This window comes from Mustela nigripes, chromosome 3 (genome assembly GCF_022355385.1).
Source record: "Mustela nigripes isolate SB6536 chromosome 3, MUSNIG.SB6536, whole genome shotgun sequence".
In the NCBI taxonomy this organism is placed as follows: Eukaryota; Metazoa; Chordata; class Mammalia; order Carnivora; family Mustelidae; genus Mustela; species Mustela nigripes.
The window spans coordinates 110,100,605-110,244,783 of NC_081559.1; the positions used below are offsets into that span (position 1 = coordinate 110,100,605).

Here is a 144,179-nt window from a genome sequence, read left to right on the forward strand (position 1 = left end):
GACACAGAGCCTTGCTGCACGTTCTACTAGATGCCCTGTGAATGATGAGGTTTCTCACTCTGGCTGACAGGAACAGAACCAACCAGGCCCCGCATAAGCTCCCCCAATCCTTCCACGCGGCTTTTTTTTTTTTTTTAAGATTTCATTTATTTATTTGACAAGAGATTACAAGTATGCGGAGAGGCAGGCGGAGAGGCAGGCAGAGAGAGAGAGGATGAAGAAGGCTTCCTGCTGAGCAGCGAGCCCGATGCCGGGCTCGATCCCAGGACCCCGGGATCATGACCTGAGCCAAAGGCAGAGACTTTCACCCACTGAGCCACCCAGGTGCCCCTCACGTGGCTTCTTATATGCCCGTGCTGACCAGTGCTTGGTGTGAGACTCAGGGGACCATAAGGAAATCTCTGTAGTTCTTCGTGTAACTCTCCTCTTTGGTACTTTATCCTGCTGATGCTGTTTGCCATGGGTGTGAGGGCTGGCTCAGGGCCAAAGCAGGAGGAAGGGTTAGTGGGGTGGATGGTTACCAGTAGGGGTTTCACTCAATAAGCAGACAGGGGTCATAGTGCTCCTTTTAAGTCCACAAACTTTACGTTTTTAAGAAGTGTTTAAAGATTTTTCTTTAATTTTTCTTAAGTCCATAAACTCTTTTAAGAATCCAATTCAATAGTCACTAGGCACCTACTATACACCAGCTCCTAAGGTACAGACAGAACTCAGACTAATAGGTACAAATATAAAAAATGAAGAAAACCAACACCATAAAGGACATAGCACAGCAGAGGCAAAAAATGGGAACGTGGAAGATCTGTGTCTGGCCTTGTCACAGGCAAACAAAGGGGGCATCTTCAAGTCTTGTCCAAGTCATATGTGAGAAGGCTGCTCTCTATAGTAAGCACTTTTCCAGAACACAAAAAAATGGAGGATTTCTTTTATAGTCCATTTTCTAGATCACAGGGCTTGGGTAAAAGTCCACATTATCAGTAGACAGATTACAGAACAAGAAAACAGTGAGAACCAAGGGCAGAAATGTGAAGATACAAGAAGTATTTGGTATTGAGCATCTCAAGCAGAAAGGTGTAACAGGAGATAAGAATCTGGAAATAATACTGGTTGTGATCAAGGCTCAGACATTTGGGTACCAGCCCATTAGGGTGAGTAATGAGCAGCCCTACAGGCCTTAGTGCATACGTGCCTGAGCGCAGACCTCAGATCTGGCTGCTCCGGGCCATTTCTGGGGTTTGCAAAGAGCAGCTAGCTGCTGGCCAGACTATGAGTGTTTGGCCCCAAAAGTCAGCTCAGAGAAGTAGAATTTGGGTAAGGTGGCTCTTGCTACAAAGCACTCCTGATCAAATAGGTACTGTCTTCCCATGCCTGGTCTGCAGCTGCTTCACAGAACAGCCGTCGAGGTGTGTCTGATGACAGGAAACAGAGTGCTGCTGCTGCTGCGAAGCCCCATGGGGGTGGTGGGAAGGTGGGCAGGGACTCCAAATTTAGAGGCCTTATTTACTTAGCACAGGCTTTCAACACTCCCCAGGTGCAAGTACCATGGCCTATTAGGATAAGCCTCCTCCTCAAAATAACAAGTTATTCTTTGTGACCTATATATGCCTGTGTGTCTCTCTTTTATGAAACATTCCTGCCTTTTCTTTCCCTCTTTTCTTTCATGCCCAGAACAAGAGAGAAAAAGATGTTTCTCAGAATAAAGGAACTAGCTATTAAAGACCCAAGAACATCACACTGCTATTCGAAAAGGAACCCAGCCTCCCAACAGTATCAAAAATGAATCTGGGGAAGAAGTAAGAGGTCACTCTCTCGGAGAAGCCCAACTGTAGGACCTGTGTGCACGGTAGCTTCCTAGGCGTGGATGGCTTTCAGGTGACCGAGAGGACCTGCACACAGAGGTGCCTAGCATGGAAGGCACAGAGGCTAAACAGTGAATAGGAAGCTCTAGCTCTTCCCTCTCTCTGAGCCTTGGCCCTGTCCATGCCTCAACACCAAGAAGCAAATCTTCTTTATCTTGGGGTGTGTCTCCCCAGTAGAGCTCCTCAGAGATGGGCCCCATCTTATACCTCAATCCCTGCTACAAAAAGGGCCTGTGACAAGGCAGAACACCTGTAAGCAAGAGTGGTCAAATTCTCCACTTCTATTTATTTAGAATATTAAGATAAATACATCTTAAATATTACAAATACTTATATACAGGAATGACCACTGCCCATGATTGAAAAGAGGTCTGGGGGAAAAATAAACCAAAAATAGAGTTTCCCAACTTTCTTTAAGCCCTGGATGACCCATGAAGACAGAACCAAGGTCTTGATCCATTTTCCTCAACACAGTTAACAAACATTGCCTCTAGATCACTATGGCCAATGCTAGAGCAAAGAATAAGGATGTGGAAAATCCCTATCTGATGTTGGTACCAAGGACCCAGCCCTCATCCATGTGACCCTGCGGATGTCATTTCCTGAAGCGCTTGAAAAGCGGGTGCACGTGTTTCGTGGAAGCCTTGCTCCGAGCCGAATGGTACTCCATGTACACGGTGTCGTCAGCCCCAGACATGGAGCTCATGGTGCCAAAGCGCCGAGATACCTGCAGGGGAACCCAGCCCACGGTTAGCTTCCAAGGGAAAAGACACTCCTTTTATAACAGGTAGGTACTTTATAATCCTAATAAGTTCTGTAATGTTTTTAAGTCTAATAAATACTAATTTTTTAAGAACATTTATTGACCCCTATTGTGTCTCAGGCATTGTATACATATTTACATGTGTTAATTCATCCAATCCTCACAATTATTGTAATCCCCATCTTACAGATGAGGAAACTGAGGCACTAAGAGATGAAGTAACTTGTCCAAGCTCACACAGCTCTTTAAGAGATGCGACTTGAACCCAGGCAGCTGGCTTCAGATTCCCTATTCTTAACCACAATGCTACTCTGCCTCTCTTAATGCCAATTTATAAAAAGAATTTTTCAACGAGGGCATCAGTCCCCCAACACCTTAAGGCTCTACCATTAGGCTCTGAATCATGTGGAAATCCAGAAAGCCCTGGGCATGAATCTTGGCTCTATCTCTTGCTGGATGACTTTGGACAAACACTGAATGTCTGAGCCTCAGTGAACTCATCTGTAAGATGGAGATAGCCTCACCCATCTTGATATAAGTGGTGTGAACAGATATCACACAGGCAATGGTCTGACCCAGAGCCTGGCACACTACTTGTACCAGATTACAAGCCAAGTATGCTGACAGGCACTGATTAATTCCTTCAACAGCCTGACATTAGGTGACTCACTGGTTGGTAGGAATGGCTTTAGCACATAGAGGCAAGAAATTTCCCTGAAGCATCCATCCACGGAAAGTGCCCAGAGGGGGGTCCAGCCCCCACATTTGGGAGAATGGCCTCTGGCTGGAAGAAGAGCAGCACTTCCCGGGGGACGCTGATTTTCTTTCTTTGTCCCAACCATTGCTCACCTTTTGGATCTAATATCAATTTAATTTGTTTCCAAAGAACTGACTAAACTGTACTTTTCTCTTGGAAGGGCTAATCAGAACTGCCATAATGGTACTTTCATTAATTATACCATATTATATTGGCCTGGCACATGGCAGGCATTCAGTCAGTATTTGCAGAATAAATGGATAATTCACTATCTTCAGAGAACTCTAAAGGTTTCAAGATAAACAAACTACAATGTGAGCTCATCCTCAGACCCACCTTACAGGCTGGAAGGCTCAGCTCTATAACTGGGAGCTAGAGCTGAAGTGACCTGCCCAAGGCCCCAGATGACGGGCCCAGGCTGCAACACCTCCTCCTACAGCCACCCTGGTGTAAGCCTGGGGCCACCTGTGATATTCTGGGTTGCAACCTCAAGGAATTAACAAAACTCAGACCAGACTGTGAGGGGAACGGAGCAGGAGGCCAGCTACAGCCACCGTGGACTTGGCCATGTTAAACAATATGTTAAGGAAGGAAGGATTCGCACCAAAACGCTAATGGGGGCTGTTTCTGTTACTCTCTTCTCTGCAGCTTCCTGGGTTTTCCAAGTTTTTACAAAGGTCACACAGGTGCACGTGCACTCACACACAACTAAGTACATGCGTGTACATAAGACTCCTGTCCTTTGGGAGTACTGACACCTGCAACCTCACCCATTCACTCACCTGGCTGGATCTGGAGCCAAATTCTCCTGCCACCACCTCTTCCTCAGCATCCAGGTCAGTGGCTGCCAGGACTTTCTGTAAGAGCTGCTGCTGCTCTTCTCTCGTGGAAAATGCCAGCTCCTCGTCCTCCATGCCAGCAAGCTTTGTGATCACCTGTAGAGCCAAAAGCCACAGGCCCCATGTCCCCTTTTGTTTTCCCTCTGTTAGGCCCAGCTGAGCAGGTGACTAACAACGGAGAGCTCCTCCCTGGCACTCCAGAGACCAGCTTCGGAGCCATCTGAGACAATGAGCTTAACTACTAACTGTAGGGCAGAAGAGGGAAGGAAATTCCAGAGAAAACTACTCTTCAAACAGCAGATACATGATCACTTACAACAGATCAACAGGAGCCTCAGCAACTCTAAAATGTCCCTTCTGGCAGTTTTCCATCTTGCACCAGATAAAGGAAGGGACCAAAGACTGACAGGCACAGCCTGTCAGGGGTCTTCCGCCTCCTGGGCTTGGCAGCCAGGGCTTCCAGTGGGAGGGAACACTTAGAAATGGGAGCCTGTTGAGGTGGATTTACAAAATTTTTTCTAAGAGAGCAAGAGAACAGCATGGTGGAGATTTGGTTTACCTTTCTTGGGGGTTACTTACTACACTGCCTACATATCCCTGAAGAAAGCCTGGACTGATTGGTGTAGAGGAATTATTTTCCTCCCTTAAGTTCTTCTCGTCATTTTAATTAAAAGAAAAGTCCCAGAAGTAGGGATGTGGCTGAGCCCTTCAAGTTGCCACAGACCTGGAGTACAGATACCTGCCATGTCTACCCTGGCCCAGTCACTCCTCTGGGAACTGCAGCTGCAGGATACTGATTCTAGGAACTCTAACCTGGCAGCTCTCGGTAAGCAGTGTTGAAGGCAAGGAAGGCAAGGGCAGCCCAAAACAACACAGACAATCACATGCCCAAGGTGCCTTTCTGTCCAGCTCACCTTTCAAACAACCTAGAACACTCCTGGATTTGGTGCTTGTGTCATCCTTAACTCTCAAGGGATAAGGAGATATGAATGCTGCCACCATCGCATATTTTTATAGGTACATAAAAAGGCATCATGCAAATCCTTTAAAATATGGCCAAATATCCTATTCTCCAGCTCAGCAGGAGAGGTCTGAAACTGTCACTGCTTCTGGCTAAGAAAGGAGGGGCTAGTCAGCCCTGACCTCTGGTCTATGGCTAATAATGGGAACTTACCAACACATATAAAAACACATAATCAAAAGCATCTGAAAAGGCAGCCTGTAGTCTTTTGTAAACCAAGAACCTGGGAACCTGCATGTTCTAGGGGCGTCCTTTAGTTACCTGCCTCCAGCACCCCCATTCACTCCCACAAATAAAAATCTTTAGGGACACTAAGTCCTGACATAAACAGGAAGGAGAGCAAACACCTCTGCTGATGGAGGTCAGCCAAAGCTTCAGCATCTCTGAAGCTGTATAACCACCAGTTCGTCGCATGCGGACAGCTCCAGCGTGAGGCCCACTGAGGCCCTAGCTCACCAGCTGACTAAAGGAAGGGCTCTCCGAGGTACCTGGAGGGGAACCCCATCGCAGCCTTCCTCATACTACAAATCAGGTCTGTGAACAACAGGATATCCTAAAGCTTTGGCTGACAACCATTGCCAGTACAGGAAAGTAACCCCAAGGGGCTCATGGTGGCACAGTGATGGCCATAGCTCCATGGCATCTCTAGTCCTGCGAGGCTAGCACTTTTCCCACTGACAACTAACATTCTTTTTGTAAGACAACTCTAAATGTTAACAAGTACACAATCCAAGCCCCTTGCTTCTGAGGCGCCACTCTTTGACCATTCACTGTGGGAAGCTGGGTGCAGGAAGGGACCCTGAACAATATTTTCCCTCAAAGTCCTTGGCAACTCATGCCGAGATAAAGGGAACCTGAGGCAGGGCTTCCAATGCCCTAATGTTCTGTGTCTGTCTGAGCTTTGTCCCACACCGGTGCCAATAGCAGTTCCTACTTCTCCTGGAGGCATGGGTACTAAAGAGCCTTAGTTCTATTCTGACCAGAGATCAATTGAATACATACCTTAAAGCTATAACCCTGATCTACCAAAAACCTCTGCCTCTTGGTTGAATAAGCCATTTCCTGTGTGTCCTGGGACACCAATGAGTAGAAGAAGGCATTGTACTCCTCAGCAACCATCCCTTAAGAGAAGAAAGGAGAAAGGACAACATTAGCTGTTACAGTGCCAGGAACCGAGGGTCCAGGGCTCGAAAGTAAGTACAGCCAACCTCTGAACAACATGAGAGTTAGGGGCACCACATGTAACTTCTGACTCCCCCAAAACTTAACTACTCAGGGCCTACTGCTGACAGGCCTGCTTACCAATAACATAAACAGTTGATTGACTTGTATGTGTTACATACTATTTTTAGTATAAAATAAGCTAGAGAAAACATTATTAAGAAAACTGTAAAGAAAAGAAAATACACTTACTGCACTACAGTTATCAAAAAAATCCCTCACAGTCCAAACCCATGTTATTCAAGGGCCAACTGTAATGTAGTGGGAAAGCTTTGCAGGCAAGGGGCAAACAGCCCTGACTTTGTTTGGGCACTTCATCAAAATTAAAAACATTTGTGCTTAAAGGACACCACCATGAAAGTAAAAAGACAACCCACAGAATGGGAGAAGATATTTACAAAGCATGTACCTGATAGGGGATTTGTATTTGGACTATATATAAATCACATTACAAATCAACAATGAAAAAGCAAATGACCTAATTATAAAAAGGGCAAAGGATCTGAACAGACATTTCTCCAAAGAAAATCTACAAATGGCCAATAAGCCCATGGAAAGTGCCCAACATCATCAGTCATCATTTGGGAAATGCAAACCATAATCACAGTGAGGTACACCCTAGCCCTCCCTCAGATGGCCCGAAACAAAAGAGATAATTACACCAATTGTCAAGGATGTAGAGAAACTGGATTCCTCATACACTGCTGATAGAGTGTAAAATGGTACAGCTGTTTTGGAAGATAGTCTGGCAGATAATTAAAATGTTAAACAGAGAGCTACCACAGCTGACCCAATAATCTACTCCTGGATATATACCCAACAGAACTAAAAACATATATTCACAAAAATTTGCATATGAATTTCACAGCAGCAGTATTCCTAAGAACTGAAAAGTAGAAACAACACAAGTGTCCATCAAAAGAAGAACAAACAAACAAGATGTGTGGTATGTCTGCTCAATGGAGGATTATTCAGCAATAAAAAGAGGGAAGTACTGGGGCACCTGGGTGGCTCAGCCAGTTAAGCAGCTGCCTTCAGCTCAGGTCAATCCTGGGGTTCCAGGATTGGGTTCCCTGCTCAAAGGAGAGTCTGCATCTTCCTCTCCCTCTGACCCCTCTCCCCATTTGTGTGTGCGCACTCTCTCTCTCTCATATAAATAAAAAAAATCTTAAAAACTACATGCTACTATAGAGGACCCTTTTGAAAACATCACGGTAGTGAAAGAAGTCAGTCGCAGAGGACCCGGACTGCATGATTCTGCATGTATGCCATGTCTATAATGGGCACGTTTATCAAGGTAAAAACAGAGTCATGATTGCCTGCAGTTGGGGCTAGGAGACAAGGAGAAAGGCGTGACTGGCAGTGGGAAAGGGCTTCTTCTCTGCAGTGATGAGAATATTCTAAACACAACCTATGGTAATGGTTACACACTTTGCAATTATATTAAAAACCACTGGCGGCACCTGGGTGGCTCAGTTGGTTAAGGGTTCAATTTGGCTCAGGTCATGATCTCAGTCGGCATCTTGAGATGGAGCCCCAAGTCAGGCTCCACACTGGGTGTAGAGCCTCCTTACAATTCCTCCCTCTCCCTCTGCCCCTCCGGACCCGACTGCACACTCACGCTAGAAAGAAAGTAAAGAAAGAAAGTAAAGAAAATAAAGAAAGTAAGAAAGAAAGAAAGAAAGAAAGAAAGAAAGAAAGAAAGAAAGAAAGAAAGGAAGGAAGGAAGGGAGGAAGAAAGGAAGAAAGGAAGGAAGAAAGAAAGGAAGAAAGGAAGGAAGAAAGGAAGAAAAGGGAAGGGAACAGAAAAGGAAAGCGAAGGGAAAAACCACTGAATTAGACCCTTCCAATGGATCAATTGTATGGTATGTGAACTCTATCTCAATAAAGTTATTAAGAAAAAAAAACAGCTCAAAGAGAAAACCTAGGACAGAATTATCACAGAAATTAGGACAGAGAATACTGTACCCTATAAAAGCTGATGCCTCTGGACTATCTGCAGATTTTTGCTTCACAGTTCAACTGTCAGCACATTCTGTATCTATGTACTGCCTCTGAATTCAACTGTTTCTTAGTCTTACAAGAGCTCAGAGATGCAAAGAAAGCAGCCAAATACCTTTTCTCAACGAGTATTTAAAAAAAAAAAAATTCTACTCAAATTCAAAGTGGTTTTCAGGTTAGATTTGTTTCTTTTTTGGGAGGTGGTGAGTAAGGCATAAGTCAGGAATTATATTCCTTTCAGATTATATTCCTTTCAGCTTATAAAAGCTGCAATTTACCCAACAGCTTCCTATATTCTGTTACATAAGGCTCACTCCTCACAAATGCCGGGTAAGACAGGATGTCACTCCCACTCTGGATATAAAAGCAAGGCTCAGAGGGGCAAACTACCTGCCCAAGGTTACAAGGTTGGCCTGGTGCCCACATGCATGTTCTTTCTACTAACGTGCCCTGCCTCCATATTAAATACAGTTAGCCCCTCTTACACATATTCTAATACAGTACAATTCCAACATACACCCACTAACCTTGTTTCCACTAACACCCTAGCAGTCCGGCTGTCTCCTAGAAAAGGAAAGCAAGGCCTGAGGACAAGGCCTGTGTCCCTGTCTCAGGGCCTGCCTAAGGAGAGCCGTGGCCATCTCTAAGCAGCATCTTCAGTGCCTGCCATGCCCACTGTTAGGGTCTGGGTCCTTCTACCACAATAATCAGGCACAGACTCCAACCTCCAGAGTCCTCAAGTGCTGAACATGTACCAGCCCTGCTGCAAGCTGCCGCCCAGGGTGGGGCTCTTCCCAGGTGGTGTGTAAAGAAGCCATCCGTGGGTGCCCAAGCCTTCCCCTTACTCCTGACTCAAGGTCCAGGGTACAGCTCCAGCTCCTAGACCGCACTGGTGGCCCAGCTCTACTTTCTCCCTCTATGTCTACACCATTATACACTTTGCTCCTGGCTCCTCTTACTACCTACCAAAGCAAGCATCCAGCTGAGAGGATATCCATGTGAACCAAGCAGCTGCCAGGGAAAATATCCACATAGCAACCCCAAGGCACAAGAAATAATAAGAACCAAGCAGATCTTGGTCCTTACTCTGGGATCCCTCCCTGCAGAATCTACTAGGCCCAGGGGCACAACCTTGCCACCATGAACACATAGGCAGCTTAGCCCTACCCTCTTCCTAACCAAAGTGGTTCAAAAGGAAAGACTTCCTGGAACAGAAGAGGTAGGACCACCTTTACCTTTTTTGGCTCGGAGCACTCGCCCCAACCTCTGGGCCTCCTGCCGCCGGGAGCCACCATGAGATGAGATCTGAATGAGAACATTTGCTTCTGGCAGATCAAACGATGTGTCACCCACCTACAGAAATGAAAACAGCTGTAAGTCTGGGAAGGTTTTTTATTTGGGACAAAGATAAAAAAAAAAATCAACTGGCTCTGAATTTAAACTTTCCAGTAATTAAGAAAGATAATCACCATCCTCTTCTCACAGTACCAGAGTCCTGCAGATGCAGGCGGTCCTCTAGGACCTAGTGTGAATTCTCCTGAGAGCTTTCCTAAAGAAGCTGTCAAGACCCACAGACCCCATGAGCTGTCTCAGCAACATTGCCAGTATGGGCCCCTGGGGCCCGGAGATAAGAAGGCCCTATCAACATTATCTATAAATGACCCCTCTCCTTTTTTGCTACAGAAATATGTCTGCACAAAGCCATCCATACTCTCCGGGGCACCTCGGTGGCTCAGTGGGTTAAAGCCTCTGTCTTCGACTCAGGTCATGATCTCAGGGTCCTGGGATCGAACCCCACATCGGGCACTCTGCTCAGCAGGGAGCCTACTTGCCTGCCTCTCTGCCTACTTGTGATCTCTGTCAAATAAATAAATAAAATCTTTAGGGGGAAAAAAAAACCATCCACGCTATCAGCTGGAGGTCAATGAAACCACTGGCATGTGCAGGACACATGACCTGGTAGGGGTCACTGTCCACACAGGGATGGGTCTGGCTCCAGGTAACAGGTTCCACTTGAGGGTTCCTACCACCAAGATTCCCAAGGACATATCACAGTTTGGCATTACTGACCCAGCCATGGTCACCTTATTAGTAAATCTCATTTATTTTGAGCTTTGGTTCTGTTCTAATCTGAATGACCACTCTCCACTGTTGGGCCACAGCTTCTAAGAGCATCACCAAGCTGGGTGATGAGTTTGTATCATGAGTTTCTATCATGCTTATATTCATCACCCACCATCAGGACACACTAGGAGCCACAAAGAGAACCTCATCTAAATGCCTACTTTGGCCAGAATAGGTAATGAAAGTTTCCCCCCTTAGATAAATAAAATATAATTTTAAATCCCCATATCCCCAAAAGAAGCAGGAAAAATCTCAGTCAAGCAAAGAGACTTTACAGATTATCCACAGTATATTGAGGCCTATATCAGCTCCTCCTACCCATCAGGAAGCATTCCTCTGTCCCCAGACACAGAAACATGGGAATGAAAACTGACCCATAATGTCCCTTCAATAAACATGAATTCAATGTCTAGAAATCCCCCAGTGTCCCCCTAGCCTGGGGGACACCCTGCATGCCACACAGACCTTGGATATGAAGATGGTGTTGATTTTGGGGTTGTGCTTGAAATTCTGGAGTATCTGCATCCTCTCTCCTTGGGATGTAGGACCATAGATATAGGGTCTAGAGAAGAATGAAGCTGTATTAGGAAGGCCACAGAATCACCCCCTCAATTATCCTGAAAGCACATCAGGGGATAGGAAGCCTCAAGAATATCAAGAGGAGGCCCATAAAAATGAGTGGCCACAGACCCTCAGCCAACATTCTGGTCATCATTCTCTTTAGGATTCCCTCCCTTACTTTTTCCTTTTTTCTTTGTTTATGCTTTCTCCTGAGTCAGCATCCCTCGATCTAAGTTTCATGTCTACACAAGTAGTGCTAACACAGAATCCAGGGGGACTGTGGCCAGTGAAGACACTGCTGGTGATTCCTGAGAAGCTCTTTCTAGATGCAGGGCCATAGTTGGGATGCTGGCCGAGTCAGCTTGGCTTTCCTGGCCCCTGGCCCATACAGTCTGACCTTAGCTCTACCAGAATGCTTACTTGTCCTGCCACTCCAGATGCCAACTTCTGCCCACCTTTGGAGCCCAGCTCAAAGATGGTGTCCCACCAAAGCAGTACAAATCTAGCCCCTAATCCCTGGGCTGAGGGTGACCGGGCTCCCTTTCTGTATGTTCTGACCTCTGAGTATGACCACTAAGTCTGACTGGCTTACCTGGTTCCTAGGACTGGGGCCACAGAACCAGACCTTTAGATCCTAAGAAGTTCCTGAGAGCTTCAGGAGAGGAAGAGGAAACAAACAAACAACAAGAACGGAGCACTTCTGTTCTCTGGCTTCAGAAAAATAAGCTGCCTGGCAATAACTCCAACTTTTCAATTCTTACTTGTTCAGCCTAATGGCATATTCCTTCAGGGCAAACACATTGTCAGCAAAGACAATAATCTTGTCATTCCTCCTTTCATGAAACTTGATCAGAAACTGGCAAGCTCTGAATTTGTTGGGGTTCATGGTGTACAGCAAGATTCGTTTCTTGGTTTTGATTGCCACATACTCCCGGTAAAATTCAGGAGACATTGGGCACCAAACCTGTGGCACAGTAAGAACCAAGGGTCAGTTTCCACGCTGAAACATCACATGACTAGAAACTTTTGAAGACCATTCATTTAGCAGCACTAGCTTTAAAATAAATTAAAAAAGGATACCTGGGTGGCTCTAGTCGGTTAAGCATTAGACTCTTTATTTCGGCTCAGGTTGTGAGATCAAGCCTCACATCAGGCTCTAAGCTGGGCTTGGAGCCTGCTTAAGATTCCCTCTCCCTCCCTTTCCCTCTGCCCCTCCCCACTTCCTTCCTTCCTCCCTCCCTCTCTCATCCATCCATCCATCCATCTATATATATGTAAACACACACACACAAATCAAATACCTAATGGTGAACCAGGACACTCTCATATTTATCTCTTAACACATAGATTTTTAAATGCATTGATATCCAGGGAATTACTTTTACAACAGCTCCAAGCAAGGGAAATCAGGTTCTTAACTAGGGGTCCAAGTAATCCCTCCTGTGTAGACCACCCCTTCACACACAAGTCTATGCACAGCACTGCTATGGAGAAACGCACTCATACTGCCCAACTCCGTCTATTGAGTCAACCTAGCAGGGCTCCATCTCAAGTGACATGAGCTGAAGGCAGACACTTAACTAATTGAGCCACCCAAGCATCCCTAAAGACTTATTTTTAAGGCAAAGCTAAACAAAAAGATGAGAGAAATTTACACAGGAAATAAAATAATAAAGGGAAGCGAAAGAGTGACAAACCCAAGTTCCACAAGCAGGGGGAGGAGAGAAGCAACTGGAGAGGAACAGGGGGGCTCACACATATCAGCAATGCTCTGCGTCATAAAATGGGTGCCGATTATGAAGATGAAACTACAGGGTAGGGAAGTTTTCAGCAGAGCAAGTCCACCGGCACAGGTTCTTCACACTTACCACTACCTAAGGGGACCCCTTCTGCCCTTTCAGGACAGAGGCCACCCTACCCTAGCCAGTGAGTGACAGTCACTTCAGAGTGCTGTTGTTCCTGTGAGAAGACTTACCTCTGAACATTTACTTCAGGCATTTCACCTGTGCAGGTATTCACTACAGAATAAGACTGGGACAGTGAATTTCCCAGTGTGTTCAGAAATAAATGATCTAAGTCACAGGTGCCTTCTAGGGGCATCAAAACCAAGAGGCTTAGACACTAGGGTGGGTCTGGACAGTTGCCCATACAGCACCACCCAAAAATCCCTCAAGGGGGGATGGGTGGGAACAGTCTGAGGTGCTCACTCCCAGAGAAGAGGACAACCATGGAGTCTGGAGTCAAACCAGTCTGAATTACCACCCCGACTTGAGCCTGCATCAATGTGATTCTGCTTCCCGAGTCTGCAGAGTGGGAAGAACACTGCCCACCACACAGTGGGGATAAGGCAAGAGGATGAGGTGGCAGCACTTTTCCACAAGTCCTGACCTGTGTATCTGCCCATGGGGAGCGGACCTGATCCCTTTTCCCTGAACCCTGGGGGAGTCCCTCCCTTGGAGACAGTCCTGGGAAGGAGCCAGCTACCTCAGCGCACTGGACTTTGGCGATGTAGCCGTTGTTCTGCAGCTCCATCCAGTTGGCTTCATAGAGTTTGGGCCCAATCAGAAAATTCAAATCGACGATTTTGTCATCTTCCCGGACAAGGGTTGCGGTCAAACCCAGCTTGCAGTGGGCCTGTACGATGGTGAGCACCCGTCGGAACATCTTGGCTAGGAAGACAATCCATGCATTCACACTGTCATTTTTTTAAATGCTCAAGGACCATACACCCAGCCTTGCAACTTCACACTGGCTTGGGACACTACAAGGGCTAACCCCCAGGTTTCTGAATCACAGGAATCTGGCTCTAGACAAGACTGACTAGTCAAGAACGCTTAATCATCACTTTCAGACCTGTTCAAAAGAAGGAAGAAAAAGAGAACATAAGGGAGAAATAGCTTTAGGGAAGCTCCAAGTTAGGGAACCCCAGGATCCTTCCTTGAAGCAGTTAAGCTACTAGCAGGAGCACAAATGGCAATTTGAAACATGACCTACAACACTTAAAACACCACTGAGATCTAAAGGATGCAAGGAATTTGCTCATCCTAAAACTTGTACCCAGATTACAGGAAGATGGCTGGGGAAATGGGGGATCAGAGGAATGATAGGAGCTGGATCTGCTTGGCTTCCCACCATCTTCCCAGAGACCAAGGAGAAAACAGGGAGACATGAAACCCCAGGCACCCTGACCTGCCTTGGAAACCCCCTTCATACTTTTCCAATTAGATTAATCCCAACCAGCAATCCTGTCTTTCTCTCTTTGGAATGTTATAATTCTTCACACAAAAGTGGGTATGAGACATTAATTTCAAAAAACCCGACCGTGGGTTTCCATGAGCTCATCTTTTAAAAATCCTTATAAATGGGGTAGTCATTACTAGCTAGATATTTCCTCTTATTTAAGGCAAGAATCAGAAAAACTAGAGCCAGTGATTCAAAATCATTACCAATATAGCACAGTAAGTTCGTATTTGGGAAATGAGTTTGTCACCCAAGGAAACCATTCTGCGTCTCCCTCTAGTGTGGTTACAAAGGAAAGAAAGCCTGCTTGACTATTTACTCTACCCATTGTTCCCACCCTTTTTGTGTGTTTTGTCTGTGACTCTACTCCAAACTTCCCCAAATCCTTCCACATTATATAATCTAGGAGGGAATTGTTTATTCATGCTGAATAAAATAGAAGAAAGATTGACAACTATCAAAAATTAATTAATTAATTAATTGAAATTCTAATACTCTGAAAGAATGTTAAAATACCTGAGTCATGCTTATCTTCTAATGCAATTAAAGGTGAGGTTAGTGATACCACAGAAACAGATGTTAACTATTTGAGGAAAGAGGGTTCAGACTGCACCAGAACACAAGCCAAAAATGTCCTAATAGCAAAACAGCAGACGATTGCCTAACCCCCAAGTACCAGGTCTTCCAAGCCTAACATGGTTTGCACATACACTTGGAAGATGAAGACCAGATGCGCAGTTATGTCTGAGGACTGTGCTGTCCAGAAAAGGGTAGCCTAGGACCCCAGACCAGGTTTCTCATGTCATAAGGGCATGGCAGCCAAGGCAATGGAGACACCGACCTAATGCTAGAGCCAGGGAGGCAGCACCAGACAGCCCAGAGATTCTATCAGCCCAAAGGAAGCACGAGTCTTGACCCTGCCTGGACACTCTGCAGCCAGAAAGAAGGCTTTCCTGTGGAATCTGCCCTGCAAACAGGTCATGTCCCACTACCACATTCTCTAACAGTCATATGGCTATCAGGAAGAAGAACTCACATATGATATAGTGCATGGCTTGACAAATCTTTACACAGGTACGTGCCTGTGAAATCACCCAGGTCAAGATAAGTCTCTCCTCTGACCCCTCCTGTCAATACCAGCACTCTCCCTCAATGCAACCACGATCCAACTTCAGTCACCCAAACTTTGTATAAACAGAATCACAATACACACTTTGTAGGTATGACTTATTTCACTGTATGTTATGTCACAGTTGTTATTTAACATTATTTGTGTAGTATTTTTGTCCCTCCCACTTCATCTCCAGTCCAAGCACAGTGCCTGACACTTAGTGGGTTCTTAATAATTACTTGCTAAAATAATGAAATTGGCACGGTGTCTTGCATGCAGTAAGCACTTAATATATGTAAATCCTGCAGTTGTAAATTTCATATTAATACAGTGACCCAAGAGGACTCTTTTTGGAAGATGTATAAAACAACACAGCAAACTAACTTTTTTTTTTTTTTAAGATTTTATTTATTTATTTGTCAGAGAGAGTGAGCACAGGCAGACAGAGTGGCAGGTAGAGGCAGAGGGAGAAGCAGGCTCCCTGCTAAGCAAAGAGCCTGATGCGGTACTTGATCCCAGGATGCTGGGCTCACGACCAGAGCCGAAGGCAGCTGCTTAACCAACTGAGCCACCCAGGCATCCCAGCAAACTACCTTTTGAGATAGATCTCAAAGATTTATCTTTCTACCTAATCCAATGTGATAGACGTTTAACAATCACAAAACTTACTGTGATTTACTAGAATTCCCTTATTTAACATCGGCTCTCTGGTCCAGCAAGTGTGGCCAAGCCAAGGGGCTCACAAGATTGAAGTCAGAATTCTTTACAGCTATTGGTTTTACTCTCCTACCCAGCCAGAGACAAACTGACCCAGTGAACCAGGGAAGAAAGAGACACACATAGACACCCACGGCAAGAGTGAAATTTTGTGGGGGTACACTTCTGTATCCTCATCACCAGACAATCAATCCCAAGCCTGATAGCCACCCTCTGGGACCTGAGACACAGGCTGAAGAGGAACATAAACATAAACTAAATACACACTCAAGCAGAAAGCTTCAAGTTTTCCCAAACTTCAAACATAGCCTCCAGCTAAACCGCTACATGGCAATTTCAAATTCATCTGTAGGATGTGATTCTCTAGGTCACCAAATTCCAATCCAATCAGACCCAATGTCCCGTTTCCAAACTTTAATTTTAGTTTTTTAATTAGCACACAGTAAAACTGGTAAGTGGGTGGGTAGGATTGGTTCTATAAATTTTAACACACATACGGATTTGTGTGACCACCACTATAATCGGGATATGGGCCAACACATTACCCCAACATTCCCTTGTGCTCTCCCTTTACTGTCACACCCTCCTCAACCCCTGGCACCCACTGATCTGCTCTCCATCACTATCCTTTAGGCTTTCTAAAGGCACCATACACTATATAACCTCCTGAGATGGGTTGATTTCACTCAGCACATACCTCTGGAGATTTATCTAAGCTGTTGCACGCAGCAACCGTGTGTCCTGTTTCATGGCTGAGGTAGCGTTCCAAGGGAGGGATGGACCTGTTTGTCTGTCTGGTCACCCACTGCTGGGCATTCTTCAAAACTCCAGGTTTTGGAGACTCTGACTAGAGCCACTATAAACATTCAGGAGCAAGTTTTTGTGTGAACCTAAGCTTTCACTCTCTAGGATGTATGCCCAGGGGTGGGCCTGCTGAGTCATATGCCAATTTTCTAAGAAAATGCCCAACTTTCCCAGTGACTACATTCTGAGATTCCTCTGGTGATACATGCCAGCTGCTCTGGTCTCTCATCGGTATTCATTATTGTCAGTATTTTTTCACTGTAGCCACTGTTATGTGTGTGAAGTGGCATCTCATCTCATGGTATTAATCTGCATTTCCCTCAGGGCTAATGATGTGGAACATCTCTTCCAATGCTTCCTGGCATCTGTACACTCTGTCTAGTAAAATGTCTATTCTTCTCCCTTGTCCATTTTCTAACATCTTTGCTGCTGTCAGAATGTCTAACTGGCAATCAAATGATTATGTCTAAAGCCTAACTCCCACTCAGCACTCTTCAAACCTGTTCCTTCTATGGCTTTCAACATCTCAATTAATGGCCACTCCTTCCTTCCAATTACTCAAGCCCAAAACCTTACTATTGTCCTTGATTTCTCTTTCTCTCAGATCCCACATCCAGCCTGTCAGCTTCACCCTCACAACACATCCAGAAGTAGATTACCTTTATTCTTACTCTTGTGGGGATCCATCTAGCTGCTTCTACTAGACCATGCCTCTTTAAGTCTATTTTCAGTAGAGCAGCCAGGACAGTATTTTTATAGACATAAATGAGATCATGTCATCCTCTGCTCAAATCCCTCAAATGGCTTCCCACCATAGTACAAGCCAAAGACCCTAGAGTGACCTATGTGGTCCTATGGCATTTGGCCCTCACTCCATCCTGTCTGCCTCTCTCTAACCTTAGCTTGGACTCTTCTTGTCTATATCCCTCCCACCACATGGTCACCTTGCCATGGTGGACCATGGGTTGGACCATGCCAAGTACTCTCCCACCTCAGGACTAATGCCCTCTTCCTTCAACCCAAAAGACCTCTGATCCCTACCCGGCTTGCTGTGAACACCTCTAGTTATGTTCAGACATCCAAGAGCACCGGAGAGGCTCTCACTGCACTGAAAAGAATGGATGCTAGGGCCACTTTGGCCATATTTTGAATATTCTATGTGAAAATGCCTCTGATTTCATTTATTAAGAGAAATCTCTAATTTATACTTCTTAACTTATCAGGGCTTTCCCCCTTCACTTGTTTCATCAAAAATTATTTGTCTTGATTACTACTCAGCAATAAAAGGGAAGACACTATCAATACATGTAATAGGGATAAATCATCATGCAAAGTAAGACCAGGTACACATAAGAAAATACGTACTATATGATTCTATTAATAGGGTATTTCCAGAAAAGGCAAATCCACAGAGACAGGAAGTACCTCAATGGTCCTTGGGGCTGGGGGTGAAAGCACTGACCAAACTGAGTATGAGACAGAGGTTCTAAATCTGGATCACGGTGACAGCTGCACAAGTCCACAAATTAAGAATCGAATTGTATGCTTATAAAGGGTGGATTTTATCAGTGGATCAGTATCAATATAGCTATTCTTTAAAAAAAAAAAAAAAGATTGCCTGCAACACTTGGAGAAGTAAAGCTTCTATAATATATTAAGAATCAACACTTCAGGCTTCAAATAAAACGAACACCATTACAGCAAGGACTTCAGTGCTCCTGGTGCAGTTTTCATGGCACCACAAACCAGTGGGTTTAGGGTAAACTGAGCTGCAACAGTAAGATGGAGGAAAGAGGGAAATACCATTTTCTGAATGATTACTCTGGGCCCATGACTGAGGAAGCCATGAAGGGATACACCCATCCACCTCCCACCCTCACGCCCATCCCCATAAGCTTATGATTTATTTTAAAACTCGAAGCAGCAAAGCTTTCTAGCAAGACAGTTATACTACACAGCAGTCCTTCCCTCAACCCAACAAGTGGAAATCAATTTCTGTCCCTGCAATGAGCAGGCAGCTCAGCTCTCAGTCTCCTTACCTGGTATGGTATGGACTTCATCCAGGATCATGAGGCCCCATTCCTGAGTTTTGAGCCACTCCATGACTCGCTCAGCCTCCCAGGACCTTTTGGTGGTATGGCCCAGCATGGAGTAGGTGCTAATGGCAATGGAGCAGCCTATGGGCTTGTCCTTGGCGTCGGAGGTGAAGCGGCAGATCTGGCTGTCGTCAATGGTGGACCACATCTTGAATTGGGCTTTCCACTGCTCCACAGACACAGCGGAGTTGCCCAGCACCAGACAGCGCTTTCTCACAGTGCATGCAGCTGTCACGCCAACCAGGGACTTCCCAGCACCTATGAGAAACCAAAGGCCAGGTAGCAATGGATACAGACAGACAGAATGACCCATCAACACATGAATCTGGGCGAATTACCTGTAATAATCCTCACAGCTGATATTCTGGGGAACTTACTACTCCAGAGCCTGTTTTCTTTCTTTCTTTTTTTTTTTTTAAAGATTTTGTTTATTTATTTGACAGACAGAGATCACAAGCAGGCAGAGAAGCAGGCAGAGAGAGAGGAGGAAGCGGGCTCCCTGCTGAGCAGAGAGCCCGATGCGGGGCTTGATCCCAGGACCCTGGAATCACGACCTGAGCCGAAGGCAGAGGCTTTAACCCACTGAGCCACCCAGGCGCCCCAAACCTGTTTTCTTTCTTATAAAAAGGAGATATGCCCAGCTCATGCCGAACATGAGAATTAAAAGAGACAAGCCCTAGGCCCTACTCTAACATTTTCCATGAATTCAGTTCAAATGTTGAAATCTCAAAACAAACCAGAGGTGAGTGACACTCTTATTGTTGCCATTTTGAACGTGAGAAAAGGAAAGCTGAGGATAATGTGCCCAAGCCATGGGGAGGTGGCGCTGCTGGGGCACACATTTGAGGGCTCTGTAAAAGGCAGCTGCGACCAGAGGGCATGCTGGACTGAAAGCTCAGGAATACAGGAAAGGCGGACATTACTGACACAGACAGAAGTGAAATTCCAGGGCTTCCAAGTTTACTATCACCCACCATTTGAAGATCAAGATAAAAATCAAGCTCTTCCTTTAAACAGAAATTCTTTTCTTACCAGGTATGTCCATCAAAATCTCCCAGGCTGATTTAAACAACAACAAAAAAAGAAGAACCTAAACGCACCGGCCTCTCCCCTGGAAATTCTAACCTCCTTAAGTCTGAAGAAGGGCCCCCAGGTGAATCTGTTGTGACCTCTGGCCAAGAACACTGGTCAGGACCTGACATGACTTAGGACAAATGATATCAGACAGGTAACAAGGGGACTGTACTGCCCCTTCTTAGACATGTCCACTGTAATAAGCCATCCAGGAACAGGCAAGCAAAGTTTCTGTGCTAGCAGGTCTCTATATACACACGACTCACAAGACTGATTACAAGGAACAAGACCCTAGCCCCAGTGTTTAAAACAGCACCTTCTCCACCTCACTAACTGCTGATCCTTCCCTCTTCTCCAGTGCCCAAGGTCTGACACTTGGCTTAATTGATTTGTTTATCCTCCGTCTCTCTCTACCACCAAAACAAGCTCCATGAGATCAGAAGTGCTATTCTATCCACCAATATATCTTCACCGCTGAGGTCAGCACTCTGCATACCACAGGCACTCAAACTTTTGTTAAGTAATGAATCAGGGAGCCATCTGACCTTCACTGCTCCCTGTCCAGGTGTGATTTAGAGAAAGGCACACACAGGAGAGTGAAGGGAAGCTGGCAGACCAAGACAGAAGAGCCTGACCTCCTTCTTCACGCAGGTGCCACTCACCACAAGGAAGCACAATGACCCCAGAACGGGCACGTCCATTCCCAAACATCTTCCGCAGGCTCTTCTCCTGATAAGGTCTAAGGACAGCTGTGGGTTTCAGGTCAATGTTGATGTCAGGGTTAACAGAATCATTCCGGAAGTCATATTCTGCCAACAAAGGGTACTCCAGATGGATGCAACGTTTCTGGAGTTCCTCAATCATTTCCTGGGGAGTGAGCATGAAAGAGGTTTTATAATCTTAAATCCAAACCAAGCTGATAAACTGTACATAATCCAAGGGGCCATTTCCTACATCTCTCTAGGACTGCCACACCAGCCTGAGGAAAGGACACTCAGGACTAAGTCAATTAGGAGGCTACAACCCACAGATGTCAAAAAGGAGAAAGCAATACAGGAAGAGATGGGGACCTGGTCTCCTACACACTGCAGAGACCATGCAGGGCTGGGTCAGCTTTGGCAGGGATACATTCACTAACCTGCTTAACTTCAAAAGACACTGTCTGGGTCTCTTCTTCTTCTTCCTCATCCTTGTCCATTTGTTCATAAAAATCAAACAGGTCTGTGGGGATGTCGGATTTACTCTGTGGATCTGTCAACCGGGAAGTGGAAGGCCCACCACTGCCTTCAGCAGTCTTGGCAATCTGTAAGAGCAAGGCGGGTCTACGGCCATACCACCCTGAACACGTCCGATCTCGTCTCTAAGAGCAAGGCGGGATCCAGACCTCTGTATGACAATAAGCCCTCCTGCTACCAGGCAAGAGCCAAAGTTGCAAGGGGAACCGTAGCTGTAAGAAGACTATAGGGTCCCAAGGTTGCAAATGCTACACTAACCATCCTTGAGAGAGCTGACATCCCAAATGCTCCCACCCCAGAGGGTGACCCAGGAGGCCACATACGGCAGACTTGCTGGTGAAGGTCTCTGTGATGAGCTCTGTAGCCTCCCCCTCAGAGTTCCGTAGACGGCATTCCCGGATCACTGGATCCTGGAGAAGATGCTGGATGACATCAGGGTGGGAACTTTCAACAAAATACCTGCAAGAAGCGATAAAGGAGGTAACTAGTGACCAGTACACCATTTCCAGAACGTTCTGTTGCTTATTTGATCAGATGGTCTGGAAACAGTGGCTGTGTGCCTTTCTCTGCTCTTACTCTCCCACAGCCTTGGCCAAATCTGAGCTATGAGCTACTGGCCAAGATATAGCAAATAAGAAGCAAATCCCTGCTTTAAAGTCAAATAAGGAGGGGTCTGAGTTCCAGCTCCACTGCCAGGGGGAACACAGTAGCCAGTAAATAGTCACTTCACTTTGCTTATTCCTTTTATCCCCTTGCTCATGAGAGTAGGTGCTAGTGAAGACAGACGGTTCACAGACATGTGCTCCTTGCCCCCTTCTATGAGCAGAGTAAATGTGCCACGGGTGGGCCTCTCACAATCCTTTACCTGTTGTGCTTCAGGACCAGCTTGACTTTTCCATAGCTGACAGTACACAACTGCAAGGAGTGACATCAAACAGGCACAATTAGCAACACGAAACTCATTCAGGACACATTCACTAATGGGCATGTCTTACTACTTTACCAAGCAAAGAATTCATTTTACTTTAGGAAAGCCCAATGTGCAATACTAAAGATGTTAGTCCTACCTAAACTGAGCTTTTTCTTATTAACCTCTACTTTTGAGAGTAAAACCTTGCTCTTGCCTGGCTCTTTCTGATACACATCCCTTGATTTATAAAATGCTATACAAAATCTTTCTTTTATTTTCTTTTCCCCTTTCTTCTCCATTCCCACAGGCCCCACCCTAACCCAACAGTTCATCCAGCCACACCAGCATTATTACAGCAGCCAGCACAAAGCTGGCAGAGTGAGGGTTCAGTAATGGCTGCATAAATTAAATGCAAAGCCTCCCAACTTCCTCACCAATGTTCCTATTTCCCCAACTAGAATGTAAGCTTTTTGACGGAAGAGAATATAGCTAAAATCTTCCAGGTTCCCAACAATCTTCAGAATGGAACGCAGGAGAGGTTGTGTGGTGGCCATGGAAATTTGACACTCAGGCTGTGACCTGCCCCTGTTGCTGCCCTTCTGGATCTACCACTGTGTTGTACCAACACCTACATTCCTGCAGGCAGCTCCCAACCAAGACTGAGCAGAGACAGTGCGCTGATACAGGGTTCATTCCAGCAAGGTGCAAGCCCTTCTCCCTACACACCTTTCCACATTAGGAGAAGAGAAAACTCTCACCAGAGCCCCTGTCGGCTTCTCTGAGATTGGATGCTTTACTGTACTGGATGCCTGTGGCACTCACCTGCCACTCCAGATTTGGGGGTCTAAATCCAACTCCCTTTAGAACAGCCAAGGACAACAAACGTCACTGTCCATCTCTACTGAATGGCATTCATCTATCTCTTAGGACAAACCCAAGCATGTTCAACTGCTCTTCATATGGAACCCTAGCCACTTCAACACTTGGAAGTTCTTTTTGATGTTCCCAAACAGAATTTGTTGACCACTGGTCCCATGCAGTATTCAGCCCTAGAAAGTTTACCAGTTATAACTAGTCTACTCAGCTGCATTACAGAACACTACAGACTGGGTGATTTACCAAAAGAAACATTTCCAGAAGTCGACAATCAAGTTGCCAGTGATTAGTTTCTAGTTAAGGCTTCCTGACTACCTTTTCAGGTATGTGCTTGTTTGACCTTTTCCTTGTGCACATACAAAGAGAAAGAGAGCACATAAACTTTCTGGTTGACTCTTCTTAAAAGGATGCTAATCTTATTGGATCAGGGCCCCACTTCTGTGACCTCATGCAACCTTAATTACTTCCTTATTCCAAATATAATCCACATTATAGGAGTTACGACTTCAGCATATGAGTTTTGAAGGAGTTTTGAAGTTTTCAGCCGAAAACACCATTCACTTTAGGCTTCATTCCCAAATAACCCTGGCCAAAAGGGCTGAATTAGTATCCCCAGTGTATTAGTACCCATTGTATCAGAAAAGTTCACGGAGAGTGTGGCCTCAGCATTACCACCACACTGGATCCAGAAGAGTAGAAGCTGGGGTAATCAGTTATGCATGCTCCCCACATGAGATCTGAATGGCATTTTCATGACTGCCATAGGCTCACAATGTGTAGCATCTGTCCCCACTATTATTACATTAGCAAGGAAGGCAAAAGAGCCAGCCTTAGCCTCCACTTGCCTTAATAAATTGAATAATTCCATCAGGGACTCCCGTCTTGCTGAGCTTCCTGAGGTACTCGGTGATGTCACTAGTTTGTAACCCAACACTGACAGCTGCATACAGGGAGTAGGCAGTTAATTTGTACTCATGCACGTGGGTTGGTCGGCACACTGGCTCTGCAATGGCCACCAGGAAGTCTTGAGCATATCTGTAAACTGGAGAGAAGGCTTCTAAGAAGATGTGGCCATCAGGAGCCTAAGAAACACCAAATGGACACAACAGACACAGAAATTAATGAGTTGCAGAGAGTATCAGACTCCTTCCCAGATCATTATCCAGAAAAGAGAAGCTGCCCACAAAGTGATCTTTAACTCCCGGGATGTTTTTGTAAAGACCTACTTTAATCAGATACAAGGAATGAAGGGACTAGAACAGGTTTCCAAAGTCAGTAGCTGCTTCCCAGTGTTCTTCACAGGGAAAGCCCACCTCATTGGCTATCCTCAAGGTAACTTTTGGCCAGGTTCTAAATGAATGTAGAGTATTAATTACTTCAAGTTAAGCAAAAGAGCTGCCTAGCATGTATATAATCTCCATTAATTTTTTTAAATGAGGAACTAACATATTACACAGTACATGGCATTTATTTGGTAATAAAAAAGTATTTTGACGCATGCGGTAGAAAGAGAGGGAAGGTGAGTCAGAGGAGGGCTGGAGATGAAGGGAGCCCAAGCCTAGCCAGCACATGTGTGCCACACCTGCGCATTCCTATATACTCCAACATTACGTATGAAAGCTCTCTCCCGGCCAGCTCTGGAGAGTAGTACTCTGCATTTCTATTTTGGGTTTACAAACTCTCGGTCCTGCCCTAGGTGAGGGTATGCTTACCACCCAGAGAGGCCTCGAGGTGTGGTCGTCCTTCAGCGGCATCTGCAGTCTGTAGTCCTTGGCTCCATATTCATCCACTTTGGTGCCGGACTCATCCACCTGCTTCCCGGCCGCCGAGGGGACCGCTTCCTGGGAGTCGTTCCCAGGGACGTCGTCTTCATCTTCTTCCTCATCTTCGTAGTGCCGCTTCTTGGATTTCTTCTTATCTGCAGGTACGGACACAGAAGTGAGCCCAGCAGGAGGAAGCGAGGGATCTCTCCGCACTGCCTAGAGGCATTTCGAGGAAGCCTGGTAGCTGCCATATTTCACAAACGCCACACACTCCTACCCAAGAGCCACCTGCGTGCTGCTGGCGTCCTCTCCCTCAAACGCCTCCCACCCGGGCCACGACACAAGGCGCCCAAAGGTCAAGAATCTCCCCAGCCCCAGCGGCCTGTCCCGACCGCATGTACAGTCCGAGACACTGGGGGGTCGGCAGCCGCTGCGAAGCCCAGAGCAGCTACGACACAAGACAATGTGGACAGCGAACGCAAGCAGGCCCGGGCGCCCGCGCCACGTCTCACCGCGATCCCCCCGGTCTCTTTTGCCCATGGCAACGACAGCACCTAACAGCCGGTGCCTCCGGGTCCCTGCGGCGGATGTTCTCAAGGGAGCTTCCCCTTCACACCGGAAGCTCCTTCGGCAAACGCACAGGAAGTCCCGCCTCTGAGCTGCGGGTCGCGGAGTGTTCGGGAGAACTTCTCGACTGCGTTTTCTCCGTTGGGTTCTTCTGCCGCAGGCCCTTTCCCCCTTCCATTCCTTCCTGTAGTTAGTCAGTGAAATATTTATTGGGCATGTTTATGAGAGTCCAGGCACTGTTTTTAGCCGCCGGGGTAGGACAGTGAACAAAGTAAGGCCCTGGCGGCTGGAACGTAAATTCTGAAAGAGATGTGGGCGTGAAGAGTTAATGGCGTTAAGAGCTCCGAGAAGAAATAAAACATTGAGTGACCTCAGAACGCCTGCCTCTCTCTGGGGTAACTTCGTGGTGGACATTGGGGAGCATATGTGTTGTAATGAGCACTGGGAATTATAGAAGACCGATGAAACATGATATGTTAATTGAATTTAAAATTTTTAAAAAGATTTTATTTATTTGCCAGACCAAGATCACAAGTAGATGGAGAGGCAGGCAGAGAAAGAGAGAGAGAGGAGGAAGCAGGCTCCCTGCTGAGCAGAGAGCCCGATGCGGGACTCGATCCCAGGACCCTGAGATAACGACCTGAGCCGAAGGCAGCGGCTTAACCCACTGAGCCACCCAGGCGACCCGACTTTAAATTTTTAAAAAATAAAAAAATCGGGAGAGTTTACAGGAAAAAAAAGAATGTCTCTCTCAGCCGGTGTTATTGGAGCAAAAGTTCTGAAAAAGTGAAGCAGTGTCCTATGTAAATCCCAAAGGAGAAGCAGTGTGAGCCTAGGACTCGACCACACAGATTTGGTCTCTAACAGGAAGCTGAGAGGGGAGCCATGTGGCTGCAAGAAGTGGAGGAGAAGACCCGGTACCTACTACTATACATGTAGATTAGTGGTTCTCAAATGGGGTCCCCTGCCTGCATCAACATCAGACGGAAACGTTCAAACTGATTAGAGAGGCACAAATGGGAAGTATGAGGCTCCACCGCAGACCTGAATCAAAACTTAGGGACACAACAGTCTTGTCCTCCACAAGATGCTGATGGTCAGGTTTGAGAACCACTGATGTAGAGCCTTGTAAACTATTGCAAAAACTTTGAATTTTATTATGAAATAGAAAACTGCTGGAGATATTTGAGCAGAGAAATGACAATCTGATTCAATATTAAAATGTCACTCTACACTAGCTGCTGTGTTAAAGATAGCCTTTAAAAGGTCAAGGGCAGCCATTGCAGCACTCCAGTTGAGAAATGCTGGCTTTATCAGCGTGGTGGGGTAAAGGTGATGAACAGTGGTTCCAGTCTGAATGTATTTCGAAGGTAGAGTGGGAGTTGCTGACTGAGTGGTTATGGAAAGAGAGAGAGGAATAACTCCAAGATTTTTGGCTTCTGCAACTGTAAAAATGATGTACCTTAAAGAAGGTACAGGTTTCAAGGGTGGGTTCTATACACACTGAATGTGAGTGGCTATCTTAGTCCACTTGAGTGCAATAATAACATGCCACATGTTGTTATGTGTGACTTAACCAACAGAAATTTATCTCCCTACAGCTCTGGAGGTTGGAAGTTGAAGATCAAGTCCTGCTCTCTTCCTGGCTTACAGATTACCACCTTCTTGCTTTCTTGCTGTGTCCTCATTGTGGGGTTGAGAGAAGGGCAAGAACTGTGTCTCTTCCTTTTCACCTAAGGACACCAGCCCTTCCAGAATAGGGTCCCACCCTTATGACTCCGTTTAAATTTTATCACTTCCTTACAGGTTCTGTCTCCAAATACAGTTCACAATTTCGGTTAGGGCTTCAAACATATGGGTTTTGGGGAAAACATAGGAGTGTGCTAATAGACAATTAAATAAAATGAATGTCAAGAAGGCAGTTGGGTGTAAGCCTGAATTACAGGGACCTAGAAATGTAAGTTTGGGAATTGTCAACCTATGTATCGTACTGAAGCTATAGAACTGTTGGAGGGTACCTAGGGAATGAATGTAGGTAAAGATAAGTTTGGGATACGTTTTACAATGAGGAGGCTCGAAGGTGGAGAATTGGGGCAACACCAGTCAAGGAGCAGTTAGAGAGGTAGGGAAATAAGGAGACCTAGAAGTACTGCTTTCATATGATGGCATTTCAAGGTAGAGGAAGTGATCCCCTGTGTTAAACACTGCTGATCACTTGAACAGCTGAAATTCAGCCACAGAATTTGCAACGCGGAGATCAGTTCTCAGCTAAATGACTTTCAGTAAATTGAAGGTTTTTTGGTCCCTGTTCTAAATGAATTTCACGCAAGAAGTGGAGGAACCATAGCTTTAAAACTCGATTTTCCACTTTTCTATCTTCCATCTGATTAAATACTACATGCTATGTAAAAGTCTTGGAAAACAGAAAAGCACTGTGAAGGCTATTTAAATCATACATATACCACCCTCAGGTATTTACATTTTGGTCTATTTTCTTCCAGGCTTTTTCTTCTGTAAGTAGCTGTTTTTACACCAAGATGTTACTTGGACATATGATTTTATAATCCCCCTAACTTAAGCTTTTTTCACCCTTTGTTAGAATGAGTATTTAATGACTTTAATTTTTCATGGTATCATAGTATCATGATTCATTTAGCCAAACCCAAATTTGGGGGGCACTGGCATAGTTACAATTTGTCCTGTTATAGAAGTAGTTCTGTGATGACTAACATCGTGTATAAATCTTTAAATGTATCTTGAATTATTTTCCCAAGTAAGTTCTGAGAAATAAAAATACTAGGTTAAACATATGGCCTTTTTAAAAGTTCTTACTGCCAAGCCTGCTTAATTTAGTGAAGGAGGTGATGAAGAAAAATGACTAATATAATGTTTTCATAATTAAGAAAATATTTTGTGAACTAATATTTGATAAGAATACTCAATGGGGAGAGTGTAATCTCTTCAATAAATGGTGTTAGAGAAACTGGATAATCACATGCAGAAGAATGAAATTGGACCCCTTACTACTCACAAAAATCAACTGTAAATGGATTAAAGACTTAAATGTAAGATCTGAGACCATATACAACTCCTAAAAGAAAACATAGTGGAAAAACTCCTTGACGTTGCTCTTGGCAACAATTTTCGGATGTGATACCAAAAGCACATGCAACAAAGGCAAAAATAAATACATGGGACTACAATAAACTAAAAAGTTTCTCCATAGCAAAAGAAACAATCACAAAATGAAAAGGCAATCTATGAAATGGGAGGAAATATTTCAAACTATATATCTGATAAATGGTTAATATCCCAAAGTAGATTTTAAAAATTTGATAGCATTAACTCAACTCTATAGCATAAAAATAAACAATCCAATTAAAAAATGGGCAGAAGACCTCAATATTTTTCAAAGAAGACATACAAATGGTCAACTAACACATAAAAAGATGCTCAAAATCACTAAGCATCAAGGAAATGCAAATTAAAACCCTGATGAGCTATCACCCCACACCTGTTAGAATGGGTATAAGATATACCAGATTTTGGTATGGATGTGGAGAAAAGGGAACCTTGGTGCACTGTTGGTGAGAACATGAATTGATGGAGACACTGTGGAAAACAGTATGGAGGTTCCTCAAAAAAATAAAAATAGAACTACCATATGATCCAGCTATCTCATTTCTGGGTATCATTCTAAGGAAATGAAAACAGGATCTCAAATATCTGCATTCCCATGTTTATTGCAGCATTATTCACTATAGCCAAGATATGAAAACAACCTAAGTGTTTGTCAATGTATGAATAGATAAAGAAGATGTGGTGCATATATATACACAATGAAATAGCAATGAGAAAGAGTAAAATCCTGACATTTGCAACAAAATGGATGGACTGAGGACATTTGTGCTAAGGGAAGTCGGATGAAGAAAGACAAATAATATATCACAAGTGAAATCTAAAAAATATCTGGACTCCTAGAAATAGGGTAGTGGTGGTTACCAGGGGCTGAGGGGGGTGGAGGAAATAGGGAGTTGCTGGCCAAGGAATAATATTTCCAGTTAGAAAATAAATAAGTTCTAGGGAGCTAATCTATAGGATAGTGATTATAGGTGATAATACTGTATTATAGGCTTGAAAGTTTCTAAAAGAGTCGATCTTATTGTTTTTATCAAAATAAAGAAATGGAAGTCATATGATATAATGGATAATGCTATGGTGGTAATCATATTGCAATATATAAGTGTATCAGGTCAACAGATTGTGTATCTCAAGCTCACACAATGTTATATGTTCATTATATCTCAATAAAGCTGGCAGGGAGATATTTTGTTATAGGCAAAAACACCACATTTATCATAAAAGTTTAAATATTACATATAAGCAAAAATAATAACCACTCATAACTCCACCACTTGAGTGACATATATATTCTCCCGATATTTTTTCTATTTTTAAGCAAAAAGTGGGATTATACTATACATCTCATGTAACTTGCTTTCTTTTAGTCATTAATACATGGTGAAGAGTTCCATTGTATGGACATATTAGTTTATTTGCTCAATCCCTGTGATGATTCATTTTGGTGTCAACCTGGTTAGATTATGGTGTCCAGTTTTGGGGTTTTGTTTTTTTTTTTGGTCAAACAACAGCTTAGATGCTCCTATTTAGTTTTTAGATAAAATTAACATTTTAAGCAGTAGACTTTAAGTAAAGCAAAATATCTTCAATAATGTGGGTGGGCTGTATACATACATTCAGCTGAAGACCCCAAGAGCAAAGACGCGTTTCCCAAGGGAAAAGGAATTCTGCAACACAGAAGTTTTGCCTCTCTGGAGAACTCTAATACTGATTTTGGTAAAGGGAAGTGGGGTGCTGCCCATACCTAAATATGGGACCTAGAGGGTGTTATGTTAAGTAAAATAAGTCAGACAGAAAAAGACAAACCCCTTATGATTTTACTTATATGCAGAATCTAAAAAAACAAATAAACCAACAAAAACAGAAACAAACCCACAAATACAGAAAACTAGTGATTGGCAGAGCAGAGGATGGGGGGGGCAACATAGGTGAAGGGGATTAAGATGTACAAATTTTCAGCTATAAAATAAGTCCCAAGAATGCAAAGTCAATAGGGAATATAGTCAATAACATTGTAATAATTCTGTATGTTGACAGATGGTAACTATACTTATCATGGTAAACATAATGTATAGAATTGTTGAATCACTATGTTGCACACATGAAACATATTATTTTCTGTCAGCTACATTTCGATTTTAAATATTTTTAAATAAAAATGTGGGAGTGGGGCCTCCTGGGTGGCTCAGTGAGTTGGGCCTCTGCCATCAGCTCAGGTCATGATCACAGGGTCCTTGGATCGAGTCCCGAGTCGGGCTCTCTTCTCAGTGGGGAGCCTGCTTCCTCCTCTCTCTCTCTCTACCTGCCTCTCTGCCTACTTGTGATCTCTCTGTGTCAGATAAATAAAAATAAAATCTTTTTAAAATGTGGGAGTGGCTTTAGAATTGGGTAATGGGTAGAGGATGGGGGAATTTTGAGATGCAGGATAAGAAAAAGCCTAGATTTGATAGAAACACAAACATTCAATGTGATTCTGGTGGGGTTCAGAGGGAAATGAGGAAGATGAATTGGAAACTACTAGAAAAGATGATCCTTGTTATAAAGTGGCAGAGAAGTTGGCTGCATTGTGTTCTTTTGGGTAGAAGGTAGAACTTGAAAGCAATGAAGTTGGATATTTAGCAAAGGTGGAAGGTGTGACCTGATAATAGTAAAATGTGAGAGGAAAAAGATAAATTGAAGAAGGAATTATGAAGCAAAAAGGAACTAGAATTTGAAGATTTGGAAAAGCCTCAGCTTATCAATATCACAAATAATGAGAAAGTATGCTCTGGAGAAAACAACAAAGGCTGTGGCTGGACAACCATTTGCTGAAGGTATTGGGTTTGTGATCCATGGACCCAGTAAATTATCTCAGCAGAAATGCTGATGGTTTGCAAGGGGACAGAAATGAAATGAAAGGCTGGCTGTGATTTGTGATTCTGTAGGCAGAAGAAGAACTGATAGAACTATTTGGCTGTGGACATGTTGTCCTTCAAGAAGAGGGAAGAATGATTTGAGGGCAGCCCTGAGACCCCCCAGAGGGGACAAGCCCTGGACATAAGTGACTAAGTCTTTGGGCCACTCCTTGGTTGTGAGGGGCAATGTCACCATGCCAGCAGGCTCCTCAGAACACATGGAGATCGTGAAGATTATTCTCAAGTCTTAAAATCTAGTGGAACTTGCCCTGCTATGTTTTATACTTGTTTGGGACCCATGCCCCCTTTTTCCTTCTGACCTCTCCCTTCTGGAATGGAAATGTTCATCCTCTGCCATCCCACCATTGTGTTCTGGAAGCAGATCACTAGTCTGGTTTCAGAGGTTCCCAGAGGGAAAGGAATCTTGCTCCAGCATGAAACTCACCCTGGGTCTTCCCCGTAACAGATACAGATGACATTTAAATGAGTTGGTGAGGTGTAGATGAAATACTGGCTTCAAAGGTGATGCTAGAATTATGGAAGACTGGGGATGTTGGGATTGGCTGGATGTATTTTCCATGTGGGAAGGATATAAATTTTCAGGGGCCACAGGTGAGACTGTAATGGGTTTCCCCCAAAAAAGTATTTTGAGGTCCTAATCTCCAGAACTTCAGAATGTGACCTTGATGGAAATAGGGTCTTTACAAGTTAAAATAAGGGCATTAGGGTAGGCCCCAATCCATTGACTGGTGTCCTTATAAAAAAGGGAAACACACACAGAGGGACACCACCACATGGAGATACTACTGATGCTGCCATAAGCCAAGGAATGCTTGGGGCTACCAGAAGCTAGAAGAGGCAAGGAAGGATTCCCTTACAGGTTTCAGAAGGAGCCTAGTCCTACTAACACCCTGATGCCAGACTTCTAGCCTCCAGAGCAGAGACAGTAAATTTGTTATAAGCCGGCCACTTTGTAATACTTTGTTATAATAGCATTTATTGTTGGGACATACAGAGCCTCAATGTGGGGCTTTTATAGATAAACCTTAGCACATCTCCAATCATTTCTACAGGATTAATTCTTAGAGGATATATAAGAGTTTGAGGTTTTTGACTTGCACCAATAAAATGCCATCTATATGAAGGTATTAATTTAAACGATCTATAATACTGTTGGAGCATCCATTGCTTATACTCTTATAGTAGGCTTTGTTTCTGTTTTTAATCACTGTTCATTTCTGATCTGGATAATTGAAGTGTCCATTAAAAGATATGCATGAGCATATCTTTTATGCTCTGCATGCCCATATGCAGAGCATGTTGGGTAGGATTATTACAGACATACCCTAGGAAGATTCGGTTGCAATGTTTCCCCTCTGGGGGGTCAGTCTGTGCTTGGTCTCCTAGAAGGTGATCAACTCAGGCAAAGGAGGGAACAGGAGAACACACTGTGTCCAAGAACAGATTGTAACAAATCAATCACAGTGGAAATAAATATCAGCTTTATTAACACTCAAAGTGCCATTCATTTATATTCATTCCAAAGTCCAGAAGGTTACTCAGAGTAAGCCTTTGCACCACAGTCTTTCAAAAAAGATGAACTAACATGTAAGAAAAAGCAATTTCATTGTGCTAATTATTGCAGGCCTTCATGCACGATAAATCTAAACAAAGATGTGAGCCAACAATATACAAATTTCCATATAAACAAAGTCATTGATCACTAACAAAATATAAACATGGTTTCTTTCACATTAGATTTAAAAAAAAAAGCTATTTACCAACAAGAAAAAATAAGTACAAAATATTGTAAAACTCAGAAATTTTATACATTTTTACAAGCACGATTTTGAATGAACAACACAAAGTCAAAATGTGCATGAAATGTGGCACATACCACACTGTATCTGGCTTCTGGTAGGTTTTTCTAATCATACCGGCTCCTTGTAACATAATACACTTAGTGACATTCAACTTCAACAGTGGACTTTATTCCTAATACAAATAATTTTTATGTGGTACCGCATATTAAAAACAAGGTTTTCCTTTAGTATAATAACATTGTCAGATTGGAAATTTAATTTCCAATTCTTTCTCTGCCAGTACTTAAAATACACAGTACAGTCTAAAGACACAACAATGTATGTTCAAATATTCCTAAACCAATTTATAGTCAATTACAGAGGATCACAATATGTCAATGTACTGTTTTATAATGCGGTTTGACTTTGCCCAGAAAGAGAAAAACTAAAAGTTGAAATCTTTAGGGTCGGATATAGGAAATGTTCAAAAACAACAGGACAGGCCAACAGCAACTGGAGATATAAAAAAATCTTGACATCTCTTCAAGACAATTTAGTTTCTCACATTTTTTCATAGCTTTGAGAATTCAAAGGCCATTTTAATGGGCAGTATGTTTTTGCTACTGCTTTAAAACCCATTTTTCCTCTTAATTCGCATTTCACAGAATTCTCAAAAGAGAATTCAATGCCCTTCCTTGCAAGAATATTTTAGTTTATATCTAAGTAAATTTGCATCCAATTCTGGAGATACAAATACATTTCAAATGGTTAAAAACAAAATTAAAAAAATATTTTTGATCAGCCAGCTGAAAATATATTCATATAGTAAATAATCTCTCAGAAAGCTTTTATATATATTTAATTATTCTAACTAAACAGTACCCTTATAAAACAAGTTCATAAAAATGTAGAAATGAAATGAAAATAAGAAATTATTGGGATATATACATGTGCCTACAGACAAAGACATCTCCACACACACATCCCCTGATACCCAGAGTTACAAGCATACTTTCAACTTAGTCGTGGATTTTAGAATACATATAAAATCAGAAAGTGATGCTGAACTCCTGAGTTCTTCAACAAAGATAGAACCATAGATAAGTATACTTTGTAAAAGCAAGAAGGTCCATTTAAGTCAGTAATAGCAGTGCAGTTACTGATGGCTACATCTTGAAAGAAGTTAAAATATAAAGACACAGACAGTAGTTCAATGCACGCATTCATGATACTCATACACCCATCAACAATTATTAGTCAGAGTAGTAAATCAGTGTACAAATTAAACATTTCCAAAAATGTGCAAAAGTCAACTTTGATATGAAAAAAACACCTTTGTACATAATTATAAACTGCCCAGCATTCAACTGAGATTAAAAACGTTTACAGAGAGAAACTAATAGATTAAATACAGACAATTTAATGGCTACATTAAAAAATATACATTAGGTCAAAGGGTAAATTTACAAATTGATAATCATAGTTTGCAACAATTACAAGTTTATTTTCAAATTTATCCAAGTTTACTTTTATTTACAATGATATTTGAATAAAAAGAACCATGTGAAATGTAAGAGATGTCAGACATTAAAAGTATTTTTGGTATTAACTCTTATAATATTTCAGAATGCAGGGTAGCAAATTTTAAAACCAATAGAAAAAATGTAAACTTTTTATTTACTAATTAAGATTGTATTACAAACAATCGTTTGTTTTTAAAGAAGTATTCTTATCCATAGACACTGTACTTGCACTTGAACAGGGTGTACTGCAAGGGTCTGGCCTACTTTCCTTTGCCCATAAGCCTTCCCAACTCAAATGTTTCCACTAGTCATTCTTCTTTTCCCAGGTGGAAAAAAGTCTTTGGAAAAATGAGAATATGTCAAATCCATTTTGGAGCCCAAGTAGCTAACAGAGTTTAAAATGTGACCTACCTCTCCAAGTAATGCTTATGCTAAAATCACCACTAGTTACATGTTGGGTTTCTTTAATTATAAAAATATGTAAATAAATGAACACAAAAGTGCTTTTTAGTATAGTCACAAACTTTACCGTTCTCAACTGGCATGAGGGGGACTCAGAAATCCTTATCTGGGAACAAATTCTGCATGTATACTAGACAGCAGGCTCTTCCCTATGTTCCAAAATGTCTATGGCACAGAGCAGACATCAGCCCAAAACCTATTTTTCTTCACAGCTTTCCTAAAATGCCTCTCAAGTAAAACGCAAGTTCATAAATGTTAAGACACTAGGAAGAAACTATGCCACCAACCTGAGGCATCATATGTCAACGTATATGTATATGCATCTATGGTCAAATGACAGTAAAATTGGCACATGTACAAGCTCAAATTTGTAATGTTTATGTAGTTCTGTATGTCTAAATGCAAACACTGAGCACCTGTCTTTTTACTTGAAGGATAGGTTGAGATACAAATTCTATAAGTACCTGCTTTAACATGCTTTTACTGTTAGCTTACAGATGGGCAGAAGTAACAGTGATAATCATTTTGGCTATGTGTGCAGGGAATATAAAAGCTTTGGTTTAAAGTGATTCTGATAATACAGATTGCAAATACAAACAAGGAGTCATCAGGCATAGGGAAGAACAGTACTCACTGATTCAATGCCTTTGCTGTTATTAACAAAAATATCATATTACAATGAAAATGCATAATTACGAAAAATATGAAGAATTACATGAGGCTGTATACAGGCAACAAATAAAAATTCATTCTCTTTAACTAGGACTCCACCCTCAACTTTCTGAAACTGAACCAGGTCTGCTCTATCACTGAGAAGATTCTCTAGACTCCCCTAAAAGCTCATCATCATCTACAGCTCTGAAAGGTGAGTATGGAGAGATGGCTGCCCCTGACACTTCCCATACCTATTAGGGCATCCTGTCCAGACTGTGGCAGAAGTCAAAGCAAAGCTACAGACAACTATGAAGTAAGAACAGTGGCTTCACAGCACGCCTTCCCTAGCCAACCAAAAAGAGGTATAAGACAATTTCCTTTTGAACACTTGGTAAGCTAAGGAAGCTTGTTTTCATAATGTCTGGAAGAATTTCTATTTCAAAGAGCTCATGAAGAACTATGCAAAATCAATTATTTTCTATTTCAGAATTATATATAAGCTCACTATTATACACACATACAAATTCAATTTTAATCTACTTTTACCAACCAAGAGCTTGGCAATTTACAATAAATACCTTTATTAAACAATCACTTGTACTAGCTACTTGTGGAAAATGTGCTGGCGTTCCTATCTGAAGACGATTACACTCATCCATCATCAGTAGGTCATACACATTTCAGTTGTTCTTCTAGTACAGAGACTAATCTAATTGAACACTCATACTTTTCCTTCCTTCCCACCTCTGCCCCAAATCACTCTCTCTCCCTCTCTCACACCCACACGCACGTGCACGCACACGCACGCACACACACACACGCACACACTCACTTTCTCTTTTCACAGAAAAGTAAGCTAGAGCTTTAGTCAAAATGTTAGTTAAAAGTAAGGATCAGAACTGCTATCCCTGGATTCCTTGCACATGGCCCTAAGTTTCATTGCCTTAACACTGTAAACCATTTAAATGACCTCTTTAGGGCAAAATTAACCATTCTAGCTCTGCTATGAAAATCATAACTGAACCATGATATACAAAGAATTTGGACAGTGCCAATGTGATTGAAAGTCAAGTCACCAAGCTGGAAAACAATTCTCTACGTCTCTTAGAATTAGAATACCTCTTTCTATCCTTATTGTAGGCATTCACGTCTAGTGGAGACTGCAGTGTGTCTATTACAGACTAATGCTAATGTTTCTCTTTGAACATATATATGTAAAATATGGAGAATATATATATGTAAAATAAAAGAGGTAGAAAAAGGTAGGAGGAGGAAGCAGGCATTAAGAAAGGTTTATGGGCCAACACACAGTCCTAAGGCCAAATGAACTCTTGAAGCCTACTGATTTTGGAAAAACCTTCCTGTGGTGGGTAACTTGAAATATTATTGATATAAAATAAAATTAAGGCATACAGAGAAAAAGGCACTACCAAAAATGAACAATTAAATTGCTTTTCATTAACACTTAATCAATCTTAAAATTCAAATAAATATGAGCATTACATTTGTAAAAAGACCAAACTTAATACAACAATAAGGGCTCAAGAAATTGTCCTGATCCTAGCATATGTAACACTGTTGACAGAATACAACTTCTATCAAATGGTTTGGACATTTAAAAATTTAGACTTTAAAAACTGTTTTCCCTTTAAAAGAAAAAGCAGGAAAAAAACCCATGTTTTGGGATATATGCCCCTCACCATTAGAATTGAGTAGGGGATGGACTTTTTTATATAGAGGAAGTCCTGAGACAGAGGCCACCTGACCTATGTGGTCCCTCCAATTTGGGGATACTTTTTCCCTATTAATGGCATTTTAGTTTACAATAGCCAATGATTGCCCAAAATTGCTTTCCTCTCACTTCATAAAAAACAGTGATGTTTAAAAACATCACTACTAAACTTTCAGAGTTAGGGTATACCATGAAATAAGTGTATTTGTTTGCCTAATTTCCTCCTAGACCGTGACCTACTTAAGGATAAGTTAATCTAGTACCTGACATAATAAGCCACAATTATTGAATAAGCAAGTAAAAAAGATTCACTCTCTTTAAAAGAAATTGATAGATTTCTATACTCAACTGACACCAGGTATTCTGGATCAAGTTACTGGTCTCTAGACCTCAAAACCACTGGCACAGAGCTCTGCTGTGGTTCAGAGTCTGCATCTGACAAGTATCTTGGCTTTTGCACCCAAGCTTGGTCGTCCCTATAAACTATCCAGATTTTACTTTTCTTAGTGACTTCACATATCTTACAACACCATCTCAGAAGTACTACAGACCAGACCTGATATATATAAGAGCTCTAGTAGCAGAAAACTCTTGTAAAAAAAAAAAAAATCCACCTTTTTACTGTACTTTCTATTGGAAATAAGATAAAGGCTCTCTCAACTGAAAGCCAATTCAACTTACTCGGAAATAAGTTTTAACTTTTCTTTTACATTTCAGACTGTGCATTAACATTTCAATCTCATATAAATTATGTAAGGTTGACTGCCTTTGAGAACTTTCTAAGGCAATCATCTTTAATCATTTTCAAGTTAGAAACATGTTTTGTAAAAGAGAAAAATTGAAAAATTTTCAAGATAGGCATACTGAAAACTTCAAAGTCTGTATACTTTTAAGTACATTTTAAAGAATTACCAACCATCAAAATTTCCATTAGTCATTATGTTATTTTTCAACCCTTTTATTCAATACAGTTTGTTTGCAATGTAAAAGATCTTATATTTGGTCCAAGCCTAACTCATGCCATTTTGAATCTCTCAAGGCCCAAGTAGAAAGATATTTCCTGAAAAGCACATATAAGACTGCTAGTGAATCTTCTCCAGCACCAAAAAGTCTGCCACTATCAAAGCAGAATGCATTTTAAAGGCACAAAGTCAGCAGTCTGGCCATTTTCCAACCTCAGCAAAGAAACATTACAGTATAGAAGAATCAGTTCTGCATTAAAAAAACAAGTATATTTAGAGTCATATTTAAAAGTTCAAATTTCATTTCTGATCCATACCATTATTAGAAAAAAAAAAAAAACTGGAGTGTCATATTTAACTGCCCCTAATGGGTTTCCTTTCAAAATTTTTTCTAAAATTTACCTTTAGTCTTTCATACCTCATCCCACCTTAAGCTTTTTTGTTCTGGTAGTTTTTATATATATTAACTTTTATTGTCATTTTTGGTACCTTTATAACTTGTTTGAAATAAATTCACATCACATTTTATATAATAATTCTGTAAACTATTGGTCTATTTTTAAGTCTTTACATAAAGAACAATACTTTTCCATATTTTTCTTATAAAACAAAGGTCTTCTGCAGCAGTGTTAAAGTAGTAGTTTCTTTTCAGGTGATTTTATCTTCCATAGCATTTAGAGAAGGAAAAAGCAAACAATTTTGCCTTGGGCTTCACAGCCCCCTAAGATTTCTCTCTAAAGAGCATTTCTCTCATATTCTGCACTGCTAGTTACCCTGGCAAACCAAAAATGAGCTACAAGGAAATCAAAACCACACAAGACGAAGGAATGAAGGAAAAGCCCACTGGTCCAGATACCACAATCTTGCTCAAGCAGAAGAGATGCCTTCACTCATAAAAGCTAAAGAAATTATAATAGATCCACATCCTTGGGGACTACGTTTATAGCACAAGATTTGGCAGTTGATTTTCAAGGGGGAAGAGGCCACTAATTCATATTCTTCCTTGCAAGCTGCTTCCTTTAATTATAAATGTATGGGAGAAGCCTTGACAACTGCATTTGTGCTTTGACTTTTTCTCAGACTAGCTAGTAGAATTTCAAATATTCCTAGAGATAATGCCAGATAGGACCTTGATCCAGGAAACCAAGATCTACCCAACTTCATAAACAAAGTATTTTAAAACAGCCCCTAGAAGAGCATATCTTTTAGCAGAAAATAAAATACTCGAGTCCCTTATGAATCCCACAAAAGGCTTCACATTTAGGGCCTCCAGAAAGACTACTATTTCCTAACCTTTAAAAATAAAGTACTTAGCACTTGCTTTAATATGCTGAAACAAACTGCAAGTATCTAAATTACCGCTATTACTCATATTTTTCAGTAGCACAAGTCCATCAGAGATAGTGGGAGTTTCCCAGATGCTTCTTTCCACTGGATGTCGTTGCTCTTGGTGGGTATGTTATACTAGTAATACCTGGCAGTTTTAAACATTCTTATAAAGTAGTTAATACTTTGTTTTGATATGCTTTTCTTTTCCCACAATTATGAACTGACTTTTGAGGAAAGAATATATACAGATGGCTGGGTTTAATAGGTTCCATGTTTAAATTCATTTTGTTTCTACAATGGAAGTTACTGATCTGGTTTTAATACACAGCTGGTAAAGGAAAGGACTGCTATTTGATGTTTGTTGAAATTGTTCACCCTTGACTTGGAAGAAGTGGTATCGGCTCTTATAAAACCCTTTTTCTGCATTGCATCTCTTTCTCTCGGAAATATACTTTTTGCAAGGAACCTACTCTGTAAATGGCTATTTTTAGTTTATAACTGGGGCTGGTCTTTACATCAGGTTCTCAACTTCAGCGCTTTTTGACATTTTGGTCAGGATAATTCTTTGTTAGCAGATGGGGATGCTGTATTGTATAGTGTAGTTTTTTTTGGCAGCATCCCTGGCCTCAGACCACCCAATGCCACTATGATCCTTCTAGTTGTGACATGAAAAACTCTCCAGGCACTGCCAAATGCAAGGCAAAATTATTCCCACCCAACATTTGAGAACCACTGTTTTACACGGTAGCTTATTTTGTGAGGTGCTTTAGTATTCTGTGATCCCAAGAACAAGGATTTTTATCTCATGAGACTAGCTTTAACATGTGGATGCCCCAAGTTAAATTCTTAGTTCCCAAAGAATGTTATCTATGGGGAATCTGGAGCTAGAAATAGGAAGATACATGATTTGGTTATTTCTCTTTTCCCTTAATCTTGGGACTTTCTCCCTCCAGTAAAGACCATAGTTTAAAATACACTAAACATTTAGTTCTTCTTTTCATTATTTCTATTAACTGTTAAATGTGGATTCTTCTGCCCACACACTGAATCACACCAATCTCTTTTTGCCTTTTAATTTGGATTTGCTGACTTCTCATATCTGCTTTACTCTAATATAGTATCTTTCTCTCTCTCTCTCTTTTTTTTTTTTTTAAAGCTGAAAGCTATCCCTCAAGGTATACAGATTCCAGTAACATGGATCTATTATAGTGTATTTGCTTATTATACTGGTTAGGATTAACAAATAAACATACCTCTTAGAGATTCATATTTTCTATCAAGACTCCTACTGAGCAAAAAGCCTGGTAGACAGAGGTTAGGATCTAAAGAATACAGATATAAGAAGGAACCTATATTCTTTAAGTTGAGTACCTACCCTAAACTCAAGTTTAGGGCTCAACCCCATAAATGAGGATCTATTTTAAATACTAATCACTAAAAACTACAAATCATACATCATTTTCTTCTCCTTGTTTTCCATGTCTCCCCATCAACACCAATCTGTCAGTGACATGGGGAAAGACTCTCTAATCCTTAGGTATTCTAAATGATTTGTTTGTACTAAAAAGAGCAACTATGTACTAAAGTGCTTTATCTCTCTGAACCACATCAGTACATTATAAAAAAATTTTTAAAAAAAAGGAGTTTCAAGTTCTTGTAAGGGAAAAAAAGATTAAATATAAAAAATTTAGATTACTATTATTATTAAACAATTTAAACCAAGAATCAAGAGAAATACTTTCCCTCTTGTCTTTTTTCTCCCCATCTCTCTTTTTTTATAAAAAAGAAAAGTGCAGTCAGAGAGAAGGTGAATGAATTGATGGGAGCTGGGTAGAGGCACAGGAGAGGTTACTGGCTGCTAGTGATAATGCACGAACATGTGCCTTAACAGTTCATCAGCTGAAGGTCTCAGTTTGGCCTCTATAAAGATCCGTTTGAGGAAATCTCGAGTATAGTCTGAGACATGAGGTGGCAGCTTTGGGTTGGTTGGCTGAGTGGCAATTTTAAAGATGGCAGCCATAGCTTCAAATTCTGCCCAAGGAGGCTTTTCAGTTAGCATCTCCACCACAGTACAGCCCACACTCCTAGGGAGGGAAAAATTACACAGATAGTATCATCATGAAGGAAAGTCACTTAACTACAACATGAGAAACACAACTAACATCCATTTACATTTAAATACAACTTCATTTCAAGTTTAAAGTTTCATTAAAAGGTTGTAATTATATAAAACTATAATTTAAACATAAAATCAATGGGAGACTAACTCAAATGGTTAGGCAAAGAACATTATTCATTTTATAATTTTTGCCTTATATAATTTTCTAAATTGACATTAAACATAGTTTTTTGTGTTTATCTTATTACAAAGAACACAAACACTAGAAATTCTTTCAGCCATTAGGTGCCTAAAATGAATATCTATTAAACACAATTCTGAGTGGAAAGCAGGAAACAGCCGCTTTATTTTTTAACTTAAAATTATTAATTAAAGATAACTGAATTACATGATACTAACAAAAAAGATTAGTAACTCTTAAAGTTCCTCAGGGATAGAAAACAAAGACAGTTTTCTAATGCTGGAATCTGCTTTAGATGAAACCCTCCCCGAAGAAAGGAAGACAGGCTCAAGAACTCCATTTACTTAGCTAATTATTAAGCCAAAAAGAGAAAAAAATTAAAACAAAAGTATTCCTGGCATCCTACTTCAAAACTACCAAAGATCATTTAAATCTGGCTCAGTAACTTCCATTTTGGGTGAAATTATGTGCGAAGGCAAGTGTTTTTTGTTTTTGTTTTTTTAATTAACATATAATGTGTTATTTGTTTCAGGGGTACAGGTCTGTGATTCATCCGTCTTACCCAATTCACAGCACTCACCATAGCACATAGGCAAACCTAACATCAAAACCTACCAGATGTCTGCTTTTCTGCCATAGCCTTCTCCACTAATTACTTCAGGGCTCATCCAGTATGGTGTGCCTGTGACAGACTTCATCCCTGTCCCTGAAAGACAGATGGTTTGAAGCCGTTTGCTGGCCCCAAAATCTCCTAGTTTGACGTTGCCTGTTGAATCTCGCAGAATATTTGCACCTAAAAATATGAAAACATCCTCAATTCATTACTTTTTTTGGCCGTTTGCAATTTAAAAAAAAAATGGCAAATAATTACTTAGTAGACTCATCAGTCTGTCTCCAAAATTAGGCTGCTTTTTGTCTTCCCAACAGTACCTGGTATAATGCCAGTCATACAACCAGGGCTCATTAAGAATTTACTGCACAAACTAAATTTTTAGAGTCAGCTGTGTATGCTTTAGCACCTAAGAAGGCTCATAAGTGATAAGGGCTGGGGCCAGTAGGAGGTAAGGATGACAAAGAAGAAAAAGGAGAAAAGGGCTAAGAATGTGAAGCTCAGAGGAGGATACAGAAAGCAACAAAGGCTCTCAGCCCCAGTTTCTCTGTGACAAAGCCCATTTTGCAGCTCATTTCCCTGAGAAGCTAGCTCTCCTCAGGAACTTCCTATGGAACCTTCATAATCAACAACTTCTAGCACCTTCCCCTCTACTGTAATTTTTTTATATCTTTTTTTAATAAACATATAATTTATTATTAGCCCCAGGGCCCTCTACTGTAATTTAATGTTACTTATCTTACATTCCAGTTTTTCTTAGTATTGGATTTTGTTTTATACTAATTTTGTTTCTCAATGTCTCTATATTTAATCTCTCTTCTAAGTAAGCTTTGACCTTTCTGTTTTAAAATTTTGTTTAGTTTTATGAAATTTTATTTTTATTTTATTTACTTTTATTTACTATAAATATTTTATCTATTTACTATAAATGGACCTTGATCACAGGGTGTGAGATAGAGTTTGCTGAACTCCCCACGGTGATTTACCCTTCCCCTCTTTCCATACAGCAATCTTTGGAAGAGGTTCACAACGCACAGCCCACAATCAAGGTGTGAGGATTTATGCTCCAGGCTGAGTAGCTACATAAATTATTTGTAATTACTCTGTATGGTATATTTGTCTCCTTTCTTGCATTTATTCATTCAACCTTTCATTTATATCAGTATGACCACATAGATATTTTATACTCTGAGTCATAATCAAATATGACTTTATTTTTTGGCTCAAGTTGTTCCAGCTTTGGCCATTGGGAGCTCTTTGAATTGGATTCTGTGTCCCTCTGCCATACCCTGAATCATTGCATTCTTATTTGGTTTGGGTTTTTTGTTGTTTTTAAGCATTTTCTTACTTTTTGGTGCTTAAGGATGCTCTGGCTTCAACCTGTGTATTTCCTCCACCCGTCCTAGAATCTGTCATTCCTCCAAGAAGCCCTGGTTCCTTTTAGTGGCGAATGGTATCAGAAATCAAGATCTGGATGCTGGATTCATTTACTTTTTATTCTTGTTTCTCCCTTCTATCATTATTTTTTTTCCCTTCTATCATTTTTTGAACTCAATCTTCTAGGATTATAAAGCTGGTTTCCATCTTACATAAATTATTTTTATTCTTATTTTAAGTCTTATATAAGCTTAACCATGTTTTTTTAAAAGAACTCCTTATTTGTCCCTTTATCCTTTTTTAATGGCCTCTAAAACACAGAGTGAATAGTAGAGAAAAATCTGCATTATAAAACAGAGAGAATACAGACTGTTCATCCCCACCATGGACTTCTGTACTTGTCTTTCTGTTCTCCCAGAAAATTCCCCAGCCTAGTTAACAGGCTAGTTAACACGGCTAGTTAACATGGCTCCCCAAAGCCTCTCTCCCAGAGAGAATGCTGGATCCATTCTCTGCATACCATAAGCCTAAGCATGCCATGGTACCAGACCTTCAACAAAAGTACTGCCTATTTAGTATCTCCTATCATCTAAAACTTACAGAAAGATTCTGTCAAAAAAAGCCACTGCCAAAAAAAAAGCCACTGCCTATAAAGTATTTAGCCAAAGGAAGGGCAACAAACAAACCAGTTTTTTCAGTCTGTGAGCTGGGAAGGAGCAGTCCTGAGCAGGTCACAGACTGGGAGAGCCATGAAATAATCAGCAGTAGTAAACCAATGAGTAAACTCATATGAAGGGCTGAAGAGAAAGTGTATAGCCAAGCTCCCAAAATAACTTACTAATTTTTTAAAGCTCATTTTAACTACATTAAAAGTAAGCTTTTAGGGCGCCTGGGTGGCTCAGTGGGTTAAAGCCTCTGCTTTCAGCTCAGGTCATGATCCCAGGGTCCTGGGATCGAGCCCCACATCCGGCTTTCTGCTCAGCAGGGAGCCTGCTTCCCTCCTCTCTGTCTCTCTCTGCCTGCCTCTCTGTCTACTTGTGATCTCTCTCTGTCAAATAAATAAATAAAAATCTTAAAAAAAAAAAAAAGTAAGCTTTTAAGGAGACTTTTCAAACATACAAAAGCAGACAAGATAGTATATGTACCCATGATCCAGCCCCAACAACCACCAGGGCAATCTTCCCCCACCACACATACTGCTAGCCACTCCCTCCTCCTTCTCATTATCAGAAGCAAATTCAACACATTACAATCAACAAATAGTTTACTGTAGGTCTTTAAAATATAAACTTATCACACCTAAAAGAATGGAAAATAACTTCTTAATATTATTAAGCATATACTATTTTTAACATTTAAAAAAAATCAGAGGGGCGCCTGGGTGGCTCAGTGGGTTAAAGCCTCTGTCTTCGGCTCAGGTCATGATCCCAGGGTCCTGGGATCGAGCCCCGCATTGGGCTCTTTGCTCAGCGAGGAACCTGCTTCCTCCTCTCTCTCTCTGCCTGCTTCTCTGCCTACTTGTGATTTCTGTCTGTCAAAAAAATAAAAAAAATAAAAAGACTTGAACAGAACACTAACATTTAAAAAAAAAAAAAAAAAATCCGAATCCAAATAAAGTCCATACACTGAGACTCACTGAATTACCTTTTAAGTCTTTCCTAATCTAACGTTCCCTCTAATGTCTTTTTTCTTCATAATTTATGATGAATCTAAGTTATTTCCTACAGCTTTCTTATGGTCTAGATCTTGCTGACTCCATCCTAAGGAGTCATTTAACATGTTCCTCTGTCCTATATATGTTCTAAAACTCAGTAGCTGAATCTACACGCTTGATCAGATTCAGGTCCAATTTCTTTGGCAAAAATGTTTACATAGATGATGTTATTATTCTACAAATAAGAAGTACATAATGCTGGACTATCTCCAGCAACATTTTAGTGATGTCAACAATTGTTCATATTTAGTACTTATATCTAGTAATTCCTTAGTGGTTGCAAAATGGCACTACGCTATTATTCCTTTTTCATTTGTTAGCCAATATGCTTCTATAAAGGTAAGTTTCCTTTCACCTAGGATTTAGTCCTCTGTAGTAGTCTGTAACACAAAAGCAAAGTAAAGGAACCTTATTATGGAATAACAAATTGGTTCTCTAGCAACAATAATCAATAGTTTTTAAGTTTCATTATGAATTCATGGGTTTATTTATTTTAAAGATTTTATGTATTTATTTATTTGACAGAGAGACACCGCAAGAGAGGAAACACAAGCAGGGGGAGTGTGAGAGGGAGAAGCAAGCTTCCTGCCCAGCAGGGAGCCTGATGGAGCACTTGATTCCAAGACCAGGCGCCCCTGTGGGTTTAAACTTTAAAAGAAACCAACTATCTTTCCCTTTCCCTCACCATATAAAAATTGTGCAATGAGGGGCAGCTGGGTGGCTCAGTGGGTTAAAGCCTCTGCCTTCAGCTCAGGTCATGATCCCAGGGTCCTCGGATGGAGCCCCGCATCAGGCTCACTGCTCAGCAGAGAGCCTGTTTCCCCTTCTCTCCCTCTGCCTGCCTCTGTGCCTACTTGTGATTTCTGCCAAATAAATTATTTTTAAAAAATCTAAAAAAAAAAAAAAAATTGTACAATGAGAAAAAAAAATCAAAACTAAAAATAAATAAAAATTGCACATTATGGGGCACCTGGGTGGCTCAGTGGGTTAAAGCCTCTGCCTTCAGCTCAGGTAATGACCCCAGGTTCTGGGATTGAGCCCTGCATCACTTTGAGCCCCACATCACATCAGGTTCTCTGCTCAGCAGGGAGCCTGCTTCCTCCTCTCTCTGCCTGCCTCTCTGCCTACTTGTGATCTGTCAAATAAATTTTTTTTAAAAATTACTAAAAAAAAGTTGCACATTATAAAAATTTGGGAAATACAGAAAAAGTAAAAAGCACACAAATGAAAACAATCATCACTCATCCTGCTATTTCGAAATAATCACTTAATTATATGGAAATTCTTTTCCTAGGTCATACTTTAATTTTGCAAGCTTGAGATCATATTGCGTATCCAATTTTATATCTAGTTTTTCTCTTATAAATCTGCTTGCTTCCAACCTCATTTACCAGAATAGTTTATCACTCTTCCTGGCAAGGTTAGATGAGGATCCCCTGAGGGGTTGCTGTCCTCAGTTCCTGTACCTTTTCTCATTATGAAAGCAAGAGAAACTGGCTTGAATAGAGCCTATTCCTAATAGAATAATTCACTCAAACAATTTCCCTTTGTGGTTCTTTAAACTATCACTTGACTCGTAAGGTCTATGCTGGACAGAACTTGAGGTGAAAGGTTCCTATTTCTTTTAGAACATGAGCCATGTCCTTGTTCTCTCAGACTCACTAGCAAGCTCCATCCCATACAAGCAATTTGGCTCAGGCATTCTGCAGCAGATTTTACTTTGTCACCAGAAACTGGGTAGAAATGTCTCTTTGGTCTGAATATGACCATATTTATGATGTGACACTACTAACAGCCTACTGCTGACTGGAAACCTTACTGATAACATACATTTAACATGTATTTTGTATATTGTATGTATTATCTACTATATTCTTATAGTAAAGTAAGTTAGAAGAAAATGTTAAAGTCATAAAGAAGTAATACGTTTATGGTACTACAGTTTATATGAAAAAAAAATCCACAAATAGGAGGACCCACATAGTTCAAACCTGTGTTGTTCAAGGGTCAGCTGCATGTGTGTGCGTATTTATTCTTACTGACTGATTAAATAAAGTGATCTTTATTTTTTTTTAAGATTTTATTTATTTATTTGACAGACAGAGATCACAAGCAGGCAGAGAGAGAGAGGAGGAAGCAGGCTCACTGCTGAGCAGAGAGCCCAATCTGGGGCTTGATCCCCAGGACCCTGGATCATGACTTGAGCCAAAGGCAGAGGCTTTAACCCACTGAGCCACCCAGGTGCGCCATAAAGTGATCTTTAAATGTGAGTCACAACCCAATATTTACAGAATCAGACCTCTGGGTATGCTCTGCGGTACAAAGTTTTAAGCACTCTCAAATTTGAAACACCTCAGCCAATTGCTTTTTTCTCACATCACGCACTTCCTTACATACCTGCTCCCTGAAAACTGTTGAGTTTTTAGAGTCTTAAAAAGTGAGTTTAACTGAGCTTGAGTTCATCAAAGCTCAAGTCTTGGCCTCTCTCCTTCCCTCTTCTTATTCTCTCCCTAGGTAATGACGTCCATTCCCATGGCTTTAAAAATATGATCTCAACATAAAGTATGTCATCAGCATAGCTAACTTTTGAGTGTTTTCTAAATACAATGTTTTAAGCATATTATATACATTAAATCATTTAATTCATACAAAACCTGGAGTTAGACACTATTATTATCTTCCTTAAAAATGAGGAACTGAGGCATAGAGAGATTATGTGTCTTGTCCAAGGTTATACAATGATGGATCAAGTCCAAATCTGCATCAGGCCAGCTGATGTCAGAGCCCCTACTCTTAACCACTATATTCTAATGCTATGTCCTATGTATGAAAACATAGTCTCATTTTCATGATCATCTGAACTTTACTGATGTTGTGGACCCCCCAGAGATGATCTACCCACTTGTGGAGATGTGAACATCAGGACAAGTAGGAACATTGACTGTGTCAGTGAGAAAGCAGAATTGCTTCCTAAGATGTTTTAAAGGCAGACGTAGTAATCTAAATGCTAAATTTCTCACTCATATCACTTGTTTCATTCAGAGTCACCAAAAAAACTGTGTAAGTAAAATAAAAAAATACCTCATTACTTACCTTTGATATCTCTATGAACAATCATATTACTGTGCAAATAATGTACGCCCTCCAGAATCTGACAGGTATATTTCCTAGTCACATTCTCAGTAAGAGCTCCATATGCTTTTAATTGGTCCTTAATTGAACCCTAAGATAAAAGAAAACAAAAGAAAACTATAGTATGGTTTGAAATAAAAACTACTATTAAATCTTTATTTTTTAAAGGATCCGCAGTTTGTGAGTGGGAGGCTTTAGCTGAAGAGTACAGGAATTCTCAGTAAGGACATTATATGCCACCTAATGCAACATAAAAACTCTACTATATTCCCTGACTAGAACTGTGGAAGAATATGGTCATAGTTGAAAGAAGCCTTTTAAACTATTTTTTTGATTGATGACCTTGTTTCCATGATTATGTTGGTTCTATCTCTTGTTCCTTGAAATCATGTTTTTTAAATTCTTGCTTTTTTTGCCCCGAATGTATTTTTGTTTTTCCTGCTTGCTCTTTTCCATATTCCCTACTTGAATCTTGTTTATTTTGTTTGCTATCTGCTACTTTACTTCTTAAGAGAAAGAATGGATATGATTAAATAGTCAAAACACATTATGAGATTTTTAAAGTTTTTCTTTTATACTCAACATTCTAGTTTAAAACATGTGAAAATGTATTAAAGAAGAATTTCAAATTTTCTTACATGTTTTTTAAGGCAGGATGAGGTGCCATCTCTGAGAATGCTGAATCACTCTGAGGTGAGACCCTGGCACTTGAATTTTGAAAAACCTTCCCTACTCTAGATTCCAATGTGAGAATCTGATGACTAATCACCATTTTAAAAGATGGGAATAAAATTCTTCCTGAAGGACAGAATCTTTTCTTTTAAACAGAGAATATATCCAAATGTTTCTGCCTTTCCTTGAGTTCTAGACTGCGGTGTACTATATTATATGAAAGTAGATCCCCTAGACTTTATAGGTTTAACCATTTGCTGTTTCCAATATTCATGAGCAATCCCTGAAGGGACGGGACAGCAAGATGCAATTCTGCTGACTCACACCTGCAAACACATGTGTGGAAAGCCTTAAGCAGCCAAGCACCTGTAAGTCAATGTGGCTTGTTTGTTCAGTCTATTTACTGTGTCTCTACTTGTAGTAATACACAAAATAACATGCCTAGAACTGAGTTGTCCAAATAATAAGCCCCTAAATACTTGTAGGCTGCAAAATGAGTGACAGACTTAAGGCTCTTCTGGGCCTTGGGCAGTTGGGCCAGTGGCTTCTGGCTGCTAACAGCTCCACTGGTGCTATTTACTCCCATGTACCAAAAAAAGAGTTCTCTTCTTCAGTGTGACAAGCAGAATGCGTTGCAAGTACTGTGCCAGCAAAAAACTCTCGTATCCGAGAAATCAACTGATAGTCCAGGGACAGAAAATAAAGTTATGGTTCTGTTCTGAAAGTAGTTCTAGATAAACTAAGGAAGAGAATGCTACATTTGGGAAAACTGAAAAATAGAACAACAATCTGAGCAAAGCATGAAATCTAGGGCACAAAGAGAGCCATCATACTAAATTTAATGAGAGAAAATATGTAGCATCATTCACAAACTTGGAAATTCAGTAAGGCTAAGATCATGTAGGTCTGGCCCATATATGAAACTTGGCATATGTATAATTCATTTTAAGATTGTTGATGAACTATTATTTCAGTAAAATTATTTCAGTGACAGCCTATACTTTGAAGAGATAGTTGCTCTTATAAAACCAAGCAGAGCTAATGAGAAACATGATCTAATAACTCTTCCTGAATAGTCCTAGCTTAGTTTTAAGATTGCTAAATCTATAAGATTACTCATCTCCATTTGTGATGTAAATCAGTTCTAGCCAATTAACCATTTAATCTTATCTTCAACAATCTGGATCCCTATTCACACCTATTCAGAATTATCCTTTTGTTTCTAATTTAAATATATATTGGTCAAAAATCTTCAAAATTTCTATGGCATTTAATACATCCCACCCATCAGTTTTCCAAAGGAATTTAAAAAAACAAATTTACTTTGTCAACAGGATCTTTGAAATAAACAATTAATTATTCATGATGATAAGAAAGAAATTAACTGCTGATCTTGTGAAACAGGATGATTATGACCACCACTACCAGATACTGATCCACAGTTTTTACTGACCCATAAGCTTAAACTGCAACCTGATACAGGAAACATATAATTCTTTTTTTTTTTTAAGACTTTATTTATTTATTTGACACAGAGAGAGAGGTCACAAGTAGGCAGAGAGGCAGGCAGAGAGGGAAGAGGCAGGCTCCCAGCTGAGCACAGAACCTGAGGTGGGGGCTCCATCCCAGGACCCTGAGATCATGACCTGAGCCAAAAGCAGAGGCTTAACCCACTGAGCCATCCAGGTGCCCCGAAACATATAATTCTAATAAACAATCCACTTAAAGACCCATAAATCAAATCTTTTCCTAATATATTACCTGTTAAATTATATGAATACATGTATTTTTAAAGGGGTAAGTATAACACCATCTTGAAAATCAATTATTAAAAGTACCCTACAAATACTAAAAATAACATAGAAGGAATGACAGTTGACAAGTCACATTTTGCAACTCCTACTGAAACTACTGACTCGGGCAATGATTACCAATCTGTCTTAAAAAACCTTAGATAAATGGTTGAAATGGAACTGGATACTCTTTTTTAAAAAGATTTATTTATTTGAGCGACAGAGGGAGACAGATGGGGGTGAGAGAGAAAACATGAGCACACAAGTCGGGGGGGGGGCAGAGGGAGAGAATCTTCAAGCAGACTCACTGCCCACTGAGAGTGGAGCTGGATGTGGGGCACAAGGCTCAATCTCAACCCCACGAGATCATGACCTGAGCTGAAACCATGAGTTGGACACTTAACTGAGCCACCAAGGAACCCCAGGAACTAAATATTCTTATATGCCATTACTAATAGCTCAGATTACTTTTTGGTCTTCAGAAAAATACAAAACTTTACACTGGAGAAATCCAGATGTCAATCATCCGAATACAACATTCATTCTTCGCATCACTAATAGTGAACCACCAGAAATTGTATGTCTCCTAATCTAATTTAGATATCAGATCTAACTTGGAGTTAATAGGAAATAAGAGGATAAAGGAACAAATTAAACACCACCATGAGGATGCAATCAGAGAAATCTATGAGATGAGATTGTCAATAGAACTAGCCTAGTCTCTGTCAAATATATGTCATGTAAAAATGTTCTAGATTAAAAAAGAAGTAAGGGACATAACAGTTAAAGGTAATGTGTGATCCTGGACTGGATCCTGGTTTCATTAAAACAGCTACTATGGTTATTTTAAGAGCATTTAGAGAAATCTGAGGATGTAACCTATTTTAGTACACCTCAGCATTTTTTTAAATGAATTAAAAAAATACATAAAAATAAAAATGAGTTTAAAAATACAAAGATAAATGAAGATACTGAACAAAATTATATTACCCAGCTGTAATTCAAAACTTCCAAAATGTCCTTATAGTTTTACATTTTATAATCAAAGTTCTTGTTTTTCTTTCCTCATCTAAGACTTTAAAGAGAAGATGTCTATTTTCAAATGATGTACTAACTTACCCCTGGCATATATTCCATAAATATGGAAAGTGTTTTTTCCTGGGGATCCCTCAAACAGCCATAATACTGAACAATTCGCTCATGCAGCAAATTTTTCAACAACTGAATTTCACACTCAAGTGCATTTACTTCCTGAAAGACAGAACTCACTGTTAAGTCTTTAAAGCACTGCTAGTAAAAGCAAAACATTTGAACTTCATGGACCATCAAGGTGATCTCATTCTGAAATTTTTACTTCCCAAGGAATAAACATTTTAAAGTCTCTAAACAGTAACTTTTTTAACAGTCCTTGATGGTATATTAAAGCAAAAATAAATCAGATTAGGAATATGAGCACTTAATGAGAAAAACAATTCACAGTACAAAGTAAATAAATATATCTAATTACAGACTGATTTATTTTGCAAATAATCTGTATGAAGAAAAATAAAAAATTCTACTGTGTTATATTTATTTAGTAAAAATGCTTCTTGTAAATGTGACAAAGCAGCTTGTGCAGTGATTCTTACCTTGCTGGTCTCAGGGCTATCAGGGTCAAACTGAACTTGTTTAACTGCCAATTCTCTCCCTGTATCAACATCATAACAGAGGTAGACCCTGCCAAAGGCTCCCTGGCCAAGCAGTTTGCCCAATCTCCAGTTGGTTGGAGCACGAGGTGCTAAAAAAGAACATCATCTTAAAATGAAACAGCCAGACGACACACAAATGGTTAAGGACTAAATGAATAACTGCATTACTGATATCCTTAACTGAATAAGCTTAGACATAATAAGGGAAAATCATGATCATTCTAATTCACAATGATCATCACTTTGAAAATTTTTTGCCTTAGTCAATTTTCTGAGAGTTTGAAGCACCAACAAGTTCATATATCCCCATGTCTTATTTTTTCCAATGAGATTATATTCCTCCCACAATTAAAAATGTAATAGCAGGGGTGCCTGGGTGGCTCAGTGGGTTGAAGCCTCTGCCTTCGGCTCAGGTCAGGATCCCAGGGTCCTGGGATCCAGCCCCACATTGGGCTCTCTGCTCCGCGGGGAGCCTGCTTCCTCCTCTCTTTCTCTGGCTGCCTCTCTGCCTACTTGTGATCTCTGTCAAATAAATAAATAAAATCTTTTTAAAAAAAAATGTAATAGCATCTTTCACTCAATCCAGAATACCACTGATTGTCAGATGCACTATTTCTAATCTTTACTGCAGCAATGTTTGTAGTTATTTTTCCATCTGCTTACAATGCAGAAAGCTGGAAAGAGTATCATTCTCATTCTAACAAGAGAAAATCTTGAAAGCAGCCAGAGGGGAGAATAAAGAAAAATACATACACACATAAATATACGTACATAAATTATAAATAAATACAGAAGAATAAAGATAAGAATTACAGCAGACCTTTCCTCAAAAAGCATACAAGCCAGAAGAAAATGGAGAAATAGCTTTAAAGTGCTAACAGGAAAAAAAAAACCTGCCCAGCATTCTATACCCAGAAAAAAAAAAAAATCTTTCAGGAATAAAGGAGAAAAAGACCTTTTTCAAACAAATGAAAGCTGAAAGAATTCATTACCAGCAGAGAAAGGTTAAAGGCAATTCACAAATCACAAGAAAGGTTAAAGGCAATTCTTTTAAGAATTTGATACCTGGTAAAATCCCGGATCTACATAATTTATTATCTATAAACTCCTGGGTCTACAGAAATAAAGTGATGTTCTTTACATCACATCTTTACATCACATCTTTACAGAAATAATGTTCTTCTCTTAATTTTTTTTAATTTAAAAGATTTTATTTATATATTTGACAGACAGAAATCACAAGTAGACAGAGAGGCAGACAGAGAGAGAGGAGAAAGCAGGCTTCCTGCTGAGCAGAGAGCCTGATGCAGGGCTCAATTCCAGGAACCTGAGATCATGACCTGAGCTGAAGGCAGAGGCTTTAACCTACTGAGCCACCCAGGCGCCCCTCTTATTTTTAATTACTTCAAAAAATAGCTGTCTAAAGCAAGGTCACAAATGTAAAAGTCAAATATGACAAGACTAGCACAAAAGGGATGAATGTGAAGTATGCAAATATTGCTGCAATAAATACCTTTGAGCACAAATCTTGGTATGCACTACTTACATGATAAAGTCCAAATACTCCATAATCTGGCCTTAATTACCATCGTAGTCCTTTTCCTATTGTTTCAAGTAAGATATTCTCCACTTTAGCCAAAAATGAACTATTCCCCATTCTCAGAACATGGCATGTCTTCCTGCAGATATTACCTCCTGAACTGGTGAATCCTACTCACATTTAAGATCTAGATTAAATACTGTACTATAATCATTTCTCTACACACCATTCTCCCCAGTAGATTACATCTTAATGGTCATATTTAAATAAATGACAAGTTGGTAACAATTTTACTAACAAAAGAGAAAAGAATCAGCTAAAGTAATTAGCAGTAATACTGTGCTTTTATACCTGATATTCCAACCAACTTTAGAAACATGCTTTTTATCTTTTTTGAGAAGTGTGCCTCACCCTGACACTGATTTGGTATTTATTGTTTTTAATACTATAAAGTTCTGCGGAAGTTCTACTAAACATTCACTGTGCCAATTTCTATTACTTACAGCGGCTGGGTGGGCTGATGTCCATTACAGTCAAAGTAGGATTGTCTATGTCACTTCCCCTTCTTCTTATTCGACTATCATCATACTCTGGGGTAAAGATACTGCTTCCACTGCTAGTACTTAAAGAGTGATCAGTAGGACTGAAACTCACAGGAGACCGGAAGCTGGTCCCCTGGGTCCTTCTAGCTCTTGGAAAAGTTTTACGACCTACAAAATCAAAATATAATTATCTTACAATTTTACTCATGTTCTAACTGAATGTATTTAAAATTTGTACAATAAGGTACAAATGTCTGTCTTGTGACTAGACTTGACAAGGCTAAGAAATAGAACTAGCAATGCTTATTTGATTACATGTTTTAAACTTAAGAACAGTATTAAAAAAAAAGAGAAAGAGTAGTATTTTTCTTTTAAAGGTCAAGGAAAATATCCTTAACACTGAATCATGAAGTCAAAAATGAAAATACAAGGTATAAGGAAGAGAAAAGGTAAGGAACAACAACAAAAAAAAGCAGAAATGAAAGTGGGGAAAAACAGGATCTGAATATAAATTCAAACAATCTCTTTTGTTAAAACATACACATGCATTCATAAAATCATTGCTCTCCCTTACTTCTGTACAAAAAGAAGAAAAAAATCTACTTTATTCTTATTTCCAATTGTAAGAAAATGAGAAAATTTATAGGTAGCATTTTTTTTCCTTGAAAGTACAAAGCAAGTATGAATTTCATCATCAAGGAGTAATTTTCTAGTTAATATCATTTTTAATTATACCTTTTCTTTTAAGGGAAAGGTAAGTATTATGAGATAAGGTGGCCTAAACCTAAGACGTTATTATACTTTTAGTTACCTAATTCCTTTAAAAAACTGTTTTCAACAGAAAACTAAATGATTTAGGAACAAATTTATTTCTAATGGTTTATGGTATTTTAAAATTTCAATATTATTTTTGAGTCTTTAATTTTATTTTGAGTCACAATTAGTCTTGTGGTCTAATTGCCAGAAACTTACCATCATTATAATCTTGATGGTGATATGAAACATGATACCTTCTTGGGTATGTTCCTCCTTTTCCAAATTTCTCAAAGATAGGGTTATCATAGTCTATTGAAACATAAGAAAGTTATATGTTAATTTAAAAAGTCCAATATCTCTAATTTTTTTAAAGATTTTATTTATTTATTTGACAGACAGAGATCACAAGTAGGCAGAGAGGAAGGCGGAGAGAGAGAAGGGAAGCAGGCTCCCCCCCAAGCAGAGAGAGAGCCCAATTCGGGGCTCAATCCCAGGGCCCTGGGATCATGACCCAAGCCAAAGGCAGAGGCTTCACCACTTAGCCACCCAGGTGCCCCCAGTATCTCTAGTTTTAAATAAAAAACACATTTACACATTTTTAATTTTTTTTTTTTAATTCCCCTCTTCCTCCCAGCCAAAGCATTGTTTAATGACATAAATATATATATTTTTTAAAGATTTTATTTGTTATTGGACAGAGAGAGATCACAAGGAGGCAGAGAGGCAGGCAGAGAGAGAGGAGGAAGCAGGCTCCCCACTGAGCAGAGAGCCCGACACGGGGCTTGATCCCAGCACCTTTGATCATGACCTGAGCCCAAGGCAGAGGCCCAACCCACTGAGCCACCCAGGTGCCCCTAATGACATAAATATTTAAACACACAGAATATGGATAGTCTAACCTGAAAATTCCTGATGATTATCTGGGTAGCTCTGTGCCCTAGGCATTCGTGATTTTGGATAGCTCTCTCTAAAAATAAAAAATGTCACATTAAATGAACAGAAAGTATGTAAATAAGACATTTAAAATATCAGTATCTGTATGTATGTGTGGAAATTATACCTATAAACATACACATAAGAATAAAGGAGCTCAGTTTGAAATGTTAACTGAGAAAAAGAGACTTTTTTTTTTTAAAGATTTTTATTTATTTATCAGAGGGAGAGAGGGGGAGAGAGCGAGCACAGGCAGACAGAATGGCAGACAGAGGCAGAGGGAGAAGCAGGCTCCCTGCTGAGCAAGGAGCCCGATGTGGGACTCGATCCCAGGACGCTGGGATCATGACCTGAGCCGAAGGCAGCTGCTTAACCAACTGAGCCACCCAGGCGTCCCAAGAGACTTCTTTTTTAACACTTATTTGGTGCATGGAGGCAAAAGCCTGGCTTTTAAAATTAACCCATAGGGCACAGCAGTAAAAATATAAGTTTTGGAATTATGGTTGCTGGCAAACACCTGTGTTTCAAAACTAGTTCTACCACTTAACTAGCAGTTGCAGCCTTGGAATACCTATCAACTTACTAAGACTTACCATATCTATAAAAACAAGATAATAATTTCCAACTCATCAAGTGGGTATGTATGATGCATGGTGCTAAGGACAGTGTCTTTAAAATATTAAGTGCTCAATATACAGCTTTACATTATTTTCCTGAATTTCTTAAATGTTTCAGTATCTATCTTGAGGTAGACAGGGGCACAGACAAAGGTTTCACATGCACAGGTGAAAGAAAATTAAATGTGTATTCCTATAAAATATTAGTTATATTTTCAGAATTTGCTCCAAAAAGAAATCCCAGAGGAGAGCAAATAAGTAAAGATTTTTATGGACTCTGTGTGCTGCATGTAAACACTGTTTATTGATACCAGGAGAGGAGGAACACCTGTAACAAAAAATTCATAGTTGTAACTTCACCCAGGTTATAATTCTGAACAGCTATTTCACAAAGTACTTAAGTTTTAAATGACAGCCAACATACTGGGCCACAACTACCAAGAAAGTAAGCTACTAATTTGGTCCCAGAATGAATGAAATTATGAACAGGTGAAACAACTCAAGAAACCTCCAAAACTCAAAGTATTTTTTTTTTAATTTATTTGAGAGAGAGTATGCACATGTGCACATGCACACATGGAAAAGGTGGGGGTGGGTAACAGATAACCTGAGCCAAATCAAGAATTGGAAGCTCAACCAACTGCACCACCCAGGCATCCCACCAACGGATTTTTAAAAGTAAACTCCATAAATTCTAAGTTTGCATTTAGCTTCAAACATAGAATTATGGTAAGCAGAAATACTCATTATAATCAAGTTTTCATTTTACCTAATAAAGATACTGAGTCCCAGAAGGTTAAGGGATTTGTCCAAACTGTGAAAAAATTCATTTGCCCTAAGTATAGAACAAGTATCAATTACATTCCTCACATATTATATATACACGTTTACCCGTATACAGTAAAAAATAAAAACTACAATCAATATTACCCATCCAAAGGACTATCAAGTGATGGACAACTTCCTGAGCCAGAATTTTCAGGACTGCTTAAAGACAATGGGTCCAGCATCTAAAAAAATAAAGAGTTCCTCCATGATTCAATGTGATATAACCAGAAGTTACCAGTTTCTTTTAAACAGCTTTATTGTGATATAATTCATATAACATAAAATTCACCCATTTAAAGTGCACAATTTAGTGGTTTTTAGTATACTGCGAGCTGTGCAACTCTCACCAGTATCTGAAAACACTTTCAGTACCCAAAAGACCCCCTATCCAATAGCAGTCACCTCCCCCTGAGTTACTAATTTTTTAATGTTTTAAAAAGTGATCCCTTATAGGTAGGTAACTGCAAAATTTCCTAAGAGAAAAATATTTTTTCTATAGACTATTAGCTAAATAATTAAAAGCTAAAAGATTTCACATAACTTTGCTCACTGAACACTGAACAGCCCCACTCAAACTGAGAATAATGACACCATGACTACTACATAATACTTAAAAATGTTTTACAAAGTTGACAAACCTAAGCTTCACAAAATTAAATATCTGCAGTTTACTGGATTTTTCAAATGTCAAAAATCTGAATGTTAACCCCACATTACAAACAAATGCTTTCATTTATTTATAGATGAGTAGAGTAAGAAAACCAGCCTTATTCTAGCTTTTTTTATACATGAATGCTCACAGGCTCATGTAACTTAGTTGGCATTTTCCTATGTGTTTTACTATTTTGTTCACTTAAGAGGGAAGATATGGGATGGGAGAAAAGATCACACACTCACACACATACAAAATACCAACCAAATCACACAAATCCTGACAACATCCCTTTAAGTGAAATGAAAAATGTCATCCAACTTTTTGCTTACTTGGTCCATACTCTCTGGAATGAACTCTCCTTCACTGTTGATACTGGTGAATGACCCATTCCGGGCAACCTGGTGTAATTCATCTGGAATGTATCCTGGGGGTGGGGAGCTTCTATCTCTACTAGTGGGACCTCAAAGGAAAAAAATTATACAGTTTTATAAATATCAACTGGGAACTAATTTTTGTTTCAATTAAATATGCACACAAGATTTCTGGACTGCAGTACCAATAATTTTAGCCACTAAAATTCAGTTTTTATTAAAACTTATCCAAACATTTCTATAAATCTGCAAGTGTATTTATACCTTTTAAAATTTCCACCCTACTATAATAATTAACCTCACTGTAATATTTATTTATACTTATTAGATGGTATATTCCTCTAACGGGGCTGATATTATAATAAAGATTTTAAAGATGCCACTGCTTCTGAACTTCCAAGGGTCATTTGTACCTAGATATATGTTACCCTTTAACGGGATTTATGGAAAGCATCATAATGTAGTAGAAAAAATGTGGGCTTTAGACCTGTTTAAATCTCAGTTCTAGTTATTCACCAACTGTATGTCTTTGGTAAAGTTGCCCAATCCCCACCAACCCATTTCCTCAGCTGTCAACACAAGACTAAAGACACAAGTTCTCTTACAGAACAAACTGGTGGTTGCCAAAGGGAAGGTGGGTGTAGGGATAGGTGAAACAGGTGAGGGGAATTAAGAGTATGCTCATCTTGATGAGCACTGAGAAATGTACAGAACTGTTGAATCACTAAATTGTACACCTGAAACTAACATAACACTTTATGTTAATCATACTTTAATTTAAAAAATAGATTAAAAAATACATAAAGCCAGCACTTCGGTTAAACAAACAAAAAAGACTAAATCCTCCTTTGCAAGGATATTATGGTGGTAAAATCACTCATACTGAACATATGCTCTGCATATTTGACCCATGATGCTCTTCCTGTTCCCTTTCCTTAATCTTTAGAAACCTAAAGTGTATAAACAACTAACGAATCACTAAACACTACATCAAAAACTAAAGATGTATTGTATATTGGTTAGCTGAACAGAATAAAAAATTTTTTTTTTAAACCCACAGAAACCTCCCCTGGGGATAAAAATATATGTTTATAAAAAATAAAAAATTTAAAAAAATTAAAAAAAAAAAAAAACCAACAGAAACCTAAAGTGAGATTACTCTTAAATTCCTTAGGCCCTGTTAGAGTATTTTCAAATTGGAATTCTGGCTTTTATTCTGGGATACTTTAAAATTGAGTTTTATGATAAGCCATATTCCTGGCATTTAAATTTCTTCACAGTTCTGAAAATGAGAAAATCTAATGTATTCATCTAACAAATCATATAATTTCTTATGAGACAATAATCCACTTTATTTTTACCTGATTTTATAGAAATAATACTATGTTTATTAACAACTCTCCCCTTTTCTCTGAATATTTTGAAATTAAACTACTAAAGATACAAGAAAGTTATATGAGCATTTAAGTTTTGGTCAGGTTTAAAGCAAAAAGGCTTTGCCTTATAAAAAGTGGTCACTGTAAGTATATGTCAGGATTTGTTAGTGAGGAGGAGATAGGGAGAAGGAGAACAAAATGATTGCCAAGGAATGTGCACAGAAAACATAACTTTCTACTTGATTCTGAAATTAGGAACTCAACTCTGAGCCAGAGGTTAACTTAAGCCTTGTAACACCTATGATCACACTGTCCCTAGTATTTTTATTCCTTTCATATACCCTTGGTTATAAAAGAAGATCAATATACTCATTCCTAAAAGGAGAAAGGGAAGAAAAACTGTGAAGAAAGTTTCTTCATCTCCTTACTTGATAACCCATCTTTCTTTTCATTTATTTATTTTATTTTTACCCAAGTCTAGTTGATATACAATGTTAAAACAGCTTTAAGGTATACAACATAGTGATCTGACAATTTTAATGCTCGCCACTGGTTAAGTGTAGTTGGCATCTATCACCATGTTATTACAATAGTATTGACTATATTTCCTACATTGTGCTTTTCACCTCCGTGACTCATTTTATAACTGGAAGTTTGTACCTCTTAATCCCCTTCACCTATTTTGCCCAACTCTCCATTCCCCTGATAAATGCTCATTTGTTCTCTCTGTCTAATAGTCTGGTTTTTCGCTTGTTAATTCATTTGTTTTGTTTTTTAGACTCAACATGTAAGTGAAATCAAATGGTATATGTGTTTCTCTGACTTATTTCACTTGGCATAATACCCACTAGGTCCATCTGTTTTGCCACAAATGGGATGGTCTCATTTTTTTATGACCCAGTAATATAGCATGTGTATATATATATATATATATACATATATATATATATGTATGTATATATATACATATATATACACACACCACATCTTTATTCATTTATCAATGGACACTTAGGTTGTATCCATATCTTGGCTTATATATAATGCTAAAATAAATACAGGGATGCATATATCTTTTCAAATTAGCTTTTCTTCCAATTTCATCGCATTTCATTTTCTTTACCAAAAGACACAAGAAAAGATGCTCAACATCACTCATCATCAGGGAAATGCAAATCAAGCCACAATGAGATATCACCTCACACCTATTAGAAAGGAACAGAAGATGAATAACGGATTTTGGAGGGTCCCACACACCAATTTAATCTTTTCTTTTGTTATTAACAATCCTCTTCTGTTACTAGTCTTTGATTCCCAACCACATCTCTTATTCTGCCCCCTCTTCTGCTTTCTCCCTCTTACCTGTTTCACCTCCTCTTCTACTTTTCCCTTTCAAATCCATCCCACACATTTGTTTTCATGCTGTCTTAAATGATCACACTCACTGCCCTATCTGTTAAAAAACATTTACACCAGTGGTTTTTGAGCAATGTAATACTTTTAACATAAAAAATGCAGATAATTAAGGTTTTATACTAACTGAAGAAGATACACAGAACTAGGGAGTTTAGAGCTCCTCTGCCTTGACCACACCTCTCTACTAGACTTCCTTCAAAACTGACAATACAGAAAATCCATTGTTTCTTTGTATACTACATGCTTAATCTTAACGATCTATTATTAATGATGAATACTGAATACTAATAAAGCAATAATCTGGAAATTCTCAGCAATTCATTCTGATAGGACTGCAATGACTAAAACTTAGAGAAAGACTTATGAACTTGGTCCATCCATTAATTTCAGTATATTAGAATTACTTCTTTTAATTTCTTCCCTCCAGTTTATTTGTGTAATTAAAACTTCTTTGAGGGGCGCCTGGGTGGCTCAGTGGGTTAGGCCACTGCCTTCGGCTAAGGTCATGATCTCAGGGTCCTGGGATCGAGTCCCGCATCGGGCTCTCTCTCAGCAGGGAGCCTGCTTCCCTCTCTCTCTCTCTCTCTGCCTGCCTCTCCGTCTACTTGTGATCTCTATCAAATGAATGGATAAAATCTTTAAAAAAAAATAATAAAAAAATAAAACCTCTTTGAGGTTTTACTTGGATTTTTAAATATTAAAATACCCTAAGTACATAAAGAAAACAAATATTTAAGTTGGAGACTGCTAATCTTGTAACACTTGATATAACTTTTCAAGGAACATCAGAAACTAGAAAACAGTTTAGAAAAATTAGAATACAGAGGTAAGCTGCTATTTATCATGGTTATGTTTAGGTGTTACGTACATTAAAGGATGGAGAAGAAATTGAGAAACTGCCCATTTTATGGTTCAGACAGTAGCATTCTTACCTATTATAGAAAGTCGCTTTTTCCTCTCTGCTCCAAATACTGTGTTATCTAAATCTTCTAGTGATGGCAATGGTTCTAAATTAGTAGCCTACAAAGGAAAAAGGATGATTAATGCTATTCTTCCCCTTTGGGGCTTCAAACAGAATCCTTTCCCCTACCAAATACAACCCAGATATTCTGTATTATTTATAGGTCTTACCAAATCTATTCTCTGAAATTTTAATTGCAGCATAATCCTTCCTAAATTTTTAGTATTTCTATTAGTTCCAGATGTGACGTATATTATACGTATTTATAATTCTGCCTACTTGGTTTTGAGGAGCAAGGATAAGCTATAGCAATTCAGTATTTCATTATACTTAAAAAGAATCAATGATTATAGAATGTAACTATGTTTCATAAACTGACTTTCACAGGCATTAATGCTATAATCCTTACTGAAAGAAATATCAATTCATACCTGTGCACTTCCGTTTATTACAAGTAATATCTTGAGGCTCTTCATATGAATACTACGATCCAGCAGTTCCACAGCTTTGTCCAAGTCATCTTGGGTAGTTAATGGAATTACCAACTAAACAAAAGGAACATAATTTATCATACAACTACCCCACCAGGTCAAGTCCTTTCAGGAGCATCTCTGTTACCATGGAATTACAAATTTCAAAATACCCTGGCTCTGTGAATTGTCAGTGTAATGAAATTCTGAATGAATAAAGGTATTTAGATTATTTCACTCTTCCCATCCTAAATCCCACTAAAATCATAGACCGAATAAGGACAAAAAAAACTTTTTTTGCTTTATTAATTAAATTCTAGAAAACACATTTAAAGATTAATTTTTAATGATATTCCCATAAGGCTGCATTCCAAAACAGCATTAAAGAACACGCAGGAAAAACTATATAAAATAAAAGAACTATCTTTCATCTGCACTGATTAATCTCACATTTCTCCCTATAGCAACTATGAATTTGCATTCTCAATTACAGTACTTATCAACATCACAAATACAATGAATCTATAGGGTTGCCATGGAGGGGGCCACTATCAATGTATCTGCAATCTACAGTCCACTTGGGGCTCTCATATCTGACCCTGGTGACTTGACCATTAAACTCTAAACAGATAAGCTAAATGGGTCAGCCATCCAAAGTAAACCCTAAATATGGGTATGTGCTTTCACTAGTTCTCTAATGGGTCAGATGTTATAAAGGACAAAAGCAAGGTGCCTAGGTGGCTCAGTGGGTTAAGCACCAGACTCCTGATTTCAGCTCAGGTAATGATCTCAGGGTCCTGGGATCAAGTCCCATGTCAGGTTCCACACTCAGCAGGGAATCTGCTTGGGGATTCTCTTTCCCTCTCCCCATTTTGCCCCCCTTCCCCCGCTCACATGCACACATATTCACTTTCTCACTAAAATAAATAAATCTTTAAAATAAAGGACAAAAGCACCTGAGAAGTCTATGAAAAAGCATGCTTACACAACTTAAGAATTAAAACTTTTTTTTAAAAAATGTAAACTTAGTTCCTAAAGACAACTATCAATAATCTTCAACTGTATATTCCATCTCATTGAAGGATGGACAGAATAAAAATGAACATATACCATACCTGCTGCCCAGCTCTATTTAAGTACAGTATAGAAGCCTTTCACAAATGTAAAGGCCTAGTTAGTTTGGGGCCTTAACAGTATAAATTCCTTTAGGACAAGGACACTAATAAGTGACACAGAACATGGCAAAGAGCAAACACTTGGTGAATACTGTTTTGTTTAATGGATGTCATAAGGTAAAAGCTTCATCTGTAATCAAACCTATTAGCTGACACGGTATGCATTCTCTGCTGATTTCTTTATGGAAAATAACTCTTATTTTAATAAAGGCTGTCAAATACAAATAATGTGAATTCTGGACTAATGTGAGTTCTATTATGCAATCCACTTAAATTTACTTAATGTGTACATGAAATTATATTCCCAATTTCTTTTTTTAGCTACTTTAGTCATTTTGTACTATTCCAATTTACCCACTAACCAGGCCTTTTTTTCCTCTTTGAGAATTTTTCTCAAATAGAAAATAATAGAGATAATAATAATAAAAATATAATAATATATAATTAATAATAGAAAAATAATAACTGGTTCACAGAGTAAACATAAAAGGAAAAAGAATATCCTTTCATTTTCCTATCAATTATGAACCATAATAATATACCCTGTTCCCATCTTTAGTATTCTTTTTAATTATATTTTAAGCACTAGAAAACATTTTAAAGCAATGAAGATTTTTTTCCCAGTTTTTCATTTAAGGGGAAAACCCGACTATTTACTTTAACTACATATTCATTAATAATTGGATTGTTTACCTTTCCAAGATACTTTACTTACGGGAAAGACACTAGTTTAAATCACAGTAACATAAACGATTCTGTTCTTCTTCAGTTTGTTAATGTGATATCTTGGCAATCTGGAGGAGTATGCGGATTGGTTTCTTGGACTACCACCTATGGTTCTGATATGATCCCTTAGACGTTCTAAGGTCACCTATTATCAATTTTACAATGAGGACTAAGAGTTACGAACAAGTCCCAGCTTCTCTAAATTACATTAAATAAGTCACATGTTTTCTTGCTTAGTGAATTCATTCCAGCCCCATTCTTGAAATCTATTTCCCTCTACCTTAACATTGATATATTGTCCGTTAATATAAACCCTTTCTGGAAACTAAAAATTGAGTCCCAAAAGCCACTAAATAGAACCTAAATTTGAAAGAAGAGATTTGTTTATGTGATTTTACATAGTGAAACATGGTAATAGCCCATAAAGAGGTTTCCCTCAACTCTAACCATCTAAAATGGGAATGATCGGGACGCCTGGGTGGCTCAGTGGGTTAAGCTGCTGCCTTCGGCTCGAGTCATGATCTCAGGGTCCTGGGATTGAGTCCCACATCGGGCTCTCTGCTCCCCAGGGAGCCTGTTCCCCCCCCCCCCTCTCTCTCTCTCTGGCTGCCTCTCCGTCTACTTGTGATTTCTCTCTGTCAAATAAATAAATCTTTAAAAAATAAAATAAAATGGGAATGATCTTAGAAAATCCAATTACCTTGCCCGAACACCACACACACACTCACACTCACTCTTTCTCTCTCTCTCTCCCTCGACACTACTAAATAAAGAGAAGCCCAACTAACAAATCCAACCAATCCCAGCTTACATTTTCACACTGTTTCAATTCTGGCAAGCTACAAGTTTACAGAATAATAGTTATTTCAGAACACAGGGATTTATGCTATACTAGAAAAAAACAGCTACAGAACTGGGATAACAAGCAGTATAAATGAGCTTTTTGCTTGTTCACAGGTCCACAAAACCAAGACTTTATAAGTCCCTCAGCGTTGAAAGACATACATGGAGTTTGTCATGGTTAACTTACAGAAGTCAGTCTCACAGAATCTCTTAATTGAAAGAAATTTTTAAACAACGTAATCTTACCCTAATGTCTCTACTAATACATTTCTGCCAAGAGGCCACTCATACAGAATGGCAGAACCACTGACCAGAAATTCTTCAGAAAGCATGAGAAAAAAAAACTGAAAATGGAGAAATTTTCCAATTTTTTAGAAAATAGAAGAAGGCTCCTCAAACTACAGATTAGTTAGCTTGATGTCAATCCTCAATAAAACTCAAGAAAAAATTATTTGAAACAAACTGGAAGGAAAAAAAAGAAACAACAATTCTAGGAGCTAGAACAGATACAATATGAACAAATTATGTCAAACTAATCACATTTTTCTTGATAAACCTATTAGACTGGTAGATCAATACAATATTATAGTCTTAATATATCTTGACATTTTAAAGTTTCCCATGATATAATTTTAGACCAAACAAAAAGAAAAATATAATCTGGTTCCCCTAAAATCATACCATGAAATAAAGAAATCAAATTCAAGCCTGTTTACACAGTAAAATATTCTAGGAAACACTGATAGGGGAATGGGGAAGTCAGGGAAGGAGGCCCATATAGGGTGTGTTATCCAGCAAGTTACCACTGTGGTTAAGTGGAACCCATCCATCCCCACCCCTCACCCCATTCTTGAGTGTCATTCTCCCATCACCTCCCCAACACCCCAACATGTACTTTTGCGTAGACCCTACAGCTATATCTCTAAATAGCCTTCAGTCTCAGGGGCTGGCAGTTGGAAATAAGGCCAGCACACAGAAATAGTAAGTGCCAACATAGGGCCAGGCAACAAGAGGTATTCATGGCTAACTGAAAACACAAAAAGTATTTGAAAATTGAAATTTTAAGGTATTACTGTAATATGATACTCATCATATTGTTTGTTTGAATATAGATTTTTACTTTATCAAAATATTTTCTGGGGGTGTCTGGGTAGCTCAGTGGGTTGAAGCCTCTGCCTTCAGCTCAGGTCATGATCCCAGGGTCCTGGGATCGAGCCCCGCATCGGGCTCTCTGCTCTGCAGGGAGCATGCTTCCTCCTCTCTCTCTGCCTGCCTTTCTGCCTACTTGTGATCTCTGTCTGTCAAATAAATAAATAAAATCTTTAAAAAAAAAAAATATTTTCTGCTTTCATCTGTAAGTGGTTTCTTTAGAAAACCAATTAGCATACTTTTGCTTTAAATAATAACTCATTTGAAAAGCTAATATTAGGGGCACCTGGGTGGCTCAGTGGGTTAAAACCTCTGCCTTCATCTCAGGTCATGATCCCAGGGTCCTGGGATCGAGCCCCACATTGGGCTCTCTGCTCGGCAGGGAGCTTGCTTCCCTTCCTCTCTCTCTGCCTGCCTCTCTGCCTACTTGTGATCTCTGTCTGTCAAATAAATAAATAAAAATCTTTAAAAAAAAAAAAGCTAATATTAGAAAATATTTTATTTGCACAATTCTTGAACATTTGCAAAGCACTTTCACATGTTTCCTCAAGTTAATTTTTACTAAGCTCTCTACCATTACTCCATTCCCATTGGCACTTTTTCTATTCCTAAAACATAGTAGTTTTTTCTATCTTGGTATCTCTGTTGGCAATTTTCTCAGCTGCTCTTTCTACCAGGAATGTTCTTCCCCTCAAACTATTTCCAAGTTTGGCATTTCATACCTCAAGTCTCAGTAATTAAATATTACCACCTCAGTTCTTAGTACTATCTAAACAGAACACCTACTTGCCTTGCCTTTATTCTTTTTCACGTTCACAGTATTTTATAATGGCCTTCAAAGAATATCATGTATTTGAATAACTCATTATTTGTCTGCTTCTACCACAAGTCTATAAACTCCATGAAGAGCTGCAATTCATAAATCATAGTATTATGCCTGTCAAATTCAACAAATATTTTCTGAGGAAAACAACAAATTAACCGATCAACCAAATTGGGTCCCTGAAAATTTTAAGATTCAAGATCTTGAGATCTCATAGGATCTGAAAGAAACCTCAGAGATTACCTAATCCAATCTGAGTTTCACAGAAAGTACAAAAGTGGATTTTCCAGAACACAGAGCTCCTCAATGCCAGAGCAAGCCCTTAAGATCACATGTATTGACTCACAAACATAAACATAATGATCTAATCATGTCCTAACTAACACAAAAATAATCCTTTTAAAGTTTTAACTTATCTGACTACTAAAGCTCTATTGTCTCTATAGCCGAGTGGAGAGTATAAGAAAAAAAGACAATTCACCAAAAAGTATACACAGTGATAATAAAACATAGATAAGCAGTAAACTTTTTTTTTTTAAGATTTTAATTATTTATTGAGAGAGAAACCTGGGGAGGAGCAGAGAGAGTGAGAGAATCTCTAGCAGACTCCGCACCAAACAGAGAGCCAGACTTGGGGCTTGATCTCACAATCCTGAAATCACAACCTGAGCCAAAATCAAGTGTTGGGCACTTAACTAACTGAGCCACCCAGATGCCCCAGCAGCAAACTTCTAAATAATACATATGTTTCCTGCTTCAATATATTCTCATTCAATTACTTGCAGAGTAGCATCTTTAAATGCCTTACACAATGTAAAAAAAAAAAAATTCAATTAGTTAAAATGCACAAATTTACTTATAATATTTTATTTCTCTAACATCCCATAATCTTATCAGTCCCTAAATAAATATTCCTAACACAGTCTCTTAGGGTCACCTGGGTGGCTCAGTGGGTTAAAGCCTCTGCCTTCAGCTCAGGTCATGATCCCAGGGTCCTGGGATCAAGCCCCGCATCAGGCTCACTGCTCGGTGGGGAGCCTGCTTCCTCCTCTCTCTCATCTCTCTGCCTACTTGTGATCTCTGTCAAATAAATACATAAAAAATCTTAAAAAAAAAAAAAAAAGTCTCTTAAATGAACATACTACTTCCCAAAATAAGAGCAACTGAAAGTTAAACTGTACAAGTTTACCTCATTATTGGTATAATGGAGATCCATAGACTGTCCAAAGGCAATTTTAGCCTTAGATCTCAGATCTTCCAGTTTAACTGGTCTGGGGAATTGAAGGATTCTATACAGACAGAATTTTAAGATAATTAATTTTCTTAGGCATAGTTAAGTAACATATTTAAAACAGTTATCTCTTTGGTAGAGAAATACAAAATAAAGTCTGAAACCGCTTTATGAATATTAAAAAAGCAATTGTAAAATGTTCAATGAAGAAAATGATTAAAATTAAACTATGTGACTTCTACATAATGGAACGCAATGAAATGGTTAAAAAGAATGAAGTTTATCCTTAGGGATTTAAATTTTGATTTCTGTATCCTTATCAACTCAACATTTTTGATCACCTATATATCATGTAAGTATATCCCCCAAATAAGTATTTAAAAATTTTAAATTCTAATATTTCCTTCCTATGTAGTAAAGGACTGGCCTGTACTGCCCATGGGAGGCATGCAGCTAAGCTCAGAGATTTCTATACCAGACTGTAAACTCTGTAAGGGGGAAGGACCATGTCTGTTTTAGTCTTTATTCCTTCACGGACCAGTACTTAGAATACTTAATAAACAGTGCTCAGTAAATGGAAAAGAACTGAGGAAATATCCATAAAAGAACAATAAATAGGGGGAAACAGGATGTAATATCTGGTATAACCCATTTTTGTAGACAATTCTGTGTAAAGCACATTTACTTCTTCAGGTTATAGGACTTATGAGCCTTTTTAAAGTCCTTAAAATGGATAGCTCTTTCATTAAATGAATTTAATGAGACACTAATAACAGAAATGAAATCCCATCTTCTTTAACTCCTACTAAACTTTGTTAGCAATTTTGTTGTCAATTACCACCACCGCCCACCACCACTACACTGAGATAGAGATACCCAGTAGAAGGCTAGGCTTATACCTTTGCTGATTAATTTATAGCCATCATTCCCACTCTCTTTCTCAAAGTTACTAATTAAATACATATCATATGATTGAGGTCTCTCAAACAAAATTATGAATGTTAACTCCATGTACATAAATTCTATATATCTGAAGGAATTATACAATTACAATGAGGAGAAATATATTTAATTTCCTCCAAGTAAAAATAAAAGGAATGCTAATATTTAAAGGCTGCATTATACAATGACCTTTTTTATTTCTTAAAATAAAAACATTAATCATTTCTAATGTTTAACCTAAATTCTGAGAGATTCTACTTGAAGTCTAAGTGCATGTTATACATTACCAAGGACTATTCCACTCTCAATTTGTAAGCCATGAACCTCCACTAAAGTCCAGAAAAAAACCCTTAATGGCTTTAATTATGACTCATTTGATTAAATCAATAAACTAAGATGTAATGTTTCTTTCCTTACCTTTTTTCCCCTCTATGTTCAAATTTGACTCGAACATCATTCTATAATGAAACGATAAATCATTTCTGAGATCAGATAATATTTCTAGAATTTCTAGGTCATTTTTTTTTCTTAGTCACCCCTTTCCTGCCCCCCACCTTTGTCACTCATTTAAAATAGAGGAGGGGGAAAGGATGTTTCATTTTCAGTGTGAACTCCAATTGACTGATTGTGTCCACAAAAGAGCCGACCTGAGAACGGTGCTGTTGAATCTGGGCTGAAAGCAAAGAATACCACAATCTCTTGGTGTTAGCACCAAGGGTATGAGACACTTGCTAGTCTGTTAAAGGGAAATATAGAATACTATACTCTCACTTTTTGTGTTGAACATCCCAAACAAATTTTATTTATAAAAATCAAAATAATGCTCATTTATAAATACAATACACTATTTTAAAATAAAAACAATTTGCTTATCTTAAATGCTTTAAGAATGGATGAAATATCATCATTAGAGAGCAATTACCACGTTAAATGATACTCTAGTACACCCATTTGGAAAAAAAAATGTATGACAAACAACAAAATATTTGACTTAAAAGTGTAAACGAGAAGACACTTTAACAAACCTTCTCTAAGACCGGGATATTCATGACAAATAATTCATTTAACAACAATATGTATTTATTAAAATATTAAAACAAATACCTGCTTTTTTGGTGATGAAGCTTTTGTTTTTCTGGTTTCCTGTAAAGATAATGCTGGTCGACTGGCTTTATGAAGAACAGCCAAATCTTGCATGATTGAGTTCAAAGCTTGCTGATCATCTGAGTATTTTAAAAGTAATATATACACAGGATTGTAATTTCAATATTTATTTATCATAGATATCAAACACAAAATTGATCATGAAATTTAATGCAAAATGCATTAATTTAACACAAAAAAAATGCATCTAGGACATTTTGAATGCCTACACTGATATTTTGGTGAAATAAAATTTTAATTTAAAAACTGAAGACAAATAACATTAAAACTGCCCTAGACTCAAGTACTAGTTTCACACTAGGTGTAACATTTACAGGCAAGATAAAGCCATTCTGATTCTTCTAACAATGTAACATCCGAGTATAGTGTCAAAACAGTCCCATCATAACAAATTACTTTCTATGACTCCTAAATAAAACATCAGTAGAGGGTCGCCTGGGTGGCTCAGTGGGTTAAGGCCGCTGCCTTCGGCTCGGGTCATGATCCCAGGGTCCTGGGATCCAGCCACATATCAGGCGCTCTGCTCAGCAGGGAGCCTGCTTCCTCCTCTCTCTCTGCCTGCCTCTCTGCCTACTTGTGATCTCTGTCTGTCAAATAAATAAATAAAATCTTTAAAAAAAACAAATAAGTAGAACACCTAAAATTTTAATTAAAGCAAGTTGGGTGGGGGAAAAATAAAAGACTTTCATCATTATTTGGCATTTATGTTCAAAGTACAAATTCCTTTTAGAGTTTTTCATCAGTACTTCAAGGGAGAAACAAAAAGCTTTATCTGTGGATAATGACCTAATGATATTTGGAAGTGTTTTCCTGAATTTCCTCACCATGAAGTTCAACAAGACTACAAACATTTAACAGACTATTTAATGATCTCAGCCATTAACAACTTAAATGGTAATAATGTAAGAAAAATGTATTCCTTAGAAAAAATGTGGTGAATCCTTAAGTGGTGAACCCCTAAAACTGAGTGAAAGGATCATGAACCATGAACTTTAAATTTCTTCCAAATATATAAATTTCTTAAGCATGAATCTCCAAGTAATAATAATTACATGCACTCTGGAAAAGTTCATGCCTGGCTTAAATCTCTTATCACATTTATATATGCTAATTTCCTTATTTTAAAAAAATGAGTACATTTTTTCTATTATAGATGTTAATAAAAGAGTAAAGAGGACCATTTGAATAAAAGTAATTTCTTAGTGAGATGACATACAAATGAAGGGCAATTTAAAAGTCAGGTTTCTGGGGCACCTGGGTGGCTCAGTGGGTTAAAGCCTCTGCCTTCAGCTCAGATCATGATCCCAGAGTCCTGGGATCAAGCCCCATATCAGGCTCTCTGCTCAGCAGGGAGCCTGCTTCCTCCTCCTCCTCTCTCTCTCTCTCTGCCTGCCTCTCTGCCTACTTGTGATCTGTCAAATAAATAAATAAATAAATCTTAAAAAAAAAAAAAGTCAGGTTTCTTCATCTAGTATTCTCTCTGGACATCAGAATCTAAGTAAGTCCCAATCTATTTTAGCAGTTTATTTTGAATGTCCCTATTAGGATATCCTGCATGACATGGTCATTCCAAATCTGTAAGTTAACTCAAAAAGTGTTTTAATCAAAAATCTATTAAGTAAATAAATACAAAACATTATACAAGTCTACATCATAAAACTTCTTTATAAAAGTGTTCTTCATGCACACAGAGAAAAATTTTTCTTCCCCATTTTATCCCTTAATTACAGACAAAAGTTGCTTTTGGTTTGAACTCACCCATCACGGCAACCAGCTCAACAATTTGAAAATTAAGAAAATGGTTCTTCCATCAGCATTCTTTACTTCCTGAGGAGGAAAAAAGATGAACACATTAGTAATAGAAATAGAAGAGGCAGCCACACACAAAATAATCAGAATAAGGTGTGCCTGGGTGGCTCAGTGGGTTAAAGCCTCTGCCTTCAGCTCCGGTCATGATCCCAGGGCCCTGGGATTGAGCCCCGCATCGGGCTCTCTGCTTGGCAGGGAGCCTCCTTCCCTTCCCTTCTCTCTGCCTGCCTCTCTGCCTACTTGTGATCTCTGTCTGTCAAATAAGTAGATAAAAATCTTTTTTTTAAAAAGTCAGAATAAATAACACTAACGAGAAAAATACAGTATTAATACTTTATATATTTTACTGGGGAAAGGTGCTTTATTTTTGCAAGATAATTATTGAGAATGAACTAAGGATCATTATCATAGTCCATATTAAATTTAACTCAATATTTTTCAGGCTCCTGTCTAAGCTAGAAAAAACAACAGAATTTTTCAAAGTCAAAAATCTTTTTTTCTTCCACTTGCCCAAAGTCGAAAATCTTTTCTTTTTTATTAAAAGGTTTTATTTATTTATTTGGGAGAGAGAAAGAGCAGGGGAGGAGAAGAGGAAGAGGTGGAAAGAATCTCAGGCAGACTCTGCGCTGAGTGCAAAGCCCGACTTGAGACTTGCTCTCATAACCCATGAGATGACAACCTGGGCCAAAACCAAGAGTTGGACGCTCAACTAAACCACTCAGGCATCCCAGCAAGGTCAAAAATCTTAGTAATAGCCCCATAAATTCCTACAGGGCAGATATAAAATGAGTAGAAAAGGTCATTACCTTTAAAGACAAAAAAGGAGAACATTAAAAATATAGTAAATATCTACAAAAATTCTCTTCCAAGAAAGAAAAAAAATGTCAGAATCAACTTTTTCAGAACTCTGGAACTACCCAAAAGGCTTGTAGCAATCTGAGCAGCATTTAACAATCTTAGTAAAAAGAGAGCCTCTAACCGTCCCTATTTGTATCTCCCACCCTTACCCCTGGCTCAAAAATAGCAATGTAGGGACGCCTGGGTGGCTCAGTGGGTTAAGCCGCTGCCTTCGGCTCAGGTCATGATCTCAGGGTCCTGGGATCGAGTCCCCCATCGGGCTCTCTGCTCAGCAGGGAGCCTGCTTCCCTCTCTCTCTCTCTCTGCCTGCCTCTCCATCTACTTGTGATTTCTGTCAAATAAACAAATAAAATCTTTAAAAAAAAAATATAGCAATGTAAACCAACAGTCTACAGTAATTGTGAAAATAAGCAGCCTGACTACCACTGGAGAGGGCAGAATGGAATTGGAACTTCTTCAAAGTCTGATTCCAAAAATAAATGCCATATAACCTATCGAGTGGTTGTTCAATAGACCCAACTTGAAAGGCAGAATTTATTTAACTTGACTAAAGTTCTTCCAGTGCAAAGAGCTTGGAGGTTTTGATGAAATGTAAAAAGAATTGCTGCATATCTAAACGGTCTGAGAGAGGGGAGAACTGTTGGGGCAAACAATAGGTTTTAGCCAAGTTGAGGAATGAGATTTCAGAAAGGAACTCTGAATAGCTCCAACAGATTCCTGGGACTCAAAGTCACATATATGCCCAGAACTGTTGCAAAATAAAGAAAGGCCAAAGACGGCCCTAGGCTTCCACCTAACAACTAAACTAACTTCAGTGACCACATACAACACAAAATACAAACGTTAAACAATTAGTGCCCAAAAGTCACTAAAAAGTAAGAACAATTAAAACATACTGGAGTTGGAGAAGAATCTGATTTCCAGAGGTGGCATACTTTTTTTTTTCTTCAGAAAAAATTCCGAGATATATAAATATAATATGACCCATACACTGGAGTGGGGGAGGGATGAGCAGAAATTGACTGTAAGGGGAGCCCAAATGTTGAACTACCTAGACAGAGAGATTAAATCAGATATTTTATGGGGGCCTGGATGGCTCAGTGGGTTAAGCCTCTGCCTTCCGCTCAGGTCATGGTCTCAGGATTCTGGGATTAAGCCCCGCATTGGGCTCTCTGCTCAGCAGGGAGCCTGCTTCCCCTTCTCTGCCTACTTGTGTGATCTTTCTCTCTGTGTCAAATAAATAAATAAAATCTTTAAAAATGTTTTAAAAATTTTAACACAGAGAGAGAGAGGAGAAGGGAGCTGGGGGAAATTGGAGGGGGAGACAAACCATGAGAGACTGTGGACTCTGAGGAACTGAGGGTTTTGGAGGGGAGGTTGGGTGAACCTGGTGGTGGGTGTTATGGAGGGCACATATTGCATGGAGCACTGGGTGTGGTGCATAAACAATGAATTCTGGAACACTGAAAAGAAATTTAAAAAATAAATAAAAATTTTTAAAAAAATTTTAATAAAATAAATAAATCAACTATTTTAAATATGTTCAAAGAACTAAGGAATGTATGAGAATGATGACTCATCACAAAGAATATCAATAAAATCCCAAAAACTTTAAAAAGAAACCAGACAGAAATTTCAGTTGGAAAACATAATATCTGAAACCATTACGCACACCAACTTATGCATAATGGGAATCCCAAAAGAGGAGAAAGAGAAAGGTGCAGAAAGAATATTTTTATAAAAGTGAAAAACTTTCTAAATATGATAAAAAAACAACTTACACATCCAAGAAGTCCAACAAACTATAAAAAGGATAAAAATCAAAGTGATCTACACCTAGATGCATCACACTCAAACCGTTAAAAGATAAGGAATCTAAGAGCAGCAATAAAGTAGGAACTCATCATTTACCAGGGATGCTTAAATGATTTTTGTTGATAACATAAGAAGGCAGAGAGCACTGGGTAACATTCAGAGTACTGAAAGAAAAAAATAAAAACTACCAATCAAAAATTCTATATCCAACAAAACCATCCTGCAAAACAGAAAAAAAATTAAGACATTCCTACACAAACAAACACAGAGAATTCATTACAACTAGACCTGCACTATAAGAAATACAAAAAGAGTTCGTCAGGCTAAAATATAAAGGACACTGGATGGCAAACCCAATCCACATGCAGAAAGTAATGGTAATTAATTACATATCTAAAGATAAAAAAAGACCGCAAAGGGGCTCCTGAGTGGCTCAGTGGGTTAAAGCCTCTGCCTTTGGCTCACGTCATGATCCCAGGGTCCTGGTATCGAGCCCCGCATCAGGCTCTCTGCTCAGCCGGGAGCCTGCTGTCTCTCTCTCTCTGCCTGCCTCTCTGCCTACTTGTAATCTCTGTCAAATAAATAAATAAAATCTTAAAAAAAAACAAAAACACAAAAATGTTTTTTGTTTCTTTTCATTTCTTCTATATGTGAATGTAATAGGTACAAAAATGGTCCACCCCAAAGATGTCCATATCCCATTTCCTAGAACCTTTGCAAATATATTACCTTACATGGCAAAAGGATCTTTGAAGATATGATACATTAACAAATTTAAGATGAGAGAATTATCCTGGATTACTGGGGTCAGACCTAACATAATCACAAGGATCCTTATAAATAAAGGAATAAGCAGGAAAGTGAATGTCAGAGTGATGCTGCATAGTAAAGGCTTGACCTGTCACTGTTGGCTTTGAAGATGGACCAGGATAGCCATGAGCTAAAGAATACAGGCAACTGCTAGAAAGTGAGAAAGGCAAGAAAAATGGATTTTTCCCCTTTAGCCTCCAGAAGGAGTCTGGCAGAGTCTGGCAATGCTGACACCTTGATTTTTAGCCCAGTGAGACTCATTTCAGACTTCTGACTTCCAAAAATTTAAGACAATAAACTTGGGTTGTTTTAAGCCACCAAATTTGTGGTAATCTGTTACAGGAGTATGGAGCGAGTACTTAAGACCACACCCAGTTTCTATGACTTGCCAGAGAACTCAACTGACTCAGCAATACAGTTCACACTAACAAGCTGTAATTTATTATGCCAAAAAGATAGAGGGCAAAATCAGCAAAGGGAAAAAGCACATGGGACAAAGTCCAGGGAAGGTTAGGGCTAGCTCTTAAGGATCTTTTTTTAATAGTCACATAGGACACGATTCCTCTTGCCCTCCACCCAGCCGTGAGTTATGACAACACATGTAAAACATCACCAATCAGGAAAGATTAGAGACTCAGCACCAAGGGTCTTATTAGGAGCTGATCAATAGGTATCCTCTGCCTAGCACATACCAAAATCCCTAACTCCCAGAAGAAAAGCAGGTGTTCAGCAAAAACTATATTGTTTGTAGAAGGAGCTTAGGCATGGTGAATCATTATTATCATTTAGGCAGTTGTGGACCCTGGTAAATTCTCAGATGCTAACCAAGGGTGGACCTCTTAGAGCAGTTCATTCTAAGGATACACAGTGAGGCCCACTATGTTAATTCTCTTCTACACAAGCAACAATAAGATATACACAGGTTTTTTTTTAAACTGCATAGAGCAATAATATAAAGTGTTTTGCTGTGCACATAATATGTAATAATATAATTTGTATAACGACAGCAAAAAGGAGAATGGAATTACATTAAAAAGTGTATGTATACCACTATAATTAAGTTGGTATCAACCCAAACTACACTGTTTTAAGTTATTAATTTTAATCCCAAGTCAATTCTAGAAAAAAGATGCAAAAGGAACAGAAGAAATAAATTAGCATACAAGAAAATATCTAACACAAAAGAAAGCAATAACAGAAAAATGAGAAACAAAGACCTAACACACATAAAACACAAATATAAAGTAGATGTAATTCTACCCATGTATAATTACATAAGTGGAATGAACAAACCACTTAAAGAATAGAGATTAGCACAACAGACTAAAAAGCACTGATCCAACCATATGCTGTCTACAACAGACACACACTTCAGATTCAAAGGCAAAACAGAATGAAAGTAAAAGGATGAAAAAAGATACCATGCAAGCAGGAGCCTTCAATCAAGGACCTTAAATCAGTAATCTAAACACCTACCTTAAGACCCTGGAAAAAGAGAGCACTGTAAACCCAAAGTAAGCAGAAGGAAGGAAACAATAAGGATTAGAGTGGAAATAAACTAGGAAATAAAAACACAATATAAATTTTTAAAAATCAATGAGACAAAGCATTGGTTTTCTACAAAGAGAAAATTAACAAACTTTTAGCTACATTAAGCAAGGAAAAAAGAGAAAAGATACAAATAACTAAGCTCAGGAATTAAAGACAGCATTACTATCAACCTTACAGAAATAAAAATAAGGAAATACTATGAACTATATTTCCAATGAATTAGATCACCTGGATGAAATAGACAAATTATTAGAAACTACCAAAATTAACTCAAGAAGAAATTTAGAAATCAGAATTCAATATAAAAACTAATGAGATTGATTTAGAAATGAAAAACTTTCTGCAAATAGAAGTCAAAACCAGATGCCTTAAAACATTTAAGGAAAAATTACTACTAGTTATTAAATGAGAGAGATAGAGTAGCGAAACCAAGTATTACTCTGATAACTAAACCAGACAAAAACATTACAAGAAAACTAGATACTCAAGTGAATATAAATATAAAAGTCCTCAACAAAACCTAGAAAAACCAAATCTAGAAGGTGAAAAAAAAAGAGATTATACACTATGAATATGTGGGATATATCCCACAAAAGCAAAGCAGGTTCAGCATACAAATATCAATGTAACAAATAATATTAATAGAATATAGGACAAAAACCAAATGATCATCTCAACAAAGAAAATGCATCTGCCAAAATCCAACTGCCTTAAATACTCAAAAGATTAAGAACAGAAGGGAATTTTCCTCAAGTTGATTAATAACACCTATGAAAAAGCCACAGCTAACATCATACTTAATGGTCAAAGACTAGAGGCATGACCCTGAGATGAGAAACAAGACAAGCATGGCTAGTCTTGCCACTCCTTTTTAATACTGAACTGCAGGTTCTATTCAGAAGATGAGGCAAGACAATGAAATAAGTGGAATCCAGACTCGATAAGAAGTGAAAGCATTCCTATTTGCAGGTGATGATGTTGTATAAAAAAAATTATAATAAATTCACAAAAACATTATTGGAGCTAATGAACAAGTTCCGCACAGCTGCAGACGGAACAGATTTTTTAAAAATCATTAGTATTTTTACATACTAGTAATGACTTTATGAAAATGAAATTAAAAATAATTTCCATTTGAATATTATTCAGCCATTAAAAGGATGAAATTTTTCCATATGCAACAATGTGGACGCAGCTAGAGAGTATAATGCTAACTGAAATAACTCAGTCAGAGAAAGACAAATACCACATGATTTCACTCATATGTGGAATTTAAGAAACAAGACAAAGGAACAAAGGAAAAAAAGAAAGACAACCCAAAAAACAGATTCTTAACTACAGAGAACAAACAGATGGTTACCAGAGGAAAGGTTGTGGGTGGGCCCGAGGGATGAGTGAAACAGGTGAAGAGGATTATCCTGATGGCCACTGAGTAATATACAGAACTGCTAAATCACTACATCGTACACCTGAAACCAATTTAACACTGTATGTTAACTATGATAAAAGTGAAATAAGAATTTTTTTTAAATCACATAAAAAGTGAAGTTCTACTTACCAAAAAGAATAAATTACTTAGGAATATGCTTTTAGAAACACAAGTCTTATATACACTGTTTATAAAACATTATTAAATAAAATTGAAGATCTAAATGTACAAAAAGGCATCCCACATTCATGGATGGAAGACAATATTTTTAAGATGGGAATATTTCCAAAGTGATCTATAGATTCAATGTAATCTCTATCAAAATCCCATTGGCTTTTTTTTTTTTTTTGGCAGAAATGGGAAAGCTGATTCTTAAATTCATATGGAACTACCAGAGGCCGTGAAGAGCCAAAACAATATTGAAAAGGTTGGAAGATTCACATATCCAGATTTCAAAGTTTATTAAAAAGCTACAAAATCAAAACAGTGGGAGTACTGACATAAGGATCGAGAGTGATGGAAAAGAACTGAGTCCTAAATAAACCTGAACATCTATGGTCAAATGATTTCTGACACAGTTGTCCAGACAACAGTGCATGAACAGTCTTCAGTAATGTCACTGACCTGGATATTCACATACGAAAGCATGAAAATGGACTCCTACCTCATATAAAATGCAAAAAAAAAAATGGATCAAAGACATAAATGTAAAAACTAAATTCATAAAACTCTTAGAAGGGAATAGAGGTATAAATCTTCATGACCTTGGATTATGCAACAGTTTCTTAAATGTGACACCAAAAGCAGAAGCAACAAATGAATAAACTGGTTTTCATCAATGATAAACATTTTTGTGCATCAAAGGACACTATATCAACACAGTAAAAAGACTATCCAGGGGCACCTGGGTGGCTTAGTTGGTTAGGCAACTGCCTTCGGCTCAGGTCATGATTCCAGGGTCCTGGGATCGAACCCCACATAAGGCTGGCTCCCCGCTCAGCGGAGAGCCTGCTTCTCTCTCTCCCTCTGCCTACTGCTCTGCTTACTTGTGCTCTCTCTCTGTCAAAAAAATAAAAATAAAAAATAAAAAATAAAATCTTAAAAAAAAAAAAGACTATCCACAGACTGAAAGAAAATATTTGCAAATCATATATTTGATAAGGGACTAGTATACCCAGGTATATACCCAAGAATACTAAAAACATATAACCACATAAAAACATGTACGCTAATATTCAATGAAGCATTAAAGAGTCCAAAAGCAGAAACTCAAAAGTTCATCAATTGATGGATGAATAAACAAGTAATATATATCCATACAACAGAGTATTAAGTCATTGAAAGGAAAGAAGGACTGATACCTATTCCAACATTGATGAATCCTAAAACATGCTAAATTAAATAAGCCAGATATAAAATGTCACATATATATGACTGCATTTATATGAAATGTCCAGAATAGGCAAATCTACAGACACAGAAAGATTAATGGTTTCCCAGGATGGGGTTATAGGAAATAGGAAATGACCGTAAGTCATAATATGTTCTGGAGTTAGTAGTAATGGTTATACAACTTTGTGAATATATTAAAAAATACGGAGTTATATGTATACTTTTTAAAAAGTGTATTTCATGGTATATGAATTATATCCTGGAAGAACAGAACAGAGGAAAGGGAGAGAGGGAGGCAGAAAGGGAGAGGAAGAAACCATAACAGAAGTGGGAGATTCTGTTAATAACTAGAGATCATTTGCCCACCTAGAAGAGCAACAGGTACTCAGCTCCAGTCAACAGATGTCTACACGAATTCATGCTCAGTTATCATCAAATATGCTGATTTTTCAAAAAGCTCCAAATTTTAAAGTGAGATATCCTCATTTTCAAGTATTAGCAGCTAATTCAAATTTTTTTTTAAATTGTGTGTATTTTTGTGTTTTATGCTGCCACTTTGCAGCCACTGACATTATTTTAGTAATTCTCTATTGGGGGTGGCATACAAACATACAGTTTGAAAAAAATTAAACATTACAACTGCTTTAATTTCTTCTTAGTTTTAATATTATTTTGAAATGCAAATAACAGTAAAGAATTGTCAAAGAAAATTTTAAATATATATTAACACATGGAATATAACAAAAAACATAAAAATGCCCTTTATGTCACCTTGGCAATACTATACTTAAGGGCAACTACTATGCAACCTCAGTTTTTATGGTATTTTAATTAAGGCAAGTAGAAGGTTAAATTTTAAATAGCTGAGAAACAAAGATATAGGCTAAACCCCCTATTTAATAAATAAGAAATCTGAGGATCAAAAAGGTAATATAATTTACCCAAAGTCATAAAGCTGCACAAAGTTAGGACCTGAATGCTCATTTCTTATTTCTCACTCAAACTTTCTACATGGGGCGCCTGGGTGGCTCAGTCTATCAAGCCTCTGCCTTCGGCTCAGGTCATGGGATCGAGCCCTATGTCAGGCTCTCTGCTCAGTGGGGGGAGCTTGCTTCCACCGCCATCATCACCTCCCCCCCGCCTGCCCCTCTGCCTATTTGTGATCTCTGTCAAATAAATAAGTAAAATCTTTTAAAATAAACTTTCTATAACATTGTGCATGTAACTCAAATTCACCTTTCAAAAACGCTAGCATGGGAAATTCTCCTACCCCATATATGTACATAGAGAATGTCACAAAATGGTTGAGGAGGGTTTATTTGGTACATTGTCTTTCTAAAAACTCAAATTCTCAAATGAATTTTTTAGTTTTTCACTTAAAATGTTTAAATCAAATTTTGAGTAACCTCAAAAATAAAGTATTGTGAACACAAAATTTTTTCCAAAACATCCCTTTCAGGAAAAAAAAATAAAATTCCCCAAATCACAACAGTTAAGTCAAAGAGGCATAAATCTACTAGAAATCAGCTCAAGGCTGCACTTTTAAACAACTATGATACATTGACCAATATTCTGAGGCTAAAACTGGCAAAACCATGAAAATAACGAAATTAAGTACACAGCAAGTTAATAGAAAAAAACTAAACAAAGGTGAATTACATCTGTACCTGAAAGTTCTTATCCACAACTTATTTTTCTGTTTGTAATTTTGACATTTATTACCATAGATTAGTTTTGTCTGTTCATAAATTTCATATTAATTAATTCACATAAGACATACTCTTTTGTATTTATTTTCACTCCATATCTGTTATGGCTCTGAGATTCTTCCCCATTACCCAGATGAGTATTTTGTTCATTTTCATTGCTGTGTAATATTCCACTATTTGACTATATCTCAATTAATTTTACCCATTCTATTACTGATGGACATAAATATTGCTTTCAGTTTTTGGCTATTACAAATACTACAGACCTCCTTGAACCTATCTTTTGGTGAACACAAACACATATTTCTGTTGGATATACACCCAGAAGAAATTGCTAGGTCACTAAGACATATATAGTTAACTTTAACAGATCTGGCCAAGTGCTTTTTCAAAGTAGCTGTTAATCTATATACTCCCACTAGCAATGTAAAAGAGCTCCAGTTTTTCCCAGTCCTCACTGATCCTATTAGTCATTCAGGTGATTATATAGTATCTCACTACCATTTTAATTTACAATCACCTGATAATTAATGATATTGAATACCATTTCAAAATGGCATAAAGAATTGAAAAAGCATGATCCTATTATATGCTGTCTATAAGATCAAATGACACAATAGGTTGAAAGTGAAAGGACAGAAAAAGGTATCCCATGCAAACAGTAGCCAGGAGAGCTGGAGTGGCTACACTAATATCAGACAAAATAAACTATAAGTCAAAACTGTTACAAGACACAAAGAAGGGCATTAAATATTGATAAAATGGTCAATTCATGATGAAAATGTAACAATTATAAACATGTATGCATCAAACAGCAGAACTCCAAAATATATGAAGCAAGCATGGACAGAATTAAAGAGAAATACATACCTACACATTAACAATTGAAAGCTCAATATTCCACTTTCAATAATAAGAGCAACCACACAGATCAACAAGGAAACAGAGGACACGAACAACACTATAGACCAACTGGACCTAACACACCTATGCAGAACACTCCATTCAAAACCAGCAGAATATATATTCTTCTCAAGTCCACAGGGAACATTTTTCTGGATAGACCATATGTTAGACCACAAAAAAAGTCAATAACTTAGTAAGACTGAAATCAAAGTACCTTTTCCAATCATAGTGGAATGAAACTTCAAATAGCAAAAGGAAAACTGGAAAATTCACAAAGATGTGGAAATTGTACAGCAAATTCTTAACCAATGTTTCAAAGAGGAAATAACAGGGAAATTAGAAAATATCTTGAAAAAGATGAAAATGAAAATACCATACCAAAACTTAACAGGAAGCAGCAAAAGCAATACTAAAAGAGAAACTTAGAGCTATAAATACTGAAGTAAAAAAAAAGAAATTCAAAACCTAACTAGTTTTGTTGACTGCTTCTTTGGCTGTGCAAATTTTTTATCTTGATGAAGTCCCAACAGTTCATTTTTGCTTTTGTTTCCCTTGCCTTTGGAGACAAGTCCAACAAGAAGTTGCTATGGCTGAGGTCAAAGAGGTTGCTGCCTGTGTTCTCCAGGATTTTGATGGTTTTCTGTCTCACATTTAGGTCTTTCACCCATTTTGAGTTTATCTGTGTATATGGTGTACAGAAATGGTCCAGTTCCATTCTTCCACACTGGCTGTCCAATTTTCCCAACACTATTTGTTGTAGAGACTGTCCTTTTTCCATTGGATATTCTTCCCTGATTTGTCAAAGCTTAGTTTGCCCACAGAGCTGAAGGTCCATTTCTGGGTTTTTTATTCTGTTCCACTATCTATGTGTCTGTTTTTGTGCCAGTACCACACTGTCTTGATGATTACAGCTTTGTAATAGTGCTTGAAGTCCAGAATTGTGATGTCACCAGCTTTGGTTTTCTTTTTCAATATTCCCCTGGCTATTGGGGTCTTTTGTGATTCCACACAAATTTTAGGATTATTTGTTCCAGCTCTGTGAAAAATGTTGATGGTATTTTAATAGGGGTTGCACTGAATGTATAGATTGCTCTGGGTAGCATAGACATTTTAACAATATTTAACATTTAACAATATTCTTCTAATCCATGAGCATGGAATGTTTTTCCATTTCTTTGTATATTCCTCAATTTCTTCCATAAGTGTTCTGTAGTTTTTAGAATATGAATCCTTCACCTCTTTGATCAGGTTTATTCCTAGGTATCTTATGATTTCTGGTGCAATTCTAAATGGCATTGATTCCTTAATTTTTCTTTCTTCTGTCTCATCATTAGTATATACAAATGCAACTGATTTCTGTGCATTAACTTTATAATCCTGCCAACATTGCTGAACTCCTGTATGAATTCTCCCAGATGTCCAGTGACAGATGAATGGATAAAGAAGATATAGTATACACAACACACACATACACACACACACACACACACACACACACACACAGAGGAGCATTACTCAGCTATCAAAAGGCTGAAATCTTACCAACGTAGATGGAACTGAAGGGTATGATGTAGATGGAACTGAAGGGTATGATGCCAAGCCAAGTAAGTCAACCAGCAAAAGACAATTATATGGTTTCACTCATATGTGGAATATAAGAAATAGCACAGAGGATCATAGTTCCCCTCAATGGGAAGAAATCAGAGAGGGAAACAAACCATGAGAGTCTCGTAGCTACAGGAAACAAACTGAGGATTGCTGAAGGAGAGGTGGATGAGCGGATGGAGTAACTGGGTGACAGGCATTAAGCAGGATGCATGATGTGATGAGCACTGGGTGTTACATGCAATTGACTACTGAACTCTACATGTGAAACTAATGATGTGCTATATGTTGGCTAGCTGAATTAAAAAAAAACCCTAATTGTATATCTTAATTAGTAAAATAAAAACAAACTAAATGTAAACCTTATAGAAGCAAAGAAATAATAAAGGTTAGACAAGAGATAAAACTAGAGAAAAGAAAAACAATAAAGAAAAATCAGTAAAACCAAGAGTTAGCTCTTTAAAAGATAAACCTTTAGCTAAGACCAAGAAAAATACAAAAGATTCAAATAAACTAAAATCAGAAATGAAAAAGGTAACATAACGGAAATAAAAAACATGTGGGAGCAGTATGAACTGTACATGGAAAACTGTATAACCTAGGTGAAATGGACAAATTTCTAAAAACATAAAATCTACCAAGGCTGAATAATGAATAGAAAATCTGAACAGACCTATGATCAATAAAGCTATTAAACCAGTAATCATAAAGCCCCCAACAAGAAAAGCCAAGGACCAGATTCCACTAATGCATTTTATCAAACACTGACAGACTGTTTCTTCGGAAACAATTCTTCCAAATTCTGAAACATTCTTCCAAAAAACTGAAGAGTAAGGAGCACTTCCTTACTCACTGGATGAGGCCAACATTACCCTAATACCAAAGCGAAACAGACATTACAAGAAAATTACAGACCAATTACTCCTTATGAATACTGATGAAAAATTCCTCAACAAAATACTAGCAGACCAAATTTAGCAGCATATTAAGAGGATTATATACCATAACCAGTGGGATTGATTACTGAAAGGCAAGGACAGTTCAACATACAAAAAATCTATTTTATATGTCACTAACATAATACAGGGGAGAAAACATAAGATATCCTCATGTCATACAGTAAAAGCATCTGACAAAATTCAACACCTTTTCACGATAAAAAACACTCAAGAAAGAAGCAGTAAGAGGAAACTTCCTAAATTTAATAAAGATCATATATGTAAGAAAAGCCCACACCTAATATCAAATCCAGTAAACAAAATGAAAAACACTAGAAACGGTAAATACAAGGATTAGTTTACAGGTTGTATTTTTTTGTTTTGTTTTAAAATTTTATTTATTTGTCAGGGAAAGAGAGAGAGAGTGCACACAAGCAGGGGAAGCAGCAACCAGAGGGAGAAGCAGGATCCCCAGTGAGAAGGGAGCCTGATGCCGAATTCAATCTCAGGATCCTGGAATCGTGACATGCACCAAAGGCAGACACTTAAACGAATGAGCCACCCAGGCGTCCCTAAAATGTTTTTTAATTCTCTTACGCTCCTTAAGAAACGTGATTGTAGGGGCGCCTGGGTGGGTCAGTGGATTAAGCTGCTGCCTTGGGCTCAGGTCATGATCTCAGGGTCCTGAGATTGAGCCCCACACGGGGCTCTCTGCTCAGCAGGGAGCCTGCTTACTCCTCTCTCTCTGCCTGACTCTCTGCCTACTTGTGATCTCTCTTTCTCTGTCAAATAAATAAATAAAATCTTAAAAAAAAAAATCAGTAGGACACCTAAAATTTTAGTGGAAGAGTTGGAAGAAGAGGGGCAGCGAGAGAGATGTGTAAGAACCACCATAAAAATGGATACAAGTTATTATGTACTTGTCCAATCCAGAGAATGTATAATACTAGGAGCAATCCCTAATATAAACTACGAACTTGAGTGATTATGAGGTATCAATCTAGGTTCATCAATTTTAACAAATGTACCAAACTGGTGGAAGATGTTGATAATGGAAGAGACTATGCATAAGAGGGTCAGGGACAGAAAGAATGTGTGAAATCTCTGTAGTTTCCCTTTAATTTGGCTGTGGAACTAAAACTGCTCTAACAAAAGGTCTTAACTAAAAAACAAAGGAAAAAATAAATCAGAACATGTTAATTCTCTCTCTGCTCAGAACTTTTCAGTAGTTTCTCATCAAATCTTTAATAAACTCAACAGTCCTTGCCAGAGGTTACATGCCCATACATAATCTTGTCTTTCCAATCTGTACCACCTCTACCCTGGTTTTATGGAGATGTAACTGACTCCCTACTTCTTGTCATTATGTTCTACTACAATAAAAGTTACATTAAATGACACTACTGGATGATTCCTCTCAAAAAAGAAGGCTTGGGGCACCTGGGTGGCTCAGGGGGTTAAGCCTCTGCCTTTGGCTCAGGTCATGATCCCAGGGCCCTGGGATCAAGCCCCACATCGGGCTCTCTGCTCAGCAAGGAGCCTGCTCCCCACCCCCCCGCCTACTTGTGATCTCTCTCTGTCAAATAAATAAATAAAATCTTAAAAAAAAAAAAATATACATTTAAATAAATTAAAAAAAGAAGAAAAAGAAGAAGAAGGCTAGGGTGCCTGTGTGGCCCAGTTGGTTAAACATCTGCCTTAGGCTCAGGTCATGATCCCAGGATCCTGGGATGGAGTCCTGCATCAGGTTCCCTGCTCAGTGGGGAGTCTGCTGCTCCTCTGCTCCTCCCCTCTGCTCACGCTCTCTTGCTCTCAAAATAAGAAAATAAAAATCTTAGGCGCCTGGGTGGCTCAGTGGGTTAAGCCTCTGCCTTCGACTCAGGTCATGATCTCAGGGTCCAGGGATTGAGTCCCATATCGGGCTCTCTGCTCAGCAAGGAGCCTGCTTCTCCCTCTCTCTCTGCCTGCCTCTCTGCCTACTTGTGATCTCTGTCAAATAAATAAATAAAATCTTAAAAAAAAAAAAAAGGCTGGTAGCTAAAAACATATATATCCACAGCAATACACTCTGATTCTCCATCTCCTATCCCCCATCCCCCATATTTCACCTGTCTTCTTTAGAATCCCTTCCTCCATGTTAAAAATCTGGATGTTAAATATCAGTGTTATTTGAGGTTCCATTCTCACACTATTGGTCTTTTCATTCTATTGGCTCTACTGGAGCAACATCATCTTTTCCTTTGATTACAACAACCACTACCTATAAGCTAATCAATAACCCTCAAATCTTTATCTCCAATCTATAGCTCACCTTCACATTTAAAATTACAGAAAATAATCTGAAATTTCAATCCAGGGCCGTATGCTAAGGATGGCAAGCAATAAGCTAAAAGGGGCTTTGATTACTTCCCCCAGTCCCCAGGCTGATCATATCAAAAAATTAATTTGGTAACGCTTTGTATTTATTACACAGAGCCAAATATATTCCCTGATATACTGAAATATTGAGAAGAGGCGGCTCTGGGCAATCACTCCCTGATTTTACCATTTACATGAGGAATTCCCTCATAAAACTGTCAGACCGTCACACTGAAAAACCTTATAATTCACAGGGTACTGGACAAAGTATTCTAAAGGGTTTGGCCTCAACAATGGAAAAATTTTGTGATGAACTAACTAATTGCTGCTCTGGTTCCACCTAACAAGCTTAAAAGTTAAAAACAAGGGGTGTCTGGGTGGCTCAGTGGCTTAAGCCTCTGCCTTCAGCTCAGGTCATGATCCCAGGGTTCTGGGATTGAGCCCCACATTGGGGTCTCTGCTTGGCGGGGAGTCTGCTTCCCCTGCTCTCTCTGCCTGCCTCTCTGCCTATTTCTGATCTCTCTGTCAAATAAATAAATAAATAACAAAAAAAAAATAAAATAAACCCACAAAAGGACCTGTTTCTAAGTAACTTACCTAAATTCCAGAACAAAGAATATTTATAAGAACACAAAACTGCAGGGCCCATGAAGGTAAAATTCATAATTTGCAATATCAAATCAAAAAGTATTAAGTATGGAAAGGAGAAAAACATGATTCAACCAATCAAAACAAACAGATCCAGAAATAACAGAGATGATAAAGTCATTAAAATAATTGTTATAGCTACATACCACATGTTTAAAGAGAGAAAAGATGTTAAGTACACACAAGGAGCAGCGCCTGGGTGGCTCAGTGGTTTAGGGCCTCTGCCTTCAGCTCAGGTCATGATCCCAGGGTCCTGGGATCGAGTCCCACACTGGGCTCCCTGCTCAGCGGAGAGCCTGCTTCTCCCTCTAGCTCTGCCTGCCACTCTGCCTACTTGTGCTCTCTCTCTCTCTCTGTCAAACAAATCAATAAATAAAGTCTTAAAAAAAGTTTTTCCTTGGAGGTTCCTCAAAAAATAGAAAGCTAGCTACCCTATGACCCAGCAATTACACTACTGTGGGAAGAGCCAAGATACCCTTCAACAGAGAAGATGTGGTCCATATATACAATGGAATATTACTTAGCCATCAGAAAGGATGAATACCCAACTTTTGCATCAACAGGGATGGTACTGGAGGAGATTATGCTGAGTGAAATAAGTCAAGCAGAGAAAGTCAATTATCATGTAGTTTCACTTACTTGTGGAACATAAGGAATAGCGTGAAGGACATTACAAAAAGGAAGGTAAAACCGAAGGGGGGTAAATTGGAGGGGAAGATGAACCATGAGAGACTATGGACTCTGAGAAACAAACTGAGGGTTTTAGAGGGGAGAAATGTGAGGGGATGGGTTGGCCCAATGATGGGTATTAAGGAAGGCACATACTCCATGGAGTACTGGGTGTTATATGTAAATAGCGCATCTTGGAACACTACATCAAAAACTAATAACGTACTATATGGTGACTAACATAACATGATAAAAAAAAAAAAATGGGCACCTGGGAGGCTCAGTCAATTAAGTGGCTGCCTTCAGCTCAGGTCATGATCCCAGATACTGGGATCGAGATCCACGGGGGGCTTCTCGCTTGGCAGAGAGCCTACTTTTCCCTCTCCCTCTGCCTGCTGCTCTACCTACTTGTACTCTCTCCCTCTCGAATAAATAAAATCTATGGGGGGGGGAAAATGTTTCTCCTATTTTAAAAGTCTCTTTAAAAAGGTAAATGTGGGGTGCCTGGATGGCTCAGTTGGTTGAGTGTCCAACTCTTGATTTCAGCTCAGGTCATGGTCTCCAGGTCATGGAATCAAGCCCCACATTGGGCTCTGTGCTCAGCGTGGAGACTGCTTGTCCTTCTCCCTCTGCTCCTCCCCTTACCCCTGGATCCCTCTCTCATTTTCTCTCTCCAATAAGTAAATAAAATCTTTAAAAAATAAAATAAAAGATGAAAAAAAAAAAACTGGGACACCAATATACCTCACTATCATAGATGCAAAAATATATAACTAAGTTTTAGCAAACTGGATCCATGCACATTTGAAATAATAACATATCAAGACAAACAGTATTCCAGGAATGCAGAGTTGGTTTACACCAGAAAATAAATCAATGTAATTCACTATATTAGCAAACTAAGAAAAGAAAAACCATCATCTCAACAGACACACACAAAAAATGCATTTGACAAAACTGATCACTCATTCCCGATTAAAAAAAAAAAAAAAAAAAGATTCCTCCTAGCAATGAATAAAAAGAACCTTCCTCAACCTGATAAAGGCATCCAAAAAAACAGCCAACATCTGTTTCACTGATGGAAGACTGAATGTTTTCCTCAAGATCAAAAACAAGACAAATGAAAAAGGGGTCTAAATGACTCAATGAGAAAAGATTAGGCTTTTCAACAAATGGTACTGGGAGAACTAGATAGCCACTTACAAAAGAATGAAGTTAAGCCCTTGCCTTGACGTGTACAAAAATTAACTCAAAATGGATCAAAGACATAAATGTAGTGAGAGCTACACCTGGATAATTCTCAGAAAAAAAAGAACAGTAAATCTATGTCCTTGAGCTAAGTAATAGTTTCTTAGACATGACACCAAAAGTACAAGCAACAAATGAAAAAATAATACATAAGATTTCATCAGAAGACTTTAAAAAAAACAAAAAAGTAAAGACTTTTGTGTTCCAATGGATACCATCAAGTAAATGAAAAGATGCACAGCAAAGGAAACCAACAAAATGAAAAGGCAACCTACCAAAAGAGAAAAAGATTTACAAATCATGTATTGATAAAGGACTAAGGAACTCATAAATGTGGATGAATATTGCTCCAAAGAAGAAATACAGATGGCCAACAGACACGGGGAAAGATCCTCAACATTACTAATCAGCAGGAAAATGCAAATCAAAACCACAATGAGATATCAACTCACACCTATCATCAAACAGACAAAATATAACAAGTGTTGGCAAGGATGTGGAGAAAAGGGAACCCTGGTGTACTTTTGATGGGAATGTAAACATGTAAACTGGTATAGTCACTATGGGAAACAATATATAAGTTCTTCAAAAAAATGTAAAAACAGAAATACCATATGATCCAATAATTCTACTTCTGGGGATTTACCTGAAGAAAATAAAAACATTAACTTGAAAAGATACATACATCCCTGTGTCTATTACAGCATTATTTACTTGTAATAGCCAAGATACGGAAGCAACCTAAGTGTCCCTTGATAGCTGAATGAGTAAAGAAGATCACACACACACACACATACACACACAGGACTATTACTCAGTCATTTCAAAGAATCAAATCTTGCCATTTGCAACAACACAGATAGACCCTGAGGGCATTATCTTGAGGTCAGAGAAAGACAAATACGTATGATCTCAACTATATGTGGCATCTACAAAATCCAAAGGAAGAAAAAACAAAAAAACCAAGCTCACAGGTACAGAAAACAGACTGGTGGATGCTGGAGGCTAGAAAGTTAAAGGGTGAGTGAAATGAGTAAGAGTGGCCAAAAAATACAAAATTTGTTATAAAATAAACAAACCCTGGGGATATAATGTACAGCATGGCGACCATATTTACTAATACTGCATTGTACATTTGAAAGTTGCTGAGACTAGATCTTAAAAGTGCCTATCACCAGAAAAAAAAATTGTGTTGATGGATGTTAACTAAATTTATTGTCATTTCACAATATATACAAATATCAAAACTTTAAGTTGTACACCTGAAATGTAATGTTTTATGTCCATTATATCTCAATAAAAAAACAAGAAAGAAACAAAGAAAAAGAAAATAGAGATGTTTAATACTTATAGTGTGTACCCAGGGTCCTGAAGCTATCAGTAAGGAAGCTCAAATCAAACCCCATTTGTTTTGACTCTATATGCTTATTCTTTATTACAATGCTATACCATCTCTTTTTAAAATGCTTATCTAACATATTGATAAAATTTTAACTTTTACAGTAGAGTATTTGATTAAAATACTTAAAATTAATTAAAATAATTAAAATTAAAATGTATTTGATTAAAACTAGCTTAATATTCTAAATAAACTTCTCTTACTGAAAATGTAACACCCAAAATAAACAGGTTTTTTGTGTTTTGTTTTGTTTTTTTTAGTGAAAAGAAAATCCACAGAAAGGGGAAAAAAATTGCAAAGAGCATATGCATATACATAATAAAGGACTTATATCTAGAATATATAAAGAACACTTATAATTCACTAAGAAAAAAAGACCCACTTTTTTAAAGCTCAAAGAATCCCAAAGACGTTACAGATATGGCCAATAAATATATGAAAATATGCTCTACATCACCAGCTATCAGGGCAGAGCAAACCAAAATACAATCAGATGCCACTTCACATACCCCAGGATGGTTATAATAAAAAACAATAAGTGTTGACAAGGATGTGCAAAAACTGGAACATTCACACACTTCTGGCAGAAATTTAAATTGGTGCAGTTACTTTGGAAAATAGCCCAACAGTTCCTAAAAAGATTAAACATAGGGTTCAGCAATTACTACCTCAGAGAACTGAAAACATATGTCCATACAAGAATTTGTAAGTAAATGTTCCAACCCAAATGTCCCTCAACTGATGAATGAATAAACATGTGTTACATCCACAAAATGGAGTATTATTCAGCCATAAAAAGAAATGGAAGTACTGATACATCAGACAACACAGATGAACCCTGAAAACATTATGCTAAGTCAAAAAAAAAACAATCATGAAAGACCACAAATCATAAAATTTCACTTATAATGAAATGCCCAGAATATGCATAGCTAGAGAGACAGAAAGTAGTTGCCCGGGGCTAGGAAGATGAGAGAACTGGGGTTAACAGTGAAAGAGTACAAAGTATTTTTCTGTAATGATGAAAATGCTCTAAAATTGATTGCAATTCTGGTTGCACAGCTCTGTAAATATTACTAAAAAAACAATGAATTGGGCGCCTGGGTGGCTCAGTGGGTTAAAGCCTCTCTGCCTTTGGCTCAGGTCATGATCCCAGGGTCCTGGGATCGAGTCCTGCACTGGGCTCTCTGCTCAGCAGGGAGCCTGCTTCCCCCTCTCTCACTCTGCCTACTGGGATCTCTGTCTGTCAAATAAATAAAATCTTTAAAAAAACAAAAAAAAGAAACAATGAACTTTATACACTTCAAATGAGTGAACTGTATATGTGAATTATAGCTGAATGACAAGGTGCTAGAGAGCTATTCAATGGGGAAAGAAAAATCTTTGCAATAAATGGTGGCAGAACAACTGGATAACTCGGCCCTTTCACATATATAAAAATTAATTCAGAAAAGATCATACATCTGAATATAAGAACTAAAACTACAAAACCACTAGAAAAAAATTTTGCAACCTTGAGTTTGGCAAGGATTTCTTTTTTTATATATATATTTTTTATTTATTTGACAGAGAGAGTGACAAAGAGAGAGAACAGGCAGTGCAGTGGCAGGCAGGCAGAGAGGGAAAAGCAGGGTCCCCACTTAGCACAGAGCCCCTTGTAGGGCTTGATCCCAGGACTCTGGGATCATGACCTAAGCTAAAGGCAGACACTTAACCAACTAAGCCACCCAGATGCCCCAAGATTTCATTTTCTTTGAAGAGCAACAATAGAAATTTTAAAGGAAAAAATGCATTGAACTTTTATCAAAATTAGAAACTTTTGTTCTTCAAAAGACGCTATGAAGAAAATGAAAATGCAAGCCCCAGAAAGAGAATGTATGTATAAAACTGTATCCAACAAAGGACTTGTAAGTAGAATATTAAAATACTATTAAAACCCACTAAAAAATACAAACAACCAAATGAAGAAAAGGATAGGAAATTCAGCCACATAGTTCACCAAAAAAGACAGAGATGGCAAATAAACACATGAAAGATGCTCAACATCATTAGTCATTATGGAAATGCAAATCAAAACCACAATGAGATTCAAAAAAACTGGGCATGTCAAATAGTAAAGTCCCTTTAAAATACAGTTTGACAGGTTTAATTTAGATTTTATTTATTTAAATTGAGAGAGAGACCATGGGCACCAGCAGGGTGGGAGGAGCAGAGGAAGAGGGAGAAGCAGGCTCCACAGTAAGGAGGGAGCCCAACTCAGGGACCAGGACCCTGGGACCATGACCAGAGCCAAAGGCAGACGCTTAAGCAACTGAGCCACCCAGGCGCCCAGTCTGGCAATTTCTTATGAAAGTAAACATACTCTTACCATACAACCCAGTGAGCATGCTTCCTGGTATTTTCCCAAAGGAGATGAAAACTAGGTTCACACAAAAACCTGCACATGGACATTTACAGCAACTTGATTCATAGCCAAAACTTTCAAGCAATAAGATGTTCCCCAATAGGTGAATGGAGAAACCAACTATGGGATGTCCAAAAGATGGAATATTTAGTGATTTTTTAAAAAGAAGAGCTATCAAGCTACAAAAAGACATAGAGGAACCTCAAAGGCGTACTGCTAAGTGAAAGAAGCCAATGTGAAAAGGCTACTGTATGACTGATTCCAAGAATATTACATCCTGGAAAAGGCAAAACTACAGAGACAATAAAAGGGTCAGTGGCTACCAGAGTTCAGGAGACAAGAGGCAGGGATGAATAGGTGAACCACAGATTTATAGGGCAGTGAAACTGTTCACATTACAGCATGATATTGTAATAATGGTAGGTATGTGTCATGATACATTTGTGAAGACCCACACAAGTATTCAACACAGGGAATAAACCCTAATGTAAACTATACTTTAGTTAATAATAATTTTATCAATATAGGCCCACTGATTATAACATAACTAATGCAACATGTTAATAAATAGGAGAACTAGGAGGGGGTGAGAGAGTATACGGGAACCCTGTACTTTACCCTCAATTTTACTGTAAACCTAAACTGCTCCAAAAAAAAAAAAAAAAAAAAAAAAAAAAGTTAAATTCCCACCTTTCCATCTTTGGAAAGAAGGCAGGGAGAAAAACCATGGTGAGATTCAAAGAAATAGGCAATCTAAAGTGCTGATGAGGATGCTGTGCAACTAAAATGTTCACATTGGTGTAAGAATGTCAAATGGTACAGCCACTTCAGAAAAGAGTTTGGCAATATGCCACAATCCACCCATTCAAGAAATGGTATTTACTCAAAAGAAAAACTGAAAGCATATGTCTACACAATACTAGTACACAAATGTTTGCAGTAACTTTATGTGTAATTCTGATTTTTCTCCTTTTAAAATTTTTTTTAAAGATTTTATTTATTTATTTGACAGAGAGAGATCACAAGTAGGCAGAGAGGCAGGCAGAGAGAGAGAGAGGAGAAAGCAGGCTCCCTGCTGAGCAGAGAGCCCGATGCGGGACTCGATCCCAGGACCCTGAGATCATGACCTGAGCCGAAGGCAGCGGCTTAACCCACTGAGCCACCCAGGCGCCCTCCTTTTAAAAATTTTTAAAAAGATTTTATTTATTTGAAAGAGAGAGCATACATATACAAGTAGAAGGAGGGGCAGAGGGAGAGGAACAAGTAGATTCCCTGCTGAGTGGAGAGCCTTTCATGGGGCTCAATCCCAGGACCCTGAGACATGACCTCAGCTGAAGTCAAACATTTAAATGACTTAGTCACCTAGGCACCCCTGATTTTTCTTTTTAAAGTATTATACAAAAACTGAATATATCTGTTATCTCTAACATTACTTCACACACATATTATCTCTCAGTGGGTCATGCTCCCTATAAAAATAAGAACAGAAGAGATCAATGGAACAGAATAGAAAACCCAGAAGTGGACCCACAACCCTATCATCACTAATCTTCAACAAAGCAGGAAAGAATACCCAACAGAAAAAGTCTTTTCAACAAATGGTGTTGGGAAAACTGGATGGCAACACACAAAAGAATGAAACTGGACCGCATGCTTATGTCCTACACAAAAATACTATACACAAAAATAAATTCAAAATGGGTTAAAGACCTAAATGTGAGACAGGAAACAATCAAAATCCTAGAGAGCACAGGCAATAACCTTTTTGCCATCAGCCGTAGCAACTTCTGACTAGGTATGTCTCCTGAGTCAAGGGAAACAAAAGCAAAAATAAACTATTGGGACTACATCAACATAAAAAGCACAGGGAAGGAAGCAACAAAACTAAAAGGCCAACTATGGAATGGGAGAAAATATTTGCGAATGACATGTCTGATAAAGGGTTAGCATTCAAAATCTATAAAGATGGATCTAAGTCAACACCCAAAAAGCAAATAATCCAATTTAAAAATGAGCAGAAGGATATTTTTCTTTTTTTTTTTTAATTTTACCTATTTATTTAACAGAGAGAAAGATCACAAGTAGGCAGAGTGGCAGGCAGAGAGAGGAGGGAAGCAGGCTCCCTGAGTCTGATGTGGGGCTCGATCCCAGGACCCTGAAATCATGACCTGAGCTGAAGGCAGAGGCTTAACCCATTGCGCCACCCAGGCACCCCAAGAACATTCTGCCAAAGAAGACATACAGGTGGCTAACAGACACATGAAGATACATAGTATCACTCATCATCCAGGAAATACAAATCAAAACTACAATGAGGTATCTCCTCACACCTATGGCTAAAATTAACACAGTTACAATAGGTATTGGCAAGGATGCGGAGAAAGGGGAACCCTCTTACACTGCTGGTGGGAATGCAAACTGATGCAGCCATCCTAGGAAACACTACAGAGGTTCCTCAAAAAAATTAAAAATAGAACTGCCTTAGGATCCAGCAACTGCACTATTAGGTATTTACCCAAAGGATACAAAAATACAGATTAGAAGGGGTATATGCAACCCAATGCTTAAAACAGCATTATCAACAATAGCCAAATTATAGAAAGACCCCAAATGTCCACTCGGCAATGAATAAAGAAGATGTGATTATATATATATATATATATATATATATATATATATATATAATATATAAAATATATAAAATATATAAATATATAATATCATATATTATATATATGTATGTGTATAATATCATATATTTATATATATTATATATATATATAATACACACACAATGGAATATTACTCAGCCATAAAAAGAACTTGCCATATGAAATCATGTGGATGGAGCTAGAGAGTATTACATTAAGCAAACTACAAGAAAGACAAATAACATATGATTTCACTCCTGTGGAATTTAAGAAACAAAACAGATGAACACAGAAAAAAAAGGAGAGAGAGGCAAACCATAAAAGAGACTCTTAACTACAGAAAACAAACTAAGAGATGCTGGAGGGAAGGTAGACAGGAGGATGGGTTAAATGTTTGATGGGAATTATGGACACTTTTTTTTTTAAGATTTCATTTATTTATTTGCAGGCTGAGAGAGACCAGAGTGGGGGGGGTAGAAGAAGCAGGCTCCACCCTGAGCAGAGAGCCCTACGTGGGGGGCTGGATCCCAGGACCCCAGGACCCTGGGATCATGACCTGAGCCCAAGGCAGACGCTTAACTGACTGAACCATCCAGGTGCCCTAAGGACGCTTGTTTTGATTAGCACTGGGTGTTGTATGTAAGTGAGTGTTGCATCATTTAAACTCTACTCCTGAAACTAATACTACACTATATGTTAACTAACTATAATATAAATAAAAACAAAACTACAAAAAGGAAAGAAGAGGGGGGGAACAGCAAGCACAGTGGTTAAGACCTCAAACTGCAGAGCCCAAATTCCCTGGGTTTGAAATCTGCATCTGCCACTCACTAGCTGCGTGACATTAGGCAAATGACTCATACTCTCTTACTTTCCTCATCTATAATACAAAGACTTTTATTGGTATATTGGGTATAATACCATCACTGGATTGCCATAGGAATTAAACAAGTTAATGTTTATATAGTGCTTAGAGGGGACTGGCATAAGGTAATAATTATATAAACACTTGTTAAAAATAATTTGATATACTTAAATTTTTTTCTCTTACTTCCTAAACCGTACTGAGAATACCTGGAAGTTTATTTTAAATACATACAAATCTTAATTTCTTTCCTGCATTAGATTATCTTGAAGAGGGTAACTCTTAAATCAATACTCTAATGAATTCAAGCTTTTCTCAAATCACTACAGGCTGATGTAGATAAGGTAATTTGCATTCTGGCTGTCATTCCCTGATATTTCTATCAGGCACTAGAAAGAAAAGACTGATAACTGATTTTCCAAAAACATTACTCAATGGTTCACTGACAAAATAATAATAATAATAATAATAATAATAATAATAATAATAATGGCTCTTGGTGCCCATTTCCTTAAATGTAAAATGGGGAAAGTAACTGTACCCACTTCATATGATTACTCTAAGTTTTGAATCAAGTTTTTGTAAAGCACTTAACAGAAAAATACCAGAGCACAATAAACACCCAAAAAATAATAAAACATAAAGTTCAACACTGGAACCCAGACAATCTTGTTCAGAAGGCACTCACTCTTACATGCTACCTTATATTGTCTCTCATTTGTTCATTTGTTCAACCAACATTTAATACATGCCTACTGCGTATGCTCCCTTCACTGATCACCTGAATTATGGAAATGATGAAATGTCTTTTTAAAATTCTAAAATTTTTCCAAAGCTTAGAAAGGCAAATACTTTAACAATGGTACAATAAAATCACGACCAGGGTTATGGTCAAAATAGGATTATATCAAACATTCTCGTTCTGCTAATAGGAGCTAAACACTTTGTTGCTTATCATATAAATCAAAACTCCCAAATAATATCAAACATAGTACCTCTCAAACTCCCACATAAAACCCCAAGGCTAGATATTTAAATCAAATTAATTCCCATAATCCCTTTTGTTTCATGCTTTGTAAAAAGGCTGTATGTGGGCACCTGGCTGTGTCTTCATTACAATAAGCTCCTTGAGGACAAGAAACATTACACACATATCTTCCTATCTCCCACAGGACCTAAAAGCACTTTGTTTATGGCAAGCCCACTAACAAGACCTTAAATAAACGAACCTCAAATCTTACTCTACTTAAAACTACAACATGACACAGCACACACCTTAGTCAATCCAAATACCTGCCTTTCCCAAATGACTTGACAGATCCCACCTCCTGGTGCCTGGCTTCTGCCTGTTCCCTGAACGCCCATCTCTCCCTCCTCTTTAGGAGTTCCTACTAATATGCATCTCAGAACAATTTATTCAGAAGACCTTCTCTAGTTAACTTAACTGCCACTATGAGCATTTGCACCCCATTTTCCTCCATTTCTGGGCATGGTCTCCTATGTATCCAATTTTGAGATTTCTTAAAATTTTTTGCCAAATGTGGCTTTTGTCATATTTTCAGTTGGGCTAAGCTGACATCAAGGTAGGCTTCATTACTAGGAACACAGTGTTACTGCTATCATTAATTAAATATAACTTCAGTATTTGGATATTTATATACTACTACTTGTGTTTTTGTATTCAATTTTTTTAATTTTATTATTTATAACATTCTCATGATATTTTGTACATATTGCCTATAATGTACTCATCTGCATATAGGTAGGGTAAACCATACATCCCAGTTTGCTAAGGAAAATCCCAGTTTACCTGTTGCCCCAGGATATTTTTTTTAAGTATTTTATTTATTTATTTATTTGACAGACAGAGCATGAGCAGAGGGAGAAGCAGGCTGCCTGCTGAGCAAGGGAACCTGATGCAGGGCTCAATCCCAGGACCCCAGGACCATGACCCCAGCCCAAGGCAGACACCTAATGACTGAGCCACCCAGGCGCCCCACCCCAGGATAATTAACAACAGTCTCCTTTCACTCTCAAAAGTCACACAGTATGGATAATAAATTGTATAGTCACCCTATAGTGTCTGCCTTACTTTCACTGAAATGAAGCTCCATAATTATAGAAATAATGACCAGTTTATATATATATATATTCAGTGCTAAAACAGAGAAGGTAGGCAAACATTTTAGAAATTGTGCATGTAAACAACTAAAACTGTATTATTGCTTAAAGGTGGGGCACCTGGGTGGCTCCCTAAGCCTCTACCTTTGGCTCAGGTCATGATCTCAGGGTCCTAGAATCAAGCCCCAGAACAGGCTCCCTGCTCAGTGGGAAGCCTGCTTCTCCCTTTCCCACACCAGCTACTTGTGTTCCCTTTCCTGCATCTGTCAAACAAATAAATAAAATCTTTTTTACAAAAATTGCTTAAAGGCTTATTATATTCATCCCTTTGACATTCCTAAGATTTTCAATAAATATTCAGTGAATTTTTTTTTTAAGATTTTATTTATTCGGGGCACCTGGGTGGCTCAGTGGGTTAAGCCACTGCCTTCGGCTCAGGTCATGATCTCAGGGTCCTGGGATCGAGTCCTGCATCGGGCTCTCTGCTCAGCAGGGAGCCTACTTCCCTCTCTCTCTCTCTGCCTGCCTCTCTGTCTAGTGTGATCTCTCTCTCTCAAATAAATAAATAAAATCTTTAAAAAAAAAAAAAAGATTTTATTTATTCATCTGAGAGAGAATGGGAGAGGGAGAGCATGAGAGAGGGAAAGTCAGAGGGAGAAGTAGACTCCCCGCTGGACAAGGTGCCCGATGCAGCACTTGATCCCCAGACTCCAGGATCATGACCTGAGCTGAAGGGAATCGCCCAAACAATTAAGCCACCCAGGTGCCCCAGTGAATTATTTTTTTAAAGATTTATTTAGGGGCACCTGGGTGGTTCAGTCAGCTGGGCAACCTCCTCTGGTGTCCGTTCAGGTTGTGATTTTGTGAGCTGCAGAATCAAGCCCTGGGTCAAGCTGCACACTTAGCCAGAGTATGCTAGGGATTGTCTCTCCTCTCTCTCTGCACCACCCTCGCTCTCATGCTCATATTCACTCTCTCAAATAAATAAGTAAATCTTTTTTTAAAAAGTATTTACTTATTTGAGAGAGTATACATGCAGAAAAGGGGCAAAGGGAGAAGCAGAGGAAAAGACTCCCAAGCCAACTCACCACCAAGCCTAGAGCCCATCACCAGGCTCAATTCCCTGTCCCTAAGATCATGACCTCAGCCAAAACCACGACCTGGACACCCAACAAACTGAGCCATCCAGGCACCCCACTACCCAATGAATTTTTAAATTAAAACAGTAAGAAAAAGAAAACCAACACAAATATTTCCATTCAAAAGTCAAGTATATACTAATGACACAATAAAATACATTATCATTAATAAAACCTCCATACAGCCTTCTATGTCTGATATAGGACAGAAACTAAATGGAATGGTATCTTCAAAATGCTGAGGGAAAAATAACTGCCAATTCTGATTTTCATGCACAACTAAAATAGCATTCAAGAACAAGAGCTAAAGATTTCTAACAAACAATTATAATTTACCACCAAAAGATCCTTTTTAAGGATATAGTTCAAGAAAAAAGAAAGTGATTCCAAGAGAACAAATGCTAGCAAAAACAAACCAAAAAAAACTAAAAACCTGGCAAATGTGGTAAACCTAAACAAATATTAATTGTATGAAACAAGATTAAAATGCTTAGTTCGAGGAACTGAAGAGGACAAGGTAGAATTACTGGGCGCCTGGGTAACTCAGTTAAGAGTCCAGACTCTTGGTTTTGGCTCAGGTCATGATCTCAGGGTCCTGAGCTCAAGACCCACTATGAGCTCTGTGTTAAGATTCTCTCTCCCCCCCAGGGGTACCTGGGTGGCTCAGTGGGTTAGAGCCTCTGCCTTCGGCTCAGGTCATGATCCCAGGGTTCTGGGATCAAATCCCGCATCGGGCTCTCTGCTCAGTGGGGAGCCTGTTTCCCTTCCTCTCTCTCTGCCTGCCTCTCTGCCTACTTGTGATCTCTGTCTGTCAAATAAATAAATAAAAATTAAAAAAAAAAAAAAGGTTCTCTCTCCCCCTCCCTGCCCACCACAACCACCCCATCCTGCCCATGTTGTCTTTCTTAAAAAAAAAAAAGAAAAGAAAAAAAAACCGGTAGAATTATAACAGGGAAATAGGAAATACAACAAAGAGACTGATTAAAGTTATTCACCCATCATAGTAGTCTTTTTTTGGAAATTTGTCCCTTGACCATCCCTGCCTCCAATAACCCACTGAATTACTAAGTGTCAGCAAACTAGCACAGTGTGGTCCCACAGCCCTCACTGAACTGATGGCCTAGAGGTAAGGAACTGACTCAAGCAGAAGCAGAGACAATCTCTAGAAATTACTAACAGACTACCAAAAGCAAACAGTAGGAATCAACAGGTACTGAGTTGTGCTAATGAAGGGCTACATGTCTTATTGATGCTTTTTATATCTTCGGAAATGCTTCCTCCCTTTTTTCTACCTGTCCAAACCATCTTTTAGACTCAGTTTAAGCCTTCCCTATCGCCCTCACCTGGTCATCCTTCCCTCTATAAATGACAGAAGTGGAAAATAATTATCCTCTCTGCACTGACAGTATGCTAGGCATTTCTTCTTCTTCTTTTTTTTTTTTTTTTGTTTTAAAGTATGTTAGGCATTTCACATACATTACCACTTAACCTAAATACACTAGCATGACAGCACTTGCTATCATTCCACTCACCACGACAAAGAACCATCCTCCTTAAAGGATATTATTTCCTATTATAGCTTCCTAACTCGTCTCTGTGTGTACATGTGTCCCTGCAGCCAGACTACATACAACATGCTGAAATACAGGAACCATGTCTTCTACTTTATTCTTCTCACCATCCATCTCTCTTCCCTGTACTTCTCCCCTCCCCTTTCAAAATATACTCTTCCCTTCTCACTACTAATTACTACTTTAATAAAAGCTACTGTTATAGTAGCTTGCACTGTGCCTACACTCTGCTAAATGTTTTCAAACATTTTACTTAATCTTCAGAACATCCCACTTCAGAGAGATATTATCTCCCCACTTCAGAGAGATGGAAAAAGGCTTGGAGAATTTAAAGAACTTGCTCTCTTATAGCAGCATGAACCTAGATTTATAAAATATCACAGCCTTCACTGTAGTTCCCCACCCACCCCACAATCACCTGCTGTGGCAGGTATCTCACTTTGTATGTATCTCACTTTGTATTATGCCAACCTGGTTAAGTTTAAACTACATTTCCCAGAATCCTCTTCCCATATGGCTCCAGGTTAGAGTTGGCCAGAGGAGGAAATTACTCTGAAGATCAGGGTTAGATAAACAGGTACAGAGTTGCCAGCAGATTTCACCATATGTTTGCTCTCCCCTGATCTGCATACAGCTCTTCCTGATTGCACCTTGTGACCAAACAGCACCCGCAGGTCCACCACCAAAAACCTGACTGGAAACCACAGAAGAGGTAGCTATACAGAGGCAACAGCTTTCCACAGACTTTCCACCAGCTCTACTATATGGTTCTACTCCATCACCTGGCATACCAGACTCCTCAGATTTATCTACACTCTCACTTACCCATTGTACCACTGCTTAAGAAAGCTGATGACTGATTTTGATCTGCCAATTCCCCCTTAAAAACTCTGCTTTCTGAGTTTCTCCCACAACTGTGTAAGGTTTTACTCCTTTCACAAATCTCTTATTCCCTAATAATAGTTCTCCTTCCCTGACTGAACCCTAACTAATGCAAGCACTTGAACCGCCTCCCATTTAGATATTTTTAAGTAATATCTATACCCAACATGGGGCTCAAACTCACAACCCTAAGATCATGAATCACATGCTTGATGTAATGAGCACTATGTATTATGTAAGACTGATGAATCACTGAATTCTACCTTTGAAACTAATAATACACTATGTTAATTGAATTTAAATTAAAAGAAGAGTCACATGTTCTACCAACTGAGCCAATCAGCTGCCCCAAGCCTCCTCCCAATTCAATGACCAAGAAATCTCTGCAAACTTTCCTTTTGAAATCTTCCTGCATAACCAAATCTAGGTCACTTGGTCTTTTCACAGCTTCTAATCAAGCCTTATTTTTTTTTTAAGATTTTATTTATTTGATAGAGACACAGGAAGAGAGGGAACACAAGAGGAGGTAGGAGAAGCAGGCTTCCCATCAAGCAGGGAGCCCAAAGCGGAGCTCAATCCCAGGACCCTGGGATTATGACCCAAGCAGAAGGCAGATGCCTAAAGACTAAGCTGCCCAGGCACCAAAATTTTTATAGTTCTACACTGCCCATCCTTGCTTCCAAACAAGCTGAAGTGTCCCTTATTCTAAAGAAACATGAGTGGCCCAGTTAGTTAAGTGTCTGCCTTCAGCTCAGGTCATGATCCCAGGGTCCTGGGATTGAGCCCTGAGTCAAGACTCCCCCTTCAGCAGGGAGCCTGCTTCTCCCTTTCCCTCTGCACCCCCACCCCCATGCTCAAGGGCTCATGCTCTCTCACTCACTCTCAAATATTTTAAAAAAAGAAAAAGAAACCATATCTCCCTACTTGATCCTCCCATTTACAAAAAAAGCAAGATTTAAATGACAAAAAACACTAGAGTGGGTATCAGATTAACATATTAGTATCAATTTATTAACTAGGAACAAATAAGCTAAGAACACTTAGGTACGTCTATGCTCTGGTCAGAGATGTGAAGATGGAGAAACAAAGAACAAGGATATGGAAGGATTCTGAGAAGAAAAATATTTGTTGATGTGTGGTTTGTCCCAAATGTTTTTTTCCACTGGGAAGGAGGGAAGCTTCTTCTTCTTTTTTTTTCTTTTCTGTAATCATTTTGGGCTTATCCCAATATATCCATAAATTATTTAAAAATTTCTAGTGGGCATTAAAAACTGAATGTACAATTTTTCCCATACTTTTCTGCCCCCTTTCCAAAAAGATCTTCCTTCCCTTTTCAGCTACAGTATTTCCAAAGTCCTGGTTTCCTATTCATAACATGAAAATAATTTAGTTCTTTGTTATTTTCTAGGCTACGCTGGATTTTATCACTAAACTGCCACAGATGATTCTGATTTCTATCACATTAGTTCTGAAGAGATTCATTCACTCTTTCAACAAGCATTTTACTGAAAACCTACTACACGTCAAGTCCAACGCAAGGTATCCAGCTATAACATAACTTTAAGAGATCTCATTCTGACAAATTAGTAACACTTAAAGAGAGCTCCTTATGCTCCAGATGCTGCCCTATAACAAATCATCCCTGGACAATTGTCATCTTAACAACCGCCTCAAGCAGAAGACCTTCAATCTCTTGATTCTCTATTTTCTATTATGTTACAGGTTTCACAGGCTAGTCAGGTCCTTAAGAAATCACCTAGAGCAACTTTTTCAAATTCAGAAATGTTGAAGCCCTCTGTCACAGTTTATTTCTAATTAATGTCAGATTTGACACTGAACTTGGGCTTTCCTATTCACCATCAGTGTTCAACAAACAGTATGGAATATAGTTTGTGGTACTCCCTTCAGGAAAACTCTAGCAAGAAATCCCTCTGGCGGGGCGCCTGGGTGGCTCAGTGGGTTAAGCCGCTGCCTTCGGCTCAAGTCATGATCTCAGGGTCCTGGAATCAAGTACCGCATCAGGCTCTCTGCTCAGCAGGGAGCCTGCTTCCTCCTCTCTCTCTGCCTGCCTCTGCCTACTTGTGATCTCTGTCAAATAAATAAATAAAATCTTTAAAAAAAAAAAAATTAAAAAAAAAAAAAAAAAAAAAGAAATCCCTCTGGCACGTCCCTGAGTAAACCTCTCAACAGTAAGGCAATATGCAACAATCCATGACTACAGGCAAACTCTGTAATACTAATTAATAATACACATTACACGGTCTCAGAATGCATAATTAATCTACCCTTTCCCAAATCATGAGACAAGATTATATAAACAGGAACAAGGTGGGTTTAGGGGTGAAGTTGTTAGAATGCAGCCATGTACTGCCTACAGACTAGATGGTTAACATCATACCATCTCTCAACGCAGATTTTTATCAACACTAAGGCTGGGCTACCTTCTACATCTTTTGTTTCCTTTTAGTTCTAAGCAACTCAGGAATTTTATATATAGTTTGATGTACCCTTCTTAATATATAAGATATATCATATCTTATAACAAAGGATCAAAGGATCTTATATCATATCTTATATCATGATATATTTATATATTAAGAAGGGTACATCAAACTATATATAAAATATGTCATATTATACAACAAAATATTACTAATTTTAAAAAGGAGTCCACAGGCTATTTTAAAATGCCCAAATTGATTTAAAAATAATTAAAGCCATCACATGAATCATGATGTTAATCTCTTCTTAAATCAGAAACATTAGTCTCATTTCCTGCTGTATTAAAACAAAAAAAAAAACCAACAACAACAAAAAAACATTTTTTGTATTAAAACTCCAAAGGGGTGCATGGGTGGCTCAGTCAATTAAGCCTCTGACTTTTTTTTTTTTTTTTTAAGATTTTATTTATTTGATAGGCAGAGAGAGAGGGAAGAAGGGTCCCTGCTGAGCAGAGAGCCTGATGCGGGGCTCGATCCCAGGACCCTGAGACTATGACCCGAGCCAAAGGCAAAGGCTTAACCCACTGAGCCACCCAGGCGCCCAAAGCCTCTGACTCGATTTGAGCTCAGATCTTGATCTTAGGGTCATGAGTTCATGACCTCCATGCTGGTCATGGGGCCTACTTTTAATAAAAGGGAGCAGCACCTGAGTGGCTCAGTCAATTAAGCATCCCACTCTTGATTTTAGGCTTAGGTAGTGATCTCAGGTTCCAGGGATCAAGCCCCATGTCAGGCTCCATGCTCAGCTCAGACTGCTTGAGATTCTCTCTCTTCCTCTGCCCCTCCACAACCCCTCCTGCACATGCTCTCTCTAAAATAAATTAATAAATCTTAAAAAAAAAAAAACCCTCCACAAATACCATTAAAATGCAGCCAAGTCAGTCAAACTTAATTATAGTAATCACAAACTTACCAAATAATGGTAATTAAGCACCTTCAGATCAAATCTAAAATAGAATATGATTTGAGAACATTTAGCAATTATTAAACAACAGCACAGAAGCAGTTATAAACTGACTTCATTTTAAACTATAGATCTGTTCCCAAAAACTTATAAAATAACAAAATCAATTCATACTTTTTCCATCGGCTCCTGTTAATAACTCCCCAAAATAATTTTTTAACAGTTTTCCACAGCACTGCTTCTGTGGTAGAGATGTTCACAAATACTTGATGTTCTCCTTCTGGGTATTTGGAAATATTGAACTTTTCCACCCTGTTCAATTCAGATACAGCCATGAAACTTCTGGCCAATACATGTGAGTGGAAGTGGTGAATGTTTCTCCCAGGTAAAAGCTTTAAAAGCCAGAGTATGCTTTTCACACATTCTATTTTTCTTCTGTCCTGATATGAGATTGTAATTTATAATTAAAAAAAAAAAAAACAAAAAACATGTATCTGGTCTTTGTCCCCATTTCTGGCAAAGAGCTCAGAAAAACCAAGTCTTTTTTTTTTTTTTTTTTTTTTGAAGTAAGGTCGACTTGCAATGTTACCTTAATTTCAGGTGACTAATACATTGATTCAACAGGTCGTACTTTATGATATACTCATCAGAGGTGTAGCTAGAATAATGTATCTGTCTTTTGTTGTTCATAACACCTTTAAGCCACACCTCAGTTTATATTAATGAGATGACTTTTGAAAAGCTCCTAGTGATGGAAGCTGGTTGCCAAGAGGAACCATGTGATTAGAGGACTGGAACTTTGAGCTCCTTGCTGTGGCTTTCAGGGAGGGAAAGGGGGCAGAAGATTAAGGTCAACTACAAATGCCTAGGTAAGAAGCCTCTGTTAAAAAACAAAGAGAATGGGATTTGGAGAAGTTCTGGGTTGGCAGACACTCAGAGATGTTGGAAGAGTGGTACTAGAAGAAAAGATGGAAGCTCCATGGCCTCCTTCTTTCCCCAAACATTGCCCTATACATCTCTTCCAACTGCTTGCTTCTGGGTTATACCCTTTTATAATAAACCAGTAATCTAGTATTTTCCAGAATTCTGTGAGTTGCTCTTGCAAATTTACTGAACCCAAAAAATCCCAAAGATGGAAACCTCTGATTTACAGCCCATTGGTCTGAAGCACAGGCAACTACCTAGCCTTGCCACTGGGTCTGAAGGGAGGGCAGTCTTAACCTGTAGAATCTGACAGTATCTTTGGCTGGTATTACAGAATTGTTAAAGGTGTGGAAACCCCTCCCACATACACATTTCTGGTTACAAGAGGTTCCAAGTATTGAGTGTGAAGAGGTTCAGAACAAGCCCCCTCCAAATATACCACTTTGGCATGTGGATTAGTTCGAACTGAAGTCAATCCAGGCCCAAAAGATTCAGGAAGAGCTTTTTACCTCCCCTTAACTGCCTAAAAGAATTTAGAAAGAGGGTCCAGTCTATCTAAACTATCACCAGAGATAACTGCAAAGAATATGGGGAGCCATGGTAATTGCAAGGGAACTAGCAGGACCTGGAGATCAAATTCCTCCCCTCTGGCCCACTGTCTGCACAAAGCATGGCAAAATGTTTACCAAACATCTGCTCTTACCATCTTCCCATAAACTGTTGTCTTCCTCCCCCACTTTGAAGTATCAGACCCCTACCCCTTCTCCTCTGCTCAAGACAGCATAAGCCTCAACTGCCTGACTACCTGTAGATTTCATATTCTCATGTGGCTCACATACTCAATTCAGTTCATCAGTCTTATGGCAATTTACCAAAGAACCTAGAAGGATTAAAAAAAACAAAAAACAAAAAAACAAATTTCCTTCCCAGGAAGCACAATATAAAGGAAAAACACACTACAGTGTATTTTTCCTTTACCTATAGCAACCATATATGTTCCAGATAATAGCTACTAGCAAGTGAGGCCCCAAAATAAGGATTCACAGTCGGATTCAAAGTAAGGATTACACTATGGAGCAAAAGCAGTCCAACTGACCCTTAGTGAACATACACCATGAGCAAAAAATAAATCTTTGGGGACGCCTGGGTGGCTCAGTGGGTTAAGCCTCTGCCTTCGGCTCGGGTCATGATCTCAGGGTCCTGGGATCGAGCCCCACATCAGGCTCTCTGCTTAGCAGAAAGCCTGCTTCCCCCTCTCTGCCTGCCTCTCTGCCTACTTGTGATCAGTCAAATAATAAATAAAATCTTTAAAATAAAAAAATTTAAAAAAATAAATCTTTGTTTTAAGCTCCTGATTTTGAGGGTTATTATTCATAGCCTATTCAGAATGATAATCTAAAACTTAATTTAAAAACTAGACTGAAAATTCTTCATGTTCATTCTATTTCTCAATTCTCTGACCAAGTACATTAAACTCTTTCAAATTACTTCTCCTAGATACCAGAAATATTAACATACTCCCTATACCATTTGCTTAAAATGGACCGGTTCATACTCATTTCACTGAAAATCGCACTTGATACAAAGAAATCATTCAGATTTACCCAAATATTTATCAGAAATCTCTGATTTAACAATTATAAAGAATGAGAGGTTAAGGGGCACCTGGGTGGCTCAGTGGGTTAAAGCCTCTGCCTTCAGCTCAGGTCATGATCCCAGGGTCCTGGGATCGAGCCCCATATCGGGCTCTCTGCTTGGCAGGGAGCCTGCTTCCCCCTCTCTCTCTGCCTGCCTCTCTGCCTACTTGTGATCTCTGCCTGTCAAATAAATACATAAAATCTTTAAAAAAAAAAAAAAAAAGATGAGAGGTTAAGTACAGTATCTGTAGTTGAGTGTATTTTCCAAAAATTATGTTGGCCCTACCCCCAGAAAATTGCAGTGAAGCTACTTCCAAGGAGAATGCTTCATGTAAACAATGTGGAGGCTGAGAAAGGCTAAGGAACCCTTGCTCTAACTAGAAGAGCAAAGCAAAATCCCCAACTATGAACAAGATTCTTAACACCTCTAAGCCTCAATTTCTTTGCCTGTAAAAATCAGAATATGATCTACCATGGCTACTGTAAAATTAATGTGTGTAAGGCTTCTGACATGTAACAGACATTCAAATGTTACTTCTTCCTCTCAAGATACAGTCTGAAATTTGTAGAAAATTGTGTGATATCCTCAATGCCAAAAGACATGCCTTTATGAAACATAAACAAAAACTAAAGCAAAGACCAGGCTGAGAACCAAAACAAGGATGTGAGTGGGGGGGAAATGGGAAAGACCAAGGATTACCAAGATAATAGAAATTCAACTACAGAAATACTCATTAGATGAAAAATATTTTTTAGTACACACTGGAGGGCAAAAGAGCAGAACTGTGAATGTGGTTATACAACCACACTGTGTCAAATACAAGCAGGTCTCCTAGAATGCTAAGTAAAATAATAGAGATGAAAATACTGAGAAATTATGACAAACGTGAAGGATGGAGAATGGAAACCTGAAAACTATATACATTGCCAAAGAACCATAATACAAAGAAAAAACAAAGACACAGATTAGGGGGAGGAAAAAAGTGGGAAGAACGGAGATAAACAATGACTATTAGCTTTCAATCTACATTCTTATTCACTTAAATATCTGTATAATACATACATCCATGAACTCAGAAATAGAAGGCAATGAACCAACATTTTCTTATCCAACCTCCTTAACAAACCAACTTGGCAAATTAACCAACACTCTCTGCCTCTCTATAATGTCTTCTGATAAAATATTGGAACATTCAATATTAATTAAGCTTATTTTTTATCAAACCAGTACATTTCTGCACTCATCAACATACCAAGAATCAAATATGTTTATGTATTTGTTATAATTATACAGTTTAGATATTATATAAACCAATGAAATTGTGACTGTGAAGACAGTTTTTGTTTCCATGAAAATGAAGTTGAGTGTTTAGAAAAACTTAAAGGCTAGTTTCAAAAAAACTATTATTAAAGTGAGAATAGGTGAATAAACTGTAAAAGACTAAAAGGAATAATCATACAATTCTAGATGGATCACATAACTCAGACTTCATTACATATCCATGTTTTTTTAAATAAAATATTTAAAGTAAAATGTGTCATTTTTAATTCCCCTTATATTTTTAAAAAATTAAACTAACCATCACCATTCCTAATCACATTAAAAAAATGATTTCTACATACATTAAAACAGACATAACCTAAGTGAGCTATGAGAGATTTTTTTGAACACTTTTTATATGCAAGGCCCTATACTAAACATATTATCTCATTTAAACCTCATGACAAATCTATAAGTACCATTATCTCTATCTTACACATAAATGAGGCATAGAAAGGATAAACATTCAGATCTTACATTCAGATCTTACTCCCAAGTACAAACTCTTTACTGATTACTAATTTTTTCATATGTTTTCTATATTTAATTTTTTTCAATAAACATTATAATCACCATCAGTCATCTGTAGAGTTTACTAATGTTAACTCATTTCAAGTACTGTCTCCTCTTCAAGGTCTTCTAAAATGCTCTCCCATCCTGGTACATAGCAGGCACTCCATGAATGGTAATGGCAGTACTCTGGCGAGCAAATCTAATTTTCTGGTTGCCCTAATAAAGCAGAGAGGCAACAAGGTGCGATTGTTAAGAGCACAGATTGTGGAGCTAGGCTGCCTGCATTCAAGCTCCACCTCCACCAAGCACAAGAAGTGTGAACATGGGCCAGTTACTTACTATCTCTGTGTTTCAATTCCCTAATCTGTAATAGGAGTATAATAACAGTAACTAATTCACTGGGTTGTTAATGGGGAATAAGTTACTATTTTAAATCAGTGCCTAGAATGTAGAAAGTGCTTATATTTGCTAAATAAACAATACCACAAAGGAGAACAAAGAAAACAACCAACAAATTAAGAAGAAACCTTTTGTAAATGATCAGTGATTAGGTAGGCACCACCTTCCAAGAATCTTAGGACACTATGAAAAGAGGTCCCTTCTGCCTGTCAATTCTGTATTTATTCAATAAACATTTGGCTCCAGTCATCTAGGTGCACCAAAATCAACAAAACACTGCCTCTGTCCTAGAGCTAACTTCCTAGTAGAGGACAAGGAAATAATTATAGAACAATGTGGCGAGTACCATGGTAGAGGCAGGTGCAGTGTGCCTGAGGAGTATTCAGAGGTAGTGGTGATGAGGGGACCTAATTTGGTAATTACCAAAGAATGCTGATAAAATCATATCTTAACCTATTTTTTAATTAGTAATTATTGATTAAAGTCCACACAAATCACTAACTGTACAAATGGGAAAAATTACCTTTAAAAAAAAACCTCCCAAAGTTTATAAACCACATAATGCTTATAAAATTAATGGTACTATGAATCTCAAACAAAACACTCTTCAGCACTTAGAAGAAAGGCAGTGTGCAAGTCAGAGAAAAGATTCCAAAGATCCTACCTTATCCTGGCAATTGGGAAGACAAAGCGTAACCAAAAAATTAAACAACAATCTAAGAGTTAAGTAACAATAAACTGACAACAATACAAAATACAAAGCCAATCCATGATTAGTATCATTAAAAAATGCAGTCAACCAATATTCCCAATAAATATTGGGTAAAAGGCAAAAAACAAAAAAACTATACAGACGCATTTCTTATAAACATAAGTACGTGTACAGATAGAAAGCTATACCTCACACAACACTCGAGAATAAGGGGAAAGATTCTTCATTTCTATATATACAGTTCATCCTGACTTACAAAAAGGTGTGAAAAAACTTCATGTAACCTGTTTAATGAATTAAATCATATTTTTAAAAGAGATTATTTATTTTAGAGAGAGAGATGAGAGCACTTGTGCCTGCAAGCACCCATCAGCTGTGGGGGAGGTGAAAGGAAGAGGCAGAGGGGGAGAGATGAGACTCCCAAGCAGACAACCAGAGAGGAAATCAAGAGTTGGGACATCTAACCAACTGAGCCACACAGGTGCCCCTAAATCATATTTTTAATAAAAGAATGTGTAACTTAAGTAAATCCTACTACAAAACTTCTCTAAAGCAGTAACGTAAAAAAAAATTTTTTTAAACCAATAACCTATTAAATGTCAGTTAATTAGTTGGGAAATAAATTCAATTTTATATTACATATATTTCATTTATTTCTACCTGGCTTAATTAAAATGAGGTTCACCTCTAAATGTAGCCAACATACTCGTTATCAGAAATCATAGTATTCATAAAATATATAACTCACAGGAATGTAATATACAGCATAGAGAATATAACCAATAAAATTATAATAACTTTGTAAAGTGACAAATGGTATCTGTAGTTATTGTGGAGATCATTCTGTAATGTAAAAAATATTAAATAACTATGATATATACCTAAAACTAATAGGATACTGTGTATCAATTATATTTCAATAAAAATCAATTCATAAATGTTTACTAACTTGGTCATTACAGAGTGAGAACACTGAGTGAAGTCAAAAAAATTTTAATTCTTAAACTTCATAGTGGTAGAATTACCATTAGAATGCAGATATTCTCACTCTCAATCCAGTGCTCCTTGCATTAAACCAGAAAATTCAGAGTTTTCTCAAAACGTTTTTAGTAAATCCATTCTTCCTTTACTATATATCTAGTTATTTTTGTCTGTCAACAAATATTGGCTAAGAAAAACTTAAACACACTCCTTCAGTGAGAGTCCAGGAAAAGAGAGGCATTGAGTTTTTCCCATTTTTCAGAAGCCAGGTTTGGTTTTTTTAAATTCATAACAGGCGATACCTTGAATTCACAACTAAAAATGTTAATTTATGAATTTTAATGATTAAAAATTTTTAAAACCCCCCAAATCAGAATCTGATTAATATAGTTGTATAGGATATTTTATAATTCCTGTGATTTTTGTTTCTATATATATATACCAACAAAAGAGTAACACTGAAATTCAAAAGTTAGCCTAACAAGAGTCAGCAATATATGCTACAACTGTTCAGTGACAGATTATTGGAGAACAGCTAGCACTACAGTGCTAATTTATCATGCCACAGATTGCTAACAGCAGTGGGGAAAATAAACCTTACCTTAACCCCCATAACCAAGTGATCAAACTCAGCATCACAAATAATGGGACTTGACAGTATATGACCTGATGGGAAGCAATGTGAACTACACAGTATCACTTAAGGGTTATTCTTGCCCAAAATATTTAATTTGAAATTAATCAAGCCTTTAAAGCTAGCTTACAGTTAACTAATTCAGGGGAACAGAGGAACACACTAAATGATACTATGGGGGGGGGTGGTACGGAATCAGACAAATAGAAAATGTTACTCATTTTATAAGACCACTGGTTTGATCTTTAAAAAAAGAAAAGAAAAAGCAACTTCATTTTAAAAGGCAGAGGTGAAACTGTTCTAGATTCAAAGAGATCAAAGAGATTTAACCACCAAATGCAGTGAATAAATCTTGTATCTTGGTCTGGTGTGACTGGGTATGAAAAAACCATAAATGACCAAACAGTATACATAGAGAGATTTAAATATGAGATTTAAGTATGAATGTTAGGTTACATTAAGAAACTATGGGGGGTTGGGAGAAGGGGGGGTGGGGTTATGGACATTGGGGAGGGTATGTGCTTTGGTGAGTGCTGTGAAGTGTGTAAACCTGGCGATTCACAGACCTGTACCCCTGGGGATACATGTTTATAAAAAAAATTTTTTTTAATAAATAAATTATTTTTTAAAAAACTTATCAACTAATTACTGATCAGAAAATATGAACTAAAAAAAATAACAATAATGGTATTTTGACTAAGTTAGGAAATGTCCACCTTTGGAAATGTATGCTGACATATTTAGGGATAAAGTGTCATAATGTTCACAGCTTAGTTTCAAATGGCTGAACCAAAAATAATACACACATATTTACAGATAAAGCAAATACAAGATGTCAATACTGAATCTAGAGGATCATGGTACGGATGTTCACTCTATTAGCAGTATGTTTGAAATTATATATGCTTGATATTATTTCATATTAAAAAAAAAGTTGGAGGAGGGTACTGAGGAGGTCAGAGAACTCCAATTCTACAAAGGAAAAAAAGATGAACCCAAAACCAAAGCTGTCAGAACCTTAACGTGGCTTCATTTTAACACAGCATCTATTAAGCACAGTTTACCACTCTGGTAGCAGCAAGGTGAACTAAAAATGAAAGAACCATTAATAGACTCAGTCCCTAATGTAATCCAATTTTTAAAAATAAGCCTTTAACAGTTACTTTTCTCAAAAGAGACACATGGAAATCACGCCAAGATAACCATTCTATAATGGAATCACACTCAATATAAATCAACAGGACTCAAAATAGTTCACATTTTAACCAAACAAATCAATCTATGAACTAACCACTTGTCAACTCTATAATTTAACCTTTTCTTCACAGACAACACAAAAATATTCAACTACAAATTTTCTTAAACCTGATAATATACTGCAGAAAATCAGAGTACTGTAATTGGATACATTCCTTAAACATTTCTAACTATACATTAAGCCTCCGCTATTCAAAGAATCTATTAATATTTTCTTCTATAAAAAGAAATATCCTTTTTCCTAACTATAAGCAAAGAAATAATACGAGCCAATGTTAAAATGACAATTTTTGGTTTATAAGCACTTATCAGTCACCACACACCAATGAAAGGGAAAAAAAAACACAATTACAAGATAACTTTCTATGATATTCTACACACTAATTTTGACAACTCAGAAATATTGCATAAGACTGCACCAATTACTAAGTATGTTCAGCCATTGCCACACAAGTCCGCAACAAGTTTTGCAATAAGGAAATCTCAAGCTAATAACCTAACTGCGAGTTCCCTGTATTTGTCAAGAACAAACTGCACAAGTAAAGTTAACTTTTCAGGAAATATGCATTTTACCAATTATATTTCTTTTTTGTTTCATCCTTTTTAAATTTTATTACATTTCTTTTTTAATAAAAGTTAATTTCTTTTTTCTGTTAATTTTTTTTTTTTTTTACTGCAAACGGGTAAAGGTGCCCAGCGCCACCCTTTAAAAGTAATTTTTTAAAAGAAAAAAAAAAAGCCAAGAAAATGATTTGGCTAAGCTGCAGCAAAACACACTGACAGCCTAAGTACAAGAAAATTACATCTACCTACTTTAGAATTTACTCCCAGGAAGAAACTCTCCAACTATTCTCATTTTCCTCACATAATTTTTTTCAAGACTCAAAAATACAGTCCTACAGAAAATACATATATGGGAAACAGGGCTTCCCGAATTACCAGGTGCATGACCTTGGGCAAATTCCCTAATCTCTCCGAGACTCAATTTTTCATCTGTAAAATGGGGAGACACGTACCGACCTCATTGTGCTGAAAAAACAAAATCAGACAAAGCAAGACAACTGCCGGCCAAATGGTAAATCCTAAGGCTTGAAGAATCACCACCTCCCCTTCCCAATCAGTAGATTATCACAATGTGACAGTGCAAAGACAAGCACTTTTTCGCTTACTGCATATAACACTTCTCCCGGGGCAGCTGCAATCTTCCTTCTAAAATCCATGCAAAGTACGTGTCTGACAGCTACACAGCCCAGCAGTCTACTGCGCTCAGACTTGAGGCTCAGGACAAGATGCGGGGACCCCCGAAATCTCTCCACCCGGAGGACAACCACCTAGCGAAACCCCCGCCTGGGGAGCTGCGCACAGGCCCGCCGCGGCCCCCGCCCCACACAAACACAGGCACGTACCGGCCGTTCCGCGGGGACGTAGGGAGCCGCAGGCCCGAGGAGGGGCAGCCGCTGCCTCCGAGCCCGCCCCTCCGCCCCCGCGCGGCCTGTCACCGCGCCCCCCTGTCGGGGGAGGCCGCGGGCCCCCGGGGGCCGGAGGGGCGCGCGAAGAGTCTGGCGCGGGCCGGATCCCTCCTTCACATGGAGCCCGCGCCGGGGTGGAGTGCGCGTGGACGGTCGCGGCCGACCGGGCCCTCTCGGCTCCCCTCGGTACTTCTAGACGCCGCGGCCCCGAGGCCCGCGCGAAGCTGAGCAGGAAAGGAGGAAGCCGTGGGCCGGGCGCCGCCAGAGGCCGGAGAAGGGGCAAGAACGGCGACTCCGCGGTTGGAGGTGCCAGGCCTGCCGGTCGTCGTCCTCGCCCTCGTAGCCGCCGCACGCCGCACGACCCCTGAACACCGCACCCAGCGGCCGCACCACTTTCGTCAGGCGCCGCCGCTGAGGGCAGCGGGCCGCCACTACACACGGACCCGTGACGTTGGGCGTAGCGCGGCGCACGTCACGGCCGGCTCGCCTGTGCGCGCGCAGCCCTCCGCCCGCCGGGAGCGGAACCCGCCACGGGCGCGCGCGCCCAGCCTGCAACGCCGCACGCAGGCCGAGAGGACCGTGCCCGCGCCTGCGCAGTGGCCAGCTGCGCCCACACAAGCTCTGCTTCCCGCGGCGTTGGGCAGTGCGGGGATTCCCAGCCCGGGTCAGCCCCGGCGCGAGCCCCGCCCCTATCTCCCAGCCGCGGCTCGGGTCCCAGTGCGCCGGGCACACGCACGCGCGCCAATAACCCCCACCTTCTGCGGGAGTCCTCGGCGCCCGAGACTTCCAAGCAAACCCAGGGGAGCGTCTCCTGCTTGGGCTTTGAGCCCGGCGCGGAGCAGCAGAGCAATGAAAGACTGAGAGCGACTCTGAGTCCGTAGCATGTTGTTTGCAGGCAACAAGCCTGTTGATTTTCGGACTTCATTGCAGATTTTTTTTTCTTTTAAGTTTTTATTTATTTATTTGACAGACAGAGATCACAAGTAGGCAGAGAGGCAGGCAGAGAGAGAGGAGGAAGCAGGCTCCCTGCTGAGCAGAGAGCCCGATGTGGGGCTCGATCCCAGGACCCTGAGATCATGACCCGAGCCGATTCCAGAGGCTTAACACACTGAGCCACCCAGGCACCCCCAGAATTTTTTACTGAAGGACTTTAGAAATTATTGTCAGCTTGTCAACTAACAGTAAACCACGCCGCCCCCCCCCACCCACACACACAAGGTTCAGCCTTCTAAGTTTTACAGCTGTTCTCTGTTTAGTTCCTATCACCATTCGAGGTCAGTCCAGCAAGTACTACTTTCCCAGTTTAACACATGTGGAAACAGCTCAGAGAGGAGTTGACACCCCACCCCTCGAGCTAATAGCATAATCTGAAACCGGAATCTCTTTTCACTAATTCCTTCCTTCACTCTCCATCGCCCTCAGGATAAAATACAATTCAATCGTGTTGGCGTTGGAGGCCCACTGCGAAGTGACCTGTATTGTTTTTAGCCCACGCTACTCTGACCCAGAAAACATCTTTTCCGCCCCATCTATTATTTCCTCAAGTACCCCCCTTACAACTTCCTGTACCATTTTTTCCCTCGCTCAGCGTCTACTTGGTTTCTCGGTACATTATGGATCTCACCCCTTCCTGTGTATTCCAGACCACATTTTTATTCCAGCAACTGAATTGTGAGAGATGGGAGCCACACCTGCCAGGCCTGGAGGTGAGCAACTGCTCCAACTCAGGGAGTCCTAGCTCCTCAAGGGAGCTGGCATCCGTGGGGCAGGAACTGAGGGAGAGAGTGTTGTGTAATAACAAAATATTTGGGTCCCCTTCCTCAAATTCTCATTACAGACCCTTTCACAGAGATGTAAAAGACACAGGAGCGAAGTTGTTATTTGACAAGTGTTTGTAAGAGAGAGAGCCTCAAAACAACCTAAATGACTATCAGCCTGAGCTGATAATGGTTCATCTGCTCTGCAGAGAATTAGGCAGCCAACACAAAGAAGGGCCAATACCAAAGGACCTCAGAAATACAGAGCTCAACAGAAAGTCAATTTGCCCCCATTTGTTTAGAAAGTAGGGGAATTTAAAGCTTAAGTACACATAAAGTCAAGGTTTTTAAGTGTTTTGATTCTAACATTCTAAGCCTGGTATGCCACAGAAAGGAGTTCTTAGTAGTTCATAACTCCCTAGATCAGAGTTTGCATGGCATCATGGCTGTGTTCTCTGTTCGGTATCATCAGGACCTCAGCTGGGCTGGTTCTTATCTGGGCGTTCTGGGGAAGATCTGCTTCCATCCTCATTCTTGTTGTTGGCAGAATTCATTTCCTTGTGGTTGTAGAGTTGAGGTCCCTATTTCTTTGCCTATTTCTTTGTTCTTAGTATTTTTGAGGTCAAGATTTAAATCCTGTATTGTTTTCCACAGTTCCTGGCCTGACTGCATAGCAGACACTAAAAAATACCTGCTTACTAAGTAATGTAGAGATGAATTTTTCCTCATACTTCTGCTTACTTCTTCCCTCACCAACTTACCTGGAGACTTCATTCACATCTGGTTCCTCAGAAAAGCCCTACATGAATATTAACATTTTTTTTCTCCATTCTCTTTTTACATTGGTGACTTTTTCTCTTGCTAAGACATTATATCTCCTGCATCTTTGGCGATTTTAGTAAATATGATTACAAATTTGTGATCTTAGGATTTTTTTTTCTTGATGAAACTTCATTTAACCAGTATTTTTTTTTTTTTTTTTTTTTTTTGCTTTCCTGCTCTGTGCCAGAGATTGCAATGATGAAGTGATAGGTTCCAACATTTCTCAGGAACTCTGGAATCTTGTGAGAAGGGAAGATTGCTAAGTGGATTATTATAATAATGACTTGCCCCATAGCAGGGCTGTGTGTGTGTGTGAGGTGCCCCAGCAGCAGAGAAGTCACAGGTGCGCTGAGCAGTGAGGGAAGACTTCAGAGGAGAGGCATGGTATGTGAGTTTTCTATTCCTGCATAACCAACGGCAACAGACTTAGTGGCTTAAAACAACACCTATTTAGTAGTTCATAACCCCCTAGATCAGAGTTTGCATGGCATCATGGCTGTGTTCTCTGTTCGGTATCATCAGGACCTCAGCTGGGCTGGTTCTTATCTGGGCGTTCTGGGGAAGATCTGCTTCCATCCTCATTCTTGTTGTTGGCAGAATTCATTTCCTTGTGGTTGTAGAGTTGAGGTCCCTATTTCTTTGCTGGCAATCAGCCAAGGCCTGCTGTCAACTTCTAAAGGGCCCCCCCCACCCCGCCTCTGGCATTCCTTGCCATGTGACCCCGCCCTTTGTTCTCAAAGCCAGCAACAGAGAATTTCTTGAAAATCAAATTTCCCTCACATGCTGAATCTCTGCCTGACTTCCTTTTTTGTTGCCAGTCAGAGAAAACTCTCTGCTTTTTAAAAGTTCATATGATTAAATCAGCCCCTCCCAGATAACCCGTTCTTAAATCAGTTGTGTTGGGGTTCCTGGGTGGTGCAGTCAGTTGGGCATCCAACCATTGGTTTTAGCTCAGTCATGAGACTGAGAGCTGTGTGAGGCTCCACGCAGAGTGCAGAGTCTACTTGGGACTCTCTCTTCCTCAGCCCCTCACCCCCTCTCTAAAATAAACAAATCTTTTTTTAAAATCTACTATGTCATACCACATAATCTAATCATAAAAGTATAGTTCATTATATTCACAGTACCAAGGGCTATGCAGGCCATCTTTACCAGTGGGATCTTCAGGGACATATGAGAGTCCTGCCCATCACACATGGTGAGCTGAAACTTAAATTCAGGAAGTTATTTGCTGGGAGAAATAAGGATGGAAGAATGGGCATTCCAGGCAGAAGAACTCAAGTGTACACAAGCTTGGAAGTGTAAGAGAATAACCCTGTCCTGGGAAGGGTAGGAGTCGCTGGCCTTGGGATATTGGGAGAAATGTAGCCAGGGGGTAAATCCAGAGAAGAGAGCAACCAGATGAGGAAGGAAGGGTGTTTAAGCAGGCTAAAGATCTTGAGTAAGGAGATAAAGATCTAAACCACAGCAGTAGCTGAGGAAGTGATCTGAGGACTATCCCTTGGGATGCATTCAGCTGCAAGGATCAAAACACCTAGCCCAAAACAGCTTGAAGAGCGAAGATTCTTTTCCTATATAGCGAAAACCCAATAGAGGGGCCCAAGTTGGTTAGGCCATGAATTGTCATCTCTGCTGTCAGAAGGTGACTCCTCACCTCCAAATAGCTTGGCATCCTACACAGGAAAGGGGAAGGATTCATATATTAATTCTCACTCTCTGTTTCTCTCTTTCTCATAATCTTTTAATTTTTTAGAACAGATTTATATTTACAGAGAAATTGAGCAGATGGTACAGAGAGTCCCCATATACCCCACATCCAGTTTCAATTGTTAATATCTGAAACATTTGTCAAATTAGGGAGCCAATATTAATAAATTGTAATTAACTGAAATCCACACTTCATTCAGATTTCTATAGTTTTTATCTAATGTCCTTTTTCTGTGTCTGAATGCCATCTAGTATCCCACTTTATATTCTGTCCTCCTATTAACTTAGGCGCCTCTTGACTATGACATCCCTTGTTTTTGATGACCTTAACAGTTCTGAGAAGCACTGGTCAGGTATTTTGTAAACTTTTCCTCCACTGTGGTGTGTCTTATGTTTTTCTCATACTTAACCTCGGGTTATGAATTTGAGGACTATCACAGAGGAAGCATGCCTTTCTTATCACAACCTATCAGCGGTCACATCATCAGCATGACTTACGGCTGTTGAGGTTGACCTTGGTTGCCAGTTTGAATCCTCACTTGTCAGATTTCTCACGCTCTTTTCTCCCCCCACTTTCCATATTGTGCTCTTTGAAAGGAAGTCACAGTGCTCCCACCTAAGGAGTGGGGAGTTGTGTTTCACTTCCTAAGGGTGCAGAGTATCTATATAAATTCCTTGGAATTCTCCATAGAAAATGTGTATCTTCTCTCAGTTATTATTTATGCAATCATTTATTTATATTAATATGGACTTATAGATATTTATTTTATACCTTGGGCTGTAATCCAATATAATATATTTACTTTGTTGCTCAAATTGTTACAGATTTGGCCATTTGGAGTTCTTTCCATTGGTTCCTGTGACCCTTTGACATTCCCCCACCATTGTGGGATTTTCTTTGTTTTTCCTACTTTTTGAGTACTTCCTTACTTTCTGGCATTACCAAATGTGCCAGACTCATCTTGAATATTTCTACCACAGTCCTAGAATCAGCCATTCTCCATGGAATCCTGTTTTCTCTTATTAGAGAATAACACTGGAAACCAAAATCTGTGATTTAGTAATGAGCACTGGGTAATATATAAGTCTGGTGAATCACTAAATTCTACCTCTGAAACTAATAATACATTATATGTTTTTTTTTTGTTTGTTTGTTTGTTTTTTTTTTTAAAGATTTTTTTTATTTATTCATTTGACAGAGAGAAATCACAAGTAGATGGAGAGGCAGGCAGAGAGAGAGAGAGAGGGAAGCAGGCTCTCCTGAGCAGAGAGCCCGATGCGGGACTCGATCCCAGGACCCTGAGATCATGACCTGAGCTGAAGGCAGCGGCTTAACCCACTGAGCCACCCAGGCGCCCTAATACATTATATGTTAATTGAATTTAAATAAAAACAAAACAAAACAAAAATCTGAGGCTAAGTGTGCTTGTGATTCTCTTCACTAAGAGCAATCTCACATCTGCCATCCAGCAGACTGCCCTTTTGTTCTTGCTAAAAATCTGCTAATGGTGCCCCTGAGTTCATTCTGCCTTTTCCATAAAAATCAAATTTTGGCTGAGCAATAGACCTTCTATAATAAACAGCCTCCCTTGTACCTAAATGTGGTCCTGTGACTAGGTACTAGCAAAAGGGAAATCAATGAAGTGTTCATCCAAGAACCTTCTTGAGAGACCCTTCCCCAAGAGACAACTGCTTTGCCTTCTCTGTCTTCATCCCTTTCTCCATCCTGGAATACCTTCTAGGCTGTCTTGGAGAATGAGGACAAGGGGCCACACAGAAGTGGTAGAAACACAACCCCCATCCCAGTCTGTACCACAGGGCTCTGTACTTTCACATAAGGAGGGAGTAAGTGTCTGTCACTTGTAGCTGAACTTCCTCCTGAGAGCATTTCATTGACTGGCGCTGGGCCAGCTCCTTTCCTGTGTCTACAAAGGAGTCAGCACTACCATGATGGGTTCAGCCTACATGAGGTATGCCCAGGGCTGAGCACACTGCCAGGCCACATCTGACCACAAGCCCAAGCTAGAGGTTACAAGAGCTGAGGGATAGATGACTGTTGCCTGGCAGCCAATCGTGTCTCCCTGGGAAGCACATGGAGAGCCGTGACTTGGGGAGCTAGAACAGGACACTGTAGGTATACCATGTGCTGTATAAATGATCCATGACAAGTCTATTATTTATTTTTATTTATTTTTTATTATTGTCATCATCATCCCCAAGGCAGTTGGGGTGGACACTCACTTTTTTTTGTCAAAAAGCAAAACATTAGTAAGGTAAAGCTCCTGACAAAAATCCACAGTACTTCCGGAAGCCAAGAAAAATCATTTCTGGGATTTCTGCTGTTTGGGATCGCCCAAGCAACTTTCTGGGTGTGGAAAGAGGCCATATGACAAGATTTCCTCCAGAGGTTTGTCTTGAATTTTCTGTGATTTTGGTTATCTCTAATTCTTTCCTTTATCAGTTGCTATTACCTATATCTCTTTAAAATTGTGTATTGTGTATTTTACATTATGTTACACATATTGATGGAAAATGTGGGACACACAAGGAAGAAAACCCTCTCATTCCATCTATAGCTATTCCCATTCAGTCTTTTCTCCCTGCAAAGATCTTTGTTGTGATGGTATTTTTTGCTTTTATACATTTTTAGGTAGTTTTAGGCAGTTGCAATCCTATAATGCAATTTTATATCCTACTTTTTTTCATTTATGCAACCTAAGTAGTTTTACTTTCTTTCTGCTATAATTACAAATTTGATAGCTGGTATGTATACTTTAATTTTAACTTTTATTCTAATTTCTTTTTAATGAAAGATGTTCATATAATGAATAGAGAGCTAAGGACAGCCTCTTGGCTGCCAGGGAACATAATAGAGATTTTTTTTTTTGCCCTTGGTATTTACAACAAAATGACAGATCACGTGAGACACTGATGCTAAGTGAAATTTGAGAAGTGAAACTCATCCTAGAGATGACTGTCCCTTTCACATTCCTTTAGCCCTCATCATGGTGTTAGATAGGACATGATACAGTGGAAAAGGAAATTACGGACTGTTACTGGGGGAGAACTTTCTGTTTTGGAAAAGGTCCTAGAGATGTTTAAATCACATGGGTTATCTGAGCTAACACATTCTAAGACTTTATAGTAAATTAGGGTTTTTGAGAAGTTGGCCGTTTGCTTGGGGCCTCCCGGTGGCCTCCACCGCTGCAGCACCCCCTAATGGCCCATTGTTGCCTCCAATCTCTGTGTCTCAATAGCAGAATGAGGAATATGTTTCTTCCCTTTCTCTTGTTCATATTGTCTGGTTCTCTTCCTGTTCCTCTTATTTCCTTCTCTCTCTGCTTCTTCCCCACTCTCTTCACCATGTTTTATTGGTGTTTCTCACAAACATCCCAAGAGAACGTCATGGGAATGATTATCCTCATTTGCACATTCTCATTTCATATGTATATTCCTATTCATATTCTCTTTTGCATAGGAAAATGTGGCAGAGAAAAGCAGGGTTGCTGTTACCAGGCTGCTGGGCCACCTAATGGAGCAGCCCTGAAAGGAGTCCAGCATCCAGCCCTCTCCAGTGCCTGGTATCTCTGGGTTCCTCCCTAATGCCAGGTCCCAGAGCCCCTCCCTGATTGCCTAATACCACAGGGTACCACGCCCTGTCTTGCCTTCAGCTGCCCCTCCCAGCACCTGGGGCTCGGCCCTCCAGGTTCAGACTGGTCCCTGGTGAAACCACTGGCTTCCTTCCCTCCAGGGACCCCCAAGCTCACTTTCAGAGCCAGGTACGCCATCAGCCATCATGGGTGTTGATACCAATAGACATCAGTGAAGAATTAGTCATCTCCATCCTTCTGGCTCAAGATGCGCCTCAACCCAGCATGGTGCAGCTCCTTTCACAGCTGGTTCCTCCAAATCTACTCAAAGGGATGACATTCTTTCTTCATCTGAAGGTCTGGTTCTTCATCAGAGGCCAGCCTGTCTGGAGCTGCACTGGAGAAGGCTCAGTGTCCTGAGAGACGGCAGTGCCACTGACCCCTTGGCCCCTCCAGACTGCTGTGGTTGCTCAGACCTGTTTCAGAGAGTGGGGTTCCCTGTGCCCTCAAACACTGGCTGCCCTACTGTGGCCAAGCCTGGTGGCTCTGGCCAGGCTCAGCCACGAACACTGGAGTTGGCCAGAACTGGTGCCTGACCCTCTTGGTCGGGCTCACTGAACAGAAGACAGGATTGTGTTGGACACCAGTGGGGCAAGGCATGTGAAAGCCACTGGATACAGAAAGCCTTGCCCCCATTGCTGTCTGTGAGAGGCCCAGCGCCACACCTGCCCCAGTAGACTGTAGAGCCAGCAGCCCCTTGAGAATGGAGGGTGCCCACACACACCAGAAGGCAGTTACTTTCAGGGAGACCGACTCTGAGATGGTGACCCCATATTATGAGTCCTCACCTCTAATTTTGGAGTTCATTATGATCAGACTCTCATGAGCCAGTTGCTCCATCAGCCTTGAGCATAGCAGAGGGGCCATGCCCAGAGAACTTGGGTAGTTTTCTGTCACCACTGGAAACACAGTGTATCTTCTGGAGCCCCTAAGACCATTCTTCTCCTGCCACTCCCTGGCCCTCCACCACCATCCTTAAGAACCAGCATGTCTGGCGCCTGGCTGGTTCAGTTGGTTGGGCAACTGCCTTCTGCTTGGTCATAATCCTGGAGTCCTGGGATCTGGTTCTGCATCAGGCTCCCCACTCAGTGGGGAGTCTGCTTCTCCCCCTGACCCTCTCTTCTCTTATTTTCTCTCTCTCTCTCTCAAGTGAATAAATAAAATATTTAAAAAGAAAAAGAAAAAGAAAAAGAACCAGCCTATCATGTCCTCTGCCCTGAAAGTTATTCATGCCAAAGAAAGAAAAACTAAAAGATGTTACCTGCCCCCTCAACCCTTGAGGTTGTTGCCTCAGACTTCAAGAAATTTGTGGAGGGATTTCTTTTCTTTTCTTTTAAAGATTTTATTTATTTATTTGACAGAGGGACAGCAAGAAAGAGAACACAGTAAGAAAGCAGGGTGAGTGGGAGAGGGAGAAATAGGCTTCCCACCAACCAGGGACCCCAATGCAGGGCTTGATCCCAGGACCCTGGGATTATGACCTGGGCCGAAACCAGACACGTGATGACTGAGCCACCCAGGCACCCCTGTGGAGGGATTTCTGTGCAGAGAAACTTTACTGCCTGGTTGACTTGGCCAGGGTTCTGCCGTGCAATGGACCTGCCACCTACTGTAGATTCCCTTAGAACCTGGTGCCCAATTTTGCCAAGCCCTCACTTACAAATGTAGTCTCATGGCACTTACATAACCCTGCTGCTTTTAAACTTGTAGCCTGAGGAGGCCTAGAAGTGGGATATCCCAGTCACAGTGAGTCTATCTAGTGTTTCAGTCTAGGTTTCTGAATGCCACTCTTTACCAAAAGGGACTGGGGCTGCTGCAGAAGTACAAAAGCCTGGGGCATTATACATGTGTGGAAAGGACGCCAGAGTCAGCGTCAAGGGGTTAATTAGGGCCAAATCTGGAACATGTGGAACATGAAAGTGATGATAATAAAGGGTTATCTCCCACATAATCATTCATGAGGCACAGTGTTCTAAACTTAAATGAGGAAGAAGGGAAAACCCTCCCTTTCAGAAATATGCCAACAACCAACAGTTGTGAAAGCGAGGACAGACTCAAGACATTCACAGTGGATATTCAGACCACTGGTTACAAGCCTGGTGAGGAGCACAGTGCTTCCGCTCAAAGTCTCTCCCCTCCAGTAATTATTTAGAGAAAACAGCCCTTTCAGAGTGGAGAAGGCTGGCAAACACCTTCAGAAAACAAAACAGCTCACAGTCCTGCCACCCAGGCTTATAGAAGTCACCTGCTGAAATGTCTCCAAAAAGTGACCTATGCCCCCAAACACTCAGCAGCTTGTGCTGAGCGTCAGGCGGCTTCTGCCAGCTTAGAGCCAGAATATAGCTGAATCCAGCCCAGGTATGCACTACTACAGGAATTACTGGCCAAAGAATTACTTTCAACTAAAAAAATACCTATTTCCTCTGGGTGACCACCTGCCACTAAGGTGAGGCTTGGCTGTGAATTTCTGCCAAGGTATGTCCGTCTGCTCAGGCAAGTTTCTTAACCTCTCTGAGCTTCAGTCTTTCATCTTTTGAATGAACCAGCAGTTCCACCTAGAGAGACGAAAACACATCTATAGAAATGCTTGTACATATACATTTGGTGCCACTTTTTTCGTAATAGCCCCCAAATGGAAACAGCCCAGATATTCATTAGCTGGACTAATAAAGGACCTAAACAATGATAACATTTCAAAAGCATTATGGTAAGTAAAAGAAGACTTTCACCAAAGGACTATATATGGCATTATTCCATTTCACGTTGGTGGTATGGTGGTTAGCATAGCTGCCTTCCATGTCAATGAAAGTCTAGGAAAGGTAAAACTCTAGTGTCAGTGTGGTTGCCAGGGGCCAAGGGAAGAGGACAGGCTGCAGAGGGGTGATGGAATTGTTCTAGGTCATGAACACCACGATGCTGACTACAACATTGTATCCATTTGTCAAACTATCACATTGTATAGGTAAAAATGGTACATTTTATTATGTGTAAATTAAGCCTAATAAAACTGATGAAAAAATAATACCAAAGCTATAGTATCATTGTGAGGGTTAATAGGATGATCTATATGCAGTGCCAAGTTCATTGCTTGACCACAAAAGGAGTCCTAAAATAATAACTGTTACCATGTACACTGTCTTGGGCACAAGCAGGACAAGTGCATAGGCAAGAGGCCCTCCCAGAGGAGCCACCCTCTCAAGATATTCTGCAGCTAAACTGGTAATGCAAGATGGAATGAGAAACGCACAGGTTCAAGAGGAGATGGCATGAGACCCACACAGGAGGCTGTCACCACCACTGGGGCACCCAGAGCAGCAGAAGGCCCTCCTGCCCCGAGGAAATGGGCACACCCCCCCCCAATCTGAGGTGCCTCCTTCTGCCATGCTGCTGCCTCAACGTCAGGAAGTCCTGTTCAGCTACCGCCGCCCCTACCATCCCGTCTGTGGCCACCACCCACACCTTCTGCACCTCTCTCCCACCCCGCCCTGCACAGCCTTGTCCCATTTGTCGCCCAGGCAGAACTCTGCCTCTGCAGTCTGCCTTCACTCTGATCTGGAAGCTCTTCCCTTGAGAAGCAAACCTACTGCCCCAGGAGAAGCTGCAGGGAAGGCAGCCAGGGCAGAGGGCAAAAGTAAGGGGAAGACAGCAGTGAAAGAAATAGGCCTCACTGTTACAGCGAGAAACTGGGTTGTATTTATATATGTTATGTCTTGTTGCTTGGCAACCAAGTCTCAGCCCAAGTGCTGGCTGGGGAGGAGGGGGTCTCTTTGTTGGAGCTGCTCAGGGTGACTCATTGCTATATACTCTGCACCCCCCCAAGGATTAGGTTAATAGTCGCGCATCATTTCAGGCTGGGTGCAGGCTGCAGGGCTTTACTTGCTGTGGAATCCCAGCATGGAGAAACGCTAGCTCCTAGAAGGAACACAGGCTGAATACACTCAGACCACCGCTGGGCTCCTAGTTCCACCAGCTGGGTAGCCTTGGGCGAGTCACTTAACCTCTCTGACCTTGGCCTCCTCATCTTTAAAAGATTATGAGAGTGACTCTTCATTTGGGTTTACAACAGACCTTAAACACACTAACTCATCCACGCTTACCCCTGTCTCCCGCATTGGGCAAGGAGGAAATTATACATAAGCCAGGGCAAAGTTAACCAACTTTCCTAAAGTCACCTAATTTGTATGTGGAAGAGGAACTTTCGAAACCAGGTCTCCGCAGGACAGTGCACTGTATGTCTTTTCACTGTTAACACCCCACCTTGTGTTCCATCCAAGGGACTCAGGGACTGAGTTCTGGGGCGCGGGCTGGTGTGATTCTCTAGGGCAGTCCCTTAGGTTAGAGGGTCTGAGAACTCTCTCTGATGTCAGCACCATGTCTTTAGAAAAGTGTGCATGGTCTCTGCACTCGGATGGGGCAGGGGCTACAAAGCTGCCTTCACGCCTCAGCAGGCCTGCTCTTGCTGTCAGCTGTTCCCTGTAAACTCTAGCTCCCCTTTTTCTCGACCTGGGTCACCTCCTAGGGTGGCTTCCATGAGCTGCAGTGTCAGATTTTGGCCACCAGCTTCCTGTGACTACAGGAATCATTGTAATGGATGCAAATCTGGCCAGGTCACTCCCCTTCTCAGAGCATGTCACAGGCCCCCATTGCCCATAGGATAAAGTTTAAACTCCATGGGGTGGCAGGCAGAGAAGCCCTCTGCCTCTCCATGGAGCCTCTGTGTCTCCAACCCCTTCTTGTCCTTCCCATCACTTCACTCTCAGGGCCCCAAATCCTCAGTCTGCCCCACTCCTACCCTGTACATCTCTTACCTCAAGGTCCTCTCTGGGGGCTTGTCTGTGGGCTTCCCAAGGACACTGAGAGCACCCTGAGGGCAAGACACACTTTCATCCTACAGGCCTGCCTCTGCATAGTACCTTCTCAGAGCTTTTGCTGAGTAAGTTGTGAAGGGACAGATGAATGACAAAACATTTACTTTATTTCAAAGAGCCTATGGCCTCCAACATGAGGCATTTGGGGCTATTGAATAAGGCCAGAAAGTCCTGGTTCAAGACCCTTAGCCCAATTTCATCTGACTCTTCATACTTTCAAAACATCTACTCTCATTATCCAGACCTATTTCCCCCCCAGTAGCTATAAAAATGTAGCATTGTTTGAAAGGTCATAAGTAAAAAGGTCCTCTTGAAAAGCCATAGCATTTGGGGCACTCAGTTCCCTTCTTAGGACCTCAGTTTCCCTGTTTGCACAATAAGAGGTTGGCCCGGAGGGGTGTTTTTCAAACTGCAAGTTTGGATCCATTCATTAGTATGTTGTGGAATCAAACTAGCTGAAAATAACCTGCCTGGAATAGAAAACAGCTTGTGGATATCGGTTTAAGTTGAATTTATGTGTCTATATGTTAGAACATGTTATAAGATGTACTTCTTGTGGTGGGTGACAAGCAGCGGAGTTTGAAAGCCGCACACCCTCTCAGCCCCAAGGATTTCAGCATTTGAAACTACAAAGTGGCTGGCCCCCCATGCAAAGACCCGCTGTGCTGGGTGAACCCCACTACACTGGTCCAACAGCGCCCCTTTCATTGTTCTTTGGTTTCAAAAAAGGAAACAACAAACACAGACACTGTTAAAGACAAAAATGAAAAGTGATCTCTCCCTCCCAACTCCAGGTGCCGGCTGCACACCCCAGGAGCATATCCCTGCTAACGCCCTAGTGTTCCTTGATTTTTGTTTTGTTTTGTTTTGTTTTTTAATTTTTTCAAGATGTATTTATTTATTTTATTTTTAAAAAAAGATTTTATTTATTTATTTGACACGGAGAGAGAGATCACAAGTAGGCAGAGAGAGAGGGGGAGAAGCAGGCTCCCTGCTGAGCAGAGAGGTTCCTGTGGGGCTCGATCCCCTGAGATCATGACCTGAGCTGAAGGCAGAGGCTTAACCCACTGAGCCACTCAGGCACCCCTAAGATGTATTTATTTATTTTAGAGAGGGGAGAGGGTCAGATGGCGAGGGAGAGAGAGAATCTCCAGCAGACTCCCTGGTGAGTATGGAGCCTGACACGGGGTTTGATCATAGGACACTGAGATCATGACCTGAGCCAAAAATCAAGAGTTGGATGTTCAACCAAGTGAGTCACCCAGGCACCTCTCCTTGTTTTTTTTTTTTATTATTATTGTTTATAACGATTTCATTTATTTACTTGACAGACAGAAATCCCAAGTAGGCAGAGAGGCAGGCAGAGAGAGAGGGGGAAGCAGGTTCCCTGCTGAGCAGAGAGCCCGACTCCGGGGCTCGATCCCAGGACCCTGAGATCATGACCTGAGCCGAACGCAGAGGCTTAACCTACTGAGCCACCCAGGCACCCTCTCCTTGTTCTTTTAAATTGAAGTACAGTTCATGCACAATGGGACTTTAGTTTCAGATGTACAAAATAGTGATTCTGTAAGTCTGTGTATGCTCACAAGCATAGCTCCCATCTGTCACCATGCAATGCATGACAGTGCCATTGGTGATATTCACTATGCTGTACCTGTTATTCCCATGACTTACTCATTCCATAACTGAAAATCTGTATCTCCCACCCCCTTCATCCATTTTGCCCACCCCACCCCACAACAACCACCAGTTTGTTTCCTGTATTTATGGGTCTATTTCTGCTTTTTCTTTGTTTGTTTATTCCACACAGAAGTAAAATCATATGGTATTTCTTTCTCTAACATACTTCACTTAGCATAATACCCTCCAGATCCATCCACATTGTCACCAATGGCAAGATTTCATTCTTTTTATGGCTGACCAATATTCCATTGTATATATGTAATATATCTTCTTCATCCATTCATCTATCAACGGGCAGTTGGGTTGCTTCTGTATCTTGTCCATTGTCAATAATGCTAAAATAAAGGATGCATGTATCTTTTCTAATTAGTGTTTTTGTTTCTTTGGGTGAATATCCAGTAGTGGGTATCTGAATCATGTGGTACTGGATCTTATGGTAATCCTGTTTTTAATTGTTTTAGGAAAATCCATACTGTTTTCTACAATGACTACACCAGTTTACATTCCTACCACCACTAGGGTCCCCTTTCCTCTACATCCTCACCAACATTTGTTATTTCTCATGTTTTTGAGTCTTGTGTTTTGAGTTTTTGAGCCATTCTGGTATGAGGTGATAGCTTACTGTGGTTTTGATTTGCATTTCCCTAATGATCAGTGATGTGGAGCACCATTTCATATGTCTGTTGATCACCTGTATTTTTGTTTGGAGAAATGTCCGTTCAAGTCCTCTGTACATTTTAAAATCAGATTATTTGGGTTTTTATGTTTTTTTTTTTTTCCGGTGTTGAGTTCTGTAAGTTCTACATATACTTTGAATATTAATCCTTTATTGGATAGATCATTTGCAATATATTCTCCCATTCAGTAGGCTGCCTTTTCTTGTTTTATTGATGGTTTCTTTCTAAATCTTTTCTTTTATTTGTATGGAGGCCATGCTTCCCTCAGGTATTCCCAGCCAAGGATTGAACAGTCACACTGCCCTCACTGCCTTGGCTCACTCTGCTCTGCCCACTCTTTCTCCACTGTTTGGGTCCCCACCTCTCACCAGCCCCCTTAGCCCTGCACAGCTTGCTCTTTTCCTTCCCAAGCTGTTCCGAAGGCCAATCCAGTTTTGCATTTTCATTTAACCAGATTAAATCTGATTTGTACCTAGATCCTAATTCCTAAATACCATTCTCCAATAAAACAAGCCAGGGCTCCTAGAGAAATGACTGATTCCAGGGCTGGGGAAGGGAAAATACCAGAGAAGCCTGGGTCATCTTGTGCCACACAGTAAGGAAGTGCTCCAGGAATGATGGAGGCATGTCAAGGAGCACAGAAGCCAACTTAGGGGAGCTCCCAATTGCCAAATCTGTTACAATTTGAGCAGAAAAGAAGAGTAATGGATTAGAACCCACAGAATGAAATATCTAAAAGATCATCCATAAAGATGTAAAAATAATGGATTAAGTAAATAAATGGGGGAAAGAGTTCCTTTTTACAGTAGATTTCCCATTAATGTAGAAAGAATAGTGGAAATAGAAAAATCACTATTTAGTAAAAACCACAGCAATGCCTGTTGCAAACAAGGATCATCAAGGGATTCTACAATTAGTGGGAAAAAGTATGAGAGAACAGGATATTTATATAGTCATAAAGCATCTCCCCACAGAATGTTTATTAATGACAAAGGAAAACAGATGGCTTTACAGTGGAGAAACCTCCGAGAGACCATTTTTACCAGGTGATCAAAATTACTATGAGCAGTTTAGACACATCAGCACCACCTGATAGGGCATCTGGAGAAGGGCACATCACTTCTGTGGTATTCTTGCCAAAAATGCGTAACTTCAATAGAGGAAGGAGAAAACAGGGAGCTCTATTCCTACAAGATAACTGGCCCAAGTGTTGCAGTGGCACAGAGAGACTGAGGAACTATCCCAGGTGCAAGCTAAAGGGGACAGGACAACTAAATGCCATGTGGGATTCCGAATGGGATCCTGGACCAGAAACAGGATGCTGGTGGGACATCTGGCAAAATCCAAATAAGGCTAGTAGATGAGTGAACAGTGTTATATCTTTGTTAATCCCCTGGCTTTGGTCCTTCTGTGGCAAACATTGGGGAAAATCTGAGCAGAAGGTGCTATACTAGCAACTTTTTTGTAAGTCTAAAAAGACTGCATGTTGGTAGACAGTCTACAGGATGGCAACCAACTTCCCTTAAAAAAAAAAAAAATTATTTGACAGAGAGAGCAAGCAGAAGCAGGGGACTGGCAGACAGAGAGAGAAGAAGGAGCCTGCTGAGCAGGAAGCCCTGGGGGGGTTAGGGAGCTTGATCCCAAGACCCCGGGATCCTGAGTGGAAAGCAGACACTTAACTGACTGAGCCACCTAGGCACCCCTGGAGTGGCAACTAACTTTCAAAAGGAATTCTGACTTATCAGTTGTTAGAAACGCCCACCTCAGGGAATGCCAAGCATTCTGAGGCTTCATTCACTCTGAAGGAGAAATGCTGGGGTGGAGGAGGGGTGGGGGTGGGTGGGTGGGGGGGGAGGGAGCAGGGAGAAAGGAGTGGGAGGAAGGTAGAATGCATGAACTTATTGCATTGCAGGGGCAATGTTTCTATTAGCTCAAAATGTTTTTAAATAAAAAATATGAAGTAATAGGTATGTGTCAGAATTCACAGAATTAAAACAGCATTTAAGTAGAGTGAGGAGTAAATCCTCTTCCTATCCCCAATCCCTTTTGTCCTCCCCACCCCAGGGGAGTGGTTACCAAGATGCAATGCACCCTGCAGGGTAGAAACAAACAGGTATGCAGATTTATTGCTCCAGCAGTTTGAGGGCTCTGTCTTAGGTCAAGGGTGAAAGGGAGAGTCATGAATACTGAGAGCCAGGAAGCCTCTGCTAACAGGTGAAGCAGGCCCTTTTCTGCTGTTGTGCTTTGTACTGAAAAAGAGTAAAGACGGATATGTCTGGACACCATCAAACATGTTTTTCATATTGCTGGTTGCAACCCATTAGCAGTTCATACAATCAATTTCATGTTTCATGATCATCATTTCCAAAAAACAAAAGGAATAGATACTGGCAAGAGGGCATCACCTGTAATTGGGGTAAATAGTTTTGTGAAACTTCGCTGCAATGTAAAATGTATTTCTTACTGGGGGTTGAGGTTTAAAAAAAAACAACAAAGTTTCAAAAACACTGCCTTAAGCAACAACTGGCATCAGGCCAGAACCTGGATCCCCAGGATGGTTTGCCTTGGGGTGCAGGTAATGGGGCTTATCACGATCCCGGGAGCAGCAAAGGCAATAAATGTGCAGGCCTGACTTCCTTGAAACCCTGTGGAAGGACTAGATGGTTAATAGGTAACCAGGAGCAACAACCACTTAGCTGGGAGTGAGTATTTGGTCCCATGGGCCCCCAGCACACCACCGGAGGTGGGGGGGGGGGGGCTCGCAAAGATGGTGTGGGACAAACCTGGGTCCCAAGGCTGCAGTGAGTAGCTCCCTACCCCAGAGCAGAGGAAGTTCAGCCACAACAGAGTGGCCTGGGGTGCAAGTAAGGAGGGCTCTACTGACTGCTGACAAAAACTTGGGTAAGGGTTAGCAGAGCTGGAATGGCTCCCCAGGGTGGGAACCCCCCCATCAGGCCTGAGGCCCGGCATCCCCTCCCCCTCCACAGGCCCTGCGCTCCAAAAAAGAATTGCCTCCTTAACAGCCAGGGACTTGAGCAGCCCCTGGAATGTGGACAGCAAACATGGAAAGGTACAGGTAGTAAACACTTTAGGCTTTGGGGGCCGTGCAGTCTCGCATAATTGCTCAACTCTGCTGTTCAGCAAAGCACTAATGGACACATATTACAAATGAGCATTAGTGTTCCAAAAAACTCCTCCTGGACGCTGAAGTTTTAATTGTAAATACTTTTCATTTGTTACAAAACGTTTGTCTCTTTGTATTTTTCAAGCTACAAAATTTGAAAGCTATTCTCAGCTCCTCAGCTGAACAAAAACAGAAGACAAGCCAAATTTGCCCTGCATGCCGAAGGTTTGGAACCCTTACTTTGGACCTTGCACTTCCTCCCCCTTCCTCCCCATCTCCCTCCCTCCTGCCTCCCCCCGCCTCCTCCTCCGCCCGTCCTTTACTCCTCCTTCCCTCCTCCCTTTTCCCTTCCCTTTTCTCTTCCCCTATTTTCTCCACTTTTTCTTCCAAAGCCCATTCTCCCCTCCCTCCCTTCCTCCACCCCTGTCTAGCTCACCCTTCCTCCTCCTCCTCCTCCTCCCTCCTCGCTCTCAGCCCCCGCCCCCGTCCCGCGTCCTAGAGCCCGGCCCAGACGCGGCGGGCCGGCGCAGTCAGGGGGCGCTGACTCACAGGCTGACTCAGCGGGAGGTGAGCTGCCAGCAGACGCCCGCGGGGGGCGGCGGGGCGCCCGGAGTGCTGGCGACGGTGTCGGAGGCCCTGCTTGGGACGGGAGCGCACGGCCTGCCGCGGGAGCGACCCTTCCGGCTTCCGACCTCCGCGGAGCGGGACGGGAGACCGCCTGGAGGACGCGGGGCACTCAGGGACGCGAGGGGCGGCCAGAGGCCCAACTGTGCAGGTCCGTTTGGGCCGCTCACCTGCCGGGGAGGCCCCGGTGCCGCGCTCTGCCTTGCTCTTCGCACGCCCTCTGTTTGAACTCCCAGCACCACCACCGCCACCCCCGGCCCCGTCCCCCTTCGCCTCCACGCGCCAGCCCAGGCCCACCTCCTCCAGGAAGCCTTCTCAGAAGACCTCCTCCGGACTGGGTTACCTGGGGGAGGCTACGTGCTGGCACCTTCGGTATTGCTCTCTGCCGGCCTGTTTTGGGTCTGGCTTCATCACCAGACTGTGGGCCCCTTGAGAACAGCGGCCAGGTCTTCGTGGGCTAAGCATACCTTGGCTTAAACAGAGCCCAGGCAGCGGAGGAGGTGGGACAAATATTCGCGTGACCAACTTTAGAGATCAAGCCTGGGACACAGCCATGCCAGACTCCCCAAACCCATAATATGTTAAAAATTATACACATACCTGTGTATATGTTGCTTTAACCTAGAAATATGAAAAGGTTTATTTGAAATAGTGTATGTCAGAATTATATCATTAACTATGAAAAATAGGTGTTTATTGTAAATTTTATATTCTGTATTATTTACTTTTGTGTTACATAAATGCTATTATTTAAACAGAACATTAGGATTAGTAATGAACATGACAAATAATTATTAGGACTACTTTGTGAGAAAGAAATATAAAAATAGGTAATGTTTCTGTTCTTTGGTACTGCAATTTATTTTAACTCATTGGATACTTAAAATTTGTATTAACATACATACATGTAAAAGGCTACGTATGGTATGATTCCATGACATTCTTATATGACATTCAGCAAAAGGCAGTATGGAGACAGTTAAAAAAAAAAAAAAAAAATATATATATATATATATCAGTAGTTGCCAGGGTTGTTGGGGCAGTGAGGGGAGGCAGGAATAAATGAAGCACAGATGATTTTAGGGCAGTGGAACTCCTCTGTATGATACGGTAAAGATGGATGGTGTCCATCGTGGTGGACATACCCACAGAATGTACCACATCAGGGGCAAACCCAAATATAAACTACGGGCTTTGGCTAATTATGATGTGTTAGTGTAGGTTCATCAGTTTTAACAAATGTACACTCTGTTGGGGATGTTGATGGGGAGTCTATACATGTGGGGGTACAGTGGTTGGGGTATATGGGAAATCTCTGTGCACTCCCCTCAATTTTTTGTGAACCTAAAACTGCTCTACAAAAATAAAGTCTTTAAAAAAAAGAAGATACATACATGTAAGACTTTCTAAGAGAATGTAAATACAATAGGACTAATTAAACATAGTACCAATATTTAATTTTTAAAAAATGACATTTCTGTCATTGATGCAGAGGAGATTTTTACCTCTCTGATTCCTTGCCTGTAGCCTTTAGGAAACCTTCTTTGATGTAGTGAAGAAAATGAATATGGCCAAACATAAAATTCTTTGACTTGCAGTCCTGCTCTTATTAAGCCCACATTACACTAATTCCTGCAGTCAGTCCAATGCAATGGCATCAAGCTAATGATTCTCTCAACAAAATCATTTGAGCATGGAATACTTAGGATCTTACTAACAACAGCAGGCTTTTAGACTTGTAGGGATTAGCTTCCTGCTCTCCAAAAAGGCCCATCCTCTTTGTAGCTATAGGCTGGCTTTGGTAGAACAGCTTTTTGTTAGCTCCTTTCCATCAATAAATTCAACATCTAAACTTTCATCCTTTGTAAACATTTCGAAGCACACTGGGTGTCATAAAGCGCGCGCTCTCTCTCTCTCTCTCTATCGTACTTATGTGTATCTCAGAGAAAATGGCTTTAAAGCATAGAGGTATTTAAACTTGTGATATTAAATTTGAATCACAGATAAGTTCCAGTCTTAGTAAAGAAGTGAGAAAGTCCTATTTAAATCGGTTGCCCTTCTTCTGGTGACATTTTGTTTTATGTCACCAGCCAATTTTTATTACATGGGTTTTTGTTATTTCCTACACAGAACAATGAACAACTCAGGTGCCATCAGATCATCCTTTTTCAGGATCCTTCTGATCTCTTCAAAGATCATCAGTTTTGGAAGAACCATTCATAGATGTCCATTCAAATGCAATCCTTGTCTCCCTTCTCATTCTCAATATTATTTTCAAATTATCCTACACTTTGAAAATATGATTTGATGATAGCCTAACTTTTTACCATCTCTTCTACGGCTGGCAATGATGACAGCCTCTTGGAGGCACATGTCTAAATGAGACTGTCTCTTATTTCTAGAACATCAAATAGCTCATTGGGGTCTCTTGCACGTTTTGAGGAAACTGAGAAATAACCAAACCTGTCATTGGGAAGGCCTCAGTCTCAAAGGAAGCAAACCAAACCCCTTGGGCCATGGGTATATAAGGTGTTCAGGACACTTAGCAGGTAAGATCTTTTCGTTTTCTTTGGTAAGCGTTCATAGACTGATCAGAATTTGCAAAAATTTACACTTGCACTGTCAAGTGCAAGTGCAGACAGGTGAGCCAAGGCTCCTTTGTATCTGTATATCATTGATACTTTAGAAATTTTTTCTGAAGTTTCATTAAAATCCTCACAGAAGGACACCTGGGTGGCTCAGTGGGTTAAGCCTCTGCCTTCAGCTCAGGTCATGATCTTAGGGTCTTGGGATCGGGCCCTGCATTGGGATCTCTGCTCAGCGGGGAAACTGCTTCCCCTCTCTCTCTGCCTGCCTCTCTGCCTAGTTGTGATCTCTATCAAATAAATAAATAAAATCTAAAAATAAATAAATAAAATCCTCACAGAAATCAAAAAGACCATTTGGAGCTCCACTTTTCAAATCAAAGTGCTTGAGAGGCGGGAGAACATTTCTTCATTGCCATGATTGGACTCAGCTCTTGGCAACCTGTAGAAAGCGTGATTGTTGGTAGGATCTGACAGAGCCAGCTCTACACACTATAAAGGGCCAACACATCTGTTATCAAAATTTCACCTTCGGTCTACCTACAAGATATTTCAGGTATGGCCTATGATTGAGGACATGTAACTCTCTGTGTCAGAACAATCAAAGGAGCAATACATTCACCCATTCAGTAGGCCCACCCTAATTCAGCCACCACTATCTTCAACTGAGAACTGGTGTCAAAAAAAACCCAAAAAACCAAAAAACATTTTCATTAAGTTAGAAGTACTTGCCTGTTTCCTTGGGTACCGGTGGGAATCAGTTTCTTCATGTGCTTTTACATTTCTTTGCCCCCCTGCCCCCAGCCTCTCCCACTCCATGCCAAATCCCCAATTCTCTGCATATGGTCCAGGATCCCCTTTTTGACGATTTATCGCTCTAATACTATTGTATGTGTTATCTAGCTGCCACCGAAATAATACAGTCGTTTAGCTTTCTAAATGACCATAGCGTCTAGTGCATGCTGGCATTGGTATTGTAATCATGCTAGCGTTCATCATCTGAACTTTTAAAAAAACATGGTCGCAATATTTATCATGTTAAAAATTAAACTAGTACTCTCTAGATACAAAGCACAATGGTGAATCCACAGGCAAAGTGGATGTTCCGTCCTCCAGAGGACAGCACACTTAAGTCATCAGGTGGTGTAATAATGGTTGATGAGTGATCACAAACTGCCCATCACGACTGTCATCGTCAGCAACAGGGCCTAGGGAAAGTCCTGGGTCCATTTGGTACTAAAACCAGTGTTGCTTTCAACCCCTCTTTTGGGGCTCACCTTTGTGTTTTGTACCTTTCCCCTAAAAACTGGGAGTTTTCTCATCCCAGGGTAGAGTTTACTAGACATGCTTTAAGGGCTAAAATCAGAATAGTCCCGACAAACTTGCAGGGTCAGTTACCCCAGCACATGCTTGTGGAATCAAGAAATAAGTTGAGTGCTCCATATCACTGGGCATCAGGGAAATACAAATCAAAACCACAATGAGGTATCACCTCACACCAGTCAGAATGGCTAAAATCAACAAGTCAGGAAATGACAGATGCTGGCGAGGATGCGGAGAAAGGGGAACACTCCTACACTGTTGGTGGGAATGCAAGCTGGGGCAGCCACTCTGGAAAAAAGCATGGAGATTCCTCAAAATGTTGAAAATAGAACTGCCCTATGACCCAGCAATACACTACTGGGTATTTACCCTAAAGATACAAACGTAGTGTTCTAAAGGGGCACGTGCACCCGAATGTTTACAGCAGCAATGTCCACAATAGCCAAACTGTGGAAAGAACCTAGATGTCCATCAACAGATGAATGGATCAAGAAGATGTGGTATATATACACAATGGAATACTATGCAGCCATCAAAAGAAATGAAATCTTGCCATTTGCGACAACATGGATGGAACTAGAGGGTATCATGCTTAGCGAAATAAGTCAAGCGGAGAAAGACAACTGTCATATGATCTCCCTGATATGAGGAAGTGGTGATGCAACATGGGGGCTTAAGTGGGTAGAAGAAGAATCAATGAAACAAGATGGAATTGGGAGGGAGACAAACCATAAGTGACTCTTAATCTCACAAAACAAACTGAGGGTTGCCGGGGGGAGGGGGGTTAGGAGAAGGGGTGTGGGATTATGGACATTGGGGAGGGTATGTGCTTTGGTGAGTGCTGTGAAGTGTGTAAACCTGGTGATTCACAGACCTGTACCCCTGGGGATAAAAATATATGTTTATAAAAAATAAAAAATTTTAAAAAAATTTTTAAAAAAGTTAATTGACAAAAAAAAAAAAAGAAATAAGTTGAAGATAAATCCTGTATGATCTCACTTGCATGTAGAACCAAAAAATCTATGAGTTCATTATAGATTCAATTAGTAGGGACTCCTGGGTTATCTGCCTTCAGCTCAGGTCATGTTCCCAGGGGGATCAAGTCCCGCATCAGGCTCCTTGCTAAGTGTGGAGCCTGGTTCTCCCTCTACCTTGCTCCCCTAGCTTGTACTCTCTCTCTGACAAACAAATAAATAAAATCCTTAAAAAACAAACAAAAAAAATCAGTGGTTACCAAAGGGGGATGTGAGGGAAGGAGGTCAAAGGGTACAAACTTCCAGTTAAAGATAAGTTTTGGAGATGTAAGATGCAGTATGGTAACTGTAGCTTATCATTCTGTATTGTATTTATGAAAGTCATGCAGACAGTATATTGAAAAAATTCTCACCTCAAGAAAAAAAAATGTAACTATGTGAGGTGATGGATATCAACTATACTTTTTATACTTTTTTATACACTTTGCAATATATACATATATTAAAGCATACTGTATGCCTTTATCTAATATGATGTTATATGTTAGTTTTATCTCAATAAAACTGAAAAAGTAAGTCTCAGTATAAAGCTATCAGTTGTATTTCTATATATTAGCAACACATAATTATAATTAAAATATGTAAAATGCCATTTACAATAGCATTTTTAAAAAACATAAAATAAGTAGGGATAAATTTAACAAAATATGTTCAAGATCTATATACTAAGAACTACCAAACATTGGGGAGACAAGTTAACAAAGACCTAAATGGGAATTCCAGGCTAATAGATCAGAAGACCCACCAGTAAGATGTCTCTTCTCTCCAGATTGTTCCATAGAATCGACTCAGTTCCATTCAAAATCCCAGCAAGATTTTTTTGTTTTGTTTTAAAGAAATTGACAAGCTGAATCTAAAATGTGTATAAAAATGCAAAGGATCTGGGCACCTGGGTGGCTCAGTCATTAAGCATCTGCCTTTAGCTAAGGTCATGATCCCAGAGTCCTTGGGATCCAGACAGTATTGGGTTCCCTGCTCACCGGGGAATCTGATTCTCTCTTTCCCTATGCCCTACACCCCACTCTTGTGCTCTCTCTCTCTTCCAAATAAATAAACTCTTTTTTAAAAAACCCTCAATTTTAGGGGCGCCTGGGTAGCTTAGTTGGTTAAGCGTCTGCTTTCAGGTCGTGTCATGGTCTCGGGTTCATAGGATTGGGTCCTACATTGGGGTCCCTTCAAGGAGCCTGCTTCTCCGTCTGCTGCTCCCCCTGCTTGTGCGCACTCTCTCTCTCTCTCAAATAAATAAATAAAATCTTTTTTTTTTAAACCCTCAATTTAAAAAAAATAGACCAAATATTGAAACAGACACATCACCAAAGAGGGTATATGAATGGCAAATAAGCACATGAAAAGATGCCTAACATCATTAATGATTGGGGAAATGAAATGAGATCCTACCACGCACCTATTAAGATAACCAAAAATAACAAAATGAAACAAAAAAACTAACCACGCAAGTGCTGGTGCGGATGAAGAATGGCTGGACCACTCATATTTTGCTTGTGGGAATGCAAAATGGTACAGCCACTTTACATAACAGTTTGTTTTTGTTTTTTAATAAAAGTAAATGTACTGGCCACATGACTCAGCAGTCCCATTCCTAGAGACTTACCCAAGAGAAATGAAAACATATCCACACAAAGACCTGTATGTCAATGTTCCAGAAGCTTTATTTAGTAATAGCCAAGCAGTGGTGAATGGGTAACCAATTGTGGTACATCCATATAATGGAAACTACTCAGCTATAGAAACTACTGATATGTACATTCACGTGAAGGAATCTCAGAAACTCTGGTGAGTGATAGAAGCCAATCCTAAAAGGCTCCATGCTGTAGGATTCCATTTATATGCAATTCTAGAAAAAGCAACAGAAACCACATCAGTGGTTGCCAGGGTGGTGCACTGGGGAACTTTTGAGGGTGACAGAAATGTCCCATAGTCATAATCGTGGTGGTAGTTACACTACTACATACATTTGTCAAAACAAATAGAACTGAACATTGAAAAAACCAATTTTATTGTATGTACATTATTCCTCAAACCTGGTTTGAGAAAAAAAATAGTCAATGTGTCATTGTGCTGTTGACCTTGGCTGTATCCACCCACCTGCACTTCTTACCAGGTACCGTATGGTACGGTGGGTGGCTCCCCAGGGTCTCTGGTTTCTCTCTTCCCTGGCCTCCAGGGAAGCAGCTCCAGGTCTTCCCCAGCAGAGAGAATGGACAAGACCCTGGGGAGCCGGCCTGGGGTGAGCACCAGCCACAGTCCTGTGAGCCCTCCATCCCACTGCTCTGATAAGGAGAGGTAGCCCAGGATCTATGAGATTCTATTTGGGATTCGAGAGTGGGGGCCAGTGCTGGGTAAAAGCACACCCCAACCCCGGGGGGAGAGCAGGAGCCTTGGACGCTGAGTCTGAGCCTGTAGCTATACAGACAGCAGCTGGTCCCTCTCCCC

The 144,179-nt window shown here is 39.7% G+C and overlaps 2 protein-coding genes across 2 annotated transcripts; both read right to left on the reverse strand.

Annotated features, from left to right (window-relative positions):
* Positions 1–588: 588 nt before the first annotated feature.
* Positions 589–25,590, reverse strand: ERCC3 (ERCC excision repair 3, TFIIH core complex helicase subunit). Its single transcript, XM_059394500.1, has 15 exons — positions 25,485–25,590; positions 24,922–25,127; positions 24,055–24,291; positions 22,289–22,338; positions 21,747–21,882; positions 21,327–21,491; positions 20,851–21,055; positions 19,058–19,372; positions 13,631–13,815; positions 11,908–12,110; positions 11,051–11,147; positions 9,697–9,814; positions 6,242–6,360; positions 4,162–4,314; positions 589–2,586 (listed from the first exon to the last, which is right to left on the reverse strand). Exons 1-15 carry the CDS (start codon positions 25,510–25,512, stop codon positions 2,455–2,457), a joined length of 2,349 nt encoding a protein of 782 aa, XP_059250483.1. The 5' UTR covers positions 25,513–25,590; the 3' UTR covers positions 589–2,454.
* Positions 25,591–33,053: 7,463 nt separating this feature from the next.
* Positions 33,054–118,373, reverse strand: MAP3K2 (mitogen-activated protein kinase kinase kinase 2). Its single transcript, XM_059394501.1, has 17 exons — positions 117,809–118,373; positions 73,601–73,669; positions 71,783–71,901; positions 71,096–71,136; positions 69,695–69,794; positions 63,751–63,864; positions 63,291–63,378; positions 59,525–59,655; positions 58,643–58,722; positions 57,062–57,129; positions 56,379–56,471; positions 55,368–55,574; positions 53,265–53,413; positions 52,756–52,887; positions 49,133–49,262; positions 42,954–43,131; positions 33,054–42,122 (listed from the first exon to the last, which is right to left on the reverse strand). Exons 2-17 carry the CDS (start codon positions 73,602–73,604, stop codon positions 41,897–41,899), a joined length of 1,860 nt encoding a protein of 619 aa, XP_059250484.1. The 5' UTR covers positions 73,605–73,669; positions 117,809–118,373; the 3' UTR covers positions 33,054–41,896.
* Between the last annotated feature and the right edge of the window lie 25,806 nt (positions 118,374–144,179).

Coding starts and splice junctions, on each gene's coding strand:
- ERCC3 (XM_059394500.1), bottom strand. CDS start 25,512: ATGGGCAAAAGAGACCGGGGGGATCGCG. Junction 19,373..20,850: donor GGTCATTGTGCTTCCTTGTG/GTGAGTGGCACC, acceptor GGTTTCTCATAG/GTGCTGGGAAGTCCCTGGTT. Junction 6,361..9,696: donor AGTGCTCCGAGCCAAAAAAG/GTAAAGGTGGTC, acceptor TCTTCTCTTAAG/GGATGGTTGCTGAGGAGTAC.
- MAP3K2 (XM_059394501.1), bottom strand. Junction 56,472..57,061: donor TAATCATCAGGAATTTTCAG/GTTAGACTATCC, acceptor ATGTTTCAATAG/ACTATGATAACCCTATCTTT. Junction 49,263..52,755: donor TTATGGAATATATGCCAGGG/GTAAGTTAGTAC, acceptor CTTTTATCTTAG/GGTTCAATTAAGGACCAATT.